The 124097-nt window shown below is 48.1% G+C and overlaps 6 protein-coding genes across 9 annotated transcripts; 2 read left to right on the top strand and 4 right to left on the bottom strand.

The window, feature by feature from the left end:
- The first annotated feature begins 16874 nt into the window (after nt 1-16874).
- SYT6 (synaptotagmin 6) lies at nt 16875-52914 on the top strand. Its single transcript, XM_059487903.1, has 7 exons — nt 16875-17028; nt 35362-35695; nt 38763-39321; nt 43601-43721; nt 44582-44753; nt 45724-45874; nt 51384-52914. The coding sequence occupies exons 1-7, from the start codon at nt 16875-16877 to the stop codon at nt 51453-51455; spliced, it is 1563 nt and encodes a 520-aa protein (XP_059343886.1). The 3' UTR covers nt 51456-52914.
- Nucleotides 52915-68740: 15826 nt separating this feature from the next.
- Nucleotides 68741-72484, bottom strand: OLFML3 (olfactomedin like 3). Its single transcript, XM_059488141.1, has 3 exons — nt 72374-72484; nt 70659-70944; nt 68741-69716 (listed from the first exon to the last, which is right to left on the bottom strand). Exons 1-3 carry the CDS (start codon nt 72482-72484, stop codon nt 68929-68931), a joined length of 1185 nt encoding a protein of 394 aa, XP_059344124.1. The 3' UTR covers nt 68741-68928.
- Nucleotides 72485-73839: 1355 nt separating this feature from the next.
- On the bottom strand, nt 73840-83299 carry LOC132083173 (complement receptor type 2-like). The gene is made up of 8 exons (XM_059487740.1): nt 83287-83299; nt 80598-80771; nt 78900-79079; nt 76959-77141; nt 75851-76039; nt 75439-75618; nt 74598-74791; nt 73840-74279 (listed from the first exon to the last, which is right to left on the bottom strand). Exons 1-8 carry the CDS (start codon nt 83297-83299, stop codon nt 74127-74129), a joined length of 1266 nt encoding a protein of 421 aa, XP_059343723.1. The 3' UTR covers nt 73840-74126.
- A 497-nt stretch (nt 83300-83796) lies between these two features.
- Nucleotides 83797-96343, bottom strand: LOC132083250 (complement component receptor 1-like protein). The gene is made up of 14 exons (XM_059487869.1): nt 96169-96343; nt 95113-95258; nt 93655-93846; nt 91937-92036; nt 91351-91436; nt 90718-90930; nt 89371-89553; nt 88900-89088; nt 88326-88523; nt 87521-87703; nt 86894-87082; nt 85002-85181; nt 84724-84887; nt 83797-84591 (listed from the first exon to the last, which is right to left on the bottom strand). Exons 2-14 carry the CDS (start codon nt 95198-95200, stop codon nt 84436-84438), a joined length of 2121 nt encoding a protein of 706 aa, XP_059343852.1. The 5' UTR covers nt 95201-95258; nt 96169-96343; the 3' UTR covers nt 83797-84435.
- Nucleotides 96344-97714: 1371 nt separating this feature from the next.
- PFKFB2 (6-phosphofructo-2-kinase/fructose-2,6-biphosphatase 2) lies at nt 97715-116755 on the bottom strand. 4 transcript variants are annotated; one of them, XM_059487811.1, is made up of 16 exons: nt 116592-116755; nt 115886-116011; nt 115698-115794; nt 115325-115391; nt 115127-115201; nt 114972-115028; nt 114436-114560; nt 112761-112968; nt 110215-110361; nt 108663-108767; nt 107882-108011; nt 106392-106454; nt 105786-105859; nt 104272-104490; nt 102553-102616; nt 97715-101182 (listed from the first exon to the last, which is right to left on the bottom strand). In XM_059487811.1, the coding sequence occupies exons 1-15, from the start codon at nt 116653-116655 to the stop codon at nt 102590-102592; spliced, it is 1584 nt and encodes a 527-aa protein (XP_059343794.1). In that variant the 5' UTR covers nt 116656-116755; the 3' UTR covers nt 97715-101182; nt 102553-102589. The 4 variants fall into 4 exon arrangements, with proteins under 4 accessions (XP_059343794.1, XP_059343795.1, XP_059343796.1 ...); XM_059487812.1 differs by lacking the exon at nt 102553-102616; XM_059487813.1 differs by lacking the exon at nt 108663-108767.
- A 731-nt stretch (nt 116756-117486) lies between these two features.
- On the top strand, nt 117487-122452 carry YOD1 (YOD1 deubiquitinase). The gene is made up of 2 exons (XM_059487911.1): nt 117487-117716; nt 118292-122452. The coding sequence occupies exons 1-2, from the start codon at nt 117509-117511 to the stop codon at nt 118996-118998; spliced, it is 915 nt and encodes a 304-aa protein (XP_059343894.1). The 5' UTR covers nt 117487-117508; the 3' UTR covers nt 118999-122452.
- The last annotated feature ends 1645 nt before the right edge of the window (nt 122453-124097 follow it).

Here is a 124097-nt window from a genome sequence, read left to right as displayed (position 1 = left end):
ATTTATGTCTTCATTTTGGCTGAGAATTTTTGTTGTCCCTCGAGTTTTAAGGTAATCCAAAGAAGGAAAAGGCAATTTGAAATGAGAGTGCAAAGTGCCCAGTGTGAGCAGCTGTCCTGCCATGGATTCCTGGTGATGAGGGGAAATTCAACAGCTAAATGGGCTCAGGGCTTTTATTTTGCTGTGCCCTGGAATGAAGTGGCCTAGAGCACAATAAGGCAGAGCTGTTATTCATAAAAAGGGGATTTCCCCAAATTCTGCAAACAAAAATGCTCAATTAAATGTGGAGAGGTTGTTCCTCAGTGGGGAATGTCACTGTGACACTTCACTGTGACACTTCATGCTGGATCAACCATCTCAAGTGACTGGAAAAGTCCCTAAAATGAGCCCAAATTTCTGGTTTATCACCTGGTTTTGGCTGACATGGAATAGTTTAGGTTATTGCAGCAGTATTTTCAATCTGTTTGTGTGGTGTACTGGGAATTGGCTTTTCCCAGTTGGCTTTTCCTTGTTTTTCTCACTCTCTTCCTCAGAAAAAAGCAATAAAACTGCTTTGTCATTTGCCTGTCAGCATGACAGGAAGCCTCTCCTTAGGATAATGATTTTATAGGGAAGTTTGTATGCAAATCACAAAGCCTAGCTTTTAAAAACAAAGTCTGCAGCAGTTCCTGACAATATAGAGTGTGGCATTTTATTTTAAAAAGTTGGGGAAAGTTCCATATTTTTTTAAGAAGTAGCTGTTTGAGCAAATAATGGAGGTACTTTTTAAAAATAAAAATGTAAATGCCACAGTTTACACAGATGGCAAATATGGATTGTATCTTTGGGTATGGTGATTTATTTTGTCTTCTCAAAGTGTGTGTGCAGTAACTCTTCCATCTACTTCCACTTGGTTTATGGGGATCCTTTTTTCTGCTTTCTGATGCATCAGGATTTAAGCAGCTCTCCAAAATTGCAGTTAATTTGGGAGTCTTTATTATAAGTGGATTGTGAGATGGATGAAATGCAGTTTGGGCTTTTTCTGTTGGGTGAAATCACAGCTGGAGGCTGCTGGCTTGAGAATTTATGGGATTTTCTACAAAGAGAGGCACTGGAATGTTTTGTAAGCTGGATTTTGGCAGGATTCAGTCTGGAGTGAGCTCCCTGCACATCTGTGCTCACCTGCACTGGGGGATTTTAGGCTCAGAACACCAGGACACATGTAAATAATCCTATACAGATTTGTGCAGTGCAAAGCTTGTTTCACATGTAAACATCCTCCTGGAAGGGTTCAATCATGGCATTCTTTGATTCTTCAATTATTTCCTGCTTCCAGTACTGGAGCTGGCTCATTTTGCACATAATAAACTTGCCTCATCTTTTATTATGATTCTTCAAAAAAACCCCAAGTGCTGTTTCTGTGATATTGTATTATCTGAATCATCCTATTTAACTTTTTTTTTTTTTTTAAAAGAGTTATTGTTTCAAATTGTTCTGTTCCTGTGTTTTTTTGCTGGTGTGTAATGAAAATCAAATTTTTCTTTCCTTGGTTATTTAATACTTTAGCTGCCTGTAAATATTTCTTGTTAAGTGCTCTGGAATGTGCTGTAGAAGTTGTATTAGCTCAGTTTAAAGCATTGTTTGGAACCCATTTTGGTTGGTTATTTCTATTAAATTAGAAAAATCATTCTTTCAATTTGAGTTTCTTTCTTGCACATCATCAGATACGGATCCACACCTGGCACAAGATTTTCCTCACAACACCTGCAGTGTGGAAATAGGGGGAAAATTGGGTTGCAGGAGCCCAGGTGAGCCCAGGTGAGGCCGCAAAAAATGATTTGTTATTTTTATCTATACCTGGGCATGGGACACAAGTTATTAAAATAAAGAATTTTTTTAAAGTTTAATAATGGATAAAATAAGAGACAAAAATCCAGTGTTGGATTATATTCTTTTCTGACACCAACTGAGAGGTGTTTAAAAAACTTCTATTTTTAAACCATCAAAGAAGTTTTTTCTGTTCAAGAGAGAGGGGGAAATGTGGGAAATGGATTTGTAGAAAATTCTCCAAACCTGACAGAAGGCTCACAGAGTGTGCATCTGTATGCAAACACTGAGATAAGAAATGCTGGCTTAGAAATGTCATGGGATGAGACAGACTTTATTGAGAGAGAAATGGAGCTAGAAACAAGTTTCAAAAATTGTTAGCAAATCCATTTCCAACAGCCAAAGAACACACAGGTCCATACAGACCTTGTCTTTATAACATCACATGCAGATTCATGTGTTTCATGCATTATTCAAACATTCTTGTGAATTTTCTGATGTTTTGGGAACTCCTCTGTTTGACTTCTTCACACTGAATGACATCCTGCGTGTCAGGTCAATATATTTTATTTCTTCTTGGGCCTCCATCCTGCTGTTTCACATCCTCTGATAAAGATTTAGTGTGTCCTCCTTAAATTTACCATGGTTTTCTCTAATTGTCCTCAAATTTAACTTGGTATTCTCTAATAGTCCTCCAGTGCTCTGCTTTGTGTCACAGTTATCACTTGGACAGTGGATGGCCTTACACTGGTTTTAGTTTCACAAAAACCTTTTTTTTTAAAATCTTATCTTTTGCTAAGGTCTATATACAATACCCTCATCACACTATTATTTCCATAAGCAATACATAGATATTATATTCATTACACTACTATTTCTATGGGCAACACAGTGCACACTTAAGCTGATTTTTATATATATTATATCAATTATATTATATTGATTATATATTATATTATATTAACAATATATTATATTAATAATATATAATATTATATAATATGATATATGATATGATATAATAAATATAATATAATAAATATAATATAATATAATATAATATAATATAATATAATATAATATAATATAATATAATATAATATAATATAATATAATATAATATGATATTATATTATATTATATTATATGATATTATATTATATTATATTATATGATATTATATTATATAATATTATAGTATAGTATAGTATAGTATATATTATTATTATCATAATATCATATCATATATTGTATTTTTAACTGGTATTATTTCTAAATATTTATAATCACTAACAACATGCAAAATCTAATACATAAGTGTGAAAGCCAATATTATCTGGCCATTTTTCACACATCTCACCTAAATTCCCTTGGAATAATTTTTCTCAGCCAGGGAGGGAGAGCTCTGGTAGCCTGGAATGCCTCCCAGCCTGGGGGTGTGTCTGAACGCCCAAACCCACCTGAAGGCTCTGATCCAGGCAGCTCTGTTATGTACCAGTTGCTCCCTTCAGGCTCATAACCAGCTCCAATTTTTCTCTCGCTCTGTGTTTATTCTTGGAGTGCCTGAGGTGGCTGAGTGTCACAGAGGCTCCTTGATGGGAGCTGTGTTCCAGGAAAAGGTTCAGTGAGCTTCACTGGAGCTTCTGCTCTTGCTGGAACAAAGCACACCTGCATCCTCTGCTGCACCTGCTGGGCTCTGCTCCCTGCCCAGGGGAATGCATCAAATAAAAACCTTCTGAGCCCCTCAGAGAGAGAAAGGAATGAAATGGAACCTTTAGAGGAACTGAAATATATCAAGCCACACAGGCACGAAGCAGGAGTGTAAGTTTTAGTTTTAAGTAAGTAGAAATATATCTGAAGTGCCTTAAGAGACTGTGGTAGCCAGTAAAAGCCCTAAAGTTCAGTAATGTTACACAAAATTAACTTAGCTCCAGACATAACAAAAACATAGCAGAACATTGCTTGCATTTTTAGATAGAACAGATAGAACCATTTGAAGGAAAAGACAGAACAATTTGAATGAATAGATAGAACTATTTGAATGAACAGATAGAACAACTTGAATGAACAGATAGAACAACTTGTGTACATTTTGGGTAAGAACAGACACTGCTTTCTCACATTGGAATTAAGCTCAGATAGCTGTAAGAAGAATGTTGTAGAATCTTTTTTAGCTGAATGAATGATTTATGAATAAAATCCCCTGTATTGGAGCGCCGAAAAGAAAAAAAGGTGGTAGTAGCTCCTGCTGCTTCTGCTCATAACATCAGGACTCCAGGGCAGAAAACTTTTAGGTTTTTTTAGCCCAGACTTTAATAATCTGAACTCCTCACCTTCGAGGCTGATGTATTCATGCAATAAACAACTTTACACCAACCAACAACTGCTCCTGTCTCTTTGCAGACCCAGTGGTTTGCACCTGGACTGTGGCACTTTCATCCCAAATCCTGGCAGCACAGCTGGTGCTGGCTCTGTGTGGGCATGAGGGATGGGAGTGCCCTGCTCAGCCTCCCTGGAGCTGCCAGAGCAGCAATGAACATCCTGATGCCTTGTGAATGCTGAGCTAAAACAGAGACCAGACAGAGGTAAAGAATAAAGCAGAGATTTATTAAAAGGATCTCCTCAATGGATCCACCTTGGGCAGCACCAGAGCCCAGCCAGGGCTACACCCAAGATGAACCTAAATGGTCACAAGATGAACCCAAGATGAGCCCAAATGGTCACAAAATGCACGACCAGTCATGGAGTCTCTCACTTTGATGAGTTCTGCTCCATTTCCATATTGCAGTTAACTGTCCAATTACAGATCCAGCCCATGCAGTCCTATCCTTGTTTTTCTCTCTTTAGCCCACGGTGTTTGTGCTCTTGGGCCTGAGATTTGGATCATTTGTCCTTGGTCCCCAGCTAGAGCAGGAATTGTTTTGCCTCCCTACTCTGTGCACAGAGCTCACCATCCCCATACAAAGCCCAGACCCACACACTAAAGCAGCACAGAACCTGAAAAATACAAAAGCTAAACCTGAGGCATCAATGTCTCAGGAGGGGGTTTGTTTCTCTTTGCCAGGTGCTGCCTGGCTGTGTCCAGAGCACTCCCAGCTCCGCCAGCCCATCTGCTGCAGCTCCACCAGCCCATCTGCTCCAGCTCTTTGGGTGCCTGCAGTTGGCCTTTGTGGCTGGGCTGGCATCTGGCATTTGCAGTTCCTCTGTTTGAGTCTGCTCAGGCTTGCTTGGATTTTCTTCCTCTCAATGCCCTGGGTTTAATTCTCCTGGCTTTAATTAATTCTCCTGGCTTGCTCCAGTGACACTGAGCTGTTCACCCCATCACACAAGTCGCCAATTTTCATTTCAACCCAGGGTGAAAAATCCCATCCCAAAATCCTACCAAGGATTAGAAACGGCTGCTAAACTCTTCAACCCCTTGCTGCTATTGTAGAATTCACATCTGTTACAGAATCCCACAATGGTTTGGGTTGGAAAAGGCTTTAAACTCATCCAGTTCCACCCCTGCCATGGCAGAGACACCTTCCACTGTCCCATCTTGCTTCAAGCCCCGTCCAATCTGGCCTTGGACACTTCCAGGGTGTGATATCTCTGTAGACACAGATGATATTGGAGTTACTGCTGTCTGAGGGTTGAGATGATGAGTCTGGATCTCTTCCAGAGCACTGGCCTTCTTTCCCCTGATTAATCTCCCTCCCCGTGTGAGCTCTGCATCACTCCAGTGCCTAAATAGACTCACAGGGGCTGAACTGCTCTCCTGACTGTTCCTGTGTCCTTTGCTCAGTGTTTGTGGAGCAGATGGAGCAGAACAAAGCACTTAATGCTGAGCAAACAGCTCTTGGCCAAATTACCTTTTCCTGCTTCCCATGGGCTGCAGCACAGTGCTGGCTGATCTCCACCTGGGTTAATGCTTAGGAACCTGGATAATGTCTGCTAAATTAGCAGGGTTTAAAACCAGGGATATAAACTCTTGCTCCTCTCATTGACACATCAGATGAGCACATTCAGCACAGAACCTCAGATGGCACAAGGCTGGGTGACAGTGGCTGGGGGTGCTGGGGGACCCCTCATCAAGGAGCAGGCAGAGTGTGCTGGGCTGTATCTGCTGCTTCATCCTGACACTGATATTCGTCTTCCATCCCTGGGAGTGTCCAAGGCCAGGCTAGAAAGGGCTTGGAGCAGCCTGGGATAGTGGGAGGTGACCCTGCCCATGGCAGGAAGGGGATGAGCTTTAAGATTCCTTAAAAACCAAACTATTTTGGGATTCTGTGATCTGCTGACTGGCCCTTTTTGCACCCCCAGCACTGCCCAGGGACAGAACTTGCTGCTGTTTGTGCAGCTCAGCCCCTGCCCTCCCTCAGACACAACCTCTGGGGTTGGGCAGGATGAGCCACCCCAACTAAACCTGTCCAGCAGCTGCCTGGCTCAGAGTATCTTTACTTTTTTATCTTGTATATCAAAGACAAACACAAAAGACTTTGTAGTAGAAGAATTGCTCTTCTACTACAGAAGAAGTGTTTGGAAATCTCATCTTTTGAAGATTTCCACCACTGTGGGAATATGGGGCTGGGATACACCTTTGGGCTGTGCTGTGGACAATGGGATCTGCATTGCAGTGTGCATCTGTTTCAGATTACCATCCTGTCAGGAAAGTGCCTGGAACCCAAACTCATTTGGATTTTTCTTTTGGAGCCATGTTTGGTGCAGTTCTGCAGCTGATACCAAGCACAGCAACATCTGTGCCCTGGATCTGACAAGGGTTTGCTGCTGACTGCAGAATGAGGAGCAAAATTCCAAACTGAGTCGTTTCCTCTGAGTTTGTGTCTCCAGGCAATCCCAAATGTAAGTTCTTCATCTTCTCTATTTGCACTAAATGTTTCCAGAGGAAGGAGATGTTGCAACCAGCAGGGCCCAGGCTCGGGGTGAAATCTGCTTCCTAAATCAGAGATTTGGAGACAGATTTGGGGTTTGGTCAGCTCAGGAGCTCAGGAAAGATGCTGCTACTTCAGGGATGGGGTGGGAAATACAGAGAGCTCTGGATAACCATGAAGGGATCACGGTGTGTAATTCATGCACCATCCTGCCAAGAATCCCCAAATTAACTGCTCATTCCTTAAAATCCGCTGCCTGGATGGCGGCAGCAGATGGTGCTGTGAGCACAGCGCTCTGCGCGCCGGGCTCCGGGGAGCAGGAGCTGTAATGGGGCAGAAACTCTCGGCTTTGGGTTCTGCGGGTGGGGAGGGCCCTGCTGAGGGCACCTGTGGGGTCACCCCAGAGATCCACCAGGGTGGCCCAGAGAATGGCTGGGAAGGAAAGCGAGCTTTGGAAAGAGAGATTTGCTTGGAGTGAAGGGCTGTGCCCTGCTCCATCTGTCCCCCTGTGGGGTGACCCTCAGAGATCCCCCAGTGTGGCTCAGGGAATGGCTGGGAAGGAAAGGGAGATTTGGGAAGGGAGATTCTCAGAGTGAAGGGCTGTCCCCTGCTCCATCTGTCCCCCTTACAGGGCCCTGCTGAGGTGGTGACCCCGCAAAGATCCCCCAGGGTGACCCAGGGAATGGCTGGGAGGGAAAAGGAGCTTTGGAAAGGGAGATTTGCTCGGAGTGAAGGGCTCAGGCCTGCTGAGGGAACATGTGGGGTGACCCCAAAGATCTCCCAATATGGCCCAGGGAATGGCTGGGAAGGAAAGGGAGCTTTGGAAAGGGAGATTCTCAGAGTGAAGGGCTGTCCCCTGCTCCATCTGCCTCCCCTCACAGGGCTCTGAGGGAACCTGTGGGATGACTCCAGAGATCCCCCAGTGTGGCCCAGGGATACATTCCCAGGGAATGGCTGGGAAGGAAAGGGAGCTTTGGAAAGGGATATTTACTCAGAGTGAAGGGCCCAGCCCTGCACCATCTGACCCCCCTCACAAGGCCCTGCTGAGGTGGTGACCCCCAAAGATCCCCTAGTGCGGCCCATAGAATGGCTGGGAAGGAGCTTTGGAAAGAGAGATTCACTCAGAGTGAAGAGCTCGGCCCTGCTGAGGGAACCTGTGAGGTGACCCCAGAGATCCCCCAGTATGGCCCGTGGAATGACTGGGAAGGAAAGGGAGCTTTGGAAAGGGAGATTCTCAGAGTAAAGGGCTCTGCCCTGCTCCATTTGTACCCCCACACAGGGCCCTACTGAGCTGGTGACCCCCAGAGATCCCCCAGTGTGGCCCAGGGAATGGCTGGGAAAGAGTTTTGGAGCAGAGATTCACTTAAAGGGAATGGCTGGGCCCTGCTTCATCTGCCTCCCCTCACAGGGCCCTGATAAGCTGGTGACCTCAGAGATCCTCCAGTGTGGCCCAGGGAATGACTGGGAAGGAAAGGGAGATTTGGAAAGGGCAATTCTCAGAGTGAAGAGCTCGGCCCTGCTCCATCTGCCCCCCTCACAGGGCCCTGCTGAGGGAACCTGTGGAGTGACCCCAGAGATCCCCCAGTGTGGCCCAGGGAATGGCTGGGAACTGAGACATTTTGGCTCTTCCTTCATTACCCACTGGCAGAGCTGATGGGGCTGTGGGTTCCTGTGTGTGGTCTGGGTCTCCTGATGAAGTTGCAGCTTGTTCCTGGCTTTTCCAGCCTTGTGCCATGCTCTCCTGCCCTCTGGAAAACCTGATTAATCAGAGTGTGTAGTCAGCATTCAATCCTCTGCTGTGCTGTCTGGGAGTTCTCTTTTCCAGTTAGGTGTCCAGAAAAACCTCAGCCTGCTCTTTGTTAACTCCTCCACTTCCCAGTTCCCTTTCCCAGCAGGAGATCCAGTGCTGCTGGTTCAGGGGTGACTGTGGACATGTCAAACCAGTTTAATCTCCTGCCCAATTATAATCAGCCTAATTCTCCTGCAGATACAGACCCAGGGTCCTTCTAGTGGCTGAGCAGAACATCAGTGTGCCAGGCCACCGTATTTGCTGCTGGCTGTTGAAAACTGAATTCTGTGGAAAGTAATTCAGTTATGCTGCTGGGTCTGGAAACTCTGTCCTGCCCTGTGGTTCCAAGGATCTCTCTCCTTCTTGCCTTTCCTGGGTGATGGGCACAGCAAGTGGCTTCACAGGAAGGATTTCTGACTGCAGAATCATGGCTGAAATGTGATTTATTGGGGCCATATTTGTAAGATGGCAGAGCTTCATCCAAATCAAGACCTGTATCCTCAGTTACCTGATGAGTTCCTTCTTCCTTTTGACTCAACAATGTTCTTCCCTGTTTGCTCCTGGTTCTCAGAGCCACAGAATCACAGAGTCATGTGGGTTGAAGGGACCTTAGAGTCCATGCCATTGCAGCCCTGCCCTGGTGCTGGGCTCTGAGGCAGTGCTGGGAGGATGTCTGACTGTCAGACAGCAGATGAACTCAGCACACAACTCCCTGCCAAAGCTAACAGCAGGGTGCCCTTGTCTCTTGTCATTTAAGGCCTTAGGAAATAATGTTATCAGTAAGAAAAGACACTTAAAAAAAATTCCCAGTGAATTCTTTTGGCCCTGGGATCTGATGCTGGCAGGAGCAGCCAACACCCCACAGAGAATTCTCCTGCACCATCCCCTTGCCCACCATCCCAGCCTTTCTCCAGGGTGAGAACCTTTGTGTTTGGGAAGGCAGTCTGTAAATCTTCTTCTAGAAGTGCCCCAGGCCAGGCTGGACAGGACTTGGACACCCTGGGGTAGAGGAAAGTGTCCCTGCCATGGCAGGGGGAGCACTGGGTGAGCTTTAAGGGCTCTTTCCTCCCAAACCATCCCAACTCTCCTGCTCTGCCTGTGGGCAGCTGGCAAGGACAGCCTTATTCCAGACTGGTGCCCCTCTTTTGGGGAATTTGGAGCTCTGGGAAAGCAGTTGCAGCAGGAACCAAAGCTGGGAAAGGCCCACGTGCTGCATGGCTCAGCTGAACCCGGTTATTTCTCCACGAGGGTCCTTGGGGACATGATTGCCAGCACATCTGTCATTTAGGATTCTGTCTGTTGTCACCTGTGGAAGGAGATTATTAAGTAGTGAAGTGATTGACAAGGGCTTTCTCTTTTTTCTTTTTATTAATAGGAGTATTGCAAATGCTGCTCTGGGCTCCCAGGGGAGCTCCCTGCAGAGGAGGCTCTGAGGGTGAGCTGGATGTGTAAACAGCTCCTCTGAACACATCCACATGCCTCTGATCAGGAAAAAACACTGGGATTGCTGGCTGTGGGTCTGTGAAAGAGGTTTGGGATGAGCTGGGAATGGCTGTGACCCACACCACACACCCAAGGGCTGGAAGGTGCCTGGGAGAGCAGGAGAGACACGGGTAAGGAGGTTTGGTCAGAAACTTGGCTCCTTGAAAGTGTTGGTGGGAAGCATCAGTCCAGGAAAAGCAGCTCCTGCACATCCATGCTCCTCTCTGGAGGCTGCTGGAGCAGGTTAATCAAGGAGCTCTCAGGTTTCTTTTCACATGTTAATATTCTCCTGAAATAAAAACAGTACAGCGTTTTCTCTCCGAGGCACAATTGTGCACCATAGGTTTTGTTTTCCCTGTTATAAAATACTGCTATTTTTATTACTTGTATTTCCACTGGGAGAGATAAAAATAACCAAAATACAGCAAATACTTTGTTAGCACACTGGGGAAAAAAAACCCAGCTTATAACTCCTTACTTCTCATTACAGACAGCAACTTAGAGTGGTTCTTCCAGAGGGTTGATATTAAGGATATCCTGCTTTGCTTTTTAGTTTCCATGAAAACACTCATGGTTTAAAACCTGGGTTAATTCCAAGGAATGTGGGGCTTGGGACCTCCTGCCCTCCCTGCCAGGTGTTACTGGAAGGTGGCTGCAGATGGATGTGTTCAATCTCTGACTGTGCAGACACATGGAATTTATCCAGGGCCTTTTATCCAATGCCCTCTTCTTTCCTGCTGGAAATGGTGCTGAGATAAAGCCATATGCTGTGTGGACTGGGGACGTTTCAAACCTAAAAATCCCTCATTTCATGGCTGCTGGAGCTGGGGATCAATGGCCAAAGCCTTGTCCTGCTCTGGAAACCCTGGATGCCACCTGGAGCCTGCTGGGATTAAATGTCAGAGGGCTCCTCCTGCTCCCCTGAACTGCAGTGGCTGAGCAGGATGTGAGAGCAAAGGCTTCCCAGGAATCTTTAGCACTTTATAACCAAGGACAAATTTTAATCTCTCTTCTGGGTTCTGACACCAGCACTTTATTGGCCTTCAAAGACAGTGCAGTCTTTTAAAAATAAATTATGCAGTGATACTGATAGAGGTGTCTGTGGCACAGAAGGCTGAAATGAGACCCTAAAAGCAGCAGTTTTTCATCTGTTCTCAGAGAAAGGACGTGTTAATATTGATCATTAACATTTAGGCAAAGGCCAGCCCTGGACCAACAGCAGCCACTCTGACCTGGGAGAGGTAGAATTAACTGTTTGGGTCAGGGAGAGGAACTGAAATGGGTCTAATCCCAGCCTAATGCTCATTCCAGGGATTTGCTGTCATAATCTTCCTGAAATTTATGTCCTAAATCAGCCCAGCTTGCCAGGCTGACAGAGGCTGACAGCCCCGAGTGGCACCAGGCTGCCAAGTCAGGGAACCGTGGAGCACCCTGAGCTGGAAGGACACACCAGGACCATCCAGCCCAGCTCCTGGCCCTGCACACACACCCCAAAATCTCACCCTGGGCTTCCCTGGGAGTGCTGTTCAAACACTCCTGGAGCTCTGGCAGCCTTGGGGCTGTGCCCATTCCCTGGAGAGCCTGGGCAGTGCCCAGCACCCTCTGGGGGAAGAACCTTTCCCTGATTTCCAACCTAAACCTGCCCTGGCACAGCTCCAGCCCTTCCCTGGCTCCCTGGTACTTCAGCCAGGCCAGCCTTTCACTTCATTCATTTTATTGAGGCTGTTAAAGGCAGCTGGGGAAGGTCAGAGCTCCCTGAGCTCTCTGGACAATGGCTTTGAGCACAGCTCATCCTCTGCCTCCTGAGCCCAGCTCAGCTGATACCATCAGCCATCTGATGCTACTGGAGCAGAAATGGCTTTTTAGAGCTCCAGCCCTGCCAAGGCAGGCTCTGACTCTTAACCTTGAGGATATGCAAAGATTCCAGGTCAATAAAATGTATTTCAGAAGCCTCACCACCAGGAAAGAGCTTTTGGTGGTAGTTCTGCCTCTGGAACTCTTCCTGCTTGGATGCACACAGCTCCAAATCCCCCAGGCCCTGGCTGCAGCTTTGTGTACAACACAGCATATTCCAAGATGCCTCTTGGAATCAGAGCTTTTCAGGACACAGAGCCACATTTCTTTGCCCTGAATGCAATGAAGCCAGCCCTGCCCAGAATGCCTCGCTGGCACTGCAGGACAGGAGCTGGCAGCAGGGACTGCCACCCCCTGCCATGGTGGCCTTTGGGCTGAGCAGTTTCCTCCCAGGCAGTGCCCAGGAGGGAAATGTGTTATTTATCTTTAAACAACTCATCTCAGAGAGTGCTCGTGCTGCAGTCCAGGGATTTTCATTTTAGACTACAAATTCAGCATGATCCTTTTCCTTCCTTCCTTCCTTCCTTCCTTCCTTCCTTCCTTCCTTCCTTCCTTCCTTCCTTCCTTCCTTCCTTCCTTCCTTCCTTCCTTCCTTCCTTCCTTCCTTCCTTCCTTCCTTCCTTCCTTCCTTCCTTCCTTCCTTCCTTCCTTCCTTCCTTCCTTCCTTCCTTCCTTCCTTCCTTCCTTCCTTCCTTCCTTCCTTCCTTCCTTCCTTCCTTCCTTCCTTCCTTCCTTCCTTCCTTCCTTCCTTCCTTCCTTCCTTCCTTCCTTCCTTCCTTCCTTCCTTCCTTCCTTCCTTCCTTCCTTCCTTCCTTCCTTCCTTCCTTCCTTCCTTCCTTCCTTCCTTCCTTCCTTCCTTCCTTCCTTCCTTCCTTCCTTCCTTCCTTCCTTCCTTCCTTCCTTCCTTCCTTCCTTCCTTCCTTCCTTCCTTCCTTCCTTCCTTCCTTCCTTCCTTCCTTCCTTCCTTCCTTCCTTCCTTCCTTCCTTCCTTCCTTCCTTCCTTCCTTCCTTCCTTCCTTCCTTCCTTCCTTCCTTCCTTCCTTCCTTCCTTCCTTCCTTCCTTCCTTCCTTCCTTCCTTCCTTCCTTCCTTCCTTCCTTCCTTCCTTCCTTCCTTCCTTCCTTCCTTCCTTCCTTCCTCTTTTTCTTCCTCTTTTCCTCCCTTTCTCTTTCCTTCCCTCTTTCCCTCCCTTTCTCCCTTCCTTCCTGGATATTCAAGGAGTGTCTGTAATGAAATAACTCTTCCCAACCCCCAAATTTCCACAGGGAATGAACAGCCAGGAGAGACTCAGAACACACAAGGAGGGAACCTTTATATTTCTGCTGTTCCTCTGTGCTGCAGATTTGATACTTAGCACAAAGTAATTGTTTTTTAAACTAATTGTATTGGACTTCAACTAAATTTCCCTCACAGTGTCCAAAGGATAAGGCGCTCTCCTCCTCTGTGCAAGCAGGAATGAGGTGAAGATTTGGGGTTTCTCTCTGTTCACACACCTCCAGCACCCCGGAGCAGTGTGTGGAGGGGCACAGCAATCCCAAATGTTGTGTTTATCCACAGATGACTCGGTGCCGTTGCCAAAGGATCCAGACCCACGTCATTTTTCCTGGCAAGAAGCTCTGGATCCTTTGTGAGCTGTTTCCAATTATTATATTAACTGGGAAAGTAAACAATGCCATGCTATTAGATAGAGCTGGCACAAATAAATGCTGCTGCTCCCTCTCCAGACTTGGTTATTATTAAGAAATAAAAATATCAGCTTCAAATAGATCCTAATGCAGATTAAATGAACAGCATGTTCTGTCTCAGCTGGAGAAATATATCTGGGATTCCAACTTAGTGGCACATTCATGGAATCATGGAATGGTTTGGGTTGGATCTCAGAGCTCATCCCCTTCCAGCCCCTGCCATGGGCAGGGACTCCTCCCCCTAGCCCAGGTTTTCCAGCCCTGAAATAAATCCCCTCCAGTGGATATGTCTGGAGCACAGCACCCTCATTAATCCAATTGCAGTGTGCTATGAAACCTCCCAGTTCCTCAAGTGCTTGTGCAATGCTGTCTCTGGTGCCTGGCTTCTGCTTTTCTGCAGGGAAAATTATGTTCTTTCGTGCCTCTCAGATTTTAGGAGTTTTCCCACTCCCTGCCTTGCTCACTGAGCAGCCTCGAGCTGCCATAAGCTGCAGTTTTCCATCTTTCCTTGCAGTTTTCATTCATTTTGTGCTCCTGTCCTCAGGGGTTGTTTCAGAGGTAATTCAAGAGCTGCTGTGTTGCCTGTAACTCATTTCTTTGTTGAGTCTGTTGAGCCACTTTCTCCCAAAGTTTATTCCACTCCCAGCCCTTCTGGGGCAGCTGCTGCTGTGTTTAACTGCTGGCTCTGCCTCTCCAAGTGTGACACCAGGATAGGAGCAGGGGGGAGATAAATTCTGCCCTGTGAGGGAGAGGCATCCACACTTCCCTTCATGCCAAGGGCAGGCAGCTGCAGGGAAAGCTCTGCCAGACACAGGAAACCCAAAATGCCAGGGGGGATGTGGATGAGACAACACCACTGAGCCCCTGCAGAGAATCAGCTCTGCCAGCTCCCTGGGATTTGGGGAATTGTCTCTCCTTCTCACACTGGGAGGTGGAAACACAGCTTGGGGGACAGTTTGGTCTCCAAGTGCCAGCTCAGTCTGAGGCAGCTGGAAAAAGGAATTTCTGGCCAGCCCTGAGGGGTGGAGAGAGCTGCAGGGTCTGGGGATGGGATCTGACTTCTCCAGGGCTGCTCTGTGGGGCAAAGTGGGAGTTTCTCCTCAGGACATGAGAGGGAAAATCTGTGCCACAGCTGCTGGATGTGTGTGGATGAGGGAGAGGAGTATTGGGAACCAGAGGTCCTACTTGGGAAAAACAGAGTTTGGATTTTCAGCTGCCACCAGGCTCTTTCCCAGCCTTCTGTGCTGGACAATAAAGAGTGTGTGTAACATTAATTCAAAGGTACAAGGTGTAAAAAGGTCTGGTTTTTGTTCTGAAGGAATATTTGTTGAGAGTATGGATGCAGGATCTTCTGTTATTGCTATCCAGCGAGCCTGGAATCCTCTGATATGTAAATCAAGGTGAATATTTGACCCAAGGTGACTTTAAATTTAAAAGTAAAAGTTCTTGGTATTACCTTTGTAATAAAATTACCCTTTTTTCCCCCAAATAATTGAATTTTATTATTGATTTCTGTGTTACAAGCTCTCAATTGGGCATTAACCTTTTTCAAAGAGTTTAGCTGCGGTGTTTTTTTTGTCTGTTGAAATCCCTTCAAGATAAATTCAAATTTCAAATGCAAGACTTGACTGATATATTCCAGGAACTCCTTTCTTGGTGCCAGTGTTGGTGGCTCAGGCAGAAACTGTTGCTGTGCTGGAGACATGATGTGATGCCTGGGGCTCCTTGCATCCCCTTGGGTACAAATCCTTTGGTTTTGAGGCTCTGGGACAGAAATGCCTCAGGGCAGGGAGTGAAAGGAGGAGCAGAGAAGAGGAGCTGTTCCCTCCCCAGCCAAGCAGATGTTGTATGGACCCAAATCCCAGGTTTGAGACATCATTTGAGCCTCAATTTTCTTAAAAAAATTAATGGGTGAGTGGCTTTAGGGAGTTTGTCATCTAAATGTAAAGCAAACTCTACCTGAGCTTCATCTCTGGGAAGTTTCTGGTTTAGCTCCCAGTGTCTGAACCCCTCCCCAGTAAACACAGACCTCTGGGGCTGCAGGTGACAGGTGAGAGGTGACAAACACCTTCAGGAGGAGTTCTCAGGGTGCTGTTCTGCCTCAGCCTGTCCACAGCAGCAGCTCATGGAGCACTGGCCAGGCTGGTGTCTAATTAAAAGTCTCTCTTTGTGACCGGTTACTGGGTTAATAAAAGGTTTCACTCACGTTGTCCTGGCAACAGAAGTTTTTGGGAGAAGCAGAGCTTGGCTCTGCCAGACACAGGTGCCACATGGTGACAGCAGGGATGTGCTGGTGACATGTCCAAAAAACCTTGGAGGGACCAGGGAGGCCAAAAGGGCCCTGATGCAGCTTTCCGGGGGTGTTGGGCAATGCCTTTGTGCTCCTCAAGTGCCACCCACACCCTCTGTGTCACACCAGCCCAAGAGCTGGAGGAATTGTCCAGCCTGGGAATGGGATGTGGAGCTGGTTCTGTGCTGCCCTGGGCGCTGCTGTCACCCCTGGGACACTCTGCTGTGACAGCTCCCAGTGCTCCAGCAGGTCATTAACAAAAACACAAACACCATCTGAGCATGCCCTGCTGTGCTGTGGGGCTGAGGGACCTGTGCAGCCTCAGCCCTGGCTCTCCACAACGCTCATTAGGTTTGTACAAGCTGCAAGAAGTCATCCTGCTGTACATAATTTTAATTGCCTGCTCCACAATTGCCTGTCAAATATATGCTCTGTCGTGTGGCATGACCTGCCTGCTAAATTGCAACAGGAATAAAAAAATACTGCAGAAAGTAAAAAGGAAAAAAATCTAATTATGAACTAGAATGGCGTTCTCAATCTCTATTGCCATCTGCAGCCTGGTGTGTTAGGACAGCACAAACAAATCAATAAAAGCTGCAGCTTTTCTTCTGCTGCCTTTGGCAGTTGTGAGTAGTTTGTGCAGTGTTTGTGGGAGCACTTTGGTGATGTGCTGTCCTCAGCCAGGAGGCTCCACCACTCATTTTTATTTGCAAAATCCTGGGTTGGGACGCCAAACTCCTCACCTGGAGAGAGGGCAGCAGCGAAAGGGTTAAAAGGAATTATCAGGGCTGCAGCTTTAATGCGTCTCTCGTGTGGAGGGCACGAAACTGAGTTTGGTAGGAGGTTCTTTGTCTGGAGCAGCCTTGGCAGTAAACAGAGCTGTGATCTCAGAGGCGATGAGGCACCGGGAGCGCCGGGGGCTGCGGGCTCCAGCTCCGAGCAGCGGCCCTGGGGCAGCTCCGCGTGTCCCAGCAGGTGCTGCCCCGGCAGAGGATGGAAGTGGAGTGAAGCTGCTCCTGTGCTGAGCCCCGAGCCCAGCCTGTGCTCCTGCTGAGGGTTTCCTAGAGAGCAGAGGGAGCGGAGGATGCGGACGGGGCGATGAGCGCTCCCAGGGAGGATGGCCGCTGTCGCAGGGCCATCAGCATCCTCACCGAGCTGTGCCAGAAGAAAAGCCTGCCCAGCTTGGACCTGGACACCTGCAGGGAGTTCCTCCTGCTGCCTTCTGACCAGAGCCTGATTATCTCCGAGCCAGGTACGGCCCCTGCTCCCGTCTGCTGGAGGGTGCTCGTGGAAGGCAGGAGGGACGTCCATCCCCTACAGGGGAGGAAAATGTTTGGGAGCCCCGTGTTGGACCCAGGGATTGGTCCTGGAACCCCTCTGGGAGGGTTTCTTCCCTTTCCACATGTTCCATGGTGAAGTTTTGGGTCAAGTCCTGCCTCACCTGTTGATGTGGAACGGGATGGCTGCACAGGGGGACAGCTGGGATAAAGTTGCCAAGATAAAGTTCCTGTGAAAGTTCCTTTTTCAAAAACACGCTCCTGTCCTGTATGAAACAAAACCAAACCAACAAAAAGCAGTAAAAACCTACTGAAGCCACTGAGATGGCAGGAACTGATTGGTGTTTGAGAAATGGAGGGAATCCCATGGATTGCATGGATTTCTGTTCATCAGTAATGGATCTTGGTGTACTTTCATGTGTGTGTTCTACCTTCCCTGAGAATTGCCTGAGTTGCTCCTGGTCAGGCTGTAGAGCTAGGGAGGGACTTTGGTGTGCCAGGGATGAGTCAGGAGCAGGAATTCTGCTCCAGGAGCAAAGGGGCAGCTCTGTTTGCAAAGTGGGGAATTGTCCCTACACCTGCTCTCACAGCTGCTCACCCCAGAGATCTCCTGCTGTCACTTCAGAAGACATTGGCAGGGGCAGTTGGAACCCAGGCTCATGTGCTGAGAAGGAAAACCCAAAATCTTGTAGCTTTTAGAAGTATTGGTAACCTGCTCAAAGTTGTTTGTATATTCCAACATTTTCATAGAGGGCTTCTTCTGAGGTTCCTGTAGTCAGTGATCTGTAAATCAAATAGATTTCACAGTGTTTTTTACACCATGAGTTTTCACAAACTCTCCTCCTCTGCTGAGCAACTGTGCAGCACAGCTGCCCATCAATCCCTGTCCCAGGCTTTCTGTGTCACCTTTCCTCCCTCTCTCCTGCCCCTCTCTGCCAGGATCTTGTGCTGGGGTGCAGCTGGCACCCCCAGGGCACAGGGCACCAGGGTTCTGCCAGCCCTTGGTTTGCAGTGGTGCTTCCAGCACAGCTTTGCTGATAGCTCCAGGCAAACCCTCCTTCCACAGCCCACTTTGCCTGTAACTTAATTCTCCTCTTTAAATGAGTTTGTTTTATACCTGCCTGTTCTGGAGGCCTCTTACCATGGCTGGTTGTGTCTGTGCAGCCATTGCAAACAGAGCAAACAGCTTGCAAACTTATTGCATCAATTTGGAATTTTTTACCTTGCACCAGAATTAACATTTTCCTGACTCTGCAGCAGAAATACTCCGCGCTGCTCTTGTTCTGTCCACCCTGATATGACAGATCTGCATTTGTTTGTGCAGCCTGTCCAGGACCTCGTGTTCATGTCAGGATCACATCATCATCATCATCTGCCTTTGGCAGGGGGATGTCTGTGTGCTCTGAGCTGTGCTCAGCCCTGTGCCCCAGGCGAGATGTGCTGGGCTGGCTGCACGAGCAGCCGGGGCTGTTGTCTCTGCTCTGCACGACTGGGCCCATTTTTATGTCTAGACAGCACAGAGGACACAGTTTGGGCCTGACATGCACCAATATTTCTCTGTTACTGGCTGTAAAGCTGCTCCAGCAAGGGGGAAAAATCTATTTGCATCAAGTGTTTACTAACACTCACCAAAGTACCATGCCTTCCCCATCAATGTCTGGATGTTTATCTAATTATCTGCATTGATGCTTTGTCCATTTTATCCTCAAGTCTCACGTGGAGCAGATTTGCTCTGGGCTGGCTGCGGTCCCGAGTTCAGACCCAGCAAACCTGTGCTCATAAAGGCAGGCAGGGGAAGGTGGGGCTGTGTGGAGGTGAGCAGATGGCACCAGGCAGGTGCTGTGTCAGGAGCAGGGCAGAGGAGCCCTGGCTCCTGCTGGAGTGTCCCCATGCAGGCAGCACAGCCCCAGCAGCCAAACACCAAATTTGCTGGAGTCAAACTGGCCTTATTTGTCATCTTCACATGGAGTCTCTGGCTTCTCAGGCAGTTTGTTGCCTCCTGGATAAATCTATTAACTGCTGGCTGGATCAGTTTGGCTTGTGGAACATCCTGCTGGAGTTCAGGTAGAAGGAAGCACTGCCAAAGCTGGAGCCAGGCTGCTCCTGCACAGCTCAGCACAGGGGCAGCTTGGTCTTTTCTGCTGTTTCATGTGTGGATGGGGAGCAGTATCCTCAGGGAATGTGTGGAGCCAGGTATCATCAGCCTTCTTGAGCTGTGCCCAAGAGTGGAAAAAACCTGTGAATATAAAAATATTCCTGTAGAGTTTATGTAAGAGTAAGTTTTTGTGCGGTGATTTAATTTTTTTTTATCAACCATTCTGGACTGAGTGGCTGAAAGGGCTGCTGTGGATGGAGTGGATGCACCTCTACTCCCTGGTTATGTAACAGTTGAATCTCCTCCTCACAGCCAACAAGAGCAGCTGAGCTGCAGCATTTCTCTGTGCACACCCAACAGAGGAGGGAGGATTGCAGGCTGCTGCCTCGCCCGCAGCCAAACCTGTCAGAAAAATGAGGAGTTTGGCTGGGGAAGGTTTTGGTGCTGCTGTCAGGGGACTGTGAGGGGGAGCTCTCCCTGCAGTTGGGCCCGTGGCAGTGTCAGGAATAGAGCTGAGCTCCTGGCTGGCCCGAGATGGAGCGAGCTGCAGCATCCCTTTGTTGTGCCTGTCTCCCGTCCTCCCCCGGAGCTGCCTCCATCTGATCGCTCTCTTCCCTGCCAGGCCTCGGCTGCCAGTGTCACCCGGGCTGTGGGGACAGCATTTACGACAGGTGATGGCCCTTGAGGGAATGGGCTCATCCCTTCTGTGCCCTGGAGGGGCAGGGAGAGCTCTTGGGTGTAGCTGAGAGGGTTTGTGGTGGCTGTGGGGCAGGGGAGTCAGGACCCCACAGGGCTGTGGGGACAGTGATGTGTCCCCTCTTCCCATCCTCTCTGCCCATGGGAGTGGAGCTGCAGCAGCTTCTTTGGGACACAGGGTGCTGTGGAGACCCAAGAGCCGGATTTCAGTGGTTCTGCTGGGTCTCTCCCAGCTCAGGAGGTTCTATGGTTCCCCACAGGGTGCTGTGGAGACCCAAGAGCCGGGTTTCAGTGGTTCTGCTGGGTCTGTCCCAGCTCAGGAGGTTCTGTGGTTCCCCACAGGCTGCTCTGAGCCCCCCTGAGCTGGGTCCTGCTCCCCCTGGTTCACAGAGCCTGCCTGGGACAGAGGCTGCCATCAGGAGATCCTGTGGGGGAATGGGGGAGTTTGACTCCTTCTGAAATGATCCTGCAGGGCTGATGAGAGTTACTGAAGAGAGTGGGTTTTGATGGGATATTGGGAAAGAATTCCTCCCTGAGAAGGGCGGCAAGGCCCTGGCACTGCACAGAGCAGCTGTGGCTGCCCCTGGATCCCTGGCAGTGCCCGAGGCCAGGCTGGATGGGGCTTGGAGCACCCTGGGACAGTGCAAGGTGCCCCTGCCGTGGCAGGGGTGGCACTGGATGATCTTCAAGCTCCTTCCCACCCAAACCAGTCTGAGATTCCATGATTCTGGGCTGGAGCCAGCATCTGGTGATGTTGCTTTAAAGGACAGTGCCCTGGTACAGGAAGGAATTTATCCTGGGATCAAAGCACATCCAGGAGAAAGCCTCTGGGTTTGATTTCTACCTTCAGCACTTCTGTGCTGAGGCTTTCTTTAAACAACCTAAGTTGGGTTTGTTTTGCCTTAGCGATCCATTTGTACAAAGCTTTGCTGCCCAGTGGAGCCAGGGCAGGAGGCAGATGTGCAGAGGGGCTTCAGATTGTCCCTAGCAGACCCTGCTCACCTCAGCATGGTGAGACCCTTCCTCAAACCCTCCTCAAACCCTCCTTCACACACTGATCCACCCCAGCAAAATGCTCCTGTGCTTTCCAGCTGCAGGAGGAGAATGCTGGAGTGAGAGGAGGGAACAGGACAGCTGGGGAAGGCACAGGGTCAGAGAGACCTCCTGAAAATCCCAGCACACAGTGTCAGCTCGCCTGTGTCCAACCCCCCATAATTCAGAGCACATTTACTGCTTTGCCCCTTGTGTGAACTGCTCTTTTTGAAGGTCCTGGTGCAGGCAGTACAGCTTGTACAGCGCTGAACACCCTCCTGGCACTTGGCAAAGACTATTAAAATGTTAAACCAAGCACAGAAGTGCTCTTGCTGCAGGCAGGGAAAAGGGGGAATTTCTGGGCAATAAAGGATTTTTCATGGCAGGAACGTTGGTGCAGAAAGATCATTTTTTTATTGAGAAATTGGTTCTGGAGTATTTTCTGGGGGGAAAAAAACCACCTATCCCCTGATAGATTAGCTTGACTAATGGGAGAACTGATGACACCCTCATTCATGGTTATGGGATGCCTTCAGCCACTACCTGTGAAATATGGGCATGTCTTGAATTTACTCACTAGGCACAATAACACACTTTTCTGAATCGCCATTCAAGTGTATTTTAAGTCAATATAACAGCAAACATGCTCCAAGCCACCCAGACAAAGCTAATATTAATCACTGAAGCCTGAGTTTCCACAGGCCCAGCATGTGAGGAGCAGCTCCCTGGGGCAAATATCATTTTTATCACAGAGTAATGCACTTGCAAAATGGATCTTGCCTTTCCTCCCAGAAAAGAGCCAGCCAGAGCTATGTGCAGCAAATTTCCTCTTTAGCCCAACTAAACCAGGCTGGGATCTTGGAGGTATCAGATTCAAACCTTGCTGCCAGAGGAAGGTTTGTAAAACTGTGTTGAAATAAGGTTGAAACCGGCCGAGTAAATCGAGGAAAAACCAGATTAAATCGCCTGTCTCCAGACATGTGTCTCTGCTCGTGTATTGTGTGCGGATCCGTGGCTCTCCAGCTGCCTCTGGCTATGCTCTGTGATGGTCCTGGCAAATAAAAAAGCCCCTCTGGAGCTGAGTGGAGTGTGCGTGTTCCGCGAGCCCCTCTCTGCATAGGCGCAGCTTTGCAGCCGCCTAATTGCTGCTTCTTGCTTCATTCCCGAGGCAGAGCAGGGAGGCTGCTGCTGTTTGTGATGCGTGCGGACCCGGAGCTGCTCCCATGCAGCTGCAGCAGCCTCATGCATAGTCAGGGCTCAGCATCCCCAACTCCATAGAAACAGCAGCGGGATCGCTGCCGCCGCTAATTGATGCGCGAGCAGGGACCGCGCTGAGGAGCTGCCGCCGCTCTGGTGAGTCCACATTTCTCAACTTACTTTAATCATTCTTGGCTTTTTTCTTTTCATGATATAAAGCATGTTTTCATAATTTCAATGAAAATAATTTCAGCTAAACGCCTTTGCTGTTGAAACATTTTTCCCCTGCTCTCAGAATTCTCGTGTGCTTTGAGCTGGTTCAAACCAGGGCACAGCCCGAGCTTCCCCGCGGTTTTTTGGGATGTCTCCGGGAAGGTGCTTGGTGTTTCTGGGTTTGCAGGTGTTTGTTGCTTGGCATCCTGGCTGTGCTGGAGTTGCTGCACTCGCTGTGTGTGCTCCTGGCAGCCAGATCCTCTCCCATGTGTGTGTTCATTGTGCAGGGATAAACCAGACCCAGAACGGGGCTGGTGTCTGATCCAATTGTTTTATTTAACTATAGCCTCAGCCACCCTTGTTTTTCATCACCGTTTCTTCTCACTGCTCACATTTCCAGCTACAATCAAATATTCCTTCTCAGGACCCCCGGTTTCCATCTCATCTTGGTTAGGCAGCTTTTCTACCTTTAATATTTGCTGTTTCTCTTTCAAAGACAACAATCTATATTTCCTCTTCCCATCTGCGTGGTGGAAAATCAGGGATCTTGTCTGGGAGTGTTTCCATCCAGCGGACTCCCTGACAGAGCAATCACCCTGGCAGTTGTTGGGGAGAGATCCAATTAAGCCCCTCTGCCGTGTATTGTTTTTAATTATATTTGTACCTTGCAAAATGGCATCCTGGAGGGTCAGGGAGGAGATTTTTGGAGTGATTGGCTATTAAATGTACATTTTCCCTGCCTGGGGGAAAGAAGAAAGTTCTCCTGCGGGGAGCCCTGCGCGCGGCAGAGCCGCAGCTGCTGACTGAGGGTGTCTCTGTGTTTAGTTCAGTTTGTTGTGCTGTAGCAGGTTCATGTTTGGCAACATCACAGCAAACTGTGCAGCGAAGCCTGAAGGCAGCATGCCAGGAGCTCCCTTCACACCAACCCTCTCCAAACCATCCTTGAGGCACACTGCCCTGGACCATTTGGAGTAATGATTGCCCAGGAATTCTAGCCCCTGGTGTTGTAATAATCTGATTTTTCTGTGCGTTTGTAGCTGCTGCAAAGAAATGAATACAGTTGTGTCATTCACTCCTCAGTTTCTCTCTCCAGATGCAGCACTTCATCTCCTGGAGGCTGGTGAGCGTTTACTTGGAGTTGTTTGATCCCAGCTCTGAATCTGAGCTCTGGTCAAAATGCTTGTGCTGAAAGAATTGTGAGCTGCAGGGGATGGAGTGGTTGGAGCTGTTGGAAAAGGACATCTCAGAATCCATTTAATCAATGAGTAGGATCAGGCAGCCCAGCTCACTGCAGCACATTGGAGGGGTTCAAGATTCCTGTCTTTGCTCCAAGCTAATGGAAGCAGCAGCAGCAGCTGCTGATGGCAGGAGCAGAGCCCTCCTCACTCAGGGCAGCTTGAACAAAGAGATGCTCTGTTCCAAACCTCTGCACTTCAGTGCAGGGTCCCTGTACCCTGTGGGGGCTCCAGGCAGGTCAGTCCTTCCTGGCTGCTCCATCTGAGCCCAGCTCTGGGTGTGCCAGTGCTGCTCTGCCCATACTCTGCTGGTTTAGAGGCACAGAGGAAGAGGGACTGCTGTGGGTTTGTGGGGCTGTTTTGGGTTTAGGTGGCTCCAGTTGGCAGCTCCAGGGCACCAGGCTGGGTGGGCATCACCCAGCCTGTGCAGCACCTGGGCAGTTCTGGAAGAATCCTGCACCTCCAGTTCTGGGTGTCCCATGGGGCAGGTCCAGACAATAAATGCATCCAGAATGTCTCAAGAGCTCAAGGAGCCTCTGGTGCTGGGGGGGCTCTGTATCCTGGGCAGGGAGCACTCAGGAAAGCTCTGAGGATGCCTTGTCCCATGCTTGGGGTCTTCTGCCCACCCTGGTCATGGATTTTGGGGTCCCCAGACTGTGTCCTCTTGTGGAGCCTGGATCCCAGTGTGAGAGACTTCCAGCACTGGGATGAGGAGAGATCCCAGTTCTGCTGCCTGCCAAGCTTTACTCTGAGATCTTTTCAAGGCAGCCTGGTTTTAGTGGGGTTTTGAGCCAAAATGGGGTCTGAGAGGGAGACCAGGGGAAGCTTTTCCCCAAAATTGGATCCCACTGCAGGCAGTGAGGGGCAGCGAGGTGGCAGCTCCAGGGTGGAGAGTCTGGGCACAGAGGCACTGCTGAGCCTGGTGTCTCACAGCAGACACAGCTTTGATCAAGTTTTCTAAAAGGAAATTTCAAGTTCTAGGGTTTTTTGGTTGCTCAAGGGAGAGGGAGAGAGAGTGAAAAGCTTTCACTCGTTCCGTTTTGCATCCTGAAGCGCAGTTGGATTTCTGCATCCCAGAAGTGTCTGGATTCCCGTGGTTTCCTCTCTGCCTGGCTCTGCTCAGCTCCAGCTCTGGATCAGAGGCTTTCCCTGTGCTGAGCAGCCTCTGCCAGGCTGCCCTGGCACACAGGGTCACAGCCCAGGGGATGAGGATGCTCAGCAGGGATTTAACCCCAGCCCTGGCCACTGTGTGTGTTCAGCACCACTGGGTTGTTTACAGATGTTGCTACAGCATATTGTGATAAAATGTCATGGGATTAGCACACAGCCTTGTGCCATAATTGCATTCACTGTGGCTTATAATAGTTCATTAGCTTGTCATCAGTTAGGCAGAAAGCAATGACAACTCTTCCTATCACATTTATAATGCTCTAGAGAGCAGCTGATTAAGTCACAAAGTGACATAAATCACCAGGGAATGTTTCCTTCGGCTTGGAAAAGTTTTTTTTCCTCTTTTTTTGTCACTTTTGATAACAGAAACGCTGCGTTTCTGACAGCACAAAGTTCCCCTTTGGGTTGCACATGCCAGCAGAAGTTTCAGTGACAAATCTGCAGCCTGGAGGGAAAGCCCAAATCGGTCAATAATGGCTGAAAACCAACATTTTTTGTCTTCAGGAGCCTGTGAGGGGTCTCCTCAAGCCCAGCCACTTCTCTGGGGGTCAGTTCTTGTCCCTGGTGTCTCTCAGCACCACAGTCACCAGTGGGGTTTGTGGTTCGTGATGGTGGGAGAGGGGAGTTTTGTCTCTAGGTCCATCTGGGGAGATGAAGCTGAGGATGAGGATGGGCTGAGGGCTGTCCATGGGCAGAGTCAGGGCCTAGGAGGGAATCTGGGCTGTTGGATACTCAGGTTTGGAGCTGCAGCCCTGCAGAGATGCAGCTTCTCTGGGGTTTCATAGCCTCTGCCATGCTGGAGGCTCCTCCTGCCCAGAGAGCCACGCAGTGCTCATCAGCTATTCAGGATTTTTGCCTTTTTTTAGGGCAATTAACTCTTCGTCCATTCTGTTTCAGTGGGAAAAGCACAAGCTCCAGGCCAATAAACTCTCATCTGACCTCACATCCCTTTCTTTGGTGTATTCTGCACTTCCATTTGGTTGGACTCAATGATCTTAGAGGCATTTTCCAGCCTTAGGGATTCTGTGATTTGTAAGTGTTGATTTTTTTTCTTTTTTGTTTTGTTACATATTCACATAGGGACATGAAGTCCTCACAGTTGACTCTGCATTTGAAAATCACCTTTGATGTGTCCCTCTGAATTATTCTGTTCAGATTTCCCTCTGTTTTTTAAACTCCCACTCCATGTCTGAGAGCATTTGCTGTCTGTTCCCTGGTGAAGGAAGGATCAAACCATGAACTGAAGAGCACCAGGGGACAAAGGGTGGGACAGTGTCTTTTCTCTGTTTAATGCACTCCTTTAATCAGCCCATGAGGTGTGACAGTCCCCAACCAGGGATGGGGTGCAGAGGGGATGGGGACAGCACTGGCATCACTCACATCTCTGTGCTGCCTCCTCTGGGCCAAGACACACAGGAAAAACACCCTCACTCTCCTGTGAAAATGTAAAAAGTTTGATAAAGGACAATAGGAAATGAGGACCATAGAGCAAAGGTTATTAGGGTTGGCACCCCGTTATCTTTGAGGACACCCCTTAAATACCTTTACTCTTACATCAGCCTGTTGCATATTCATAGACTCTTATGCATAGTAAACTTTTCCCCAAACTAATTTACATGCTCCAAGAATTGTTCAGCATATCTCTTCTTTGGTTCTGCCTTTTCAGAGCATGTGTATTTTTTTGGTTGTGGTTTTAGTCCATTCTTATCACCTCCAGTTTTTGGGCCTTGGTCCTCACTGCCTTCAGACATAGTTGGCAGATCTGTACATGTGTCCTCATCCTGTGTGCATTGGGTGTTATCCCATCCAAGCAGTCATTTTAACACAAGCACACTTACCTCAGCTATTCCACTAAGCTTAATTAACAACAGAAATAAAAACTACATCTTTATAACAAAGTTACTTTAACATCACACATATAAAATCCATTCTAATATTTGCAAAAAAGCCAATATTGTAATATGTATCTATAACACACAGCAGGAGCTTCAGCTGCAGCCTGGATATGTAGACAAGGATAAAAAAACCTCTCTTTTCTGCTTGCACAATGCAGGTGACAGCTCAGGGATGTCCCAGGAGCTCATCCTCAACCAGCCTGAGGTGCCCCAGGCTCCAGGGTGACATGGGAAAGCCTCAGGCTGTAGCTGGGGATGCTGAAATAGAACTTTATTCCATGTGCAGATTTATGGTTTGAGCATTTTCTCCTTCATTATAACTTGGAGTTTATAAAATTGGGGAATTTGCAAGTATTTGCACTAACGAGCTGGGAGCTGCTATCCAGGACAGAGAATTCTCAGAGAAATCTCTGCTCTCTGTGACCACTGACAGCACCCAAGGGAAGGGTGGAGCTGTGCCAGGGAGTTTAGGTTGGATTTCAGGAAAAGTTCTCCCCCAGAGGGTGAAGGGAATGGGCACAGCCCTGAGGCTGCCAGCGCTCCAGGAGAGTTTGGCCATCACTCCAGGGATGCCCAGGATGGGATTTTAGGGTGTCTCTGCAGGGCAGGAGATGGACTGAATGATCCTTGTGGGTCCCTTCCAACTCAGGATATTCTAAATTATGCATCAGTTAAAGTAAAACACTTTGGATGAAGTTACCTCCTGTTCCAGCTCATTTCCCAGCTGCAGAATCAAATCCCCACAAGAATCACAGCCAATGCTGAGGAAAGCCCTGGCCTTGCTCAGTGAAGCAAGTTCTGCCTGGCTGGGAGGGATGAGGCTGCTCTTTGCTCCTGGCCACGGATCAGCCACTGGAAACCCTTGGATCCCTGTGAGGTCTCCATATGAAGGGTTGTCTCCATCCTCAACGTGCAATAATGAGATGGTTTGAGTTTTATAGTCTTATATAATTACTCTCAAAATAGCTTCTGATTCATCCTCCCCTTTGAAGCTTATAGTTTGCATTCTGATAAGCTCTTGCATGGCAGGAACCCTGTGGTAGCAGCAAATTAATTTTTAAGAAGTTTTCTTGCTGTCTGACTGAAACTTTGGCACAGCCACTTGGAGCATTCCTGTCCTGACCTTCCCAGGATCCATTTCATGGCTGGGTGTGTGCAGGAGATGAGGAGGCTCTCTCTCTCTCAGGGTTCCTGGGGAGCCTGTGCTGGCAGGAGGAAGCTGGTGGGAGCTGATAGTGCAGGACTCAGTGTCCAAGCACTGGGGAAGCACAGCAACAGGAAAAATCTCATTTTAGCTGCCAGGGAGACTCTGGCTGGATGGGGCTTGGAGCAACATGGAAGGTGGAAGGTGTCCCTGCCCATGGCAGGAGGGGGAAGGAGATGAGCTTTAAAGTGCCTTCCAACCCAAACCATTCCATGATTTTATGAATGTCTCCTCTCAGAACATCCCCCTCCTGAGCATTCCCAGCCCTCTGCTTTGAGAGAAGCCTTTGCCACTGAGCTTTGTGTGATGAGCTGAGTGACCAAGTGCTCAGCAAACTGTGAGAACTTGTTTTCAGTCCCACTCCCTGTGCTGTCTTCTGTGGAATTACTTGTGGCTGGCATGGAAAAGCAAAACAAGGCTTGGCCATGTCCAGAGCAGCTGGGACTGGCTGCCTTCACCTGGAGAAACCTGTCCTGTGGTGCTGGGATTGTGCTGGGAGGGTCTGTCAAGGTCTCCCTGGTTGTTTCATACCATTGTGCCAAATGAGAGGAACAATCAGTGGTTTCATACTTTAACTACCAAGAGAATAAAACAACCTGGTTTGTGAGCAGGGACAGGACATGAGGGAAGGGCTGGAGCTGTGCCAGGGGTGGAAATCAGGGAAAGGTTCTTCCCCAGAGGGTGCTGGGCACTGCCCAGGCTGCCCAGGGAATGGGAGCAGCCCTGAGGCTGCCAGAGCTCCAGGAGTTTTTGAACAGCACTCCAGAGATGCCCAGGGTGGGGTTTTGGGCTGTTTGTACAGGCCCAAGAGTTGGACTGGATGATCCTTGTGGGTCCCCTCCAGCTCAGGACATTCTATAATTCTGTGATTCTGTGCTTTGTTCTGGATGGGTCACGGTGCCAGGCACTGCTGTGATTTCCTTTCCCTCTCCCAGACTCTGGGGTGCTGCACTGCCCTCGGCTGGGCCCTGGGCCCTGAGGGAGCCTGAGCAGCTCTGCCTGCTCTGAGTGGGGTGTAATAACAGCTCTGGCTGCTCTGAGCACAGTCTCCACAGCTGCCACCTGCTCCTGCTGCTGCCAGCAGAAGCTGTGAGGGCCTAAAAAGCCATGTTAGTGACCCTGGGGCCCACAGTGATCCATGGGCTCAGTGTGCTGCTGCAGGGGGGCTCTGCAGCCCTCCCCACCTCCCACAGCATGTGACAAACATCTGAGGGGCAGCAGGAGCTCTGCCCCACGCAGAATCGTGTCCTGACCTGGCTCTTTAACATCTGCTGAGAGGCTGATGGAATATTTCCCCCTCTCCAGGACCCAGCTCTGCTGCTGGAGCAGCAGCTCCTGCTGCCAGGCTGCCTGTGAAGAGCCAATTGACGGCAGCCAGACTTTGAAGTGACAGCTCCTAATGACTCGTCTAGCTCAGGAATATTTCAGGGCATATTCCTGTAGCTCCTGCCTGCCTGCCTGCCTGGAGAACACCACCAGCAAATCAAGAACTTGATGAAGTTTCAAATGGCGGCCAAATGGTGGCGAGGGGGCCTGAAATGTGGCAACAAAGCCATCAGTAGGGGACTGAAACACTGGACACAACCCCAGCAAAAAGGGACAATCTGAGTGGGCTTGCAGTGCTTCCCTGTCACTGCCCTGCCCTGTGCTCCCCCTGTGAGCTCTGGGGACACAGAGCCTGCTGCTGTGGGGGTGACAGGGACAGTCTGATCTGTACCATTGGCTCTGCCACCATTCCCGAGGCCATGGCAGGCTTGGAGGGGGATGAGGAGCTGGCTGAGGACTGCTGCACTGCAGCTCACCTCTTCCCCAGTGCAGCATCCCAGGATTTATCAGGCAGCCAGCTGCCTTTCCAGAATCCCTGTTGCAAAGGGCTCTGCTTGCTGCTGCCCTCCCTGCTGCCCCTCAGGGTTTGCTCAGGTGACATTCCCTCTTGTCTCTGTGGTGCTGCTGTGGGGTTCTAATATTTAATTTCTGTTCCATCCAGTCCCCATTCCCTCCTCCAAAGCTGAGCAGCTTTGCTAAATGAACATCTCACTGGCTGGGGTTTAATGGAACCCTTCCTCCTCCTCTGCAGCTGCTGCCCAGTGCTCCCTCCTGCCCTCACCTCTGAGACCCACCACAGCCCCCCGTGCCCAATTTCCAGCCCTCAGCTAATCAGATTTACATTTCTGATGCTCCTCAATTGAGAGAAAATGAGATCAGCAGTTGGTGGGAGCCTCACGTGGTCTCTTGTAGCCCCAGAGCTGCTGCTCTCCTCCAGCAGCACCTCTTGTACCAATCCATCACTTGAGAGCGTGCTCCCTGCAAAGCCCTGCAGAAGCAGAACAATATATCCTCACAAACACTCCTGCAAGAGAAAAAACGAGCAGAAAATGGACAGAGAAGCCTGCAAGTATCTGCTGGGCTGCTGTGAGTGATGTTTGCTGTGTGGGGAGGCAGTAATCCAGCCAGTGAGAGTGAGGTGATCACCATCACCCTGCTCTGGGTTCTGCCACCTCCTGGAGCTGCCCTTCCAGGGGCATTGGCTGTGGGAGGATGTTCCATGCCCCAGGCTGCAGGTCAGAACAGCCAGGAGCTGCTCTTACAGCTGAAGTGATCCCAAACTCTCCCTGATGCCCAGATTTTCCATGAACCACCAGAGAGCTTAGGAGGAAGAACCTGTGACAAGGAAGATGTCCCTGGGCTCTTGGCAGGGTCAGGCTGGTGGCTGTGTCTGGCAGAAGGTGGCAGAAGGTCAGGTCAATGTCCCCACTGCCTTGGTGAGGGGGTCCAGAGCCTGAGGAAATATCTGTGCCCTCACAGGTGACAAGAGAGGAAGGGGATAGCCAAGTCCTGGGGGCTGGTGGCATCACCCCGGTCTCACACTGCACCTCACAGAGAATTTCCAGCCTCTCCAACTTCCACTTGTGCCATTCCAACTTTGTTTAAATGCAACAGGTAGCTGGAATGAGTAATGGCTGCTGGAGTGCTGAGAGAGCCATCAAACATGTTGTGTTTTCTCTGTGGGGAGTGGGTGGAAGGAAAGCTAAATTACATCTTGGGATATTAAATATAACTCTGCACATTAAACTCGGAGTTATCCATGAATCTCTTTAATGACAGCACAAGCTACTTCACAGCAGTAAAAGTCAATGTTGCCACAATTAGACCACTATTGTCTTGCAGTTAATAGACTGCTCTAATCATGACTTTGTCATATTATTAATCGCTTTTGGGTTGGACTTTCACTAATTATCCCCTTTGGTAACTCAGTTTAGGCATTAGGAAGTCAGCAGGGACATCAAGCTGAAAGGCTGTTGGACCATATCTCTTCATTAGCTCCCATCCAGAATGAAACAAAACGGGGGTTCTGCTGAGGAGCTGCTCTGTGATCCATGGTGGGAAGGGTTGGATTAACCAAGGAGTGTTTGCCCTTTCCTCAGTTTGCTTTTAGCATCACAGTTTTAAACTGTAAACCATTGATTCTTTGTCCTGCCCTGGGCCGTTTGTCTTTGATTTAAAGGCAGTAAGAAGCAGTGACCTTGGAAATGTTGCAGGTTTGAGCTTTTTGGTGTGGTTCAGTAGCAAGGGGTTTGGATGTTACAAAACCAGTAAAAACAAGAAATCAAGTCAAAGGAGAAAAGGGATCAGTCTTGGGTGACATTGAGGGAATCCAGTCTTGTTTGTGCTCTTGGTGTCCCCATTGCTGTCAGCTTCAGGACTTTTCTGTGGTGGTGGTAACTAGTGGGATATAAAATAGGTATATAATAAATATATAAGCTCAATGGCTTATCCTAAACATACCAGCTCAAGCAGGTAGATCACAGAATCATGGAACATTGAGGGGTTGGAATGAACCTTAAAGATCATCTGGCCCCTAATCCCTGCCATGGGTAGGGACACCTCATGCCAGACCATGTTGCTCAAAGTCTTGGCCTGGCTTTGAGCGCTTCCAGGGGTGAATCCTGTCAGTGTCCATGTTCAGCCCTTCCCTGCTCCTCATTGCTCTGAGGGAGCTCTGTCACTGCTGCCCTGCAGCCAAAGCATTTTCCAGCCGAAGGTTCCTCGGGGAAGCAGTGCTTTCTCCCAGAGGGAGCCAGGCTGGAAAACAGCCATGTTAATTTGTGTTTGTAACCTCCTTCTTTTAAGCTTTATCTTTTCAATTACAAGCTGTAATAATACCAATTTTCCAGTTTCTCCCATGTCTCCCATGGGAACTGGGTGAGGATGAGGGAGCAGCACTGAGTTCCACAGGACTGGGGTGAGGAATGGCTGGAGCTGCTCTGCGCTTGTACCACAGCTCTTACCTGATAACAAAGTGGCAAATAACTGTGAATTTTTAAGAGGGAAACAGAACAAAACCATATTTCTTGTCGTGTTTTTCCCCAGGTGGGACATTGCTCAGAATGATGATGTGAGCCTCCCTTGTGAGCAGTTGGGATCTGAGCTGTTCCTGCATTAGACAGAGCCCTTCCTCACTGCTGGATGCAGGCACATTTTCCCTCTCTTCCCCAAATCTTGGATCCAAACCTTGAAAAAAGGGGGATAATATCAACCAAGGAGCTCGTTCTTCCCCTGTGCTCAGGTGTCATTTTGGGGGAACTGGCCTTACCTCCACTCATTCCAGGGAAACCAAAGCAGCCTCTGGCCCCAGAGCATTTTCTGTTAGGTGAAGAATTATGTTTTTACAGTTTCTTGTAAGTTAAAGGACATTTAAAGCGTAGCATTTTCAATACCAGGTATTTTTGAGAAAGTAACAGGTATTTTCAAATTCATCAGAGAAAGCTCATTAACTCAATGAAGGTCAACTCTGTCCAATTGATATTTAAGTTTAATAAGTCACAAAAAAGTCTTGAAGAATTCAGTGTCATCTTCAAACAACCCAATATTCTAAGCAGGCAGATGCTTAAAAACTGTCTGTAAAATCCTGATCCCTTCCACTCGTGCTCTGTGTCAGCTGTCAGAGGAAGGAGTAGGAGGTCATGCATAAAAGTATCTGTGAATCCTGTCAGATGCATTATGAATGCCAGCCCTGCAAGGAGTGACAGGAGCCAGGATCTTTCTCAAGCTGGCAACAGGTTTTCTGAAAGGATAATTGATTATTTCTGATGGTTCCCATTAATGAGCCCGGTGTGCTGGCAGAGACATGCAGCCTATAAAACTCCTTGGAATGGGTGGAAATATCTTTAAAAAATCTTCCCTGTCACGCAGCAATTCCCAGCAGTGAGAGATTCTGCATTGCAATGATTTCCTTTGTACCAACACAGAGGTATTTGCAAAGTCCAGGTTCTTGAGTTTTCTTATGAATGTTTGACACTGAGTTTCCTGGGCACAATTCCAAGATTTAACTCAAAAGATAGTGAAGTGGAACCTCTGTGCTCTCAGCTTTGGTGAGAATACATTTAGGCAAATCTCTGAGGAAGCTCTGCTGCTGGTACAACCTTATTTATTATTGAGTAAGATGGGATCTGTTTATTCCCCCCAGCAGCGATTTGTGTTTCCACCTCAGAGCTACAACAGAAAATAAATGACCTGTACAGGAGGCTGGGAAGGGAAAGAGAAGTTGCAAAAACCTCTGGGTGATGTTTATCCTCCCCGTCCCATCCCTTCTAGCCCTTCCCTTGGAGTCAAAAACCCACAGGCAGCCAGGGAGCTTTGCCTGGAGCTCCTGCTGGATTTGCTGGGCTCGGTAATTTTGTGGAAAAACAAAATCCTGCAGGATATCAGGAACAACAGATGGCTCCCAGGCACTGTGCAGGGCTGGCTTCTTCGGGTGTGGATGTCACATTTTGTGTCTGGTGCTGCCTGGAGATTTCATTTATCCCAAATTTGCAGGGGCTGCTGCACTCCCTGAGAGACCTGAGCAAAATTTGATGGTACAAATGTGCTCCTGAGCACTTTGCTGTCATGGTTCACCAGTGGTGGGTGGTGGGTTTGTTGTTTTGTTGTGATTTTGGGTTTTTTTTTCCATAATTTTTACATTCAGCTATTTATTCAAGATTAAAAACCAAGTCTTTCCTCATATTTCACAGATTTTTCTCAGCCTTAACATCAAGGCAAGATTAGAGGGGGGTCTGGGCAACCTGGTCTGGTGGAAGGTGTCCCTGCCCATGGCAGGGGGTGGAATGAGATGATTTACAAGGTTCCTTCCAACCCAAACCATCCTGTGGTTCTATGATTAAATGTCCTATTACAGCTTTACAAACTAAACTGCATGATCAAAGGGAACAGGAGGTGTTTTATGGCTCCTGTTTAAGGTAAAGCACATCAGGATTCACACTTGGAGCAGCTGTGATGCAGCCCAGGGGGAGTTCCCCAGCTCAGAAATGCTCAGGGCACCCACCCCATTCCTTGGGGCTCAGGTGGAGAATTCAAACTCACACAAAACATTTATGGTCCAGGGATAAACAGAAATAAAATGGATAAGAGGTAATGCTTGTTCCATATAAACCTTTGCAGGTTTTGGTGATTTTTTTGTTTGTCCTTCTGTCCTGACTTGCACTTGGGTAGTTTAAGGAGTGTGGCTTTAGTGGGCACTACAAATAACACAGCCATCAAGGAAGTGTCCACGAGCTCCATTCCATGATGGAATTCTCCACAGTCCTGATGCTGCAGATTTGCCTCCAGAACAAATCCTGCCTCCACCATCAGGGACTGGTATTCCTTGGAATCCTGAGCTCTCAAAGTTTTGGTCTGCATGAGGATCTGGGAATTAATACACTGTAGGAAAGGAAGCAAAAATAACCAGTGTTTTCTCTTTGTGCAGTGCTGTGAATCATTTCACAGCCTAGATGACGTGTATATATATATATATATATATTTTTTTTTTTTTTTAATATATATATATTTATATACACACACACATATATATATATCTTCATTTTCCATTTTTCCTGATTCGTCAGCCACATATATGGAAGCTCTTTCCAGAAAAAGACTGAAATTCAGCACACATGAGGTAAAAGTGTCTCTGAGCATCAGAGCACACACACAGCTCCTGTGCTGCTCAGAGTTGTGTAGCACTTTCTGTACAAACTCCCGCTATGTTTGGTTTCTCTGCATCAGCAGCTTGTGATTATTTTTTCCCTGCTGTTGGTATTTATTTTGTATTCCCTATGGGCACATCTGGACAAGATGTGGGTGCTGACAGTACAATAACAATGCACTCCCAGGACCCTGGGAGATGGATTTTTTCAGTCCTGTGCCTGAGCAGCTGTGACACGAAGCAAAAAGGCACACAGCACCGAGCTTGTTCCTATCATGGAATTGTACAGATCTTCTTGATTTCAGGCTCAGCAGTTTGCTGATGCTGCAGAACAAACCAAGGATGGTGTTTTATAGCCAGTTTAAGCATCAGAGTGTAAAACTTCACAGCTCTGTCCATATGGAGACACCCATTTTCTCCCCAGGTGTGTCCTGAGCCTGTCAGGGGGTGCTCACTTGGCCTTGGCTCTGAGCTGAGAGCTCTCCATTAGTTGTGATTTAAGTCAGTTTGGACCATTTCTTCCTTTTACTTACGATCTTCTCACCATCTGTCTCTTCTTCTCTCCTTTCCCATCCCTCCCTGTCGCTGTCCTTGTCTCCCTCAGAGCTCTCCGTCAGCCTCCTTGCAGTGATAGTCATTGTGTGTGGCCTGGCCCTGGTGGCAGTGTTTGTGTTTCTCTTTTGGAAGCTGTGCTGGGTTCCCTGGAGGAACAAGGCCCTTTCCTCCCACCTGGCCGTGCTGAGGAGCGAGGCAGGCCACAAGGACAGCATGGCAGACAAGCTCAAGGACACGGGGGCCATCAGCTTCCTGGAGGCAGCTGTGAAGATCAGCCACACCTCCCCTGACATCCCCGCAGAGGTCCAGATGTCCATGAAGGATCACATCATGAGGCGCACGCGGATCCAGAGGCAAACCACGGAGCCAGCCTCTTCCACCAGGTGAGGGATGGGGTGGGATCCATGGGGTGGGATGGGATGTGATCCTTGGGATCCATGTGGTGGGATGGGATGGGATGAGATGAGATGGGATGGGATCCATGGGATGGGATCCATGTGATGGGATGAGATCCATGATATGGGTTCCATGGGATGGGATCCATGGGATGGGATGAGATGGGATCCATGGGATGGGATGGGATCCATGGGATCCACGGGATCCATGGGATGGGATCCATGGGATGGGTTCCATAGGATGGGATGGGATCCATGGGATCCATGGGATCCATGGGATGGGATCCATGGGATGGGTTCCATAGGATGGGATGGGATCCATGGGATGGGATCCATGGGATGGGTTCCATAGGATGGGATGGGATCCATGGGATCCATGGGATGGGTTCCATAGGATGGGATGGGATCCATGGGATCCATGGGATGGGATGGGATCTGCAGATGGTAGATGCAGCTCCTCCTGAGGGGCAGCTCTGATCTCTGTGACAGTGACAGGACCCAGGGAATGGCTGGAGATGGGTCAGGGGTGTATAGGGTGGATATCAGGGAAAGGTTCTTCCCCCAGAGGGTGCTGGCACTGCCCAGGCTCCCCAGGGAATGGGTGCAGCCCTGAGGCTGCCTGAGCTCCAGGAGCCTTTGGACAGCACTCCCAGGGATGCCCTGGGGGGATTGTTGGGGTGTCTGTGCAGGGATAAGAGCTGGACTTGATGATCCCTGTGGGTCCCCTCCAGCTCAGGATATTCCATGATTCTGGTGGCTGGGGCTGAGGTGCTCAGCAGGGACACTGCTCTGTGAGCAGCTGGAGAGCTGGGAGGATTGCTGGATGGAGCCACAGGTTCAGAGACCACCAGGGAGACTAAAGAGAGCACCTACACAGCAGATTACTGTCCAAAGCTTGGCCATTAACCAATGAATGTGTTAAGACTGTGGCTCTTTTAAAAAATCAGGGATTCAAGCCCTGTTACAGCAACTTGACCTCATTGTGTCAAGTCACCCACAAGCTTTGGCCACTTTAATTTTGTTCCAATATGAGAGGCAGGCTGAAGTATCAATGATGTACCCTGTCAGACAGAATTAGACCTTTTGGCTCTCTCTCTCTGTTGTGGCTCCTGGCAGAAACAATCAGATCAGCACAATTGATGGATTGCTCGCTGCACAAGCCCTGAACCAGCTGTGCTCGGTGCTTGTGCTCAGATGGGGACAGAGACATCAACATCATCCTCAGGAAGTCAGGAAAAGGCTGTGTCAACCTCCCTCTCAGCTTGGACACTGAGAGAGATTTAGATTAGATGTTAGAAAGGGGATCTTTACTCAGAGTGGGGTGAGGCCCTGGCACAGGGTGCCCAGAGCAGCTGTGGCTGCCCCATCCCTGGAAATGTCCCAAGGCCAGGCTGGAGCAACCTGGGATAGTGGAAAGTGCCCCTGCCCATGGCAGGGAGTGGAATGAGCTGAGCTTTGATGCTCTTTTCCAACACAAACCGTTCTGTGAAATGCAGCATCTCTCCTTGACATAGAAGGAGGTGAAACAGGGACAGGAAAGAGGGATCACAGGGTCCTGGCTGTGGCCCAGCACTTCTGTTTGCCTCGCTGGCCGTGCCTGGGATGTGCACAGGAGTGTGACAGGGAAATCAGGCACTGCTCAGAAAATTGGCTGCACTTTTGCAGGATTAGTGAGGCACTGATGGCAGACCCCTGTTTGAAGGAGCTGAGTTAGATCAGCACGGTGCCACCTGCATTTGTGAGCCACACTCTTCGATTTATCCACACTGCTTTTTGGGCAGCTGATTTCCTCTCTGCATGCACACTCTCCTTCTGCTTTTATTACACCTTTCCAACAGAGGAGGAAAAAACCCTCAGCCAGTCTGAATTAGGACAAACAAAGTGGGACTTAGCTGTACGTGGGCAGGTTTCAAACACACTTTCTCCTTGGCAGGTTCCTCTGATTTACAGCCCAGCCTAACCCTGTCCAAAATACCTCTGAGGAGCCTGCCAAGGTCTCCAGGCATCACTGAAGGCTAATGGTCTGGGTGTAGAGTTTTTAGTTTGGTTAAATAACTCTATAAACTGCTCTTGTAAACACCAGATAATCTGAAATAATGCCCTCAGTCCACAGAAAGCTTTTATGCTTTGTTCAGATAAAGCTGTGCTTACATACATCTTGTGCTGGAGGAGAGCTGAAGGCAAGAGACTCTTCCTGCCGAGGCTGTGCCTCCCTCCCTGTCAACAATTATCTATCAGTTTCTGATGAGTCTGTTGGAAAAGTCTGGAAGCAGCAATACCCAGCAAATCCAGGCTGGGCAAGGCTTGAAGCAAACTGATCTAGGGGAAGGTGTCCCTGCCTGTGGCAGGGGATGAGCTTTAAAACACTGAACCCAAATCATTCTGTGGTTCTATGAAGAAAGCCTCACCTTCTGAACTGGTGATGGATCCCTCACAAAAAGAAAAAAGCAAAAAAAAAGGGTTTTTTTGTCTGGGAGAGCTTAGGGCAAATGATCCTAAGTAGGCTTTGATCAGGCCAGAGTGAAGGGTGGTGGCGGCTTTGGTTGCTATTAGTTGTAGGTTGACCAGTCCTTCTAGGCCTATTATTTTGTATCAGGAGAGGTCGATTAGGTGGGAGGCAATGTTTTGTCCTCTGTTGAGGAAATTTGTTATGCTGAGGCGGTGGATTAAAGGGTTAAAGTATCGTAGGGATGTGGAGAAGTATCTTGGAAGTGTAAGGACTGAGGTGGGGAAAGTCTCCATGTGGTGCTGTCTGTGGTTTGGGTAAGGAGTTGTTGGGACCCATCTGTCCAGTTGTGGGCTGTCACTTGTGCCACAGGTGAGAAAACACAGCTTGTGCTGGAATTTAAAATGCTCTGGAATTTAATAAATTTGCTGGATTGGATCCTTGCAGGTTTTTGGAGGTGCTCCCTCCATGACACACCCATTTTCAGTGCAGAGCTCAGGAGCACCTATGGAGCTCGTTCTGTGCTGATTTTTGAGTCCAGGGACAAAAAAGGACTTGAAAGCCATGTCCTTGGAAACCCACAGAGCTGTTGTTGTCTCCCTCCTGCAGGCACATCTCCTTCAAGAGGCACCTGCCCCGGCAGATGCACGTGTCCAGCATGGACTATGGGCTGGAGGCGCCGGCCGTGGCCGAGCAGCCCACCAGCATCGGCCGCATCAAACCCGAGCTCTACAAACAGAAGACCGTGGACACCGAGGACCCCAAGAAAGAGGCAGAGAAAACCTGCGGGAAAATCAACTTCACTCTCAAGTACGACTACGAGAACGAGACACTGACCGTCCGGATTCTCAGGGCTTTTGACTTGCCAGCCAAAGACTTCTGTGGCAGCTCGGATCCCTACGTGAAGATCTACCTCCTGCCCGACCGCAAGCGCAAGTTCCAGACGCGCGTGCACAGGAAGACTCTGAACCCCACCTTCGACGAGTCCTTCCACTTCCCCGTGCCCCACGAGGAGCTGGCGAGCAGGAAGCTCCACCTGAGCGTCTTTGACTTTGACAGGTTCTCCAGGCACGACATGATTGGAGAAGTCATCTTGGAGAACCTGTTCGAGGACTCGGACCTCTCGCGGGAGACTTCCATCTGGAGGGACATTCAGTACGCCACGACGGTGAGTATCTGCTGGGCAGGGTGGGGTAAATCAATCCTTCATGGCTCCCCGCTGATGGTTCCTCACCTCCTGTTAGCCCAGGGACCTGCAGCCATGGCCCAGCTCTCTGCCATGTGCACATGGGATGCCTTGGAGGGCTACCTAGACTGGGGGCTAGACAGATTAAAGAGAATAAAGTGGGTTTTTATAAAAGCTTCAATAGATGCAGCTTGGGCAGTCAAAAGAAGCCTGGCAGAGACTACACCCAAGATGAACAACAGTCACGAGTTTCTCAGACAGATAAAAGTTTGGTCTATTTGCACATCAGGGTTTAATTGTCCAATATAGCTTCAGGTGATGAAGTCATATTCCTCTGGTTTGCTTCCACCCCTCCATTAATTTCTGTTTATACTTTAATACTTGGTCACCCAAGGCAGAGGGTGACCTTGGTTCTCAGGCCTGGAAGGATTGTTTTGTCTGACAAAAATGTGAGGAGATTTTACTGACACTCTATGTGGAGTTCAGGGTTCTACACTAGTGCAGTACAGGATCTGAAAAATATAAAAGCTAAAAATTTAAGGCACCACATGATCACAGTAAGGAAGAGCTCTGCAGACCCAGTACCAGCCCTTTGGTGCTGAGAGGTGCTGGATGTGCTGCTGGCAACTCTTCCAGAGCTGATTTGGGTCTCTTAATAGTTCTGTTGAATTCCCTCTGGAAGACAAACCAAGCCTCAGAGAGGAAAAGTCCCAGCCCTTTCCGTGTCACACGGAGCTGGCAGGAGAAGCCAAGTGCTCACATTGATCACTGAGTGCAGAGCAGTGACATTAACCTCTCCATAATAGCTGTCTGCTCCTCCACTGCCCTCCCAGGAGGATCTGGCTGGTCCTCAGGGCGAGTGAACGATTGAACTGCTCTGCAGCTGGACACTAAATCAGCCATTGTCATTGTCATGTCACATTGTTATTCCTGAGACTGAAAGATGAGACATCCTCACCCCTGTGGCTGCAAGCGTGGGCCCTGTCACATATTTCCTGGTGACTGGCAGAATGCCACAACTTGCAAAAATCTGTCCTGCAGCTTCCCTCATAGCTCATCTCATACCTTTTGCTCCCCTGCTCTCTGTGCCGAGGAGGGAACTGTCAAACACAAATATTTACTGTGGCCAGCAGTGCCACAAGACATTTGCTTTGTAACTTTTTCTCATCAGTGTGTTCCCCACCAGCTGAACCTCTTGGTGACTTCCACCAGTGCTCATTCTCCTGCTGCAGGGTGTCCAGAACCTTCTGACAGCTCTGTGAAGCCCAGCAGGTGTGCACAGCCCTGTGTCCTGTGCCCAACGGGGTCCCAGGGCACTCAGGGGTCACATAGCACATCACCCACCCTGGAAAGGGCTCAGGGGCTGGTCTGGGAGGGCACAGAGAGCTTTGGACACAGGGATGGAGGTGGTGCCTGCCAAGAACCCTGGGGCAGTGATGGCAGTGTGCTGGGAGCTGCTGCTGTGCTGCCTTTTGAGCATCTTGCCTGGGAGAGCTGCGGGAAGGAGGCACAGGATCAGCCATGAGGAAAGCAACAGTTTGAGTTAGCAGGGTGCTCACAGCTCTTGGCTTCCAACCTGCAAACAGCCACGGCTGTTGTGATTGATGAGTGGTAATGAAAGCAGAAATGCTGGCAGAGAGGCAAGCAGGCACCAGGCACATCCTTCACCCCGAGAGGTGCTGCTGGAAGGGCAGCAAAGTGCACCTGATGTGCTGGTGCCTCCTGGAGGAACCTGCCTGTTGGTTCTGCAAGCAATAGTGGATGCTTTCCTGGCTAAATAATCTCATTTAATGGGGGAAAACCCCACAAAAGCAGGTGGAGACACACCAGCAGAAGGGTTGTTGAGGGAAAAGCTTCCAGAGAAGAATCTCATTTAATGGGGGAAAAACCCACAGAAGGAGGTGGAGATACACCAGCAGAAGGGCTGTTGAGGGAGGATCCCCAAGAGAAGAATCTCATTTAATGGGGGAAAACCTCACAGAAGCAGAAGGGCTGTTGAGGAAAAAGCCTCCAGAAAAGGTGTGAGGGGAGCAGAGCCAACCCCATGGCCAAGGTGTGTTGAGCAAGAGCACGGCAGAGCTGTTGCAGAAACATCCAGCACCACGTTTGGCTCCATCCCCTCACCCTCTCTGTGCCATTCTTAAGGAATGTGCTGCTCCTGGAACATCTCAGCCAGCTGTAGCACACCCAAGGACATTTCTGTTTAATCAAAATTGAGAAGGGTAAATACACTTTGCACAAAACCCCCAAGAAAGCTCTGGGTGCCTAATAAAGCATGAGATCAATGGTGTGGGTAAGAGGGTAGGAACACACTTAAGAACTGATCTGGTCAAGTAGCCAGCACTCAGCTGCTTAATTAATGACTGTACAGCTTGTGAATCAGGGAAACATCTTTGGTTTCAAGTCTATTGATTCAGAGCTTCCATTATTTCCTAAAAGGTACTGATATGAATTTTGGAAATGTCGCAATGTCTATAATCTGCAAGAAAATAATGTACCCACAGGACACACTTTGCTCTCTTGTATTTATGGTTGCAAAGAAAAATCTCTTGACCTGATCCAATGAGGTCAAAGAATAAATTATGTTCATTTTATACCCTGAACGGGTCCTCTCAGTGCAAGGAGAGGAATAGCAGATGAGATGGTGTCCAGAGGGTGCTCTCACCATCTCACACAGGGCTGCTCTCTGCTGACATCTTGTCCAAGGTCTCCTGCCCTCGTCCCTCCCACACCAACTGAGAACAAAGAATGCATGAAAGAACAGACCCAATCAAAATTTTATATAATATTCATTAGTATTCTGCACATCTAAGTGGAATAAAGATTTAATCTTTGCCTTACCTGAGAATGAGCAGGAAATAATTTGGCAAAAACCTCATCCATCAACAAGATCTATTCCCCTAACACTTAGCAAAGCTTTAAGTGCATTTACTTGTCTTTCTAGTTCCATCACTCTACTCCTAACAGCCACAATTTCTCTTCAGCAGATCATTATATCACATTGAAAGGAATCAAACACACTGTTTCCCAAAATAAACTGCTTGTTTGCTCTACAGATGTGGGATCTGTATGTAGAGAAATAAGATTTTTTTTAAAATCCATTTTTAGAAGGTGTTTGGAAATCTTTCTGCTGACTTCAGATGATGATGCTTTCTAGTTTAAATCAGACATTTGGTTTGTTTATTTTTCCCTGACTTCCCATGGGCAAGGCAATGATGGAAAGGGCTTTTAGGAGGTGTAGTTGATGAAGCTACAGGTACAAGAAGTGCTAAGAGCCATGGATAAAAGTTATTTGATGGGGCACTAAAAGAGTGAATTGTGTTGTCTTCTGCGTAATCCTAAAGTACCAGACATTTCTGAGTGCCATCTGCTGGTTAATTCCCCATTTATACTCACAAACACACAGCCCCACGCTGTGCCTGCTCCTTGAGGGCATCTCAAAGGGCTTGGTGGTCCAAATGTGGACACATCACAAACTAAAAGCTCAACAGACCTTTCTTGGCTGTCTTCTGGCTTAAAGTTTTACCCCTCAGTTGATAACTTCCCAAAAACTCATGCTCACCTTCAGAGAAAACCACTGTGTTACTGAAAGACATTTTCATTTTATGCAGAAATGTTGGGCACTGTCAGTCACAAACCTTCAAGACTGAATTCATCCCCACCCACGGCAGGGGGTTGAAACTAGAATATATTCAAGGTCTCTTCCAACCCAAACCAGTCTGTGATGTTATGAACTGATGGCACTGGCTGTCACAGAAAGTTTCTGAGGAGATTTCGGCAGTGCACAGCTGGAGAACACGGCGCCACTGCGTGTCAGGAGCTCATCTTTCTGTCACCTCACTGTGTTTGTCACATTCCTGGAGCAACCAGGCACCAGAGACATGTACAGTACATTCCAACAAGACTTGATACTAATTTGATTTCCTCACTGCATTGATTTGGTGTGAGATATCCCCTCTCCTCTGTGTGAGCAGTGGAGCAGGAGTGCTGTGCATTAGCTGTGCACAGCTGGGAGGGTGCAATAGGCAGCCCAGACTCCACTGAGGCAGAGGAAGATTGTCCTTAACTAAAATGTGGAGGTGTAACCTATTTTTCCCATTCTCTGCATTCATTTTTAGCCAAATCGTGTTGGGGTGCACTCAGATAAAGTAAAATACCCTTTGCTACAAATGTCAGAGCAGAAGAAATGCTGGGGTGGAGGAGGAGGCACCTGGCTGGTTCTGCACGTTTCCAATAAAATCTGTTCTCTGCTTTATTGAAGGAAAGCGTGGACCTGGGCGAGATCATGTTTTCCCTTTGTTATTTGCCAACTGCAGGTCGCCTCACCTTAACAGTCATCAAATGCAGGAATCTCAAAGCTATGGACATCACTGGTTACTCAGGTGGGTGTTTGGTGGCTGAGGAGGATCCCCTTGCAGCCACATCTCCTCCTCTTCCCTCGTTGTACCCTCAGTAGATGGTGGGGGAACCATCACAGGAATACCTGAGAAAGATTTGTCTGTGTTTTAACTGCAAACAAAATTTTTAAAGTAGACAATTTGCTATTTTTTTCCCATCCCACTCGAGGGTTTGAAGGGTCAGAGCTCTGATCCATCTTTTGGCTTGGACACTTAGATCTCTTGGAACCCTTTATAGCCAGACTCAACTCTTTCACCCTAAATCAGGAAAGGATCATGGCTCACCTGGATAAATCCCACTGGAATGTGCATTCCCCTGTGCAGTGCCCAGTAGTAAAACCTGAGGATCACAGACACCTATAGAGTGTTTGCATTTGCAGTTTCAAAGAGCTGACTCGCAAATTTAGCATGCACAAATTCAGGTTTTCATCATAAAATCCAATTTCTTTTCCAGACACCCACTTCAGAGTATTTGAATTTCATTGTACAAAAAGCAGTAACAACAGAGACCTTTGCAAAAAATGTTTCTGCTCAGCTGGAGCTTAATGCCATATGAAATGTCTGAGAATTGAGACTTCAGGTGAAGCCAGCTCAGCCTTTCTGCAATAATAATCATGCAGTGCTCGTTCTCTGGTGCCTGAAGTTCAGGTCACCACCCACACCAGTATGAGAAATGGAGGATTTTACTAGTGTGCAAATAAACTTTTTTTTCTAAAAGTCCATTTGAAGAGCACCTCTGGCTCATGGGAACTCACAGCCCATCCTCTGATAAAGCTGTTTCTATATTGCAAAAGTAACAAAACACATTTTCATCAACAAAAGGTCTTCTATCTCTTCCTCCCTAGATCCATATGTCAAAGTGTCTTTGCTCTGTGACGGGCGAAGACTGAAAAAGAAGAAAACCACCATAAAGAAAAACACACTTAATCCCACCTACAATGAAGCAATAATCTTTGACATTCCCCCCGAGAACATGGATCAAGTCAGCCTCCTTATCTCTGTCATGGATTATGATCGGTAGGTGGGAGGCTCTGGAGAGCTGGAGGGGAGAGCATCCCATTGGGTGCAGATTTTCCAGCTCAAATGCAATTTTCCACAGTGTTTTCCACAGTGTTTTCCACAGTGTTTTCCTCATGGCAGGGCTCAGTGGTATCCACCTGTCTCTGATGATATATTGCTACAGTGACATTGATATTTGTGGTTATGGAAAAATAACGAGTTTGGCAAGGCTGCTCCTTGCTTTATGGCATTTCCTTGAGCGAGTGCCACTTTCCCCTTGGTTATTTATTGTCCTGCAACCCATTTTAGAAAGCAAATAATGTGAGCCCGAGCAGCTCTGGGTGTATGAATGATGTATTAATGAAGCTGGGGTTATTCTTGCTGTAGAGCACTGCTCACACCTCTGTGGCTGGACTGACCTGCAGAAATAATTTAAAAGCTGCTGTAATTACCTGTGGTGGTGGCAGGGCTGGGGCAGAGAGCACAGCCCAGGATCACCAGCAGCAGGGTCCAGGTGTGGGCAGCCAGACAGAGGGATGGATGGATGGATGGATGGATGGATGGATGGATGGATGGATGGATGGACGGACATTAGGAATAGGTAGGTGTGTCCCTGCACCCATTCGTTGGGTGGACAGATGGATGGATGACAGGAGGGAGGGAGGGAGGGAGGGAGGGAGGGAGGGAGGGAGGGAGGGAGGGAGGGAGGAAGGAAGGAAGGAAGGAAGGAAGGAAGGAAGGAAGGAAGGAAGGAAGGAAGGAAGGAAGGAAGGAAGGAAGGAAGGAAGGAAGGAAGGAATGGACAATGGATGGATGGATGGATGGAGGGAGGGATGGATGGATGGATGGATGGATGGATGGATGGATGGAGGGATGGATGGATGGATGGATGGATGGATGGATGGATGGATGGATGGATGTACAGATGGTGAATGGGGTATGGGGGTTGGATGGATGATGATGGTGCCCCTTCTGTGCCGTTCCTCAGGGTGGGCCACAACGAGATCATCGGGGTTTGCCGCGTGGGGGTCAACGCTGAGGGGCTGGGCAGGGACCACTGGAACGAGATGCTGGCCTACCCCCGCAAGCCCATCGCCCACTGGCACCCGCTGGTGGAGGTGAAGAAATCCTTCAAAGAGGTGAGTGGGGTGTCCTTCCCTCCCAGTGCCTGGGCTGGGCGGGACTGGGCTGGCTCCAGGCTTTCAGAGAGCTCCTGCTCTCGCCTGGGATTTTCTGAGCAGAGCTGAGGGAATTTTCTCACCAGAAATGAACTCTAGAAAACAAGCACTTCTGTATTGCCTCGAAATAGCTCCTTGAGCTCGCAAGCAAGACTGAGAACTGTATTTACAGATGTGACTGTTACATTTTGGGTTTTTTCTTTTCTTTTTCTGTTTTTTTTTTTTTTTTTTTTTTTTTACTTTTCCTTTTTAAATTAGAAATTGAGAGCAGTAAGGAAAGAGAATGCTGCTCTGATTGCAGAACAAATTGTCCAGGGATATTGCCTATTTCAAGTTTCAATTTTTCATCCTAAAAGATTTTTCTGTTGACTCATCTCCGAGCCTTTGAGGGAGAATAAATAGAACAAATGTAATTGCTCTAAGCATCTCCAGAGAAAGAGATTGACTTGATGCAGCCCCAGATGATAAAATAGGGCTGAAATGCCTGGGTACCATTTCGACCATCTCTGGCATTTTCTTCCCCTTTGCACTCCAATTTCTCACGCTTCTGTGGAGCTCTTTGGCTTTGCCTGATTTAGGTCATAATTTCTGGAGGACAGAGATGTGGAAAAGGGCACACACGCCTTTGACACTTCAAGTATGAGAACAAAGCACCAGCATTTGAGGCCAGTGATACGATAATAAAGGCAATAAAGCCTCCCACTGTATCTGGGGCTGAGGAGGTATTTTCCCTCAAAGCCACAGAATAAGTGCTTAACAAAAATCATCTCATTTTCCCCTTGAAGCTGAGTGCTGAGCTGTGCTGAAAGGCAGACACTGGGCTTGCTGAGACTCCACAGTATTGTGAATTAGTGTATAAACCCTGTCTTTCTTTGAAATCTGCTCTTTCCTCCAACAAGAAGGGGTGAGCAGGCCCTGGCACAGGGTGCCCAGAGCAGCTGTGGCTGCCCCTGGATCCCTGGAAGTGTCCAAGGCCAGGATGGACAGGGCTTGGGGCAACCTGGGATAGTGGAAGATGCCCCTGCCCATGGCAGGGGGTTGGAGCTGGATGATCCAGGGGGTTGGAACATGATTGAAGTTCCTTCCCACCCAAACCATTGCATGATTAACAAGCCAGTTTGTGCTCGATGCCCTCTGTCCCAGCCCAGGTTGGTTACACACAAAGGAAAACCTGGCTGCTGATATTTTAGCTTAAGACACAGTGGAGGTGGATATATCATAAAATGGACACCTGAGAATTCGCCCTCCCTCATTTGAGGTGATCTGTGAGCTCACCTTGAATCAGCACAGGGCTCAGCTGTGCAGGGCTGGGGTGAGTCAGAGCAGAATTAAACCCCTGTGCACTTTGTGTGCAGTGCCAGCTCTGCCTTTGGGTGCTGAGCAGCCCCAGGGCTCCATTCCCCTTCTCCTGCTGGCCCTGGGCAGGAGCCACATCTGGGCAGGCTCTGAGTGTCACCTCCCACTGCCACAGGGAGCTGGGGACCAGCAGCCACAAGGTTTCACCAATAATGGAACTGATCTCTCATTTGATCTCTTGGCATCTGTAGCACTCACAGTGTGACACCAACAGCCATGGGCTGACCCAGGGACAGGAGTTCCTTCTCCAGGTTGCCATTTTTATGGCTTTACTGCACTATTTTTCAGATGCAGATGGGGTTTTGAAAGAAAAACTCCTGTAAAGTTTTTGAAAATCACTAAGAAAAAAAGTAAAAAAAGGCATTATTGTTATGATGAAACATAGAGAAACCAAGGAAGACATGGAAGATGACTCACCTTCTAAAATACACTTTGAAAACCATGGCTGAGCCCCCAAGACTCTGGAAAAAAACTGAGTGAATCATTTCACCCCTCAATGCACAGGTCAGGAGCTCTGCTTAAAAGGAAAGAAAAAGCCCTCTGATCATCTGCTCTGGTATTTCTTCCACAAACTGGTGCAGAGAGCCAGCAAGCAAATGGTCCCTGTGTTTATTTGCCCTTTTAGGTTTTTAGCACCGCTGTCTGCAAATCCCCAGAGCAGCCTAAAAGAAAAACCAAACAGAAAAGGCACAGGCTCCTGGGGAGAAATTAATGGGAAATGGTATTTGTTGGTTACAAGACATTGTATCACCTTTTCCATGTTGTGTTTGGGTATCTTTGAAAAGAAATTTGGGGTTTTGGTCCTGTAATCCCAGCTCTGGATCTCTGTGCAGCTGCTCCATCCTTCGAGGCTCTGTGGGCTCCTGTCTGTCTGTCCATCTGTCCTGAGCATGCTGGGGGAGAACTGCTGGCCCTTCACGCCTTCCTCACCTTTGTGGGGGTGACCTTGGGCTGTGCTGGCATCCTGAGACATCGTTTCCATCTTCCTCTTTGTCTTCTTCTTCTTCCTCTCTGTCTCCATCCTCTTTGAGTGTGTTTTTGCTGGGCAGCAGCAAATGGAGCATTTTTGTCCCAATTGGTCCTCGTGATGGTCTCTGTGTGCTCTGACCATCAGTAACAGCCTCTGGCTCCATCCAGATCTTCCCTGATTGAGTGCTTGACCTCAAACCAAAGCGAGGGAGCCGTGATTGAATTGTGCCTTTGATGTCTAAATGGAGAGATGGTGACTGGAGCTGCTCCAGGCACTGCCATCTCCCCTTGCTGTGGTTGGGGTCTCACCCCCTCCCCACCCCTCAGGGAGGAGAAAAATGTGGGAATATGGAATTTCTTTGCTAACCCACACCCTGCCTGGTGCGCCTTGGAAAAGCTTTGGCCAGGAGAAGGAGCTCCCACCGTGTTTTGAGTACAGCTCAGAGTCAGTTTCTGGTGAATTTACCAGGAAAATGTCACCAGAGCTGTGCTGCTTCAAGAGGGTGGCTCAGCCCTGACCCCCTTACCCTGCCACAGCAGGGAGGGATGGATGGATGGATGGATGGATGGATGGATGGATGGATGGATGGATGGATGGATGGATGGTTGGTTGTGTCCATGGTGTTGAACCAACAGCCTCCTCCTTTGTTGAGCCATGATTCTTTGTCCACCATGAGGACCTGGGCAGCTCCAGCCTGTCCCAGCAGCCCCAGTGCTGGGCTAACATGGCCCAAGCCCTCATTTCTGTGCCAACAGCAATTGGGCCCTTCCTCCATGAGCTGGTGCTGCTCCCTCTTTGCTTTCACTGCTGGAAAAGGCTCCAGTGAAAAGGGAAACACTTTGGATGCACATCATGTCTTTGGTTGCTCCATATTTATCAACAGTATGAATAACAAACCATAATGACTGCACTTCTCTAATGACCATCATCATTAAAGAGGGAACATGGAGAACATGTGCAAATGAATCATTAATTACAGGCTTTTAAGCGCTATCCTCCTCACACAGATGTTCAGAAGGCGAGTTTCTGGGCAGAAAGGGAGAATCCCTCTTTGTGGGGTTGTTCTGACAATCAATTCTTCCCCTCAGCACAAGCTGTTCCCAGTGTTCATCCCCAAGGCCCTGCTGGCAGCTGCTCCCTCCCTGGTCCTTCAGCCTCCCCACCCCTGCTCCTCCTGCATTCCTCCACCCATCAGCCATGTTCAGGGCTGTGTGCACAAAAGGAAATAGAAATTACAGTTCGTTCTTCTCAGGATTTGAAGGGAATTCTGAAAATGGGGATTTTCCCTGTGATCTGTGAAAGACAAACCCTGGAATCGCGGGGTCGCGTCATCAGCGCCATGCAAAACGCGTCTTTGATGCTGCCAAGTGCCTCAGACTTTCAACATTTATTTGTTTAAAACATTGCTCCAGATAAAAACTGCTAACTCTCCTGAGGGCCAAGTCATGCCCATAATGAAGAATCATTGTCTTTAAAGATAAACCCTTCCAGACTTCTGGGTCTGTTTGATTTTGATTGAACTGGTCCTGGTTTCTGACTGTTGGCTACACAATGCAGAGCCCACCTTTCCTAATTAAATGAAGGAAAAGTATCTCCAGGTTCCTCTCTGGTTATTTGGACCTGTCCTTGGAAGAGTTTTCATCATGTTTTTGGAGTAACAACGCTGTCATTGTGATGCAGACAGCACGAGGCAAAGAGCATGGGGAAGGCTCTGCCAAAAACCCATTTCTGTTGTAATTTCTGCAATCTGTTCCCTGGCAATTCTCATGGGGAGGTTGTACCAGTATTATCAATTCCTCAGGGATTTTAGACAATGCTTTTGACATGAGAAACATAGAGGAAAGTGTTTCCTTACCTTAAGGCAGCTGTTTGGCAGAATGAGCTTCTCATCTTCTTCATTCATTAATTTCTGCTCAGCCCTGATGAAATAGAAGCTGTTCAATGCAAACCTGTGCAGTGAGTTGCTTTACACTGACCGGTCTCTTTGGGGAAGGAAATTGGCCAAATTTTTGACCACTCCAAACCCAAGGATCTGCTTGCCCTGCTCACCCTCCCTCTGAGCACCAGTCTGCTGTTCTCTTGTTTTCATTCAAGATGGTTTTGCCAAGGCAAGGGTGAGGTCTGGTTCCCCAAGTGGATTTTCACCCAGAGAAATGAAATTCATACATGCTTAAACATTAATATCAGCCAGCAAAGAGTTTCTGCTGATGTGGGAGGGGAGAGAATTGAATTGATCCAGACAGTGGAAATCCTGCCTCCCGTTGTCTCTGGGAGATGTCTATCATTTGTCACTGGAATTTAATATAACAAGATGGTGAGATGGGCAAGTGCTCAAATGCTTCAGGAATAATGGGTTTGAATTATGATAATAGCCCCCAAGGCAGATGACAAATAATTTATGATCCCTTAAGTATGGCAAAAAAAAAAATTTGCTCCATCCACTGAGTCTCTGATCTGATTTTCCCTTTGAGAAATGTCTCTGGTGCTGTGGACAGAGCTGCTGTAGAGTAAAAATTACCAGACTGGAAAGACTCAAGTACTCCTGAGCTTAGACAGTATTTTTAAACCAAAAAGACAACAGCAATAAAGCAGGGAAAAGCTGAGAGCACTTTGTCTTCACAGCACACACAGACACTGTTTATTTTCCTTTTTGGTTTTTTTTTTTTTTTTTTGGTGAGGAATCCTCACAATTGAGAATTGATTTACAAAGCAATAAAGAAAATTGCTCAGCAATTCCTCCTGAGTGGTTAAACACGGGCATTGCATAAAATGGAACTTGTAGAGCAGAAGAGAGGCACAGCAGGGATGGGATGGGATGGGATGGGATGGGATGGGATGGGATGGGATGGGATGGGATGGGATGGGATCTGCAGATGGGATGGAATGGGATCTGCAGATGGGATGGGATCTGCAGATGGGATGGGATGGGATGGGATGGGATGGGATGGGATGGGATGGGATGGGATGGGATGGGATGGGATGGGATGGGATGGGATCCATGGGATGGGATGGGATGGGATCCATGGGATGGGATAGAATGGATGGGAATCCTGAGGAAGAGGAGATGGACAGCACAATGCAGGATTGGGAATAATCCCAGCCAACCTCTCCTGTTTGATTAACTCGATTTCTCCTCTTTCCCAGTGGCACGGCCGGGCAGCGAGCTTCGACAGCCAGGGCTCCTGTCCCTCCCCCAAACCACCCCCCACACCATGATCTGCAGCAGGGACAGCAAAATGGGACTAAACCAAGTAATTTTTGCACTTGGCCTTCAGTCTCAGTGGTTGCTGAGGGGCGGTGGCAGCAGCGGGACTTTCCGGGTAGTTGTTCCTGCGTAAGTAAAGGTAGAAACCCGTTTTGTGGTCAAATATGTTTTTGTCTAATATGTCTCCCAAGGTGATGTTATTTTTGTGGCTTTTGCTGTACGGGTCTGTTTCGAGAGGGAGAAGGTGGACTGAGACATGTGCTGGGAGTTTGGTCTGTAAAATAATGTGTAAAATAGTTTTTAGTGTGTGAAAAGGCTGGAAAGGGGCCAGGAGGTGTCTGCAGAGAGCAGAGGTGGCCAGGACAGGGGACAGGGGACAGTGGCCACTGGAAAGCTGTGGCAGAAGATGGGAGAGGCTCTTCTAAGCCACCAGCAGGTCCGTCCTCATGGTCAGCCCCAGCCCTGCAGAGTGTCCCCAGGTTTCCTGTTCATGTAGAGGTGTCCATGATCTCTTAGAAGTTTGTGCAGTGTGTACCCCATAATTCCTTTTGTCATATATTTAAAAAATGCTGGTGATTCCTCAGGAGGGGAACCCTGGGTTTTTTTCCCCTGTATTTGAAATCTCCCCAGAGCTATTTGCATGAACAGTTTCTTCAGCCCCCCCTTTGTAGCTGCTGCTCATCCCCCAGGACATCCCCACGTTATCTGGAGTGGCCACAGGTGGGATTCAGAAATAAAACGGGGAAAATGTTACAGAAATGGGTGACAGCCCTGCATGACCACTGGGTCTCCATTTCTTATCTCATCCAAGTAATAAAGGGTGACCCAAAGGGGCAAAGGGAATTACAGAAACATGATTGATGCTAAAAAAAGCTTCCAAACTTTTTTCCTAAAGACTGTCAGCACTTTCTTAAGGAATAAAGTTTCTCAGCCCAAGCCCTGAAGGAAGGTCAAGTTCTGGGGAAAAAAAAAACCCAAAGCTTTGCTGGTTCCTTGGCTGAAGAAGCCAAGAATGAATTTAGAATATCCCAAGCACTGGCTTTACAGCTAAATCAGCTGATCTTTATCAGCCAGCTGTGGATTTTGGACACTTTCTCATCCTGGATTTTTTCTCTGAGTTAAGAAGCGTGCTAGTGCTGTTTATTCCACCCTAATTAAATCAGGCGAAAGCAAATATTTTAGTTTGGAGGTAGAATTTGCGAGCGAGGCAGCCTCATGTTAGCAGGACTGTGCTCATCAGCCCCAGTCCTCAGGTCAACTTCAGTTCCCATTTTCCCAAATGTCACCACATCACCCCTGGCTGCACATCAGGGCTGGCACAGAGGGCTGCTTGCATTGCTCCTGGGTGAGATGAATCCTTTGTTCAGTGAAGGGTAAATGCATCATTCCTCATCACACCTTGTGTCTTAATTCTCTTTATGTGCCACACGCTGTAGGAGCAGAAACTCAATAAAATTATTTGATTTTTAAGTGCTGCCCTGTCTGGTGGGATATTTCCTCCTGTGGGAGCAGGAATTGTGGGTTGTGTGGGTTTGGATGGGTGCAGTGATCACCCAAATGTGACAATGGCAGAGCCTGGCACGGTGTGGGGCTGGGCAGGGGCACACGGTGGCATTTGGAGCAGACCTTGGCTCTGCAGCTCCTGCCTGGCCTGGGACAGCCACACCATCCCAGGGACAGCCCCTGCAGCAGCAAAAAGTGCATTCCAAGCACACTGCCACAAAAAAAGTGGTAAAAGTGCATTTGTTTCCCAGCACAGAGTGTTCTGAGAGCTTCTGCTGGGGAGCAAGGCGAGGACAACCTTCCTGAGACCGTCATCCTTCCTGTGTTTAATTAAGCGATGAGTTTCTGGCCATTAAAACTGATTGACTGGGTGGGTCAAACACTGCCCACGAGCCCCTGGACCTCTGCCTGAGCTGGAGGAGCCTCGGGGGAGCAAGGCAATGAGCTGGCAGTGCCTCTGGCAAGTTGGCAAACCAAAGGACAAGACGTCCCCAGAAGAAGCCACAGCAGTCCCAGCTGGTGGCACTTGACAATCATTAATTGCAGCAACCCACTCAAATCCTTTTCTTCTCTAATCCAGGCTTTTTGGGTTTTGGCTTTCTCTGTATAATCTCCATCTTTTATCCATTCTCCTTGTTATCGAGGATTTAGTCAAAACATACGTGGGGTTTGACACAAAGCTGCTATTTTTAATCCCCGCTTCACACAGATAATCAATTTCCACTCAATACTGGCTGTCACTTGCATTGCTGGAAAACTGGATCTCACGTTAGTGAATAACACCCACGCCTGCTTGGCTCAACCCCCCCTTCATTTATAGTTTAAATGCTGAGATTTTGCCACATCCCTCAGCCAGGGGATAATCAGCCCATTGTGTGTTTCTCACTGGGGGGGATTGGTCACACTCATGGGGACCAGCTCCACACACCACAGCAAACACTTCCCTTCCATCCAGGGGGGAATCAGAGCCCTGGGAAGGAGCTGAGCCCAGCACAAGTGCCATGCCAAGATTTGTTGAGTTGTTTTCTTGCTCCTCACTTGCTGCTCTTGACCCTGTAATAGCAGCTCATGGAGACATTTCAATTATTTCCAAGCAAAATAAGGAGGGTCACCCCAGGGCCACGTCCCACAGGAGGCTTGGCCATGCTGGGGCTCCTTTCAAAGTCCCTGCAAAGGGGAGGATGCTGCTGCAAGCAGCCACAAATGAATAGTCTGTTTTATTGAGTAGTGCAAGCAAAATAAACACTGGAGCATTCCCAGAGCTTCCTTTCATTTTTTTTCCCTCTTTTCTCTTCAGTTTTAGTCTCCCAGTCTCTATTTTCATCAACGACAGGCTGCAGGGAGGGGAGGGGACACTGCAGGGAGGGTGGCCAGGGTTGGTTTCATGTGGGGATTCAGGGACAAGGGAAATCCCACAGGTCCAGCTCATTACAAGGGCTCAGAGGGCTGGGAACTGTCCCAGCCTTGCTCCTTCCCACCAGCTGGACAACAAAACAAGTTGTATCTGAGAAAAAAACGGTGGAAAACATCCAGTGGGAAGTGAGTTCGAGACATGGAATTCCAGACTGGTTTGGGTTGGAAGGGGCATTAAAATCCATCTCATTCCACCCCTGCCATGGTAGGGACACTTTCCACTATCCCAGGGTGACCCAGGCCCTGTCCAGCCTGGCCTTGGACATTTCCAAGGATCCAGGGGCAGCCACAGCTGTGCCAGGGCCTCCCCACCCTCCCAGGGAGGAATTCCTTCCCAATACCCAGCCAGGCTGATATTCTCCACTGCTGCCTTCCCACTGTTCACATCATTGTGTGATGAGGTTCCTTTCATACACCAGCAGCACATTTGTTTGGCAAAGTGAAGAATCTTGTCATAACAATTTATATTTAGTCTCCAAATGCGGCCTTTAATTGCTAATTACAGAATGCAGCTCACAGGTTGGCAAATCATACACACCAAGGAGGAAAAGCCAGTGAGGAAGAAAACAATTGGGGGTTTAAAAGGGCTTAAGAAAGAAACAAACATGGTCTTTAATTATCTTAGGGTTAAAAATAGCAGCTGAGAAATAAATGTAATTCCAATATTGATGTTGAAGGGGGGGGTGTGTCACAGCTGCCACAGCAAGGCTGTCCCAGGGCTGGGAATCACGAATTCTGCAGGAAATTTTTGGGAACAAGGGTGGCAAAGCCCACCTGGATGGCAGGAGCTGCAGACAGGGACTGACAGATGGGGGCTCTGGGACTCTGGGTCACAAACTCAAACCCAGATTTGGGATGCTGGGGGCAGTGCAGGGACACTTGGGACATTCCTGGATCTCACCACCCCCAAGTGTGACCCAGGGGGACAGGCACATCTTTGTGGGCATCTCTCTAGGCCCAGCTCTCTGGCAAGAGCAGCTTTGTGTGCTTTGATTTAATTTTATTTTATTTCTTCACAAACTTTTTATTTACACACGATTCTTGATTAGCCTGCAAAGAGCATTCAGTCAATGGGCTCAGTCCCAAACACATCCCAGTCCTCCTTCAGTCTTCAGTTCAAGCAATGTCAGTCCAGATAATTTTATCTTTGCTTGCAAGATAATAAATTAGACAGAAAATTATATATAGCTCATTGGAGAAAATTACAGCCCTGATCCTCGAGATCCTGATCTCAGGCCTCTGTTTCTTCTTCACTTTTACTACTTCTGCTATTTGCCCTCCTAATTGTGTCTCTAATTAGGCTACCCCAGACTCCTCAATCTCATTTTGCCAGAGGTTTTCTCCTCCAGGGGCCTCATTGTTCTTCCTGCCATTAAGATTACCCATCAGTACAGTTGTGCACTTATTTAAATGCCAGGTCAGGATCTCATCTCTGCTGCGAGTTCCTCACTCCGGGACATTCTCCCTGGGCCTGCAAACCCTGGCTGCCATTTCCAGGCAGTCTCAGCTCCTGCCTGAACAAACCCAGGGGGAACAGGGGGTGGGATGCTCCTCCCTGCTCTGGATATCCCAGGAGAGCTGGGCTGTCTCTGCACGGTGCAGGAGATGTCAGCTGGATTAGTGTGGGAACTCAGCACATCCCTCTGGGTGTCCAGAGTTGCTGAGAACCCCGTCGGGGGGCTCAGAGACCCTGGCATGCTGCCCAGAACACCTGATGCCTTGATTTTGATCCTTGCAGCGAAATGCCAGCTTTGTATGAGGATGTGAAAGTCACACAGGTTTGAATGGTGTAATAATAATATGTCCAGCCTTTCTTCTTCTTCTTCTTCTTCTTCTTCTTCTTCTTCTTCTTCTTCTTCTTCTTCTTCTTCTTCTTCTTCTTCTTCTTCTTCTTCTTCTTCTTTCTTCTTCTTCTTCTTCTTCTTCTTCTTCTTCTTCTTCTTCTTCTTCTTCTTCTTCTTCTTCTTCTTCTTCTTCTTCTTCTTCTTCTTCTTCTTCTTCCTTCTTCTTCTTCTTCTTCTTCTTTTCTTCTTCTTCTTCTTCTTCTTCTTCTTCTTCTTCTTCTTCTTTTCTTCTGCAGTGATGTTGGCACTTTGGGATTGGTTTACAGTAGAAGCTCACTGTCTAACACAGGTGATAGCTATTGGGAATTAAGTGTAAGTATGTTATATGTAGTTTGTAGTATAAAAAGACGACACCACCTTGGGGGCGGTCAGAGTGCCTGTGGCTGCCTTGCTGAGCAGATCTGGGCTGGGCAGAAGGAAAATTTTATAGATAAGAATTAATAAACAACCTCAAGACCAAAAAGTGAAGAGTCCAGACTCGTTCTTTGGACGCACTGGCCAAAACAGAGGCGTCCTGCACATCTCGGGGCAGAGAACATCAGCAGCCAGCCTGAGAGATTAGGACAAAGGGGAATGGTTTTAAACTAAATGAGAGGGGATTTAGTTTAGATAGTGGGAAGGAATTCCTGGCTGGGAGAGTGGGCAGGCCCTGGCACAGGTGCCCAGAGCAGCTGTGGCTGCCCCTGGCAGTGCCCAAGGCCAAGCTGGATGGAGCTTGGAGCACCCTGGGACAGTGGAAAGTGTCAGGGTTGAAACTGGATGAGCTTTAAGGTCCCTTCCAACCCAAACCATCTTGAGATTCTGTGATTCATTTGGCAACGAGAAGTGATGCAGTTTGCTCCTTTGCTGGGGTGAGCATCACTCCAAATTCCACTTTGACAAGAAGCCAGAGCTGTAGGTAAGCCTGGGAGAAGTAGAATTTGTCTCCTCTTTGCAGATGCACAGGCTTGGATATTCTGGATTTCTGTCCAAGAGCCAGAGGCATCCCAGGAGCCCAGCCTGGCTCTCAGACCCTGCAGCTTTCATCAGCAGTGCTACTTAAATGTACAAGAAATGTCTTTTTTTTTCCTGGACTTTTCCCACAGATAATTTGTAATTATATTTTACAGTTTTTTATATATATATATATATATAAAAGACAGTGCGTTAGTCATGCAAATATAATTATATATTTTACGTTCCTGTGTAATTTTAATTAAAAACATGGTATTTAAAGCACGTACATCTCCAAAACCCACTATAGGCTTCTATTAAAAATGCAGTTGGTTAAAGCTAATGAAGTACCTGGACGGGCCAGGACAAACAGAGCCTGCTCTGTTGCCGTGGGAACAGCCGAGAGTGCCCGAAATACCGGGGAAAATGTGACTGGGGACAGAACCAGCCCCAGCCCCAGCCCCAACCCCAGCAGCCTTTTCCTGGCTGAAAATGTGACTGGGGACACAACTCTCGGGTTCTGAGTTGCTGAAATGGCTCCCAAGGTATTAAAATTTTTTCCCAGCCCTGTGCTCAAAGAAGAAGTTGAGATTCCTCAGCTGTGGTTCTCAAGGTTGTTTATTTTTCCTTATCTATAAGATTCTTTTTCTGACCTGCTCAGATCTGTCCAGCAGGTCAGGTTGTGGCACACTGACCACCCTCAGGGCAGTGTTATCTTTTTATACTAAGAACTACCTGTACTTTATTTACAATAATTTTCCAATACCTATCACCTATGTTAGACAGTCTGTCTCTACCCTAAACCAATCCAAAAGTGTCACCATCCCAGCAGAACATGGAGGACAAGAAGAAGGAGAAGGACAGAACACACCCAGATTCTTCTGTCTTGCCTCCTGAACCCCCATTCTAAAAACCCCAAAATTCTACTTTTTCACCCTGTGATAAATTCAGTGTCATTCTACTCAAACTCTTGTGGTGGTAACTCCTCACACAAAGTTGGGAATTGTTTCCATGGTTTAAAATCAAAGACACAGGTGGTTTTGACTCTGTGCCAAGGTCTCTGAGCCCCCTGCCAGGGTCTCGAGTCCTCCAGGGCAGCCAGAGGAATGTCCTGGGTTCTGACAGAGAACCAGCCCCAACCCCAATCCCAGGGGCCTTTTCCTGGCTGAAAATGTGATTGAGGGACAGAACCAGCCCAAATCCCAATCCCAGGGGCCTTTTCCTGGCTGAAAATGTGATTGAGGGACAGAACCAGCCCAAATCCCAACCCCAGGGGCCTTTTCCTGGCTGCTGTGCCAGATGTGGCACATCTGGGCTAGATCCCATCTCCCAGGGCTGGAGGAGCTGTCACGAATGGTGGAGTGGCCATCCCAGTGCTGGAGCCCCATGGGAATGCAACATCAATATTGGAGTTACATTTATTTCTCAGCTGCTATTTTTCCCCCTAAGATAATTAAAAACCATGTTTGTAGAGAAGCAAGTTGTGAGAAAAGCAACACACAACTTCCCAAGAATATTTCTGGGATTCACATTCTCTGAACCTCAGGGAAAGAAAAACCAGTTCTTATCTCATTTACTGCTCCTGTGTTTTGGAACAAGTGGAATGCATTGTGGAAGATTGTTTACCTGATGGGAATTGGTAACTGGATTCTGGTTTTGATTTACTGACCAGTTGAATCCAGGTGTGTGAGTTGGGACTGTGGGCTGACAGACATGAGATTCTGGGCAGTGGAGTGCAGTTGGGAGCTTGTGCAGGTTCAGTTTAGATGTAATGTAATGTAGTGTAATATTGTATGGATAATTATATATATATAATATACAACATATAACATATAACATACAACATATAGCATATAATATATATATTATAATATATAATATATAATATATAATATATAATATATAATATATAATATATAATATATTATATATTATATATTATATATTATATATTATATATTATATATTATATATTATATATTATATATTATATATTATATAATATTATATTATATATAATATATTGTATACTATACATTATTAATATAATATAATATAATATAATATAATAATTAATTAGCATTCTGGTATCCCTGGAGTCCTCATCATTCCTCCTGGAAATCGGGCAAAAATATCACCGATACACATTTGTTTCTTTCTTAAACCCTTTTAAACCCCCAATTATTTTCTTCCTAACTGTTTTTTCTTTTTCTTTTTGGTGTGTGTGATTTGCCAACCTGTGAGCAGCATTCTGTAATTAGCAATTAAAGGCCACATTTGGAGGCTAAATATAAATTGTTATGACAAGATTCTTCTCTTTGCCAAACAAATGTGCTGCTGGTGTATGAAAGGAACCTCATCACACAATGATGTGATCAGTGGGAAGGCAGCAGTGGAGAATATCAGCCTGGCTGGGTATTGGGAAGGAATTCCTCCCTGGGAGGGTGGGGAGGCCCTGCAAGTGTCCAAGGCCAAGCTGGACAGGGCTTGGGGCAGCCTGGAAGGGATTTGGGCACTGGGCATCAGCAGGGAAACCACCCCAGAGCCAGGCAGAGGATGGGAGTGTGACCCAGCCATGCAATTCACACATGCAAACACTTCTTCTGGCTCGTTAATTGCTTCCGAAGTGGAAGATTTCTCCTAATCTCCCATTAGCAGCTGCACATCCCTCTCCATTTCAAATTGCCGTGCTTGAGGCTTTGTGGCTGTCGGCAGGGACCGAGTGGAGGAGCGGTAATTTTGGTAATTTTTTAATTAAGCCGCTTTGCCTGTGCTCCTCTCGGATGTCTGAGAGAACAGTGGGAGGATTTTGCTGCTGATTCCCTGGAGAGCCCCCTGCCCACCCCTCCGGGGATGCCCCACCAAGTGTCCCTGTCCTGGTTCTGCTCTGCACCAGCCCAAGGGGACCCTGGTGCCAAAATTCCAGTCCTGGTCAGGGTGATGTTGGAAGCCAGGACATTTCTCTGCTCAAACCCCTGCCAGGGGGCTCAGAGACCTTGGCACAGAGCCCAAGACACCTGTGCCTTTGATTTGGATCCATGGAGCAAATTAACACCTTTATATGAGGAATTTCAAGTCAAGGGAGTTTAAGTAGAATAATAGTTAGCTTGTCACGGGGTGAAAAGTAAAATATTGGGATTTTGGAATGGGGGTTTGGGGTCCCAAGATGGAGGAATTTGGGCTTCCCTGTCCTTCTTTCTTCTTCTTGGCCTCCATCTTCTGGGTGATGTTGGCACTTTTAAATTGGTTTAAGGTAGAAGCTCACTGTCTAACATAGGTGATAGATATTGGAAAGTAATTGTAAATATTGTACACGTAGTTTTTAGTATAAAAGACAACACCACCTCAGAGGATGGTCAGTGTGCCTCTGTCTGACCTGCAGATCTTGGCAGGCCAGATAAAAATGTTAAAGATAAGAAATAATAAACAACCTTGAGAACAAGAACAGAGGGATCCTGACTCCTTCTTCAACTGCCAGGCTGGGAAAAGAGAATTTTATGTATCTCGGGGTCACTGTGACCAGCAGAAACCCTGAGAGGTGAAACCCCCCTGAGCACCTCTGCTCCAAAGGCAGCTGCACAGGGAACAGCTCCCACCTCCCAGAGATGATTTAATGGGGTTTTTCTGGGATGTGATGGTTGCAGGAGCACCTTGCTGCCTGCTGCATGACCTGGGCTTTGCCCAATGACCTCTCATTGCTGCTCTGCTGGCCCCCAGGGAGCTGCTGCCTCTGCAGGGATGCTCCACCTGCTCCTGAGTGCTGTGGGAATTCTCCCCTCCTTCCCCAGGATCCCACAGGGATGTGGGGGATTCTCCTCCTCTGGCTGCTCATTGGGATCACAGATCATTTATTCTCCAGGCTAAAGAGGTGGTGCTGCTGTGGCTCAGGACCTTCCCAAGCCCATCCCTCCAGGACAATTCCAGGACAATGAGGGCTGTGCTGCCCTGGGCTTCTCTTGGATGCAAACAAAAGTTCCTGGTAGCAGGAACGGAGCTGATGATGCAATTAAAATAATTATTTCCTAAACCTGCACGGCCCTGCAAGCCTCTGGAAGTGGCTCTTGCAGTGGAGAGGAGAATGGAGGGCTCAGAGCTGCCTGCACACAGCTGAGCATCCCAGGGGATGATGGCACTACACCCCAGCTGTGCAAAATTTCATGCCATTTATTGGGACTGATGTCTCTTGATTAAATTATACTTCTTTCTTCATTTATTCTCTAACAAGCTGAACATTTCCATTTCCCAGGTCAGGAATGGGAGGAGGTGGCAGCTGACACTGATATTGGAGGGGGCTCAGTTGGAGAGGAACGCTTCTCATTTAAACCTCTGATTTCCTGAAAACCTGCACTCAGGGGAGGATTGACAATTCAGAGCTGAAGCTGAGAGCTGCAATCTCCTGCAGGAGCTGCTCACAAAGCCCAGTGTGGCCTGTGTGGTGCCAAGAATCCCCCAGGCTGCAAAGCTTGGAGCAATTTTAGGTTAAAAGGGAATAATAGAATCATGGAATGGTTTGGGCTGGAAGGGGCTGTAAAGATTATCCAGTTCCAGCCCCCCTGCCATGGGCAGGGAATCAGACCTTTCATTTTTCCTCCCCTGAGCAGATCCATGGAAGTGCTAATCTTTGCACCATTTTCATTTACAAGGGTTAGGAGGTAATTTAGGAGAAATCCGTTTAGCTGAGCAATTAGCGAGTCAATAACACACTTCTGCATTTTATTAGAAAAGGAAAAATTGATAATTTCTGTTTGTTTTGACCCTACCTCTGCAGCAACGGCAGCAATTTTCCAGGATAATCCCAGTTACCATGGTTATATCTTGTTATATCTCCCTCCAGGACCTTGGCCACCTGCAGCAGGAGGGCACAGCAGCACGGGCAGAGCCAGGGCTGCTGTGCTGGGGGGAAACTGCTCCAGCCCCCCCAAATTCTGCATCCCTGTGCCACTCCAGCCTCCCTTGTCCTGCCTGCACCATTCCCCCTTCCCCAGCCAGCAGATGGGAAGTCAGGAGGGCTGGGAACCCCAAATTTGCTGCTGGGGATGAGGGATTCAGGGGCAAAGAGAAAAAAAATCTCTACTGATATTTCTTGGAGCTCACTCACACTCCCTGAGCTGCAGCAGTGGGAAAGAGACCCCAACCCTCCTTTCCCAGGGAGAGTCACTTCACCCCTCAGCACTTTTGCCTCAGGAAGAGGGATTAAAGCAGAAAATTCAGATCCATTCCAAAAAAGGCACTGGGGAGCTGATTTTGAGAGGCAAGAAATTAAAGAACTGCTTAGCTGAATAGCTGAGCTGGTATTTTTCTGTCCTCAGGAAACAACTTTGATATAACAGCATTAGTAATAATAACACCCCAAAGAAAATCCTGGTGAAATCATGTAGAGCCTGCAGGATGTGTGAAATCCCTGGGATGGGGTGTGGGTCTCCCTTGTGTCAGCAAAATCCTTCCTGGAGGGGATGGAGACACATTACCACCAATGGGAGCAGCTCAGGGAGAATAATCCATCTTGATCAAAGAGCCAAAATAGCAGAAAAAAATCTTTTAGTAAATTAAACTGTCCAGAAAATCTTGAAACTTGGTGTGTCACAAGCCAGTGCTCCTCTGACAGGGCTGTGAGCTCCTTCTTTGAAGAGTTTATTTTTATTCCTCCTTTCCAGAGGGAAGGAAGGAGCAGACAACACTGGGAGGGATGAATGAGAGGAGCCTGGGCATCCCCAGGCTGGCTGGGACAGGGAGATCCAGATTTGCAGGGCCCCTGTCATTGTGCAAAATTCATCTTTTAAAAGGAAATTTTAGTTGTGTCCCTTCCTTTGGTGTCACCCTGTTTTTTTAAGATTTTCTAAGCTTTCTGATGTTGACATTCTTGTAGCGAACTTTCTCACACACTTTCTGTAAATAACTCATTGTTTTGCATTCTTTTATGGAAGAGGAGAGAGTTGATGGACTGTTGGTTTGTCCAGTGTCATTGGAGAGGTGGCACTGTCACCCTCCAATCCACTGTCAGTTTTAGAAAACTATAAATGTTGGAGTCAGAAAATAAACTTCCCTTTTTTTTGTTTAATGGGATTTATTTTACTGATGTCTCTTGATTAAATCATATTTCATTCTTCATTTATTCTCTAACAAGCTGAACATTTCCATTTGCCAGGCAAGGCCAGGTCAGGAATGGGAGGAGGTGGCAGCTGACACTAATGTTGGTATTGAAGGGATCAATCCTGCCATGGAGGATTTGCAGGAGCTGGTTTGGGGTCTGAGGAGGAGAAATGGGGCAGGGGGAGGTGGGGATGGGCATGTTACTATAGGACACAAAACAACACGAGCACACACACTGCTGTTCTCAAGGTGAAGGAAAGGGAAGTTTATTTTCTGACTCCAACATTTATAGTTTTCTAAAAGAGACAAATTGGAGGGTGAAAGTGCCACCTCTCCAATGACACTGGGCAAACCAACAGTTTATTAAATTTCTTCTCTTTCATAAAAGAATGCCAAACAATCAGTTATTTACAGAAAGTGTGTGAGAAAGTTCGCTACAAGAATGTCAACATCAGAAGGCTTAGAAAATCGTAAAAAATCAGGGCAGGGGCACAATGTGCCCATCCTCAGAGCTCAACAGAGCACCAGGATCTCCACCAGCTGTGGGTGAGGGGCCCAGGGCTCTGTCCCTGGCCCAAGTGAGGGGCAGACGTCCCCTGGCACCCCACAGTCCTGTCCCTGCACCCACAGCAGCCCCAGGGCCCTCCTGTCCCCAAAGGAGGGACACAAAGTGCCCCACAAAGTGCTCTGCAGGTGCCTGGCCTCACTGACAGTGCCAAAATGAGAAATATCAGAGCTGGGCTGGAGCACACACCCCAGACCCCTGTGCCCCACCACAGATCCCCCTGCCAGAGGGACGATGCCCATGGCAGGAACTGTTTTGGGTGAATCTGGTTTTGCTTCCTCTGCACTTCCATTAGGAGATGCTGAGGACTGGCTGCCTCTCCATGTCCCTCCTGGCGTGTCCCCAAGCCCTGGTGTGCTCCCAGCCCCTGAGGGGAGATTTTCTGCCTCCCTTTGCTGCTGGTGTGTGATGGGTTACACCTCAGCCAGATGTTCCGTGGGCAGGAGAACTTATTTGAAGTTAAAAGCCAGTGATTAGCGTTGCCAACCAGCCATTAAGGAAGTATTAAATGGAGAATTATCCCCCTCTTCCTGTTTCAATACAATGGGAGCTTCATAATGCACTTGTTTAAGTTGCCTAGTTTTAATTTTAGTTCCCCCATTTCCAACAGGACACACTGAGCCATTTCACTTTATCAATAGCTGGAAAAGAGTCAGGGAGGGGAATAAAGTCAATATCCTTGAGAATGAGACAAAGGAGAAAAAATTAGCCCAAAGATCTGAGTTTCTCTTTCCCACTGATAACACAACTTCTCAATTTACTTGCCCGGATTGCCTTGCAAAGAGGAGCATTTTTCAAGAGGAGCAGAGATGAAAGGGATTATCACTAATAGAAGCTCTTCTCTAAAGAGATAAATTATTTGGCAATTAAAGCCCAGGGAGCTGCAGGCTCGGGGGAAGGCTGGAGCAGCCCCATTAGCATCTTTCCCACTGACCATCCTTTGGGAAAGGATGATCCCAGTGCCCCTGGGCTGGCTGTGGGGCCACTCCTGCTGCAGCCCAGGACGGGGGACAGGAGCAATGCTGGCCCCAGAGCTGCCCCCATTCGGGGCTGAACAGGGCCAGGGGCAGGGGAATGAAGGGATGAGGGAATGAAGGAATGAGGGAATGAGGGAATGAGGGAATGAGGGAATGAGGGAATGAAGGGATGAAGGAATGAGGGAATGAAGGGATGAAGGAATGAGGGAATGAAGGGATGAGGGAATGAAGGAATGAAGGAATGAGGGAATGAGGGAATGAAGGGATGAAGGAATGAGGGAATGAAGGAATGAAGGGATGAAGGAATGAAGGAATGAGGGAATGAAGGGATGAAGGAATGAAGGGATGAAGGAATGAAGGAATGAAGGGATGAAAGAATGAAGGAATGAAGGAATGAAGGAATGAAGGAATGAAGGAATGAAGGAATGAAGGAATGAAGGAATGAAGGTTTTCTACAGCCTTCTGTGGGGAAGAGGCTGCCCATGCCAGCCCCAGGTTATCTGCACAGCACCAGGCAGTCTCTGCCACTGGAGACCCTGAGTCAAGGCTGAGTTTTCCTGCGAATCTCTCAGTGCAGCAGGAATGGCTGGGAGGGCAGAGGCAGCTGGGAGCAGCCACAAAAATCCATTTGCACACAGGACAGAGGGAGCTGAGGCAACCCTGCCAGGGCCCCTGCATCCCATTTGGATCCCTGCATCCCACCAGGGCTCCTGGAACCTGCTGCATCCCACCGGGGTCCCTGGAACCTGCTGGAAGTCCCTGCATCTTTCTGGGGTCCCTGCATCCCATCAGGGATCCCTGGGTCCCATGGAGGTGCTGCTGCTCCCACTGGGGCTCCTGGTTGTGCTTGGGCAGTGCCAGGGTGGCTGGTGGGGACAATCCACACCCCCGAGGGCACCAAGGGCTCTGACAGCAACTCCCCCAGCCGTGGCACAACCTTTGCTTTCTCCTCATGGGGCCAATAAATACTTAAACGAGTAAAAAAAGGAATTGATGACCCCAGCAGGAGATGAATTCTGGCACTTGCAGAGCTCCATGGGGCTGGGGGTGTCCATGCCATGGCAAGCAGGATCCTGTGGCCCTGCTGCTCCTCTCTCCCACGAGTCACCCCAGCAGAGTCACCCACACAGGTCTCTCTGATGTCTCTGAGGTCCCTCACACTCCCCCATGGCACTGGAGGATGGTAGGGACTCAGCTCTGGTGGAATGAGGAGGATGACCCCACCCTGGAGGCAGCATGGGGACAATCTCTGCTCTCTGTGACAGTGACAGCACCCAGGGAAGGGCTGGAGCTGTGTTAGGGCAGGTTTAGGTTGGATCTCAGGGAATTTTCTTCCCCCAGAGGGTGCTGGGCACTGCCCAGGCTGCCCAGGGAATGGGCACAGCTGCAGAGCTCCAGGAGAGTTTGGACAGCACTGCCAGGGATGCCCAGGGTGGGATTTGGGGGTTCCTGTGCAGGGCAGGGGCTGGATTTGGATCCTTGTGGGTCCCTTCCAGCTCAGGACACTCCTGATTCCAGGAGCTGGGAGCACTCAGAGCTTGGAGGGCCCTGGTCCCCACCCGGTGTCACAACGAGCCCCCAGCTCAGAGCTGAGCCACCCATGCTGATCAGACACGTGGGGTGTGTCTCTTGTTTGCCAGCAGATGGAGATCAGGCTGCTCTGCTTGACGGGAGTTATTCCAAGGATTAATTAGTTGACGTTTCCTGAAGTACTTTGAAGATGTGGAGTGTGAGATAAGTGCTGTGCTCTAGGAGCCCATCGGGTGCTGCAGTAATTTTGTTCCTTTTCCTCCTCATTCCCAAAGAGTTTGTACAAAAACAAATCCTACAGGAGCTGGTGGGGCTCTGGCTGACCTGGATTAATGAGTGGCACCTCTGCCCATGTGCTCAGCACAGGGAGGAGGCTGCAGAGATTCCAGAGGAGCCATGGAGTTCCTCTAGAGCCAGGCTGGGATGATGGGGAAGATTAAACACAAAAGCCTTATAAATATGATTGCCTGGCAAAAGATTTTGAGAATATGGAAACTATAAGTGAGACTGAAATGAAAGCAAGCTCTGAGATCCCTCAGTTACTGAACAACTGGAAAACAATGGTGTGGCCAGCTGAAGGTGATCCCCTTTTGATGGAACAACACCCTCTGCTTGCAGACAGGCCCAAGGGTCAGAGCAGACCCTACAGCTTGGCAGAAGGGAGCCAAAGAGGAGTTTTTAGGGTTTAAAATGTAATACAATATGGTAATGTAATGATTCTTATAGGCTGTATATAAATGCTATAGGATTTGTATCTTGTACTACATTGGTTAGTAAGAATCAGAATATTCAACACAGAAGAAGATTTATGGTATTGTAATGGGAACTTTGCTGTCTTAACTCTTACCTCTTGCTTCTTAGCTCTTACTTTTCTATGCTCTTACCCCTTTTACTCTCTTATGCTTTTACTCTCTGCACCTCTCTTCTCTCAGCCCTGCTCCAGCTGTGGCTGGCAGCTCCCAGCAGGGCCCTGCACCCAGGCCCTTTGCAATAAACCTCAATTTCCAAGCCCTAGCTGCAGAGATCTCTCATCTCCATCCATCCCACCCGTGCTGCCCCCATCTATCCTACACTGGGAGAGCTGGGGGTGCTCACCTGGAGCAGAGAAGGCTCCAGGTGTCACAGGGAAGTGCAGGACATGTTCCAGGCTACAAGATGTTTCTGGTGCACAATCATTACTGCCCCATCAATTTTAATTCAGGCTGGAGAAATCATGGGTGTAATTATTTACTACTGTGAGATTTCTGAAAATTATATTTCTCTTACTGCCCTTATTGATCTTGAAAAGGGCCATAAATTAACTTGACAGTTCACAGAGTCCTTCACACTTGAATAATTTCTCTGCTTGACTTGCACTGTGTGTTGAACTTTCAGCACCAGCCAATTACAGTCATTACAAAGTGGGTATTTGAAGATTTTTCTTATGCAACAAATTTGATTATAATACCAAAGAACTTGAGGCAAATACCATGTCACAGAACAGTTTGGCTTGAGCTGAGCACAGCTGGATGGGATTTAGGGTGGCAGGGGGGTGGCATGGCCACTCCACAGCCCTGGGAGAGCAGGTGGCCCCCCTCAGGTGCTCCCCACAGGGCTGGCACCTCCCTGGGGTGTCCAAAAAGCAACGTGGCACTGGCACCAGCAGGATGCAACCGTCACCCAGCCAGCCTGGCCTATGGCTTCTCTGCTTGTCCCCAGAATTGGGAAAAAAGGGACACTCATGGCACTGAAACACCTCCTAATCCATCCTCTGTGCTCTCAGGATGCTGTGATGGGAACAAACCACAGCAATCCTGAGTTTCTAGAAACAGAAATGGGGCAAATCCTGCACCCTGCAGGGGTGAGGGGTGAGGAAGAGCACGGGCACAGTCTCCGCTGGGGCAGGAAGGACAGACATGGCATGGGGACAACTGGGGCTGTCCCCAGCCCCTGAGGGGCTCCCAGCACCTGCCCTGTCCTGCCCCATCCCCTCTGGGGCTGCTCTGTGCCAGAGGAAGAGGGAAGGGAAGGGGGCAACCCAGGGCCTTATATAAGATGGAGAATCTGTGGCTGCAGGGGGAGGTGGCCTGTGCTTCATTAGAGACAAACTCAGTAAATCAGCAACATCTGGGGCCTGCTGGCTGGAGCACCGCCCCAGCAGGGGAGGGAAATCTCCTGTTGTCCTCCCAGATTAAAGGATTTTGCTGTTTGCTCACAGTTTTGTAGCAGCCTGCCCAAAGCCTCGTGTTCCATCTCTGCCCTAAGCCCTTCCAAAACCCTCACCAAACATAAACCCCTGCCCAGGCACCCACCCAAGGTCTGTCAGTGCTCGCTGCTCTGAGCCCTGCAAGGACACCCCACCCTTGGGAAGTGATTTTTGGGGTGTCTCAGGGGCAAGGTGGAGCTCAGGGCTCTGACAGCCCTGCCCAGCACCCCACACTCCCGCAGGCAGGCGGCCGCACTTCGCTGCGTACTATTTATTCATTATAACAGAAAAGAAAACCTCGTTAAATTAGTCCAGGACTCTGCTGGCTGCTCTTAGGTGGGGACACCAGTGACAGGGGGTGGCTGGGGTGGGGATCCAGCATTTCCTCATTTCACAGTGATGGGAGAAGGGCTGGGCCGGGCCGGGCCGGGTTAGGCCGCACCCTCAGACCTCCAGCTTCTTCTTCATCTCCATGCGGTAAATGATCTGGTAGCCATCATCCCAGGCGTAGATCTGCCTCTCCCTGGGGCTGTACTTGAGGCTGGCGTGGGAGCCGTAGCGCTTGGGGAAATAGACCAGGGAGGCGTCCTCGGGGGCCAGCGTGCCGCTGACGTCGAAGACGCACTGGACGCGGGCGCGGCTGGGCAGGCGCGTGTTGTACACCACGTGCAGCGCCCCGCACACCACGAAGGCGCCCTCGGCGTTCTCCCGCGGGCACGGCGTGTCCCACATCTGCTCGATGTCCAGCGAGGCGGGGTCCAGCTTGGCCAGGCACATGTTCTTCTCGTCCTCCTTGGTGGCGTAGATGGCCCAGAGGCCTTCCTCATCCGCTGACACCTCGATGTAGGTGGAGGGGGAGAGGCCGAAGACGGGGATCTGCTCCTCGGCCGGGAACACCGAGCTGTCCACCACCGTCTTGTTGGCCAGGTTGAACTTGATCACCTGGAAGGACTGGCCCTGCTGGCGGATGTAGTAGAGGTGGCCATCGTAGACAAGGTGCCCGGTGCCCACCCAGGGGTAGGGCAGCTTGATGCGGGCGGCCTTGCGGGTGGCAGAGAAGAGGGTGAACTCCCGCATGCGGGGGAAGACGTAAACCGTGTCGTTGGCGGTGCCATCAAACACGTAGATCTTCTCCGAGCTCCCTGCAGCGTCCTTGGTCCAGAGCCCTGAGGAGCTGCCGAAACGCTTCAGGATCTTCATGGCCCTGACACTGGCGATGGTGTCACTGCAATCTGTGAGAGAGGGGTGGCTGTGAGAGCCTGGGAACAGCCTGGCCCTGCAGCACTGCAGCTGCTCCATGCTGGAGCTTTGAAAAGCAGGAATCAAACCTACACTAGAGGAATCAAAACCCTCCATACTTCCTTTATATTACTTTCTAGTAGGGTCAGCTAAACAAGCTATCGAGCCCATACCCCGAAAATGATGGTTCAACTCCTTCCCCTGCTAATAAACCCCCAAGCAAATCTAATTTTCATCACTAGCCTACTCCTAGGAACAACCTTTACTATCTCAGGTAACCACTGAATTATGGCCTGGACCTGTCCCACCCAAACCCCTTGGAAATTCACTGAAGGGGTTCAGGAGCATCTCTGGTGGCATTGGGAAGTCCCCTAGTGCATCCATGACACAGAGAGGAGCCACCCTCACCCCAGCCCTGCCCCGGAGGCTTTGGGGACATACAGAGCTCCAGCCCGGGGCTTGGATGCAGCTTCCAGGCCGGGGGGGATGCAGGGGCTTGTGCCAGAGACATCTGAGATGCCCTGCTGTGACACAATGCCCTGGCCCATGGCGGGGGGACACCTGGACTGGGGTGGGCTGAGAAGGGTCAGAGTAACCCTCAGACAGGAGTCATTCCAACACCTGGAATTTCATCTGCTGTACAGGGGATTGCAGGTTGCTGAGCATCTTGGGAGTTTGAGCTCCTGGGTCTCCCTGAACCCAGCCATCAAGGGCAGTATCCAATTCATATCCGAGTCACCCTGACACAGCTTTTGGCAATTCCAGCTTTGTGGGAAATATTAGTTCTTCCTATGGTGCCTCCAAGATTTAAACCTTTGCCTAAGAGCTTGGTTAACATTTAAACTCCATTCTACAACACCAGATACAAATTTAATTTGAATTATCAGGGATTTGCATAATATCCAATCCCCCAGGGAGCCACGGCAGCCCCTCACCTGTGAGCTTGGTGTACTTCTCATTCTTCCTCTGCTTGGCTGTGGCCACCTGCTTGTCCATCAGCGTCTCATCCACCTCCACGCAGGGCGGGGCGGGGTTCTGTGTCTCCAGGTAGTCCACCTCCCTCTCCAGCCGGTCCACGCGCACGGCTGCGCCCTCGGCCTCCGCCCGCAGCGCCTCCCGCTCCTTCTCGGCCGCCTCCAGCATCCCCAGAACCTGGTTCTTGAAGTCCCGCAGCTCCGTGGAGTAGCGGCTGCTCTGGTCGTGCCACTGGGAGATCCTCTCCTGGGGTGGCCAAGGGGACACTGAGGTCTCCAAAGCTCACAGCCCACCATGGCAGCTGTCCCGGCCTGTCCAGCCTGGGGGAGCTCCTGGAGTCACACAGGGCTCGCGGCTCTGGGTCCCATCCCACCCTGGTCCCATCCCACCCTGCTCCTGCTCCTGTGGTGCTCCCAATCGCACAAAGCTCCCACGTTCCTTCTGCAATGTTCCCAGACCCATGATGCCCATTCCTGCAATGCTCCCATGATGTTCCCAGACCCACAATACCCCATTCCCGTGTCACCCCCAGACCCATAAGGCCCTGCTCTCCTGTGACACCCCCAGGATGCCCGCATGATGTTCCTGAGCTCACAGTGCTCCCCAGTCTCCCACACTGCTCCCAGATCCTTTGCTGTGATGACCCTGTGAAGCTCCCAGACCTGCAATGTCGCTGCTTTTCCATGATGTTCCCAGACCTGTGATGTTCCCATTCCTGTGATGTTCCCATGTTTCTCAGACCCACAATGCCCCTTCTCCTGTGGTGTTCTCATTCCTGATGTCTCCATGACTCTTCCAGACCCACAATGCTCCTACTTTCCCATGATGTTCCCATTCCTGTGATGTCCCCATGGTTCTCCTGAACCTGCAATGCCCCTTTCTCCTGTAATGTTTCCATTCCTGTGATGTCCCCATGGTTCTTCCAGATCCACAATATTCTTGCTCTCCCATGATATTCCCATTCCTGTGATGTCCCCATGGCTCTTCCAGACCCACAAAGCCCCTTCTCCTGTGATGTTCCCATTCCTGTGTCCCCCAGGCTCTGATGTTCCCATTCCCCTGATGTCCCCATAGCTCTCCCAGACCCACAATATCCCTGCTTTCCCGTGATGTTCCCATTCCTGTGATGTCCCCATGTTTCTCACACCCACAATGCTCCTTCTCCTGTGATGTTCTCATTCCTGATGTCCCCATGGGTCTTCCAGACCCACAATGTCCTTGCTCTCCCATGATGTTCCCAGACTCATGATGTTCCCATTCCTGTGATCTCCCCATGGCTGTCCCAGACCCACAAAGCCCCTTCTCTTGTGATGTTCCCATTCCTGCGATGTCCCAATGGTTCTGATGTTCCCATTCCCGTGATGTCCCCATGGCTCTTCCAGACCCACAAAGCCCCTTCTCCTGTGATGTTCCCATTCCCGTGATGTTCCCACGGCTCTTCCAGACCCACAATTCCCCTGCTCCCCCCATCCCCCAGTGCTCCCACACCCATCTTGCCCCGGTGTATCCCAGCTGGGCTGTGCAGGACCCCGGCAGGATCTGCCAGGGCTCCATCCCCACCCCCTGCTCCATCCCCAGCCCAGCTCCTCCTCACCAGCCCCGCTCCCAGCCCCATGGCCTCTCTGGGGAAGGGTTGGGCTCCCATTCCGGGGCGATTCGGGGTGCAGGGCTGTACCTCCAGGAGGGTGATGCGGCGCTCCACGTACTCCATGAACTGCTGCTGCTGGGCGCGCAGGGCCGGGGCGAGCAGCGGCAGCAGCAGCAGCAGGCAGCGCCAGGGCCCCATGGCCGGCAGCGCTGCAGCCTCCAGCTCAGTGCTCAGGAATGCTCCGGCCTCCCCAGCCCTTATTGCATCCAGATGTGCTCAGGGAGGGAGGGGAGGCTGCTCCTTCCCCGCAGGCCAGCCCCGGGCGCTTTAACCCCTTCGTGCCCCAGCCAGCGCGCTGGGGACTGGGGACGGGCTGGGGGCAGGAGTTTGGGGTGTGGGGACAGCCGCAGGAACCCCGAGCGAGAGGACACGTCCTCATGAGCCGTACTTTGGGGACAGCGAGGGCACAGCCCTGGCTCCTTGTCCGCAGAGGTGCCCAAAGCCAGCGGCCAACCTGAGCCACGTCCAGGTCTGGGGACAGGGATGTCCCTGGGGACAGGGACACTGCCAGCACGGCAGGTTTGTCCCCTGGGATAGGGACAATGCTAGTGCAGCCAGTTTGTCCCCTGGGACAGGGAGGGTGCCAGCACACCGGGTTTGTCCCCTGAACAGGGACACTGCCAGCACAGTGGGGTTATCCTTGGGTAAAGGGACACTGCCAGCCCAGTGGTGTTGTCCCCTGTACAGGGACACTGCCAGCACAGAGGGTTTGTCCCCTGGGCAGGGACACGGCCAGCGCAGCAGGGTTTGTCCCTGGGGACAGGGACACTGCCAGCCCAGCGGGGTTGTCCCCTTGGTGTCCGGCAGCCCTGGGATCCTGCGTCACCCTGGATCCCACTGGGAAGCTGCTAGAGCTGCTGGAGGGCCTGCAGTGGATCATGGCAGGAGGCGGCCCGCAGTCACCTGCAGCAGGAGAACACCTCAGGTGAGGAACCCCTTCCCTGCCCCAGGAGGGTGCTTGGATGGCCCAGAGCTCCCCTGCAGGAAGGCACCAGCCAGGCCTGGATCTGTGGCATCCCCCAGCCCAGCCCCAGAGCAGCCAGCTGGGATCCAGGCAGGTGTTATTTGTGTTGCTTTGCTCTTATTTTGTGCTGAGGCTGGCAGTGAGCACTGACCAACAATTATTCTTAGCATTTGCCCACCAAAAGTTGGGATTTGGAAGATGACACCGGCTCGGATATTTGGCATGGCCAGGAACCTGCTTGAACCCAGGGATGAGGTGAGGCAGCCTTTACAATCCACTTCTTGTGAGCTGCCCTTACCCAGACAAACAGAAATCAGGAGCTGAATGGACAGAAATCAGGTTTAACACTTCTTGCCACCACTGCTTCCAGCAGGGTGCAAATGTACCCAAACCTCAGCAGCAGAAACCATGAACCCAAATGTACCCAAACCATGGCAGCAGCAGAACCTTCAGAGCCACCTCTGGACTCATCTCAGCTTTTCTGGACTTCACTCCCTATTGCCTCAGCTTACCACAGTTAAGACAGTGATTTTAAAAAGCTAAATTTAATTTCTTTCTATTCTTCCTAATATGAAACATGAAACAACTTATTAGTTATAGAGCAAATCAAGCTTGTAGGTTAGAGCAAAACCCACTCCCTGCTCTGGCATCCAGCACAGCAAAAGCAGCCTCCTGTGCACTGCTGATTATTTTTCTGGCTCCAGGCATGCAAACATAAACCACAAAATCACCCAGAACCTTTTTAGAGATGCTGGGACTGCACAAACCATGAGTTCACCAAAGGAAAGGTGAGCATTACAAGGGCCCAGTTTCATTTCAGTTCTCTAGTTCCATCTGTAATTTTTTAATCTCCAGGAACAGTTTCTGGATTTCCAGCAGACTTTTCACTTTTTCCACAGGCACACCACATTCAAAGGTCGATTTAATGTAATGAACCTCTTGACACACATCAGCATCACCTTCTTTCATCTGTTAAAACAGGAAAACAAAGCCCAGAAAAGCCTGTGAGGATGGGCTGCAGCAGAGGCAGAGCCACCCAATCCTCAGCTGCGAGGCTGCCCTGTCCCAGCAGGGGCTGCATCATCCTCAGAACCAAAAATTAAAAGCTTTTGAGAAGTTTAAGCAGTTTTCATGCTAGAAATCAGGCAGCACCCACCCAGAGACTCAGCCAGGCTCAGCAACCTGAGGCTCTGAGCACTTGGGAAAGTTCCACCATGGCAGGCGTGGAACTGGATGATCTTTTGAGCTCCCCCCAACCCAAACATTCTGTAATTTTGTGGTACTCACACACTTGGGCAGTGGTGTCCAGCTGCCATCAGGCAAGCATGTGGCTGTGCAGGCATTTTCCATCATTCCATTGTCTGGGAACTGGTAGCCAGGAAGGCACTCCAAGGTGACAGTCTCGTTGGTCTGGTACCACCTTTGCTCACCCAAAGGGCTTTTCACCTTTGCAAAGGGCACTCGTGGTTCTGGACACAGGACTGAAAGGAAAACCAAGGGCAGAAGGCAGCTCAGCCAGAGGTCAGAAAGGAGTTTGGGAAGTGCAGAGGAACTTAAAATTGTGGAGCTGTGAAATCAAAAATACTTCTCTTCAAGAAGAGGGCGAAGGTCAGAGCAGCCCCTGCGAGGGGCTGTGAATTCTTCATGGATTTGCTGTTTCTGGCAGGGTCTCAATCCAGGCATCCCCACGGTGGGGGTGGACATTTGGAAACAAGGGAAGGGAAAGTCAGTGAGCTCATGACCTGTCTTAGACCTCCTGACCTGTTTTAGACCTCCTTTACACACAGCTGTCAATAAAACCTCAACTATTACCTGGAAAACACCAGCTTTGGGAATGTTGTTTCTTCTGCAAAGAGGAGAAGGACTCAGGAAGCCCCAAGGACAGACAGAGCCAGGCAATGCTGCACCCCAAGCCCTCTGCTCTATCCCAGGGGCCACAGCTGAGCAGGAGATTTTGGAAGCACCCCTAAATGCAGTAGAAGGGCACAGTTTCATTCACCTCATACCACAGCTTGTTAGTGATGAATCACTACATCCTCCTGCTGTGGGGGTTTGGGACACCGAACTGAAAGGAAAATGCACATTAAAAATCCAGGAACAGGCGGTGGAGGAGAAAATGCTCACTCACCTGGCTGGCAGGTGGGCACAGGGGGGTCCCAGGTGCCATCAGCCTGGCACTGAGTCTGGGCAGCACCACGCAGACCAAAGCCTTCCTCACAGGAGAAGTGCAGGAGCAGCCCATAGGGAAAGGTGAACATCTGTGGGGTCATCCTTCCCCTCTCCACCACGGGCTTGGGGCACCGAACCGCTGTGGGACAGAGCAGAGCTGGCACCGGGCTCTGGGCACAGCAGAACCCGGGCAGGGCTGCTCCTCCCAACCCCCTGACGGTGAGGAGAACCAGGGTCTGCCACTTGCAGAGGGATCATCCCCCCTCCTGTGGAGGAAGCAGCATCTGCAGGCAGCCCTGCCCGGTTTGTTCTGAGTGCTGGCATCAGGCTGCTGCCATGCCCTGATGCCACAGTGACCCCAAACCACTCACCCCTGCACTCGGGGGCAGGCCCACTCCAGGTCAGGTTCTCCCCATCCTCGGAGGTGCAGTAGAGGGATTTGTGCCCGATGAGGGACAGCCCCTCTGCACAGCTGTACTTCACTTCAGAGCCGTAGGTGAACCGGGTGAACCCCATGCCCGAGTGCTGCCCGTTGGTGATTTTGGGAGGGGGACCACAGACTGGGTGAGAGTAAAGGGAAAAGTCAGGTTTTCCTCATCCCATTAGGGAGGCAGAACGCAGGGAGGTAAGAGGAGAGGCTGGTTCTCTGTGTTCATGGCATGTGTTGCTCTTCTCACAGTTCTCCCTGCCCCTGGCCAGCTTTGGCCATGGCTGTGCCAGTGCTCCCAGGCTGACCCAGCAGAGGAACCCACCCTCAGCACAGCCCCAGCACTGCAGCCCCTGTCCCCTCCCCTTCAGCCCCTTCTCCTTCCTCATCCTCTCTCTTTTCCATCCTGCTCCTAAGCAAGGTCAGGGAATGGTAAACATCACAAATCCCTTGAAGAATCCTTTCAGAAATGGCTGGAAATCCCATTAACCAACACATTTCACCAATCACAGTTTTGGGAGAAGATGGAAATGCCAAAGCCCTTCACTGCTGTGGCTTGGGCACCTTCTCCTCACACCTCACATGGTTTTCTCCCTATTGTATTTGTGGGGTGCTCCATGGCAGGCAGGAATGATGAATCTAACTCCATGTTCTCAGAAGGCTAATTTATTATTTTATGATACTATATTATATTAAAGAATACTAAACTAAACTACACTAAAGAATACAGAAAGGATACTTAGAGAAGGCTAAAAGATAATAATGAAAACTCCTGACTCCTTCCAGAGTCCTGACACAGCTTGGCACTGATTGGCCAAAGAGTCAAAATAATTCACAGAAACCCAATGACACAATCACCTGTGGGTAAACAATCTCCAAACACATTCCAAAGGAGCAAAACACAGGAGAAGCAAATCAGATAATCATTGTTTTCCTTTTTCTCTGAGGCTTCTCAACATCCCAAGAGCAAAATCCTGGGCAAAGGGATTTTCCAGAAAATACGACAGTGACACCTCCCCACAGATGGCACCCCCAGCCCTGTCCCCACTCACCTCTGTCACAGTGGGGCACAGGGGGTCTCCAAATCCCATCAGAGGAGCACTGCACCCTGTCATTGCCCCGGAGCATGAAGCCATGGTCACACTGGAACTCCACCTGCTGCCCAAAGGTGTACTCAGCTCTGCTGGGGCTGGTCTCTGTCCCGTGGGGGATGGCCGGGCGGGGACACTGCACCTCTGGGGGACAGCAGCAGCAGCAGAGACGAGTGGTTGGCACAGAGCCATTGCCAGCCAAGCTGCCAGGCAGCGCTGCCAGGCACCTCTAAGCTGGGCTGGTGGGCTCAGGGATGGCAATTACAGGGTAACAAGAGCTGCTCTTGGAAGGCAGAAAGATGTGAGTATTGTATTCACAGGCAACCCCAACGAGGGGAGAGAATGATAAGGAGAAGTCTCTTGATATCAGAAGGCGAATTAATTACTATATTATATTAATAATATAACAGTATAATAATATAGTATAATAGTGTATTATAATATAAAATATAATAGTAGTATAATAGTATAACAATAATAATAGTATAATAATAATAAAGTATAGTATAATAATAAAATAATATATTATAGTATAATAATAAAATAATATATTATAACAATACTATAATAGTATTATAATAAATATATTAATAATACATAATAATAATTATATCTTATTAAATACTATATATTATATATTATTAAATGTAATAAATCAATATTCTATAATATATAATTAATATATTAATAATATAATATTAGCATTATATATTATTAAATATTATACATTATTGTTAGTAATATATTAATGATATAATTATAATAATAATATAATAATATAATATATTGCTATATAGTATATTATTATACTATATTATTCTATATTATATGACACGATATTACATTACATCTAAACTGAATTTGCCAAGCAGTCAACCCTGCACACAACTGCACTCATCTCGTGATTGTCACCCTCAGTCCTGACACACACATTCACACCTGGCCCTGACAGGCCAAGAGAACAAAACACCATCACTTTGGGTAATCAATCTCCATATTGCATTCTGCTTTTGCACAAACACAGGCACAGCAAATGAGATAAGAATATTCTTGGGAAGAATTGTGCCTCGCTTTTCTCTGCGAAGAGAAATGTGGGGCTCCATGTGAGAGCCTGTGATCAGCTGGAAATCGCGCTGGGGGATGGCTCCTCACTGGCTGCATCCCTGAATCCTTGTTGGAGCCTCTAAATAACCAGGGGGAGCTGCAGCTTTTCCTATCCAGGCACGCCACCTTTTGAGCAGCGAAATTACTGCCGGGGAGAGCCGAGGATGCTGCGGGAAGCCAGCATGGGTTGTGACAGCCGTGTCACCCCATGGGTGATGTGCTGGCAGAACATGATGGCAGAAACTGACCCTTTTATCCTGAATATATGATATGATATGATATGAATAATATTATATATTATCTGTATTCTAATATATATTATATATTATATTATTTATATAATATATATTCTATTTTTATATGCTAATGTATATTATATTATATTATATTATATTATATTATATTATATTATATTATATTATATTATATTATATTATATTATATTATATTATATTATATTATATTATATTATATTATATTATATTATATTCAGAAAATTATATACTAAAACTAGTATACTAAAACTAAAACTATACCAAAGAAAAAGAAAGGAGACATCAGAAGGCCAGAAAAGAATGAATAATGAAAACCCGTGACAGACTCAGACAGCCCAACACCGCTGGGCTGGGTTTGGTCATTAAGTTAAAACAATTCACGTGCTGGGTAAACAATTCTCCAAATCACATTCCAGAGGAGCAAAACATGGAGAAGCTGAAGCTTCCCAGCTTCCCAGGAGAAGAAATCCTGGTGAAGGGATTTTTCAGAAAATATGACAGAGTACACCACTGATGTACTCACTCTGGCACAGCCGGGGCACCGCGGACCACGAGAAGTTCTGGAGGCAGGTGATGGTTGGGGACACCCCGGGGATGGGGGAGAAGCCGGTTCTGCACGAGTAGGACAGCGTGGTGCCAACAGGGAACTCCCGCCGGGGCTGGGAATCGGCGAACTCCACAGAGGGAGGGTGGCGACACTGCCCTGGGGAGAGCACAGAAACATCACTGCCCTGGGGACAGCAGGGACAGCACAGAGCCTCAGCACTGCCCTGGGGACAGCACAGAAACATCACTGCCCTGGGGACAGCAGGGACAGCACAGAGCCTCAGCACTGCCCTGGGGACAGCACAGAAACATCACTGCCCTGGGGACAGCAGGGACAGCACAGAGCCTCAGCACTGCCCTGGGGACAGCACAGAGCCTCAGCACTGCCCTGGGGACAGCTGGGACAGCACAGAGCCTCAGCACTGCCCTGGGGACTGCTGTGACAGCACAGAGCCTTATCACTGCCCTGGGACAGCACAGAAACATCACTGCCCTGGGGACAGCAGGGACAGGACAGAGCCTCAGCACTGCCCTGGGGACAGCAAGGATAGCACAGAACCTCAGGGGACAGCACAGAGCCTCAGCTCTACCCTGGGGACAGCAAGGACAGAGCCTCAGCACTGCCCTGGGGACAGCTGGGACACAGAGCAGGGACAGCACAGAGCCTCAGGACAGAGCAGGGGACAATACAGAGACTCAGCTCTGGGGACAGCAATGATAGCACAGAGACTCAGCACTGCCAGAGGGGGCCAGAGCAGGGGACACAGAGCAGGGACAGCACAGAGACTCAGGGGACAGCACAGAGCCCCAGCACTGCCCTGGGGTCAGACAGAGCAGGGGGGCAGCAAGGACAGAGCCTCAGCACTGTCCTGGGGACAGCAGGGACAGCACAGAGCCTCAGGACAGAGCAGGTGACACCACAGAGCCTCAGCATTGCCATGGGGACAGGAGGGGACAGCACAGAGACTCAGGGGACAGTGCAGACGCTCAGCACTGCCCTGGGGACAGCAGGGACAGCACAGAGACTCAGCTCTGGGGACAGTAGGGACAGCACAGAGACTCAGCACTGCCCTGGGGACAGAGCAGGGGACAGCACGGAGCCTCAGCACTGGGAGCTTTTCCTTGGTGGAAAACCCCGACAATAAGTGAGGGACAGCAGCACCACTGAGCCTGGCTGTGAGGTGAAGAGAAAGGGAAAACCAGTGGGGAAAATTCACCAAAGAATGTGAACTGAGTGAGAATCTTTATTCTTGTGTGCTTTGGTACCTTGTGGGTGTCCCCTGCAGGAAGGGACAGCCCTGCTATGCTCCTCAGGGTGATCCCAGAGGGAATTCACAGAATCACAAAATGACCAGATTGGAAATGACCTTTAAGATCATCAAGTCCAACCCAGCCCAAACCCCTAAACTCAACCCTGGCACCCAGTGCCACATCCAGGCTTTGTCAAACACCCCCAGGGATGGTGACTCCACCACCTCCCCGGGCAGCCATTCCAGAACTTTATCACTCTTTCTGTAAAAAACCTTTTCCTGATCTCCAACCTGAATTTCCCTTGGTGCAGCTTGAATCCTGCCAGCCAGCAGTGCTCCTGGTGATGCCCACCCTCCAAGTGCTTTTGGGGAAACGGGAGCAGCCGATTGCAGCTGGCAGAGGCCAGCAGAGGGTGTGAGCTCACCTGGCATGCAGGAGGGCACCCGTGGGTACCACCTGCCCGTGGGTGTGCAGCGTGCAGTGCTGGCAGTGCCCACGAAGCCGGGGTCACACTGCAGCGTGGCTGTGCTGCCAAAGGTGAAGTTCTCTGCAGAGCTCAGGTGCCCGTGGGCGATGGTAGGGATGGGACATTGAGCCTCTGTGGAGCACCAAAAAAAAAAAAAAAGGCTTTTTGTCACAGACATCTTTTATGAAAAATCCTTTCCTTAGGATTTTTTTCTCCTGAGAAGCTGAGAGGCCTCAGGAACAAAATGTAAACAATGGTTATCTGCTGCTGTGGGATGCAACAGGTGCATCTGGGATTGGCCCATGTTGGATGTTTGTAATTAATGTTCAATCACAGTGAGCTGGCTCGGACTCTGTCTGAGATACAAACCTTTGTTATCATTCTTTCTATTCTATTCTTAGCCAGCCTTCTGATGAAATCCTTTCTTCTATTCTTTTAGTACAGTTTTAATATAATATATATCATAAAATAATAAATCAAGCCTTGTGAAACACGGAGTCAGATCCTCGTCTCTTCCCTCATCCTCAGACCCCTGTGAACACGGTCACAGTTTTTAGGGGTGTTCTTGCATAATGGCACCACAGTGGCCAAATGTCATGGCAGCTCTGGCTGGGGGGAGAGGAGATGTGGCACTGCTGGGAACTCAGGAACAGAAGGGAAGGTGACACAAACTCTCTTCAGCAGGCTAATAACAATAACTCTTCAGCTGCTGTGGAAACACCCCCCACATCCCTGCACTCATGGAGCAGCACCTAATTGAGGTGTTTATTTGTATACACTACATATACTATATTATATATAGTAGTATATATATATATATAACCTACTACACTAGTAGGTTATATATATATATATATATATATATATATATATATATATATATATATATATACTATATATAAGTAGGTTATACAAATAACCTACTTATAGGTTCATTTATGTATATATATATAAATATATATAATAAATATATTATAGATATTATATATTATATATAATATATCCTATATAAATATTAATATAATATAAAATGTCTATAATATATATTAATTATATAAAATAATATATATACACACTTTATATATTATCTCTTTATTAGAAACCCATTCCTTTCATACACTGTTCTGATACAGATGACCCTGATTGGTCATTTAATCAACACCCCTTCACCACTGGCTAATTAAGGAAATCCCCTTTGGTAAACACCTTATGAGAAAACAACTGTTCAAAACACCAGCTGCAAGATTGTTCTAGTTCTTTCTCTCAGCCTTCTCAAAACTCCCCAGAACAATTCCTGGGGAAGTTTATCTGCCCAAACTGTCAATATCCATAGAGACAAAGCTGTGTAATGACTGCAGTGACTGGGGCAGGGGTTTGGGGGTTAATAAACATCCTGAGCAGCCATCAGCAGGACCCCAAACCTGTAGGATTTCTTTTCTACATAATCAAAACCTTCCCTGGTCTTCCCTTAGAGCCCTTGCTCAGGCTCAGGTGCAGCAGCTCCCTCCAGCCTGACAAAAAAAAAAAAGAGGTTCTACAACAACTGCATGACCTCAGTCACACCTGCACATCCCTGATGTCCCAACAAAAAACTCCTCTTTCCATTCCTCCCATGAGAAATATTTGGGGGCTTATCACAAATAACAGAGAAAACAAAACTCCAACAGCTCTAACTGTGGTTTCTTCATGCCTGGCAGTGCTGGCAGGTCACCAAGACAGAGTTAAAAACTTGTCAGAACATCCTGGTCCTCATCCAGGTGCTGCAGCATTCCCCACCTGCACCGTGCCAGGGCAGTGCCACCCATGCTGCCTTTGGTGCCATCCCCGTGGAAAATATCTTGGAAAATATCTTGTTTGTGTCACCTCCACATTAATTATTGGCACCTCATTAGCAATGTTTGGCTTTGGGAAATGGGCTGAGAAGCATTAGGAAGTAAAAGCAATAAATATTAACAATAAAAGCAGAGTGCACAGGCAGTGCTGGTGCAGGGCTGTGCACTCTGGAGAAGTTTCTGGAAAGGTTTGGGTTTAACTGAACCCCCAACTTCCAGACAGAAACTGCTGCTTATTCCCCTTCCCAGGGACATTCAGCACTCAGCAGATTTGCACTTCTGCAGTTCTGAGGTCAGCCTGGGGGATGCCTGCCCATGGCCCAGCTGCCTTGGGCAGCTCTGGGGGCTGCCCCAGGGCTGAGGCACCACAGAATCAGTCAGAGAATCAGGGAAGGGACATTATGGAAGGGACATAAAATTCGGAATGCAAGAGACATCAAAGTTGGAATGGAAGGGACATTAAACCCCATCCTGGGCAGAGACACCTCCCACTATCCCAAGTTGCTCCAAACCCCATCCAACCTGTCCTTGGGCACTGCCAGGGATCCAGGGGCAGCCTCAGCTGTTCTGGGCACCTTGTGCCAGGGCCTGCCCACCCTCCCAGAGAACAATTCCTTCCTAACACCCAATCCAACCCTGCCCTTATTCACCCTAAACCCATTCCCCTTTCCCTGCCAGGCCATTCCTGGTGCAGAGCCCCTCTCCAGCTTTCATGGAGCCCCTTCAGGCACTGCAAGGCTCTTCCCAAAGCCCCTGTGGAAGGAAAGCAGAGCCCCAGAAGCCCAGACCCCAAGAAGGATGGGCAGGACACTCACCCTGAGTCCCCATGGGCTGCAGCAGCAGAACCAGCACTGCCAGGAGCTGCCCTGGCATGGTGAGGGGTGGGAGCTGCCCTGGCAAGGAGAGCTCCTCTGCCCTGAGTGCCTGCCAGGGAAGGGGAAGCAGCAGTGGGAAGTTGGGGACGGGCCAAAGACGCCACTGACACCACCCCCAGCCCTGGGATGTGCAAGGCAAGGGAGGCTGCTCTGGGTTCACAGCTCAGAGTGCTCTGCAGCAGCCTGGCCTCGTGTCTGGAGAAGGTTTGGGCAGGTAGGGTGGGGTGTCAGGCTGCTGTGGAAACACCCCTCAAATCCCTGCACTCATGGAACAGCACCTAACTGAGCTGTTTATTTGCATACACTTTAAATAAACCTATTTGTTATATACACTTTATATATTATCTGTAGTTCATACCTATTACAGAAATACTTCCCTTTACTAGAGATAGGAGTAGTACTTCATATGTACTTCATATGTATTAGAGATTATTAAAACCCAGACAGAGCTGTTTTTACAGTTTCAGGTTTATTTTTTTTTTTAATCCCATCATAAAACATGTGGCCCACACAGTGCTTCCCCTTCACTGGATGGTGCAGAAAAAATAAATCAGAACCATTCATTTCCTTCTGTACACTGTTATTTGTCCTTGGGGCACACACTTCCATCCTGCTTGGGAAGAATACCTGGCATTTTTGCTTTGCTAGGACAGAGGCTTTGAGGTTTTCGTGGTGCTGAGAAAAGTAATTAGGCAGTGAAGGGGTTGTTCCCACTAATGAGTGCAGTGTGTGTGAACTGGGCAGCACTGGGATAGACTGGAGAGGTGAGTGGCTCTCACCACGTTCATGCCTCTTTCTACCACCAAAATTCACTTTCCACTCCGTTCCTTCCTAACTGTGCACTGCCAGTGTAGCAAACAGACCTAAATGCGAAGCTTTGAAAGGCATAAAGTGATCTACAAACTGAACCTGGTGAGCTCTACAAACTGACTCACAAGTCACTGACTCACAAGTCATTGGCTCCTCATGTGACCAAATCCATGGCCAATTGTTAGATTTTGTCCTGGCTACTTCAAAGTCATAGAAATCCTCAGTCAGCATCATGATCCAACACACAGAGGATGGTTCTTACAATGCCAGTGCCACCAGTCAGCCGTAGGTGGTGAGCCTTAGCTCCTTTTCAAGTTTCTGGATCTCCAGCGAGAGCTTTTGGACTTCCAGCCAGGTTTTCAGTTCTGACACAGGCATTCCACACTGAAAAGCTGCTTTGCTTTGAAGCACCCTCTCACACACCTCATTTTTCCTCTTAAAAAGAACCAAAACAAAGGCAGAGTGAGACTCCAGTGTGGGGTGACAAAGCAACCACCCTCACGAATCTGGACCAAAGCTACAAATGGGGCAAGAAACAGGAAAAACGGGGCAGCTGGTGGGACTTACACAGGTGGGTGGTGGTGTCCAGGTGCCATCAGCTGAGCAGGTGGTTTTGGAAGGTGCCACTGAGCGCATATCACAGTAGAAGGTCACAGTTTCATTCACCTCATACCACATCTTGTTGAAGGTAATCACCACATCATCCTGCCTGGGGAGCCTGGGGCACTGAACTGAGGGGGAAACACACACAAAAAACCCAATAATGGGAGGAGATGGAGGAGAAAACTCTCCCTGTGACCCAGCAGAGCAGCCCCCGGGCCGTGCAGGGCAGGGCTGGCACTCACCTGGCTGGCAGGTAGGCACGGGCGGGTCCCAGGTGCCATCAGCCTGGCACTGGCTCTGGGCAGCACCACGCAGCCTGAAGCCTTCCTCGCAGGAGAAATTCAGGAGCAGCCCATAGGGAAAGGTGAACATCTGTGGGGTCATCCTTCCCCTCTCCACCACGGGCTTGGGGCACCGAACCGCTGTGGGACAGAGCAGAGCTGGCACCGGGCTCTGGGCACAGCAGAACCCGGGCAGGGCTGCTCCTCCCAACCCCTGATGGTGAGGAGAACCAGGGGCTGATGTTGGGAAGGATGAAAGTTTGACAAGGAAGTCTCACAGATATGTATGTTTAGCAGAAACAGTTTTGAATGTAGGATATGAAGAAGGAATAGAGATGGAAGCAACTTTTGATATAGAAGGAAAGAATTGCTGAGCCAGTCTCACTGGAAAACTTAAGGAGGCAAAAACTATGTTGGTTAGAAGGGGTTTTTATGACTTGGTGCAAAGGATAAACCCACCCCAAACAAGAAGATTTTTTTACCAAGTAGAAAGAGAGCACAGGCAAACAAATCAGCAAATGTGGAAAGTAGAAAAAAGGTCTCAGAATCTTCTACTGCAAGAAAACTGAAAAACAACTTCCAGCTTAAACTGTAATGTACTGACTTTGAGTGATTGGAGAACTTGAATATGAATATGGTAATTACAGTATTTATGATGGGCTATAGATAAAAGTTAAGGTATAAATTGGTACTTCTGTATGAAGATGCTCAGCAAAGAAAAGTATATAATGCATTGTAACCAAAAGAAAAGTATATAATGCATTGTAACCAAAACCAAGGGGTCTCCAGGCCTGCCTGCAGCTGGAGCTGACAGCTGTAGGCACAGCTCTGTCACCCACAACCCTGGACTGCTGTGACCTCTTGGATGAAATAAACTGCATTTTGGAGAGCTGCCTGGAGTCCCACATCCCTCATTTCAGTTTTTACAGTCTGTCACTTCCAGAGGGATCATCTCCCCATCCTGTGGAGGAAGCAGCATCTGCAGGCAGCCCTGCTCGCTTTAACCCCATTGTTCTGAGTGCTGGCACTGCCATGCCCTGATCCCACAGTGACCCCAAACTGTCAGTGTTCAGGAACACAGAATCACAGAATGATTGCATGCAGGTGCTTTTATTGAAGAGCTCTGGGTGTCAGGAGTGCACAGACCCAAATCTGACCCAACATGGTTTCAAGCTGAACATATTATATATTTATATATTTATATATTTATATATTTATATATTTATATATTTATATATTTATATATTTATATATTTATATATAAATATATTTATATATTTGTATATTTATATATTTATATATTTTATATATTTAATATACTTAATACATTTATATACTTATATATTTTATATATCTATATGTTTACATATTTATATATTTATAATTCATATATTTCTATTTTATTTATAATTTTATATTTTATAATTTGTATTTATATTTTATATTATATGCATTTTTATAGTCTATCATTATATAACTTATATATTAATTATCACACTTACATTGTTCTATTGTATACAATGATTTCATCCAAGCATGGATGGATTTTTCATGATCCCCCTCAAACCTCTACCACAGTTTCTCATGATTCTTTAAACAATAATTATATCCAATCACATCTAACAATTCTATCATTTATCATATAGTGACTACACAGGCGCAGTTTCACATATTCTGGCAAATACAAGGCCTAACATATTCTAGCAAATACAAAGTCTTGTTTGTGTCTCCTCCACATTAATTATTTCCCAGAGCCTACCTTTAACATTTTCCCAGGGCCTACTAAGCCTAACTTTTTCTAACCTCCTAAATTTTCTATGATTTTAAAATCTTTTAATACGAAAACCACTCACCCCTGCACTCCGGGGCAGGTCCACTCCACGCCAGGCTCTTGCCATCGTCCGAGGTGCAGTAGAGGGACTCGTCCCCCACCAGGGACAGCCCCTCTGCACAGCTGTAGGTCACCTTGGAGCCATAAGAGAACTCCTTGCCACCCCTGCCAGAGTGCTGCCCAAAGGCAATCTGGGGAGGGGGCCCACAGACTGTGGAAAAAAGGGAATTGAGAAAGAAAGACACGTGCAGCGCAGTTAGCACCTTCAGGTGAGAGCCAAAAGCATTTCTGTGAAATCAGCACGAAGTTCATTTTGTGGTTGGTGTGAGGCAAATTCACAGGGAGCTGCTGCCTGGATTCTGGCCTCTTACAGCCCAGAAATATCAGGATATTCCCAGTGGTGGCCTCCCCACTCCTGAAATGTTCAAGAAACACGTGGATGTGGCACTGGGGGATTCACTCAAAGCCTGGACCTGATGATGTTGGAGGTATTTTCCAACCTTAATGATTCTAATTCCAGCTCTGGGGAGGGGACACCTGGCTCAGGTGGTGTCCCCAGGAGCAGGAGCTGGAGGCAGATCACCCACTGGTGGCAGGAGATCACCCACTGGGGGCAGGAGATCTCTTGTCCCCTGCTTGTCACACTTACCTTTGTCACAGAAGGGCACCTCGGGCTCCCAGCTCTGATCAGCCCCACAGGTGATGGACTCAGAGCCCCTGAGGACAAAGCCCTCCTCACAGGCCAGCCTCACCTGGGTCCCCACTGAGTAGTCACTTCTGCCTTTATAAACCTCCTTTCCATGAGGGATGTCTGGCTTTGGGCAATGTGGTTCTGGAAATAATGGGAAAGAAAGGATGTTGTGTGTTTCCAAAAAGAGCTCCAGTCATGTTTTCTATGGAGAAGAGCTACCAACAAATCTGAACCATGGCAGAAAAGTGACCATCCCCCAGGTGCAGGTCTCAGGCTGCCTCTATAACCCTGAAGGGTCAGTACAGAGAATTCTCCATGCTCTAATCTGCCTGCCCTGGGAGGTGGAGCAAGTTTTTCCCTTCTGGCAAGATTTTCTTGAGTTTTTGGGGTTACAGCTGCTGTGTCAGTTATTTACTCATTTTCTCCTGACAGGGGAAATGCCTTGGGAACATCTTCTGCTCCCCACCCTCATGTCAGCAAAGCAGCCCCAAACACAAACCACATCCCCTTGCAGCTGGGTAAATGTCTCCCTGGGTTCCTCAGGAACCTCCCAAGCCCCTAGAAGCTTCCAACCCACCACTCTTCCACCCTCCAGACACCAGCTCAGCCCTGCCAAAACCCTGCCCTTTTTCCACGTAGCCATCTGGACCTTTTGCTGCCTGTATATTCTACATTAACCCAGGAGAAGTAGACCTGGGGCCACCTGGAGTGGGGGAAAACTCTCCATGGCTTCTGCCATGCTCATCTCACCACTCTGTCCCACCTGGAATGCACTCTGGCACTGCTGGATCCCATTCACCATCGCTGCCACAGAGGAGGGTGATGCTGCTGCCACGGCCTTTGAAAGCAAATCCGTCACTGCACGCCACCTCCAGCCTGTCCCCGCTCTCATAAACCTCTTTCACTTGCCATGGGTGCAAGGGCCTTCCATTTGGGATGTGTGGATCTGGGCAAGGAATTCCTGGGAAATGCCAAACATCAGCGAGGGTGAAACCACGGCAAAGCCAAGTGGGTGACAGGAAATTTGTTGTGAAGACAAGGATGGATGGAAAGACACCTCATGACATTAAATCTGCCCCAAAAGCATCCCTGGGCTTTCCTGGGGTGTGGAATGTTGGTGGTGCACCCTCAAGAGCACAATGGGTGTTTTCCAGAGGTTTGAGGAGCTGGCAAATAAAGCAAAACCAACTCTGGAACTGGGGAATAAATCAAAGGAATTCCAGAGTCAGCAAAGACCACTCTGGGCCCTGGTGCATCCCCCTGTCCCCCAGGCTGTCCCCACCCCATGTGCAGCTCCTTCACACACTCTGGCAGTCACAAAAGCCCCAGGCACTCACTTTCACATGGAGGTGGGGCTTCACTCCACACAAAGTCCTGCAGGCAGCTGATGTTCCAGGTGGTTTGCCCTGGACTGAACTGGTGGCCCTGCTCGCACTCGTAGGTGACCACGGTGTCCACAGGGAACAGGTTGCCAGCCAGCCTGGCTTTCACAGCATTCCTCACATCTGGGGGGTCATCACAGCTGCCTGGGGGTGAGACAGCAGTTTAGGGACAGTGCTGCATCACAGGGCCTGGCATGGAGGGAATTTGGGTGAAAACCACAGAGGAGAGACCACCACCAGCGGGTACTGGGGAGAGGGGTATGTGAGGGAAAAAACGTGTGATAAGAGAGGGGAAGAACAAACCATGTGATATAAACCATTCAGTGCAATGTAAAGACAACTCAGTGCAAATCTCCAATCACCCAGTGCAAAGCAACAACTAAATAAACTATTTAGTGCAGTACAGCACTGTCCCTGCAGACTCACTGCGCTGGCAGAGGGGCATGGGGGGCTCCCAGAGGCCGTTGTCCCTGCAGGTGGAGGTGTCGCTGCCACTCAGGCTGTAGTGCAGGTCGCAGTCGAACACCACTGTGTCCCCAAAGCTGTAGTCAGGCTGGGACACACTCAGCAGCTTCCCATTCTTCACTCTTGGCTGCTTGCAGGTCACCACTGTGCCAGGGGAAGCACACAGGGAAGCAGTAGTTAGGCTCCAGATGGGAGATGTGAGGGTTATGATATTGTCCCAGATTGCAAGGCAAGGTGTATTCTATTTGCCATCTGTTAGAGGTGTGGCAGTTATCTTCTGTTAATTAGGCAGTTTATCTCTTCCACAATCACTCCTCCCTCCAGAGAGCCATCTGCTGTTAACAGGCTACTGGATGTCACTGCAGGGCTGATAAGAACTGCAGCATCCCACTGGGAGGTGTGAGCCCAGAGGGAGGAGCCAAGCATTCCTACCCAGATAGAATCTGGAGATTCTGGAACACCAGCACAGCTTCTGCACTGAATTGCCCAGAGGAACAGCAGCTGCCTCTTCTTCCACTGGATCTTCAGAGGCAGAGACTGCACCTTTCTCCAGGATCCCTGCTCCAGCAGAACCAGCCCTGACACTGCAGGAGGGCTGAGCCACAATTCCAATGGGACTGCTGCCAACAGCCTGACCCACAGGCTGTCAGGTTGGGTTCTGACTCTGGCAGTGTTGTTTTAGTGTACTGCATTGTTTATTTTATCTTTTTATTTTCTTCCTTATGAAAGAACTGTTATTCCTACTCCCAAATTTTTGCCTGAGAGCCCCTTAATTTCAAATTTATAGCAATTCAGAGGGAGGGGGTTTACATTTTCCATTTCAGGGGAGGCTCCTGCCTTCCTTAGCAGACACCTGGCTTTCCAAACCGAGACAGATATATGGAATATGAGGGTTTTGAAAAAGCCCCCATCACCTTTTTCAGAAGGGCTGAAAACAGCAGCAGGGTGATGTGGTGGTTTTGTACGTCTTGCCCCATGTTACAGCAGAGGTTTTTAAGGCAAGGCATAATGAACACCCAGGGGAGCAGGTTTGGGAATTTCTTTGCAGTTGTTCTGGTTCACAGCAGGTGAGAGGGATCCACTGCCCTGTGAGCACAGTGAAATCCCACTCCCACCTCCCTGCTGACACCGTGACCATGAGGGGAGACCCCAATTCCTGTCACAGCTGCCACACTCAGAGAGTCCCATCTGCAGGAGGTGATTCCATTCCAGCAGGATGGAGGGGAGAGGAGTTTCCAAGGGAGGAAACAGCAGAGCAGGAGCAGGCAGCAGTGCAGGGGCTGGTGCTGGGATGTGGGAGCATCTCACCTTTGCATTCTGGAGCTGGGCTGCTCCACACACCATTCAGGTTGTCCTTGCTTGTGCAGAAAATGGAGGCCTCTCCCACCAAGGAGAAAGGTCTCTCTCCCCTCCTGGGCCTGTGGCACTGGTAGGTGACAGAGTCCCCATACTGAAAATGGTCCTTGTCCATCCCACTGTGCTGCCCATTCTCTATTTCTGGAGGGGGTGCACAGGGAATTGCTGTGGAAGGAGGGGAAGATCATCATGGGAATGAGAAGAAGAGGCAAAAAAGAGAATTGAATAAATTTTAAACCAAGGATCTGGCCAGAAAAAGGTGGGAACAGGAGGTAGCAGAAGGGTCAGAAATCAAAGGCAGGTCTTGAGGAGTTGCACCAGCCCTGAACTCTGGCTGGGCACTGAGGGGGTTTGGGATATCCTGGACTCAAATGCAGTTGCATCACTCCCAGAGAGTGAATGAACATTTCTGCAGGAAGGGAAACACAGATTAAAAATGTATTTCTAGGCTCCACCATGCCAAAATCCTGAGCAGATGCCACTGAGATACCAACATCCTCAGCAGAGCAACACAACAGCCTCCTTATCCAGCCGCAGCCACATCCCCGATAATTAAAGAATAGATAATTAAGGAACTCTGCTTACCCTGACAAGTGGGAATATCTCTGTCCCAGGTAAGAACCTCATTTCTGATCACACATTCAATCTCAGAGTCTCCAATCAGTCTGTACCTGTGTGAGACAGGGGAGAGGGAATTATCCCACAGACTCAGTCCTGATGTGTTACCCACATCACCACCAGCAACATTTGGGCTCCTTTGTCAGAATTCCAGAGATCAGAAATTGGTCAGAAAGTGTCACTTCCTCAAGGACACGCTGGCTTCTGACAAAAACATTTTTTTAATTTAAAAAATGACCCGTTTCTAAGGAAATGCATAATCTTTATCAACTACTTACAGCTCTGAGCTCAGTATTCACCTCTTTCCTTCAAAAGGACCCTGAAACATTGGGAATGGTTTGAAAAGAGGCAGGAGGGTGAGCCTGAGTTTGGGAAGAACTGCCTCAAAGAAGGAGATTGAGACACTCACAGTCAGTCTTAAAGCTTAAAAGGTATTTCAGTCAGGGTCTGCAATTACCTACATGGGGGAGGCTCTGACTGCAAAGGGGGGAAAAATCTTTGGAAAACTGGCTGGAGAGGGAGAAGCCCTGTGGCCCAGGTGCTCGTGGCTTACCCAGCGTTGCAGGTGAATGTCACTTTGGAACCAAAGGTGAACGCTTCAGGCACGACCAGTCTGCCATTGGCCAGCTCCCCGGGGTAGCTGCACGCCCTGGCTGGGGACAACAGGGCTCCAGTCAGCTCCCAGCTCAGTTTCTTGGCAGGAAAGCCAAAGAGTTGCCCAGTTCTGAGCCAGGGGATGGAGCAGAGACCTCGAGATGTCCTCTCCAACCTAAGGTTATTCTGTGATTGCCAGTGCTGGCCAGATCTGCCTCATGAGCTGCTGCCTCTGGGGTTTGCAGAGACCCATGGCACCATCTCTGCCCAGCTAAAGGACCCTCCCTCTGCAGCTCCAATGCTTTTTTAGACACAGGGGCTCAAAATGCTTGAGCAGAAGGACATCCTTTGAGTTAGCAGTAAAGCACAGCCAGCACCAGAGGTGATTTCAGCTCCTGCCATCACTGTCAGCAACCAGAGGAACAAACCCAGTGCTTCCCTTCAGGTCACTCATTGCCACCATCCCCAGGGCTCACTTGGGGTTCTGCTCCAACAGAAAAAATCAAAACCAAAAGCTACAGAATCCCAGAATGGTTGGGGTTGGGAGGGACCCTAGAGATGATCTTGTACCAACCCAAGTGTCACTGTCATATTTTCTGGAAAATCCTCTTTGCCCAGAATTCTTCTCCTGGGAAGCTGAGAAGCCTCAGAGAAAAAGGAAAACAATAATGATCTGATTTGCTTCTCCTGTGTTTTGCTGCTTTGGAATATGGTTTGGACATTGTTTACCGACAGGTGCTTGTTTCATTGGCTGCATGTGAATTGTTTTTTGCTTATTGGCCAATTATGGTCAAGCTATGTTAGACTCTGAAGGGAGAGTCACAGATTTTCATTATCATTCTTTCCAGCCTTCTGTCTGTGTCTTTTCTCTATTTTTAGTATTCTTTTATCTCAGAATCTCTGCTGGTCAGGGTGACTCTGAGATACGTAAAAGCCTCTTTTCCCAGCCTGGCAGTCTAAGGAGGAGTCAGAATTCTTCTGTCCTCGTTCCAAAAGTTGTTTATTGTTTCTTATCTATAAAATTCTTTCTCTGACCCGTTGAGATCTGTCTGGCAGGTTGGGTTGAGGCACACTGCCCACCTCAGAGGTGGTGTTGTCTTTTTATACTAAAAATTACGTGTACAATATTTACAGTAGCTTCCCAATACCTATCACCTATGTTAGACAGTGAGCTTCTACTCTAAACCAATCTAAAAATGCTACCATCACAGCAGAAGATGGAGGCCAAGAACAAGAAGGATAAAGGCTGGACACACCCAGATTTCTCCATCTTGACCCCTGAACTCCCATTCTAAAAACCCCAAAAAATCTATTTTTCACCCTGTGACAAACTAACTATTATTCTACTTAAACTTTCGTGGCTTGTAATTCTTCATATAAAGGTTGGTAATTGTTTTTTCCAAGGGCTAAATCAAAGGCACAGGGGTCTTGGGCTCTGTGCCAGGGTCTCTGAGCCCCCCAGGCAGGGGCTCGAGCCCTCCAGGGCAGCCAGAGGAATTTTGTGGGTTCTGACACTTTTAGTACAGTTTTAGTATAGTATTCTTCAGTACCATATAATATCATAAAATAATAAATCAGCCTTCTGAGAACACGGGGTCAGATTCATTCCTTCCTCCTCCATCTGGGGACCCCAAAACCACCACACCCAAGGGCAGGGACCCCCCCAGACACACTCACGTATGCAGATGTCACTGGATCCACGCCACACCCCGTTCACTCCGCAGGTGAGGACGTTTGAAACGCGAGTGTTTCTCACATAGCCTGGCCTGCAGACAAACTCAACCTTGTAGCCATAGTGGAAGTGCTCGATGCCCTCCAGCCGCCGCTTGGGCTCTGCTGATGGAGATCGTGCTGGAGGGGGACAGCGACCTGGGGACACAGAACCCTGTCACCATATGGCACCTTCAGGAAAATCCACTTTGCCCAGGATTTTCTCCTGGGAAGCTCAGAAGCCTCAGAGAAAAATGAAAACAATAATTATCTAAATGCTGCTCCTGTGTTTTGCTGCTTTGGAATGTGGCTTGGACATTGTTTACCAACAGGTGTGTGAAAAGTGCGTATTTTATTATTGGCTTTTTGTAAATATTTAAGTGAATATTATTTGTGAAATGTTAGAAAGTTATGCTGTATTAATTTTTTAAAGTAGTGTGTTAAATATAGTTTTAGGTTATAACATAATGTTAAAATAGAAATCATGTACGTGAGATGTTTTTTTAAAAAAAGAATGAGGTACTTGCACCAGATAGCAGCCACGGGAACTTAAATCTTTCAGAAAAAGGGAATTTATTGCCCCATTTTCAGGAGTAATGAACTTCTTCCTGTCTCCTCAGCCCTGAAGATGCCATTAGGATTCAGAGGAAGTTGACACTGAGCAGACAGAATCCTGTGTTTGAATGGAATTTATGCATCATGCATGAGGTGTATGAATATGCAACAGGTTATTGTTTTTAAGGGTTAATGTGTTAACCCTGTTAATGTGGGTCCTTTTTGGGCTTATTTTGCCCAGAAAAAGGTTTCTGGACTGTCCATAATTCTTTGTTTTTATTGTCTCATATTGTCCTAATCCAAATTGTCCAAATTTTTATTACTTTAATTATATTGCTATTTTTCTAACCATTTTATTACTATTAAACTTTTAAAATTTTAAAAACAAGTGATTGGCGTTTTTCACAAGGTGAATGTTCGATTGGTTCCATGTGAATTGTTTTTAATTAATGACCAATCACAGCCAGCTGTGTCAGATTCTCAGGAGTGTCATGAGCTTTCATTATCATTCTTGTGAAGCCTTCTGATGTATCCTTTCTCTTTCTTTAGTATAGATAGAATAGAATAGAATAGAATAGAATAGAATAGAATAGAATAGAATAGAATAGAATAGAATAGAATAGAATTAGAATAGAATAGAATAGATTCAAAGGCTGGACACAAAGCCCAGATGAAGCATTTCTTCTCCCAACTTAGCTGAAATTATTGCACTTTTTCAGCTGCAGTAGTTTTGTACCTGCTTCCCACAGAAAGAGAAAAAAAAGGCAAAGGAAGAACTGATCACAAAGATTTACAGAGCCCTTGAAGTGCACAGGCAATGAGGTTTTCCTCCAAGGGTCTCATTCCATCCTGGTGGACTCGTTCACTTACTGTGGACAGTGACAATGAGAGCAGCAGTGAGGAGGGACCCAAGCACAGCGGCACAGCTCCTCTGCCTCCCCAGCTCCAAAGCTGGCATGGTTATTCCTGCCTGCAGGTCCCACAGATGTCACCACATTCCCCTCCTGGGACAGTACCTGTGAAGAGAGCAGAGGGGTATTTGGGGGTGTTTATACCCAGCTACATGCACAGGTCTGATTTCTGCACCCCTCAGCAGCTCTTACAGTCACAGGAGAGGAGCAGAAGGAACAGGAGCTGAATTTATTTTCTGGAAATTTAGGAGTAAAACACTTTATATTTGTAGTAATAAATCTCTTTGGAAGTAAATAAATTCTTAGCCAGGAGAAATCCTGCTGGGGTCACCAGAAGAGATCCCTAACAATGAATCACCCTCAGGGAGAGAGAGAAGTATCCAAGCAAAACGTTCCATCAGTCTGTGCAAATATTCCCTGAGTAAAGGGAATATTTCATGCTGCAAGGGTCACAGGTCAATCAAACCAAACTGCATTACAAAGTGGAATTTAAGTGCAATTTGCACTCACCTGGCACCCCTCCTAGGGAGCTGGAAGAGCCCTCTCTGTGTTATCCAGGGTCACTCATGAGCCTGAGCCCTCCCAAAGTTCCAGAATCTCCCAGTGCCTGCCTCCCTCCTGGGAATGAGGGTCCCACTCACTGTTCCCTGCCTTAAACCCAACACCACCCATGCCTGCTTCACTCCTCTGCTTTTCTTTCAGCCCTTATCACACCTTTTGGTTTAATCTGATTTAATTTCCTGACCTGGGTGCTCCCTGCCTTAAACCCAACACCTCCATACCTGCTTCACTCCTCTGCTTTTCTTTCAGCCCTTGTCACACCTCCTGGTTTAATCTGATTTAATTTCGTGAACGGGGTGCTCCCTGCCTTAAACCCAACATTTCCCTGCTTCACTCCTCTGCCTTTCTTCCAGCCCTTGGCACCCCTTTTGGTTTAATCTGATTTAATTTCCTGGCCTGGGTGCCTGCTGGAGCTGCTCAGGAGCTCCCGGAGCAGTCCTTAGATTTGTCTTACCTGGGGCAGTGGAGGCAGGAGATGGAGAGCCCTGGCGTGTTCAGCACTCACAGGATGGAACAGGGACTGCTCTCCTCCAGGTCTCCCCAGGCAAAGGAGGGGTTTTATAGTGCCCACACGCTCAGATCTGGCCCCACAGAGAGAAACTTCAATTCTGCAGAAATCAGAGCTGGCCCGCTGACCCATAAATCATTAACTCCTGCCGAGCAAGAAGGAAAGAGTTTATTCCACCCCCACAGCAAAACCCTACAAAAAACTGAAAGCAACCCAAGCAGATGTTGAAATTGTTTGGTTTTTATGTGTGGAGGTGCCAAGTCTTTGAAATAATCCTTGCTGAGCTGCTCCACTGGGACCTCAGGTGCACTGAGGGGTGTCAGGGGAGCTGCTTCACCCCAGGGCAAGGCCACCCTGAGTTCATCCCCTCCACTCAGGTTTTGTGTTGCTGGAATGGCTCCTGAGGTATTAAAAAGTCTTTTTTCCCAGCCCCAAGACTGAAGAAGTCGAGATTCCTCTGCTTTGGTTTTCAAGGTTGTTTATTTTCTTTTATCTATTCCATTCTGAGATCTGTCTGGCAGGCTGGTTCATGGCACACTAACCATCCTTGGGGTGGTGTTGGCTTTTTATACTAAAAACTACATGTACTTTATTTATTTACAATAATTTTCCAATACCTATCACCTATGTTAGACAGTCTGTCTCTACTCTGAACCAATCCAAAAGTGCCAACATCACCCAGAAAATGGAGGACAAGAAGAAGAAGAAGAAGGAGGAAGATAGAACACAGATTCCTCCATCTTGCCTCTTGAACCCCCATTCTAAAAGCCCCAAAATTCTACTTTTCCACCCTGTGACAAATTAACTATTATTCTACTCAAACCCTTGTGGCATGTAACTCCTCACACAAAGTTGGGAATTGTTTCCATGGTTTAAAATCAAAGGCACAGGTGTTTTTACTCCGTGCCAAGGACTCTGAGCACCTTCCCAGTGTCTCGAGCCCTCCAGGGCAGCCAGAGGAATGTCCTGTTCTGACACCCTCTGATCTCAGGAAACCATGGCCAAAAGAGGTTTCAGAGAGCATTCTAAAAGGGGTTTGAGAAAGCATTCCCAAGGGGTTTCAGAGCATTCCAAAAGGGGTTTCAAAGCATTCCAAAAGGGGTTTCAGAGCATTCCAAATGGGGTTTCAGAGCATTCCAAATGGGATTTCTCCATGGGAGTAGCTCCAGCTGGAGCTCAGCAGCCCAGGAGGGCACCAGGAGCATCGCTCGGAGCTGAACACAGAGAATTCCAGAATGGTTTGCTTGGAAAGGACCTTAAAGCTCAGTTCCATGGAAAACCTGAGATCCTGACCTCCAGGAAAAACACCCTTAAAAGTGAGGAGACAAGGGGAACAGCAGTAGGGTTTAAGAGCCCCCGTTTTCAACTCAGATTCCCAAACCAGAGGACACCTGCCCACCCCTGCAAACACATCCCAGAGACTCTCTGAGCCCCTCAGAAAACCAGCACCCAGTGGAGAGTCAGAGCAAACAATGGAAAAGAACAGAGGGCATTATCTGTGTTTTTTTAAGTCTCTTTATTGCAAATAAACACTGACAGATATTTATGCTCAAGTGCACAGAGCACACAATGCACAGCACAAACAGACACTGCAGCTTTTAAACCTAAAAAAAAATAAACCACTTAGAGAAGGCAGCAGAACAGGAAAGTTCACAAGCAGCTGGGTGAGATCCATCTGACCAAACAATGCAGGCAGAGCGGCAGTGCAAACGAAGCAGGGGGACAGCAGGGGGACAGCAGCAGGGGTGGCATTGGCACTGCTCGCCCTCAGAGGGGCACAGGGTGAGCCTTGGGGACACCCCCAGGGCAGGTGGCCCTGGCCAGGCTGGTGCTGGTGCCTCTCCTCCCTCAGCTGTGATACCAATGGTAGTAGAACCCACTCCCCTGGCCAGCTTGGAAAGCTGATCCTCTCTGGTATCACCCTAATCATTAAGGAGCTATGAACCAGCAGTAGCCTTTTAAAATAAAGAGAGGCCTCCTTAATGATATGCCTCAGCTAAACCCCAACCCCTCATTTTTTATCATGACACACTTTCTCTTTAATCATCCGGCCCAAACTTCTGTCATTGGTATCAATAAATCCCCCCTCTAACAAACCACCCATCGCTCCAAGCACCACCCCCTGAACCTGACCATGAACTGAAGCTCCTCTGACCAATTTTCAAGCCCATCCTTGCTAGGAATCCCACTAATCCTCATCTCAATAACATTCCCAGCTCTCCTACTACCTTGGCAGCCAGGCCGGGCTGGGTTTCAGTGTCACCCACCCGAGCTGCTGGGAAGGGGACACCTGGCACAGGTGACAGCTCTGAGGTCACATCAGTGCACACAGAGCAGCCAGCCAGGCTGGCTTGAACTCTTTTCCCCCATTTTGCAGTTTTTCCCAGATTTAAGAGCAGCTTTTAGCCCAAGTACTCCTTTTTCTCTGCAGTGACACACACAGGGGCAGGCAGGCCCCACTGAAGGTGACAGCAGCCAGCTCCACCTGTGCTGCTTGAAACAGAGGCACAGAAATTCAGGGGCTCACAAAACCCTCCCCAAGTCCTGGGGAAATGCTCAGGAAGGTGCCAGGCTCACATTCACACCCCCAAATTTACATTCACACCCCCAAATCCACCAGGCCGCGGCACTGACCCCACTGACAGCGCGAGCTGTTCCACCAAAAAACATCTCTAAAAACCCTCGTTGTGCAAGGCCTGTTTGTTCTGGGGTGTTTGCAGGCCCAGTGCCAAGGGAAATCAGGTGGTTTCAAGGAAATCCCTGGCACAGGGAGCTGCCAGGAGGTGCCCACTGGCATCACCCCAGCCCTGCAGCCCCTCAGGGCAATGATCTGCTCCCAGATTTGCTGCTCTGCTCCAGGTATGTTTGCTTTAAACCATTTCTCAAGGCTAAAAATGCAGGAGGAAAAAGCTTTAATTAAAGCACCGAGGCACAAACACTGCAGAGAAAGATGGAATTCCACCCCACAGCCCCCAAAAGGAGCCAAACTGCAAAACACCAGATTTTCAGCAGTGATTAAAAAACAAAAGTCACGACCACCAACAACAAATCAACAGCGACATTCACAAATCCCAGCAGGTAAAAATATAGATTTTTTTTTTTTGTCTCCTTACAATCATTTACTGCTCAGTGATATGAACATCTTGAACTCTTCAGCAAGTTATCCCAGCATTTTTGTGTGTAAACACCCTACAGTACATTTTCCACTCCTTTTTCCAGAGCAGGAGGGATTTGGTCAGAGCAGCCAGCCTGACAAGGACGGGTTTGTGCGTTCAGAGCACTTTGGAGTGTGACAGTCAGGACTGCCATGGATAGGCTCTAAATCTCTTCCTTCAACATTTTTTTTTATTTTTTCTGGTTTATTTCTAAACATAAAAACATTTAAAATCCAAAACCAGACCTGGGGGGGAAAACCCCGAGGAGAAAAACAAATAGAAACTCAATTTTTCACCAGCAAATTTCACCCTTTTGTGGCACAACTGCTTTAGATCAACACATTTTTCCGCTTCTCAGAAATCCTGAGGGGTCCAGATTTGTGCCTTGGTCCTCTCTATCTCAGTTTTATCAAATTACAACTCTGGGAGTGTTTAAAACAACCAAGTTTGAGCTCAAAATGCCCAGGTTAAGCCTCAAGCTCTGGGGTTGCTGAGCTCCTCCACAACCAGGGCATATTTTCCCTGCTGTGGGTATATCCAACATTTATTTACACATTAAAATAAGCAACTTCTGGGGCCCAGAATTGCTCAGATAAATCCTGGAGTCATTTGGGAACAGCAGGTCCAGAACAGCCTTTTGTTCTGGACCCAAATGTTCCTTTTTTCACCCAACCTGAGGGTCCTGCCCTTATTGCAAGAACAGCTGGAGTGGGGTAAAATGGAGTTTGGCAAAATGCAAGTCAAGACTTGTGGGAGAGAACTGAAAATTGGGGTTTGGTGGGGATTTAAGGGAAGGATTTAAGTTAAGACACGGCCACACAGAGCTGCAAACTCTACAACAGCTTAAAACTATGAAAGGCAGCATTGGGAACATTCACAGCTTATTCAGAGGCAAGTTAAAAGCTTGTTGTTGGGCCTAAAAATTTGGTGTAAAATAAAGAAAACTGGTAAAAACCCTTGTGCTTCCTGCAAACCCTGCCCAGGAGCCCTGCTGGTCCCAGCCATGCTCCCATTTTTGGGGGTAAATGGATAAAAACACCCCAAAAATGCAGGAAAAATGAGTGAGAGGATGGAGTTTTGGTAGGGAGGAGAAGCTAAAATAGGGGTTGAGATGGGATTTAAAGCACTGGGAGCAGTGCTGATCCCAGAGAGGGGCAGGAGGGTTCATTCCCATCTGTCCCTCACAGGAGGCAGCCCATGGGATGGATTTCTGGGTGTCAGATCCAAGAAAAAGCCTGGAACAAACATCCAAGCCAAAAGGAACTGGCTCAGATTGGGGGATTCACAGCAGCACTCAAGGAGGGAAAGTCAAACCCTACCAAGAGCTCCCTGGATGGCTGAAAACCAGAAAAAAAATTGAGTTTGAACTTGGAAATAACTTGGAAATGGAGAAATAAAACCCGGGGGATTTGGCCAGGAAATGTCTTTTCCAAAGAAAAGCTGCCTCAGCGAGTGAAAACATGATTATTTTGTCCTCCCACTGTGGTTAATTTGGGCTCCTGGCCAGGAGGAAAGGCGTGGGACACGATTTCAACACCCGGGGATGCGCTGGCTTGGGAGCACTAAAAGCAGCTTGGAAAAATCTCCACAGGAAATCATCTCCAGCCCCATGGACAGACACTGCAGCATTTGGAAAGAAAAAAAAGACACAGACAGGCTCTAGAATCACAGTTCAAGGCAAGTGCTGGCCAGGGTGGCTCACGGTGCCCCAGGGATGCTCCAGCCCCGGCTCCTCCTGGTGCTGGAATTCCCAGCTGGATCCAAGGGGAAAGCAGGAACTCCTACACGCCCAAAGTGGCCATTTTCTGCAGGGAAAAGAGAAAGACGAGAGGTCACAGCAAGGAAGGCAGGAGGGGGTAAAGCAGGAGGCAGCTCAGCTCATGGAGAGGTGAGGCCAGCTCCATGGAGCTGCTGCCCAGGGCAGGAACCACCTCAGGATTTGCTGCATCCCTTCCATCCAAGCACAAAAATATGGAAAATGTGTGTAGTGACACCCACAAAGGGTAGTTTTACATTTTTGGCTTTAAGACATCTACAGCATGGCATGGCAAAAAGCTGATAGGCCAAGAAATGCTTATAGTGTATTGTAATTAGGAAATAATTGGCTTCTGGTTGTGATAGTGTGAATTATAATATCTGTGTTGTCTCACCCTTCAAATAAGACTGAAAATGGAATAAAAGTTTTTAAACACCTCTCAGTTGCCCCATCTCTAAGTCAGGAAAAGGTATTGTCTGACACACAAAGACCTGTTTCATTCTTTACATCACCCTTCAGTGATTTTTTAAGATTTTCTAAGCCTTCTGATGTTTATATTCTTGTAGCAAACTTTCTCACACACTTTCTGTAAATAACTCATTGTTTTGCATTCTTTTATGGAGGAAGAGAAATTTGATGGACTGTTGGTTTGCCCAGTGTCATTGGAGAGGGGGCACTGTCACCCTCCAATCCAGGGTCACTTTTATAAATGTTGGAGTCAGAAAATAAACTTTCCCTTTTCTTCTTCACCTTGAGAGCAGCAGTGTGCACTGGTGTTGTTTTGTGTCCTGTAGTGACACTTCAGCCTCCTGCCAAACCCTGAAGGGTTTTCCCATCTCAGCCTGAGCCCACACAAGCTCAGAGAGGTGGAGAAGCTCAGGAATAGGGAGGCAGGTTGGTTACTCAGGGTTTCTCACTTTTATTCCCCTTCTCCATGGGGAATCCCACTGCCAGAACCACCCAAGAACCATCACAGTGACCACCTTGTAAATTAACCACAACAAATAGAGAGCTTTGATTAAACTCCTTCCTCTGCCTCACTCAGGGCCCAAGAGACACCAGGAACACACTCAGACAGTGAAAATCAACGACAAATCCACAATCCAGAGACTCCTACAAAATCCCTGAGAGCAGCAATGTCACCACACCCTGTCCTGGGACACTCAGCTGGGATCCTGCCCTGCTCAGCACCATGATCCATCCCATGTCCTGCTCCAGGCATGGAGCAAGCTGGGCTAAAACCACAATTTCCAGCAGCCAAGCCCAGTTGGAGCCCCTGGATCAGCAGGCTCAGCCCCCACTGAGGTCCCCCAAAACCTCAGGTTTTATCCAGCACAAGATTCCTTCTGCTCCATGGGTTTGTCTTTGCCCAGGGTAGTTTCCATGCAACAGGAATCAAGAGAAATCCAACTTACTAACCCCAAAGAGAGCACACCCAAGCTGCTTGCAGTGGTGCTCAGAGGCAAGCATTTCCCTCTGGAGGCTGCAAAGGAAACAGAGAAGCACAGCAGGGCTCAAAGTGCATCTTACAGAGACTGAAATAGGAAAAGCAGCAAAGCAAACGAGGGAGGAGTGAAGCAGCCCCAAATTTTCCTGTGAGCCCAGGGCAGGGTTGTGTTGCAGCAGGAGGTGATAGAAGGCAGGGACAGCACTGGGCTGCAGTAAAAAATTGGGACAAAGTGGGTATTGATGACTTTTCCAATCAGGTTTTAGCCCAGAAGCAAAACCCTATCCAGAATTAAACCCTGTGGCACTGATGGAAACCTGCCCAGGTGGAGCCTGACTGTGAAAAACTGGCACCACAATTCCAGTTAGATAGGGGGATTTGGGTGTTTTGGGGTTGGTTTTGAAGGGGTTTTTCAGTTGGTTTTTTTTCTTAATCCAACCCAGGCTGGATAATTTCCATGCAGAAAAAGACACACTGCTCACAATCCTGGGCAGGGTCTGGATTTCGGAGAGGACTGTCACGGACATATTTTATGAAAAATCCTTTTGTTAGGATCTTTTCTACTGAGAAGCTGAGAGGCCTCAGAAACGAAATATAAACAATGGTTATCTGCTGCTGTGGAATGCAACAGGTGCATCTGTGATTGGTCTCATGTGGTTGTTTCTAATTAATGGCCAATCACCATCAGCTGGCTCAGACTCTCTGGTCAGTCACAAGATTTTATTATCATTCTTTTCCTTTCCTTGCTAGCCTTCTGATTAAATCCTTTCTTCTATTCTTTAGTGTAGTTTTAATATATAATTTTCTTTTAATATAATATATATAAAATCGATATTATATATATACAAAAATAATATAATAGAAATAATATAAAATAATATAATATATAGTTATATATAATAGAAAATAATATAATAAATCAGCCTTCTGAAACAAGGAGTCAAGATTCTCATCTCTTCCCTTGTTGGGGTTGCCTGCAAATTCAACAGAGGACCCTGAGCAATGGTGGGGAGGGGAAGCAGAGGGATGGCACCACCTGGACAGTGACTTCCAGCTGTGGCTGCTCAGCCCCTTTTTGACCTTCCAGGGATGGGAGAGGCCCCTGTCAAAACCCTGTGGCACTGATGGAAATCTGCCTGCGTAGAGCCTGACTCTGAAAAACTGGCACCAGAATTCCAGCTGGATTGGGGAATTTTGATGTTTTGGCGTTGGTTTTGAAGGGGTTTTTCAGTTGTTTTTTGTCCTTAATCCAACCCAGGCTGGATAATTTCCATGCAGAAACAGAGACCCTGCTCAAGATCCTGGGTCTGGATTTTGGGGAGGACCCTGGGCGATGGTGGGGAGGGGGAGCAGAGGGATGGCACCACCTGGACAGTGACTTCCAGCTGTGGCTGCTCAGCCCCTCTTGACCTTCCAGTGATGGGAGAGGCCCTCGAGCTTCCAGGGATGCCAAAACCCCGTGGCACTGATGGAAACCTGCCTGTGTGGAGCCTGACTCTGAAAGACTGGCACCACAATTTCAGCTGGATTGGGGAATTTGGATGTTTTGGAGTTGGTTTTGAAGGGCTTTTTCAATTAATCCAACCCAGGCTGGATAATTTCCATGCAGAAACAGAGACCCTGCTCAAGCTCCTGGGCAGGGCCTGGATTTCGGGCAATGGTGGGGAGGAAGAGCAAAGCGATGGTACCACCTGGACAGAGACTTCCAGCTGTGGCTGCTCAGCCCCTTCTCCAGCTTCCAGGGATGGGAGAGGCCCTCGAGCATCCAGGGATGGGAGAGGCCCCAGCAGGTGGAGGGGTTTGCTGCCCAGGCTGTGGTGCCGCGGGCGCTTTACGGTGTCGGCGCTGGCCCGCGGGGTAAAGCTGTTCCTCCTCATCCTCACAGGGCTCTGGCTGCTGGGGAGCTCGTGCTGATCCCACACAGAGGGAATCACCAGGAATGAAAAGGGGGAACCAGAGTTTAAAGGCACGAACGTCACACACCGCCAGCAGCCCTCCCTGAGTGACCCCGCACCGGGCTGGGCCTTCCCCAGCTCTGCACCAGCTTGGAAACAACTTCATCCAGCTTGGAGACAACTGCAAAGTGATTTTTCAGCAGTTTTACTTCCCTTTGGGACTTTTGTTTTGTTTAGGTGGCTCTGTTTAGGTGGTGGTTTTTTCTTATTTTTTTGTTTGTTTGTTTTTCTTTCTCTCTGCACGAAGAATTTAAGTGAAAAAAAAAATAAGCAAATAGAAAACTCTCCCTTCTTCCTGCTTCTTCTGCCCCAAAACAGCTGTGTTACCCAAGCAAAGCACAGAACAGAAGCAGCCTCCAAGTGGGCAGCAATGATTTCCATGCAGGGGTCACAGAGAAGTTGGAAAAGTGATAAATCCCAGAGTGGTTGGGGTTGGAAGAACCTTTAAGCATCACCTAATCCAACTCCCTGTGAGCTGGAAACCACAAGGATCCACACAAATCATGCCCAATGTCCTCAGTTTGGCACCTGACAGAGCCTCCAGGCACAGCTGCAGGTTCCCAATTTCCCCATTCCCTCAGCACAAAGGAATAACCAGATCCCAGCCCAAGGGATCTTCATAAACTACAACAAAAAGCCTGAATGGATAAAACCTAAAATCAGATGCATTCAGAGTTCCTGTGAGCCAGCAGAGCTGGTTTGTGCTCTCTAATTGGGGGAATTAATTAGAGGCAATCACTGAGGTTTTCCTTACAGTCTCTTTGGAAAACAGGGTTTGCAAAGTCAAGGCCCTCAGAGATCTCCCCCAGACTTTTGAGGTGGTTACAAGGTTAAATAGCAATTTAAACAATGGCAACAGTCATTTAAACAATGGCAGAGAGAGGATTTCAGAAAGAGAAAACTCATCAAGACAAGGAGAAAAACCCACTTTAACCCTTTTGCCAAATTACTTTTTGAAATTACCAATAGCATCAGCAACAAACACCACACTAACAACTGAGAGCAAAACCTGGAGTTTATAATCTTATGCCCTAAATTTGCCCATTTCTGTTCCCTACAACAGCTCTGAAAAATATCCCCACTGGCCTGGGAGGCACCTTAAAATTAATTCCGATTTTTGGGGGTTATTTCTCCCAAAATAGAGAATCCTTCTGCTCACTGAAAGGCACCAGGCAGTTCTAGCAAGTGTTTTAAGTGTTTTGTGGCTTGTTTTGGAAAAGGTGGGGCCAGAGAGGTGCAGCAAAACTTACTGAGTTCAGGGAGGGCTTTTCCCGGTGGGTGTTCACTGCCTCCACACCCATGGAAATTGTCTCCACTTTGCAGCCTTCACCCCAGAGAAAGAAATTTATATGAGTAATTTATTAACAAAACAGCAGGGAAAATGCACAGGAATGAATCTCTTATTTATAAAAATAACACAGATCATAAATCCACAGTTCACCCCGCAAACAGAATTTTACACTTGGTGGTTTTTAAGTGTGAGAGCACAGCCCTGAGTTGTTTGGGCTGCACAGAAAAGCCAATTTTAACTGACTGCACCCCAAGTTTGGAGGCACAGCCCTGCTGGCCCACAAAAATTGGGAAAAAAAACAGGAAAAATTGGGAAAATCCAATTGTTTAAAAGAGAGGTCAGGGAAGAAGACCCTGCACCTCCACATCTGCTCCCCACCCCCCCAGAACCCTTTTCCTTGTTAATTTATTGTATATTAACCAGGAAATAACCTCTTGATGTATTACCAAAGCTTCTAGAGCATGGCCAGGTGCTGCCACACATGGACCCAAACCTCCCACAACTTCCCCCCACACAAACCAGGAGAGGAATTCAAATTAAAAATGAAAATAAAGCAGTTATTTACCATAGGCAACAGGTGTGAGCTTGAAAATGGTGTGGAGGGGGCAGCGCAGGTAGGGCAGCTCATCTAGGGCACAAAAAGGTGTTTTGGGGTCACCTGGGATGCCACAGCCCCCCTGTCCCCACCCCAGTCCCACAGCAGCACTGGGATGTCCCTGCCCACCACAGAGGGTCAAACTAAACCCTTTAAAGGGTCGTTTTAACCCAAATCATTCCAGGACTGAATGGGAATTTTCCTTGGAGTGAGGGTCTGTGGATGGCACTCAGATGAAACCCTTTTAAGGGTCTTTTTAACCCAAATAATTCCAGGATTGAATGGGAATTGTGCTGGGGATGAGAACATGTGGATGGCACCCAGATTAAACCATTTTAAGGGTCTTTTAAACCCAAATCATTCTGGGATTGAATGGGAATTGTCCTGGGAGTGAGAGCCTGTGGATGGCACTCAGGCTGTCAGATTAAACCCTTTTAAGGGTCTTTTTAACCCAATAATTCCAGGATTGAATGGGAATTCTGCTGGGAATGGGAGCCTGTGGATGGCACTCAGGCACTCAAGATTAAACCATTTTAAGGGTTCTTTTACCCCAAACTATTCCAGGATTAAATGGGAATTATGCTGGGAGTGAGAGCCAGTGGATGGCACTCAGGCTCTCAGATTAAACCCTTTTAAGGGTCTTTTTAACCCAAACCATTCTCCTTGCACTGCTGGAATTCAAGGGTTAAACCACTGCTGAAAAATTTCCTTTCCTCCTTTTTTAAACAGCTTGTTAAAAAAAAACCCCACCTTGTTAAAATAAAAATAAAATTAAAATAAAAATAAAATAAAAATAAGATACATATAAAATAAGATACAAATAAAATAAGATACAAATAAGACACAAATAAAATAAGACACAAATAAAATAAGATACAAATAAAATAAGATACAAATAAAATTTTTAAAAATTAAATAAAATACAAAAATAAAAAAATAAAATAAAATAAAATAAAAATCCACCCAGTCATTCCAAGCCACCCTCCCAAAAACCCCATGAGGTTAAATCACTGCTGAAACATTTCCTTTCCTCCTTTTATAAACAGCTTGTTAAAAAAACCCACCTTGTTAAAAAAATAAAAATAAAAACAAAATAAAAATAAAAAATAGAATAAAAATAAAATAAATAGAATAAAAATTTAAAAAATAAAATAAAATAAAATAAAAATAAAATAAAAATCTACCCAGTCATTCCAAAGCACCCTCTCAAAACCCCATGAGGTTAAACCACTGCTGAAACATTTCCTTTCCTCCTTTTTTAAACAGTTTGTTAAGAAACCCCCACCTGGTTAAAAAAATAAAAATAAAAAAATTAAAATAAAAAATAAAATAAAAATAAAAATAAATAGAATAAAAATAAAATAAAATAAAATAAAAAATCCACCCAGTCATTGCAAACCACCCTCCCAAAAACCCCATGAGGGGAAGCGGGGACAGGAGCCATCCCTTTATTTTTGTACCTGCACTCTTGTCAAGAAAATAAGCCAGGAGGCACCTCATAACTGCCTGGTGGGAGATAACCAGGACATTTCCTTGCCTTTCCAGCTCCATAATTACTGGCTCCAGGCGCTGCACCAAGTCCTGGTAGGACTGGAAAACCAAACAGGAACTGGTCAAGGGGTTGTGTAAACACAGGGTTAAACAGAGGTGGCAATTAACACAGTCACATTCAGGGAAATATCAGTCAAAGCAGCAGAAAGTTCAAGGAGGTTATGGGTGGTGGGGTAAAAATAGTACAAAAAAAAGCCAAAAAAAGGCAACAGCAGAAAGTGAAATTTGGTGTCAGAAGCCTCAGACTCTGGGAGGGTTTGGATTACTGGGAACTCAATGAGTGCAGTCAGGGAAAAAAACCAAATAAAATAGTAAATGATTCATTTAAACAGGTTGTGAAGCAAAGCCAGAAATTACTCCAGGCCACACCCAGGATAATTTTGTTTCCCAGGTGGTTTCTCAGTGACAATTCTGGGATGCAGAAACCCCTAGGTGGTGTCTGAGGGCAGCACCCAGCAAGCGGCCAAATGAATGGATTGAAAATGGATCTGCACACCCCAATGGGGGAAATCAAGAAACATTTCCCCCAAAAGACAACTGGGAACACTAATGCTTTCATTGGGATGAAAATCTGCAATTTTGCATACAGATATTGGCAGAATAACTTCAAATGGAATCAGTTTTAAGTCCAACCCCCACATAAATGTTTCTTTCACTGCACTGTGTGTTGTTGCTTTTTAGGGTCCTCACCTCCCCTCCAGGGTAACGATAAAGATATTTCTCCTGATCCCTCATGGCAAACTCCTCTGGATACTTGGCTTCAATTTCTGCATAGGTCATTTCTTCACAGACCCCCTGAGGGACGGAAAAACTGCTTACCACAAACAAACCTCATTTCATCAGAGGGCCGGCAGGGAGGGCACAAAAAGCAGAGGCTGAGGCCAAGATCCCTTTTTGGCATGGAAATTTTAGGTGTTGCAAGTGACCCAGCCCTGCCCCTGTGTGGGTGCCAGGCTGGTTTGAAGAGGCTGGGCTTTGGTTTTTATCTCAAAACCAAAAAAAAAGATTACATCCCTGGTGTTTGCCAGGGATGACAAATGAGCCCTCACCTCCCCAGCAACCAGCCTGCAATTTCCTGAGGGAATCAGAGTGGGAGCAGCAACCTTTGGCCAGGCAGGAGGGTGTGACAGATGTCTGGGATGTTCAGTGCTCTTTTCCTCCTCCACACCACCTGGAATATATCCCCTGGCAGCTCTGAGCACTCTCAGCCCTCTAAAAACCACCCCAAACCCCATCCTGGAAGGCTGAGCTCCATTAATACAAAAACATGGCTATAAATCAACAGAAATTGTGGGGGTTTGTTTGTTTTTTCTCTGCTTTTGTTGGGGTTAAGATTGAAGGCACTTGAGATGTTTAGACTTTGGTGTTTATTGCTTCTTATTAGTGCTACAGCCTCACAGCAATGAGTCCTGTAATCTTTTATTAGGAAGGTATAAAATGGTAAATTATTTTTTGTTATAAGGTTTTTAAGGCTAAACTATTTAATTAAGAAATGATACCTAGATTATTTTTCTTTTTAACCCAATAACTGATCTCTCGAAGCCTGTAGTGTGGACTTTTCTGTTAAATTATAAAATACCACCCAAACCCATGGAAAAGGAGGAGGAAAAGGAGGAGGAAAAGGAGGAGGTGAACAACACCAACCTGTCTCCACCCTAAAATCTCCATCTTGCTTCATATTTATTACTATATTCTAAACCTCTAAACTTTAAGTTTTCTACTCTGTGACATTACAAACCTCTAACCAACTTCACACCTGTAATCCCAGGGCTATTTATCAATTTTTCTCCACAGTCTTGGGTCCAATGCAGTGCTCTGCACAGAAAGTTGAAAATTCTCAGCATCCAAGGTTCCAACATAAATCAGCTGGGTTTATGGTGATTAATTTGGCTTTAAACATTATTCCCCACCCAAATCCATGAAGAAGAAGGTAAAGAACAACAACCTGTCTCTGCCCTAAAACCTTCATATTTATTACTATATTCTAAAACCCTAAACTCTACATTTTCTGCCCTGTGGCATTACACACTTCTAACCAACTACACACCCAAAATCTCACTGCTGTTAATCAATTTTGGAAGCCTTCTCCACAGGTCAAATGCAGTGCTCTGCACAGAAAATTGAAAATTCTCACCATCCAGGGTTCCAACATAAATCAGCTGGGTTTATGGTGATTAATTTGGCTTAAAGCATCGTTCCCCACCTAGAAAAGCTGAGTTTTTTTAAGCAGCCTCTCACTCACAGCATCAATCTCGTTGAGGATCTTCCACTGCTCATAGAGCACCCCCAGGCACTCTGCTGTCTGGATTGTCCTCTTCAGCTGGCTCGTCCACACCTTCAGGTCCACGATCTCCTGCTCCTCAATGAACTTCTTCAGAGCATGGGAAAACTGGGGAGAAAAGCCCCAGGGAGGTTAGGGGGAGGGTGATGCCTTTTTGGGCTTCCTAAAAACACAGGTCGGACTAAATTAAGGGAATAAAAAAGCAGGTATATTTATTGAATATAAATATTCAGGTGTATTTAGGGCAGGAAAAGCCCCACAAGGGGACTACACCCAAAAATGGTCTATAGGTCACAGGTTTTCACTCTTTTATAAATTTGGTCTATTTGCATGTTGGGCGTTAATCCTCCAATTACAGCTTCAGGTAATGAAATAATTTATCCTCAGATAATGAAGTAATTTACTCTCAGTTTGCTGCCCACAACTCACTTTTGTTTCCATTTCTGGGGCCTGACGCAGTGGGGTGTCCCTGATTTCCAGGCCTGGAGAGGAATTGCTGTGTCTGCCCAAAATGGGAAAGCAGCAGCTCACAGTGAATATGGAGTTTACAGTTATACAATAAAGAACTGCAGGATTACAAATATATTAAATGCAAAAAAGCTAAAATCCTAAGGCATTGAGGGGGCAGGGGAGCTGCACCTGCTCAGAGCATACTTGGGGATGTGGAGCCTGATGCCTTCAGATTTTAACCTTTCTAATTTACTTTAACCTTTATAATTTTCAAATCCTGTACTGCATTTGTGCCTAACTCTAAACTCCATTTAAAGGGTTAACTACCATCTTCACATTTTCAGGCAAAACAATCCCTCTGGGCTTGGAATTCAAGGAGAAAAGGGTGAACAAAAGTGAACTGGGGGTATCTGACTTCATTACCTGGAGCTGTAATTGCAGAATTAACCCCTGATATGCAAATGGACCAAACTTATTTCAGTCTGAAAAAACTCATGACCATCATTTCATCTTGGGTGCAGCTTCTGACTGCCCAAGGTGTAACTATTTAGGCCTTTAATAAATATCTACTCTTATTTTCTTAGTCTTGTCCAGCCCCAGACTGATCTGGAACAGAGTAAAAAGAATAAATCAGGTATTTATTGAAAGGCAATAAAACAGGTATTTATTGAAAAGCCTTTAAAGGATACAAGAGCCTGGACAGGGCTACACCCAGGATGGGTCCCAGTCATGAGTTTTTACACTTTTATAAGTTTTGGTCCATTTCCATATTGGGGTTAATTGTCCAATTACAGCTTCAGGTCATGAAGTCCCTGCTCTGCTCCCCTCAATTCACTCTTGTTTATGCTTTTTGATTCCCCAGCTGGAAAAAGATTCTTTAGTCTAACTACCCTGTTTGAAAAACCAGATACAGTTTATATCAGAATATATTTTCAATAAGATATTACTTATATTCTGTTATTATTTCCAACATTTCTGCTTTGCTTTTTCAACTGTACTTAGGAGCATTCTCTGATTCTATTAAACTGTATTTTTCAGTTGAGTCTTATTTTGAAAGTCTAAGTTATGTAAGGCTTCAGAAAGGGATGTTGGGGGATCAGCCTGGCCCAGGAAGAGGAATTTGCTGCAATAATTTGTAAAGACTGAAAAGGTGATGCAAATGTAGTGAAAGCCAAAGCAGATGATTCTGCAGTGATTAGGACAGAATATGAAGGAGATGCTGCTGTAGAGAGAAAATGATAGATGATAAAAGTGTTGAGAAAAGGTCAGGAATTGTCAAGGAATTGAATGTGTCAGGCAGCACCGACAGAACAAGAGGACACAGTCTCAAGCTGCACCAAGAGAAATTTAGGTTGAATATTAGGAAAAAGTTTTTTACTGAAGGAGTGATAAAGTTCTGGAATGGCTGCCTGGGGAGGTGGTGGAGTCACCATTCCTATGTGTTTAAAAAAAGACTGGATGTGGCACTGGGTGCCATGGTTAGGGCTGGGTTGGACTCAATGATCTTAAAGATCTCTTCCAACCGGGTGATTCTGTGAAGAGAACTTACTAACACTTTATGGTGCTGTTCACAGGGGTCCCAGGATGAGGGAAGAGATGAGAATGTCGACTCCATGTTTCAGAAGGCTGATTTATTATTTTATGGTATATATTATATTAAAACTATACTAAAAGAATAGAAGAAAGGATTTCATCAGAAGGCTGGCAAGCAAAAGAAAAGAATGGAAGGAATAACAAAATCCTGTGTCTGACCAGAGAGTCTGAGCCAGCTGGACTGTGATTGGCCATTAATTAGAAACAACCACATAAGACCAATTACAGATGCACCTGTTGCATTCCACAGCAGCAGATAACCATTGTTCACATTTTGTTCCTGAGGCCTCTCAGCTTCTCAGGAGAAAAAAATCCTAAGGAAAGGATTTTTCATAAAACACATCTGTGCCAACACCTCATACAAAGCTCAGAGCCCCACACTCAGCCAGCACGGAATCTGAGAAACCCAAAAGCTAAAACTGAAGGGTAACCACTCCAAGGCATCAGCCCTGGCTCCCACATACCTGCTTGCCCCGGGGTGACAGCCCAGAGTCCCCTCCAATCCTGCCCAGGAGGTTGTACTCGCTCTCGCCGTGGCGGCACAGGTAGATGGTGCGCGGCTGCACGTGGATGTTCATCAGGTAATAGACAATTTTACTCTGGATGTAATCCTGCACTCGGTTCACCAGGAACCTCTGGCCCACGTTGATCACTTTAATGAAGGAGAGATCTCTGCAGTGGATATAAAACAAAAACAGCCACATGGGTGGTTTGTTTGAAGTAATAGACAATTTTACTCTGGATGTAGCCCTGTGTGACCATGTTCACAGGGGTCCAAGGATGAGGGAAGAGATGAGGATCTGACTCCATGTTTCAGAAGGCTGATTTATTATTTTATGATATATATTATATTAAAACTACACTAAAAGAATAGAAGAAAGGATTTCATCAGAAGGCTGGCTAAGAATAGAATAGGAAAGAATGATAACAAAGACTTCTGTCTCAGACAGAGTGTCTGAGCCAGCTGACTGTGATTGGCCATTAATTAGAAACAATCACATGAGACCAATCACAGATGCACCTGTTGCATTCCACAGCAGCAGATAACCATTGTTTACATTTTGTTCCTAAAAACCTTAGGATTTTTTCATCTCAGCTTCTCAGGAGGAAAAAATCCTAAGGAAAGGATTTTTCATAAAACACGTCTGTGACAGTGCTGCACTCGGCTCACCAGGAACCGCTGCCCTATGTTGATCACTTTAATGAAGGAGAGATCTCTGGAGTGGATATAAAATAAAATAAAACCACCAAACATGGGTGGCTTGTTTGAAGTAATAGACAATTTTATACTGGATGTAATCCTGCACTCAGTTCACCAGGCCCACGTTAACCACTTTAATGAGGAGAGATCTCTGCAGTGGATATAAAATAAAAACACCCACATGGGTGGTTTGAAAAATGAGGCAGGAGCACCTGGTGTCACCCAGCTACTGCTCCTCTAGGAGGTAGGACAGGCACTGAACTGCTGGGCTTAAAAATCCTGCCCTGAGTGGGCACCCCTGGATCCCTGGGAGTGACCAAAACCAGGCTGGACAGGGTTTGGAGCAGCCTGGGATAGTGGGAGCTGTCCCTGCCCATGGCTCTTAGAGATGGGCTTGGAGATCCCATCCAACCCAAACCATCCTGTGATTCTGCAGCACACAGAGAAAAATCCCTTCAAATCTCACTGGGGACCTGTGATCCACCTGCACACAGAGAAAAATCCCTTCAAATCTCACTGGGGACCTGTGATTCACCTGCACACAGAGAAAAATGCCTTCAAATCTCACTGGGGACCTGTGATCCACCTGCACACAGAGAAAAATCCCTTCAAATCTCACTGGGGACCTGTGATTCACCTGCACACAGAGAAAAATGCCTTCAAATCTCACTGGGGACCTGTGATCCACCTGCACACAGAGAAAAATCCCTTCAAATCTCACTGGGGACCTGTGATTCTGCAGCACACAGAGAAAAATCCCTTCAAATCCCACTGGGGACCTGTGATCCACCTGCACACAGAGAAAAATCCCTTCAAATCTCACTGGGGACCTGTGATTCACCTGCACTCAGCCACACCTGGGGAGGGCAGAGGTGTTGGAGCACCCTGACAGCAAAGCAGCTCATGTTGCTAAGGGATGTGCCAAGGGATTTGCTTACTTGTCATAAGCATCCGGGTCCAGGGGCTGGTAGGTGACCTTGTAGCACTCAATCCTCTTCAGGAAATCGTCCATCACATTCTCCCTGTGCCTCTCTGGGTAGTCAGGGCTGGAAACTTTCACCTCCTGCCCAACAGACAGCTGTGAGTTAGCAAACTCAAGAGAGAACAAAAGATGAATAACATTCCCCCCTTTTGAAACAAATCCACATTGTTTAACGCTGCCCCGACGAAAAACCTGCTCCTGGAGAGGAAACAAAGGGCGACTCTTAAGGCACTGAAGTGGTTGGCCCTGACAGACACCCTGGCTCAGAGCTCTGCCCTCCCTCCCTGGCCAGCACAGCTTCAAGGTCACCCATTCCCAGCTCCGCTCCATTCCCACATTCTCACATAACGGCATCTCTGGCTTTTAATAAACCTGCAAATCCCAGCTGCTTATTGGGCAGGTGAAAGGCAAGAGGGAGCTCCCTGAGCCTGTGACCTTGCACTGAGCACCCAAACTCCCACAGCAGCCCAGCCTGGGAAGGGCAGCACCCACCAGGATGTTGGCAGCGATGACCTCTGGATCATCACAGACAGACTCCACGAAAAACACCTGGGGAAAAGGCAAGGGAGCACATTCAGAGCCAAAACTCCTGTGCCAGGGAGCCACAGAGACTGCAAATTAAACCACACACACAGTTAAAGCACTACCTTGAAAGCATTTTCCTTAGCAAAGTTCAAGATCAGGTCCCGGCGCTCCCGAGTCGTGTTGGTCGCATCGAACACCTGGCAGAAAACGAGGAAGGAGCACTGAGCATCTTAAGCCTTTTAAACCCCAAATCGGGTGCCTGAACACTCCAGATCTGAACTGCCCTGACGTAAAGCTATTTTTAGTGCAGAGGATCTTACAGCTATTTGCCCACACTCCTCCAAGAGATAAGACTTCACATCTTCCAGAGCCACCAGGGCACAGCGTCTGCGGGACAGAAATAGGGATGGTCACAGCTGATGGAAAGTATTCCCACAGCAAAGCTTCTGAGCCAGCAGGGAGGGGTTCAAGCACCTCCCTCACAGCCCTGCACCGTCCTAAGGGCCCCAAAAATCTTGGGGCACCAAGATCTGAGCTTTGTGCCACCCCAAACTCCCACGTCCATCCCTGGCAGGATCCCTGCACAGCCTGTGCTGTTCCTTTTCCCTTCCCCAGGGACTCTGGGTTATTTTCTGCTCCTCACACCCACAGCCTGCCAAAACTCCAGTGCCCCCAGCCCTGCCAGGGACTCACTTGCGGATTTCCATGGCCTCTTTGTTGTCGTGCCTGAAGAAGTCGTAGGACTTGTAGGACTTCACTGCCTCACGCCGATACACCCCTAAATTAAACACTTCACACACGGGAGAGGGGAGGGTGAGGACATTCCTCTGGCAGGGATGTGCCAGCACGGGACAGGGGTGTCCCCACACACAGCCACCTACCTCTGGTGGGCACCCCGATCCAGTTGAGGTAGCGGGTGAGCTTTTTGGACATGTAGGTCTTGCCCCTGGCAGGCAGCCCGATCATCACGATCAGCGTCGGGGAGTTGGTCATGTAGGAAGCCCATGCTGCAAAAAAAAAAAAAAAAAAACCAAAAAAACCCCAAACAACCCCAAAACGGCATCAGGGGCGCTGGAGAGCATAAAGTGAGACTCAGCACGGCGTTATCCCATCTCCTGGTGGATAAACACCTACGAGCATCCCAGGACGGGCTGGCTTTGTGTCCTTGTCATTAATGAGCTGCTGTGACCGCTCTGTGGTCTCCAGGTGTTTGTTAATGAGGCAGCACCGCTGCCTAATGGGGCTTTCAGCGTTAACAGCATTTCCCGCCCGGGCAGCACCGTCAAGGGCGAACCAAAGATGTTTTTAACAAAACGGTCACGTTCCCTCGGGGAACAGCCCGAGCCGGCTCCCAGAACGCCCGCGGAGAGGCGGATTTGGGGCGAAAAGCTCGGGATGGGGATGGATGCAGCATCCGGGAGGATGGGGACAGGGAAACGCGGGAGGGGACAGCAGGGCAGGGGACAGGACGGGATCCGCGCGGGAGGAGACAGCCAGGACAGGGACGCGAGGCTCGGGGCGAACGCGCAGCCCTATCCCCCCCTCCCGGTGCCGGTTCCGTTCCTTCCCGGCCCCGCGGTTACTCACAGCACTGTTTCTCGCCGGCCCTGCCCCGCGGGGCCCCGCCGCCGCCCCGCAGCGCCGCCGACATGGCTCCGCTCCGCCGCCCCGCCGCATGCAAATCGCATGCAAATGAGCGGCGGGGCTCGCGCGCACGGCGGAGCGGCGGCGAACGGAAACCGGGCACCGAACACGCGGGAAAAGGGGCGCGGCGGGGCGGGAAAAAGCGGCCCGCGTCACGCGCGCGGGGGCGCGCTGGATGCAAATGAGACCGGGAGGGCGGGGCAACTGTTCGCTGTATGCAAATGAGACCGGGAGGGCGGGGCAACTGTTCGCTGTATGCAAATGAGACCGGGAGGGCGGGACAACCGTTGGCTGCATGCAAATAAGACCGGGAGGGAGGGAGAGCCGCGCGGTGTATGCAAATAAGATCTGGAGGGCGGGGCAACCGTGCGCTGTATGCAAATAAGACCGAAAGGGCGGTGGGCGGGGCGGGAGGAGAAGCGGAGCACGCGCGCCATGCAAATGAGATGGGCGGTGATGAAAGGGGAGCGAAGCTCGCTCCTTTATGCAAATCCAGGCGGGCTATGCAAATCAAATGGGAGGTAATCGTCGCGGAAGGGAGGGGACAGCAAATCACGGCGACGCAAATGAGATGGCAAGGAGGGGTCCGGCTGCATGCAAATTAAGTGGGCGGTGTCACCTGCTGTATGCAAATCACAAGCCCGGCGTGCCGTACCGATGACAAGGGCTCTATGCAAATGAGCCTCGCGCTATGCAAAAATAGGGCGCTATGCAAATGACCGGGCGCCGCGCGCGCTCTGATTGGCCGCTTGCTGCGGCTGCGGAGGGGGGGGGTGGGGCTCGGCGTGCTCTCGCGAGAGCGGGGCGGGCACGGGCCGGAAGCGGAAGCGGCGGCGGCCGGTGCGGCGGCGGCCCCGAGGATGCTGCGGCTGCGCTGCAAGGCCCGGAGCGGCTCGCACGCGCTGCCGGGGCTGTCGCCGCACTCCCGCCTCCGCGACATGCAGGCCGCGCTCGCCGCGCTCACCGGAGTGCCCGCGCCCGCGCAGCGCCTCCTGCTCGGCTTCCCGCCGCGCAGCCTCGACCTCAGCGACGGCGAGCGGCGGCTGGGCGAGCTCGGCATCCACTCGGGTGAGGGCCCCGCGGGGCGGAGGGAGAAGGGAGGCGGGCGGCGCTCTGAGGGCTCTGCCGCCCCGCCGGCTGTAATTACGTTAATTAAAGAGGCCGTGGCGCACACGCCCCTCATCAACCGGCGGTCGGGCCGGTTCCTGCTGCCGGGGGAGGCGTCAGCGCCCGGCTCGGCAGCGCTTCCTGCTCGCCGCCGGTGCTTTGGCTGCGTCCCGGGGGTCCGGAGGGAGAAGCGGCGGGGCTGGAGGGGACGGGGTCCGGGCCAGGCCAGGTGAGTCCCGCGGGGACCGTTGTGGTGCCGGCGGCTGTTGGGCGACGCTGTTTCCCGGCGGGATACCGAGCTGGGGGAAACGGGCGAGGTGTGCGAGGTCGGGCTGGACAGGGCTTGGAGCAGCCTGGGCTGGTGGAAAGCGTCCCTGCCCCTGCCAGGGGTGGGACTGGGTGATGTTTATTATCCCAAAACATTCTGTGATTCCCTTCTGTGACTCTCAGTAATGCCAGCACGGCCGTGTTGTTGTGTTGGAGGAGCAGCACCGGCTTTAAGTCCCCCCCTTTATGTCCCTCCTCCTGTGTGGCAGGTGACACTCTGATCGTGGAAGAGGACACATCCAAACCCGAGCCCGGCTCGCCGGTGGTGGCCAAAAAAGCCATGTCCCAGCCCGTGAGGGAAGCCGTGCCCGTGCTGGTCAGGAGGGTGGTGCCAGCAGACAATTCCTGCCTGTTCACCAGCGTGTTCTACGTGGTGGAGGGCGGCGTGTACGACCCCGGCTGCGCGCCGGAGATGCGCAACCTCATCGCGCAGATCGTGGCCAGCGACCCCGAGTCGTACTGCGAGGCCGTGCTGGGCAAAACCAACCGGGAATACTGTGACTGGATCCGCAGGGAGGAGACCTGGGGAGGGGCCATCGAGGTCTCCATCCTCTCCAAGTTCTACCAGTGCGAGATCTGCGTGGTGGACACGCAGACCGTGCGCATCGACCGCTTCGGCGAGGACGCCGGCTACAGCAAGCGCGTGCTGCTCATCTACGACGGCATCCACTACGACCCGCTGGAGCGCCGCCTGCCCTCCTCGGACCTTCCTCCCCAGACCATCTTCCCCAGCAGCGATGACGTGGTGCTGGCCCAGGCTCTGGAGCTGGCGGATGAAGCCCGCAGGAAGAGGCAGTTCACGGATGTGAATCGCTTCGCCCTGCGCTGCATGGTGTGCCAGAAGGGACTGACGGGGCAGCTGGAGGCCAGGGAGCACGCCAGGGAGACCGGACACACCAACTTTGGGGAGGTGTGAGCTCTCTCAGCAGCACGAGGAGGGTGCCATCGACTACCTCAGCGCTCTGGAATCAGATTCTGGAGTCCCAGATAAGCTGTTTGTAATCATAAAATTCCGTTCACAGAGCTTGAAAAGCTTATTAACTAATTAACTAAATTAACTTCATGGTGGTCAATGCGCAGGTTTGGGAGTAGGGATGGCACTTGGGCTGGTGGTGGACAGTGGCAGCCACACCTTGATTTCATCATCTTCTGTGTGTGTGTGTGTGTGTGAGCAGAGAGACATAGCCAGGCTTGTCCAGCACTGCTGTAAAATCCTCAGCCAGGATTTTACACCAATACTGATGGAAAATCCACCTCTGAGGTGCTGAGTGTGTGATCTGAGCAAACAGGCACGGCCAGGCTTGTCCAACACTGCTGTAAAATCCTCAGCCAGGATTTTACACCAATACTGCTGTAAAATTCACCTCTGAGGTGCTGAATGTGTGATCTGAGCAGACAGAAACAGCCAGGCTTGTCCAGCACTGCTGTAAAATCCTCAGCCAGGATTTTACACCAACACTGCTGTAAAATCCACCTCTGAGGTGCTGATTGTACATTTTCAGGGGAATTCAGTTAATCTGAGGCTTTGGCAAACACACATATCAGCACCACTCACACTGAGAATTGGGCTCTGCACATATGAGCAGCTCTCAGAGGGGAAACTGCTCGTGTGGTGCATGATTTATAATGGAAATACCAAGTACAATATAAAAAATACAATTTACAATGGAAAAAGGATCTCTGAGCTGCCCTATACCATCAGGAATAGCCTGTGTAGTTTGTGTGCTGAGAACTTTAGGGAAAGCAATGGCCTCTAAGCTTTAAGGTAGCCTTTAAATTAATGAGTAGATGGATAAGTGTTGAATAAAACTTATTAATCCTCCGTAGGTAGTTTTTAGTTGCTTGAAAAATAACTCTGAACCCCCTGGTGTTTACACTGCATCAGAGCATAAGCATGTTGCCTGGAATACTTGGGATTCTTCTTCATAATAGCATTGGGAATTCCTGCAAGAGGGAAGTGACTAGTTAGGGATGTGACTTAATTTGCATCTGTTAAATGACTACATTGAATATTTTACTTGAGTAGAGCCAATTAAGGCCATGGTGTTACTAAGCTGTTCCAGTTTCCAAATACTGTGAATGAGCACTTTAAGATTGAGTTCTCACTCTGCTGGTAAAAAGTTTTGCCCTCTGAAGGCCAGAGCCAGAAGGGAGGCTTGAAATTCCATCTGCTTTCTGCCTTAATGTGTTTGATTTGTCACCACTGACTGTGGAGTAGCAAGACTTTCATTGTGATAATGAAATGTCACAGCTGAATATTCAGATGAAAATAAGCTGGGGAAAGTTCCCCACTCCTTGGACCGTTCAGAATCAGGGAAGGTGAAATTTAAGGTTTAATTGGAATTATTTTACCTCACAGTGGGGTTGTGAAGCTTAACAGCAAGTGCTTTTGAGGGCTTTTAAAAGGTGCTGTAAAGGTGCATATTACTGAAGGGGATTTATGTTTGTTTTTTTTTTTTTTTTAATTTGAAATGCCTGCAACACATCCTTGTTTCTTGAATTTTAAAGTATCCTTTGCCTGCCATTCTTCTGTTACTGTTTTGAGTGACCTTCCTTGCACTTTTAGACTGGGGAACAAGAAGGAGCATCCTCAGACTGAGGCAGAAATAAACCCCACGTGGGTTTAACCTAAAACCCAGTTTGAAAGGGCTCTGTTCCCTCAGGCACCTGATCAAACTGGTGCGGCCACATCACCTTTTCTGCTAAAATCCCATTTCTGGTTCTCAGCAGAGATCTTGAAATACAGGAGGGTTTTACAGAAGAAAGAACATAATTACTTAAGTGCTTTGCTGAATTAAGGCATGAATAATTCACCAGCTCTAGGAATCACCCAGAGCACTGTGGACTGGGTTTGTTTTTAATTCAGTATTAAAACACACATTAGCACTGGTGGGAGTTCCCTATAGAAAGCCACTTAGCTTCCAGTGTTAAACCCCACTCTGCTTTTAGCCTGTCATTAGGAAAAGAAGATAAAACCCCCCCAAACCCAACATTAAACCCAGCCCTGTAGAAGCTGATGCTTACAAACCTCCAGAAATACCTGACAATTCAAAGGAACTTGAAGATGACACTGTGTTAGAACTACTGGAGCTGAAATACTGGCTAGGAACGAGACCAAGGGACTGGCAAGCCCCAGGTGTGCTCTGACTGTCCCAGGGGAGCAGGGACACCCTGGGACGAGGAGCTGATCCTCCCCTTTGCCATCTGCCACATGGACACAATACCTACCTCAGAGAGGTGCACCAGGTGTCTTTGAAACACAAGTGGAAGATCCATATTTATTGTCTGCCTTGACTTTGGGGAGCAACCCTTAGATTTTAGCTTTGTGTCCTGGATGGATTTCTCTTAAGTGTGTGAAACTTTTTTTTTTTTTTTCTGGTATTTCTCAGTTGCAGTATTTGAAAAATGAGCTTTATTTAATCCAGAGTGTTGAGCTTTGCTAGATCATGTTTGCATTGGGAATCTGCTACCAGAGAATCAATTCCCTTGGAGGGAGAACGTGTCACTATCACTGCTTGGATGTTCTCTTTTGTTGCCTAGAAAAATAAAATCTCTTTGGTTAAAAAAAGATATACCTGTAATTTGTGGTGGTAAAAGTTGATATTGTTACAGGCTGACAAAGAACAAGTCCTTGACTGCAAGAAAAATTTCTCCTTACTCTCCTAAACTTTCCTTGACTGCAAGAAAAATTTCTCCTAAACTTTCCCAAACAAAAAGTACCTCCAAGTCACAACTGGATAGATTTAAAGTACAACTCTTTTTTAAAAATTTGTACTAGAGTGTTTTTTAATATGTTTTAACTAGGATTTTCCTGCTCTTAATGACACAGTCAGGGAATTATCCCAAAAATGGCATTCTTCTAGTGGTGGGATGAACTCTGAATAACAGAATGGGATGAGATGAGCTTCAAGATCCTTTCCACACCAAACCACTCTGGGATTCTGTGAAATGTGGTACCTGGGATATCAGGACTCAGCTGTAAAGAGAGTTTTACATCCCTCCAGAATCTTGTATACAAATTATTAAACCAACTTCACAAATATTTGTGTCCAGTATTACACAGATCTACTCCATGGGTGCAACAGACTGAAAGAGGCGTTTGGGGAGAAAATCAGTAATAACTGGAATTTCTGAAGGACAAACCCAATTCTGAAGTTCTGAGCAAACTCCTATCAAAAGAGCACTGAGAGAAGGAACATCCTGTTCCGTGGTACATCTCAAATCAGCACCTTTCCCTGGGCACAGTCACGGGGGGCCATTGTGACAGTTTGGGGACAGTGTCCTGTGCCCATCCTGCTCTCCTGGAGAATATCCCAGCTCTGGGGCAGCTGGAACCTGTCTGACCCTGCAGTGCTGTGTTTGTTCTCCTCTGGGGAGGGGCTGAATGAGGAGAGCAGAAATTCTGTGCTGCTGCAGGAGGTTCTGAGCAATCAGGCTGCCACAGGCTGGGTGCTGAATCATCTGTGTGTGCCTGATTTCACTGCACAACCCACCCATGGGCCAGCCCTGCAGCCTCTCCCTGCCAAGGGAGCTCCACCAGAGGAACTGAAAGTTGTCAGCTTGCTGTTTGCAAAATTGCAGCTGCCGTGCAATTAAATGTCTGCCTGCATTTTAAATCAGACTTTGCGTCCAGCTCTAAAACTGCTGTCAGGTTTGTTGCAAATAAAATTCCTGCAAATTGGTGGAATCGCTCCTGCTGTTTCAGCTGTCCCCCTGAAACAGGAATAAAACAGAGGAGTTAACAAAATCAGGTTGTCCAGGACCACAGTGCCCTTGTTTATTATTCTTGTTTATTATTTTTAATTTAAAGTCTTGAGGAAAATGTTGGGAAACTGTTAAAGCTTGAGAGCTGCATTCTCGCTTCTGGTGTTAAAGGTAAGCAAGCAATGGGAACACTTCAGCTCCCTTCTCCAGCTCCTTTCTGTGAAACAGAGATAATAAATAAATATTATGTCATAATATTTATATAATAAATATTTATTTAATAAATAAAACCTTTCTTGGCCGTAGGAATGTTTGATAAATGCTGTGCAACAGGAGGCATTAACTACATTCTCCAGCTCCTTTTTGTGAAACAGAGAAAATAAAGATTATATAAATGATTATATAATAAATAATAGTGAATAATTTTAAAAATAAATAAAACCTTTAATAAGGTTCTAATAAATAATATAAATAAATAATAATAATTTAATAAATAAATAAAACCTTCTTTGGCCATAGGAAGGTTTGATAAATGCTATGCAACAGGAGGCATTAACTACATCCTCCAGCTCCTTTTTGTGATACAGAGAAAAGAAATATTATATAAATTATATTTATATAACAAATAAATATTAATTTAATAGATAAGTAAAACCTTCTTTGGCCAAAGGAAGGCTTAATGAGTGCTGTGCCACAGGAGGCATTAACTACATTCTCCAGCTCCTTTTTGTGAAACAGAGAAAATAAATATTATATAAATAATTATATAATAAATAATAATAAATAATTTAAAAATAAATAAAACCTTTAATAAGGTTATAATAAATAAATAATATGAATAAATAAATAATAAATAATTTAATAAATAAATACAACCTTCTTTCACCATAGGAAGGTTTAATAAGTGCTGCGCAGCAGGAGGCACTAACTATATTCTCCAGCTCCTTTTTGTGAAAGAGAAAATAAATATTATACAAATAATATTTATATAATAAATAAATATTAATTTAATAAATAAATAAAACCTTATTTGGCCATAGGAAGGTTTAATGAGTGCTGTGCAACAGGAGGCATTAACTACATTCTCCAGCTCCTTTTTGTGAAACAGAGAAAATAAATATTATATAAATGATTATATAATAATAATAAATAATTTTAAAAATAAATAAAAACTTTAATAATGTTATAATAAAGAAATAATATGAATAAAAAATAATAAATAATTTAATAAATAAATACAACCTTCTTTCACCATAGGAAGGTTTAATAAGTGCTGTGCAACAGGAGGGACTAACTACATTCTCCAGCTCC

The sequence above is a fragment of the Ammospiza nelsoni genome, chromosome 23 (assembly GCF_027579445.1).
Source record: "Ammospiza nelsoni isolate bAmmNel1 chromosome 23, bAmmNel1.pri, whole genome shotgun sequence".
Taxonomy (NCBI): domain Eukaryota; kingdom Metazoa; phylum Chordata; class Aves; order Passeriformes; family Passerellidae; genus Ammospiza; species Ammospiza nelsoni.
Note: the sequence above shows the minus strand (reverse complement) of the source record. Positions and strands in the feature narration are given on the sequence as shown.

Excerpts from the sequence above, each read along its gene's own strand:
- SYT6 (XM_059487903.1), top strand. The coding sequence starts at position 16,875 with ATGAGCGCTCCCAGGGAGGATGGCCGCTGTCGCAGGGCCATCAGCATC. Across the intron at positions 17,029-35,361 it reads CCTGATTATCTCCGAGCCAG|AGCTCTCCGTCAGCCTCCTT; the intron begins GTACGGCCCCTG and ends TGTCTCCCTCAG. Across the intron at positions 35,696-38,762 it reads GAGCCAGCCTCTTCCACCAG|GCACATCTCCTTCAAGAGGC; the intron begins GTGAGGGATGGG and ends TCCCTCCTGCAG.
- OLFML3 (XM_059488141.1), bottom strand. The coding sequence starts at position 72,484 with ATGGGGCCCTGGCGCTGCCTGCTGCTGCTGCTGCCGCTGCTCGCCCCG. Across the intron at positions 70,945-72,373 it reads GCCGCATCACCCTCCTGGAG|GAGAGGATCTCCCAGTGGCA; the intron begins GTACAGCCCTGC and ends TGGCCACCCCAG. Across the intron at positions 69,717-70,658 it reads GAAGTACACCAAGCTCACAG|ATTGCAGTGACACCATCGCC; the intron begins GTGAGGGGCTGC and ends CCTCTCTCACAG.
- LOC132083173 (XM_059487740.1), bottom strand. Across the intron at positions 79,080-80,597 it reads GGTGCCCTCCTGCATGCCAG|GGCAGTGTCGCCACCCTCCC; the intron begins GTGAGCTCACAC and ends TGCTCTCCCCAG. Across the intron at positions 74,280-74,597 it reads GGACACCACTGCCCAAGTGT|ATGAAAGAAGGTGATGCTGA; the intron begins GTGAGTACCACA and ends CTGTTTTAACAG.
- LOC132083250 (XM_059487869.1), bottom strand. The coding sequence starts at position 95,200 with ATGCCAGCTTTGGAGCTGGGGAGGCAGAGGAGCTGTGCCGCTGTGCTT. Across the intron at positions 87,704-88,325 it reads AGTGCCAGAGTGCATTCCAG|AACCACATTGCCCAAAGCCA; the intron begins GTGGGACAGAGT and ends CATTATTTCCAG. Across the intron at positions 87,083-87,520 it reads GGTGCCCTTCTGTGACAAAG|TCTGTGGGCCCCCTCCCCAG; the intron begins GTAAGTGTGACA and ends TTTTTTCCACAG.
- PFKFB2 (XM_059487811.1), bottom strand. The coding sequence starts at position 116,655 with ATGTCGGCGGCGCTGCGGGGCGGCGGCGGGGCCCCGCGGGGCAGGGCC. Across the intron at positions 110,362-112,760 it reads TGTCACCCCGGGGCAAGCAG|TTTTCCCATGCTCTGAAGAA; the intron begins GTATGTGGGAGC and ends TTTTCTCCCCAG. Across the intron at positions 108,012-108,662 it reads ATCGTTACCCTGGAGGGGAG|TCCTACCAGGACTTGGTGCA; the intron begins GTGAGGACCCTA and ends TTGGTTTTCCAG.
- YOD1 (XM_059487911.1), top strand. The coding sequence starts at position 117,509 with ATGCTGCGGCTGCGCTGCAAGGCCCGGAGCGGCTCGCACGCGCTGCCG. Across the intron at positions 117,717-118,291 it reads CGAGCTCGGCATCCACTCGG|GTGACACTCTGATCGTGGAA; the intron begins GTGAGGGCCCCG and ends CCTGTGTGGCAG.